Here is a 131,707-nt window from a genome sequence, read left to right as displayed (position 1 = left end):
TGTACTTAAGTATGCTTTAAAAGAAGTAAAGTAGTTTGTTACATTTCTACACCCAACCATTACTGAGTAAACTATTATTTTTTGTTTAAAAGTGATCAACGGACATGCGTCACATCATAGCTGACCAATCAGATGAAACGTAAACCTTTAAGGGAACACACTGCTCATGTAGAACTCTGGGTTTAATACCAACATGATGTGTAATGGTGGCTTCCCATTCCCAACATACCTGCCAGCTTTGTTTCTGATGAATGATGATGTCACCTCCTGTGGGATCATATCAAACAGTAAACACGCAAAAAAAACAAGAAAAACATCTGCACTACATCTGAAATCATCATCTCTACTATGTTTAAATGATTTATTTTTATTTTTGAACAGCAGCAGAATAAACACGCTGGACTTCATTGTTGGATCCCTTTGATGGTCAAAGCCTCCATCATTTCCATAGTGGACACACACACACATCCTACACGTAGCTTTTGTTCCTGTGGTCGCAACTTGTGTTTGTGAAGGTGAAGGTGAAGGTCAAAGATCAGTCAGTACAGGATTCACAAGTGTAATTATTCCTATCTGCTTTCACAAGTGTGTTTGTTTCACCTTCTGAGCAGATAGAGAGAGAAAAGGTTACTGACCCGCCGCACAGCGGAACAAGAAGTACTAAAAGGTCAAAGGGTAAAGGATGGATACGGACCGCTGCTACTGTATGAGAAGGGTTCTACGCTAACGCCACCAAAAGCTCGCTCACCGTAGAATTACAAAACAAGCCTCTTCTTTTCTCTCTGTATCAACTGTTGTCATGTGTTCTTTTCTTTTAACTCTTTATTGGTCTAATGTCTTATCTTAAAATACATTATAGTACGTATAAGTTACAAAACTTAAGGTTAAGCTTGCTTTTTATACAAATAGTGTCGACACAACTAATATGGAATAAGTTGTTTTAAGTATTTGTCTAACAAAATTTACGTATTATGACTGTGTTGGAAATATACACTTCAAACTCAATCAGTATATACTGTCTACTAAATACTATATAAGTATGATTAGGAGGATGAGCGTTCCCACTGAAGTATTGAAGTATACTTCCAAGTTTCCCAAGATGCATTTGGAACCTACAACGACAAAAACCTTGTTCAGACTGAGGCTAAATATCTCTGTTGATTCTCCATCTATGAAAGTGACCAAGTAGAATATCAACATGTGCTCATTTGATCCATAAAACTCACGAAAAACACATTTCATTCTGACATTTCTGAGATTCCATACTGTCCGCCATTTACTACAGTGTTAGAAAGTGTTTTAAAAAAACAACTAATGGAAGGCAAGAAGAGTTTCTTTTATTTTGAAAAGGGGATGTTTGACTTTTAGCTTGAAGCCGGTCCCAGGACAATTTCACATTCCCTGAATGTCCACTTCCAATGCATCGTAGGACGGTTGAGTATCACTAGTGTGTCCACCATGTATACTAAAAAAATGTCCCCATATAGTTTAAATGCTACCTAATGCAGTGGTTCCCAATATTTTTTGTCCCGTGTAACCCCTTTGCATTTTGGTCTTATCATGTGTACTCCTCTCCATATCATAAGAAACATCAGCTTTTTAATTTGTGGAACAGCAGCTTCTCCTAAACCCCTAACTGTGTCTCCAACATTGGTTCCCTAAGGCTTAATCTACAACTTCAAAACAATTAGTGGATTTCAAAATGGAATTTATTTTTTTCTTAAAAATACCATGCACTTTTATGTGATTACTTCAATAGTAAGTAAATACGGTCTCCTTTACAATGTAAAATGTAGTTAATAATCGTCTCCTATTGTCACAGCGATGGTAACTGGATTGGTCTCTTTCTTCTTGTGTCTGCCTCGGTCAACTAAACTGCTTTCTGCCTCTGAACATTAACGTTCAAACTAGTTTTAAGGCTGTCAGAGACAATGTATTTTTTTAAATCAGAGAAAGATGTAATGTAGGCCTCATAAGATCAATAATTCAAAGATCATGTGCTCGGAAAAAAATATGTAGAAGGTTGAAATTTGCTGCTTGAAAGTTTGTTTTGATCTCTCTCTTATTGACAATGTTGGTTAAGTTTCTTGCATTGCATTGTGGGATGTGGAGTCCCGTAGATGGATAAATAAAAATGTTTTTACTTCATGTGTACTGTTATTTTTTGTGTTTGCCTTCAAGTGACTTCTCAACACATTTTAAATATATGTTAAGGTTTCGTTAATTCAGGTTTTTCAGGAAATTTTATCTCATCACATTATTCGACTGTCAACTGCCAGTCCTCCTCAGAGGGGATTGCTTTGATGTATCCCTACGGGTCTCATAAGGAAAGCATCAAAGCATTTTCTGAAGGCTTTCTTGTGTCCCTATGAGATCTTTCTGGGCGTGGCCAACCTGAGAGTTCTCCCAGGCTGGCCACGCCCCCTGTCGCGATCAGGATCAGGAAGCGGAGCTTTAGTATCAACAGGGATGAGGGAACATTCTTACTCTCCCACACCTGGGACTCTCTCTTCTCCAGAGACCATGGGGCGACAGGGGGCTAAAAAGGGGGATAGAATTTCCTGAAAAACTTTGTTTGAATAAACGATGAATAAAAGCTAGACGTTTATTTTCGGGCTATCATGGAATAATCTGAATCCAGTCAAAGTTGAAGGTCTCGTGTAGTGAGATTATATCACGCTGAATACCAGGAACAAACTAGAACAAAAATGGAGCTGGTGAATTACTGTCCTTGTCTGGCGAAGAAACCTAAGTTGTCTCCAGCAGCTTTAAACTATCATTCATTACTGCTGCTCAGGCCTTCAATAAAAACATCATTAACTATTTGAGAAGTGACTGTGTTGCAATAGAGTGCTGCCTCTCATCACTTACCATACATCATAGTGAATGTACCACGAGGCCCAGTTGGTGGCAATGGGAGGGTTCAAAGGTCAAACCTAAAGGCCATTAGTGATTAGTTCTCCTGGGAAGGCCACAATGCACGCCTGGCCTTCAGCTACCCTCTCTCTAGCAAAGACTGTGGAGTGACCTTGAGGATGTCGACTGAATACCTGGCATTGTTTTGTTTTTCTTTCAGCCTTCCTCAAACTCTCTAAACGATCACTGCTATAGGAAGCAGAGGAATAAAAGAATCTCAGTATGTGCTAAGCAAACAGACCCGGTGCTTCAGGGTGGATATAAGAGTGAGCTCACAAATGTGGGTGGACGATGGCAAACCTTGGGTCAGGGCCCTTTCTTCTTTTCTTGATGCATTAGGTAGCTAGCAGAAATATCTTTAGTGTGCACATCAGGGAAACCCTGGCCTTGTTCGACCAGGATACGAAAAGTCAAACCCAGCAAAGGTCAGAAAAAACAGGGTTTGAGGATGTTTATTAAATACCTTTAAAAAGCATAATGCATATTAAAAGTAAAGGTTCGAAATCATACACTATAAACTACTTTGTATTTCATGCATGAAAGCTCACTTTTATTCTACTCGTTGCCCAAATGTTGGACTCGCGCTGAAAGACGACTTCAAGTCCTCAAAAGTCTACAGAATGATCTAATTGTACGTTATACGACATGTGTCAAACTCAAGGCCCGGGGGGCAAATCTGGCCCTTTAGAGCAAAAAATTCATAAGTTTGTCAATAAAATGGTACGTGTGCTCTATGACTTGTTTTTAAAGTTTAAATGCCTGTTTAAAGGGGACATATTCAAAGAAACTCCTTTTGTGGTAAATGTCATAAAAGTTATATATAATTATTTGTTTTGTATTTATTTATTTATATTATTATTTTTATTTATTCTCATTTTTTTCTAATTTTCACTTTTTTATTTTCTTTAATAACAATACAATCATAATATATTAGTATTGATAATACAAAGTTTACTATAATATTATTTCTTATATTTATCATTTTTATTGTCTTGAAGGCAAAATAATTTTGTGTTTAATTTGAGTTAAATAACAAGATAAAGCCTGAATATTAATTGTTCAATTTAAGAAGATGAAATAAAATGACTTGCGTTGAATATTCAGTTGTGTTATGTTCCACTTTTGGAGAAGGATGAAGATGTATGAGTGAGGGGCACTCATGGTTTGACAAAAGGCTCAAGGGGTACACAAGACAAGAAAGGTGGGGAACCACTTAAAGCATCAAATTCGGCCCCCTCGAGAAAGTAAAAATGATAGAAAAACATGAAACATTTTGTAAATGACCAACTAATCCAGTTGTAGATATCTAAGCCCCTCCAAATACAAAACTTCAATTAAAATCCACAATATATCACATGACTGCAGTCATTTTTCAACTTAAATTGTTGAAAGAACTCCAAAATCTGGTTATTTTTCCTCAATTTTTTCCTCAAATTTTTCAACAACATTTCCCCAAATTCCCAAAATCAAGGAAGTTTAAGTAAAGATCCTACACGGACTGATATACTCACATACTTGATCATTTATATATAATTTATATGCGGAAGTGCAAACCAGCGCATATTAATGTTAAATTTGCTCTTTTTTCTATTTAAAAATCTGTGGCCCACTTAAGGTCAACCTGGTCCATATTTGGCCCCTGAACTAAAACGTGTTTGACACCCCTGCATTATACACTTGTCATGGCTTGATTCTTTGTTGTTCTCTAGTGTATCAACATTTTTATAACACGTGTCGGTCAGTTTTGGCTTTTTTGTGGGGTTTGTTGTTCAAAACCAAAAGTTTAGTCATGGACTTTTTATACTTTTATGCTATTTTTAAAAGTACAGAAAGTGTCGGTTCCCTGTTTACACGGACCGGACCACCAATTTCTACTGGATGCCACCGGAGCTGATAGTTCCACACTTTAGTCTATGTGTTCATTTCCACCGTGTCCGGTGCGCTGCATATCTGATACACATGACTTCGAGTTCTGGCGGATGGCGGAGCATGACACAACAACTCAGCACAGAGCAATTACAGTGAAACAGGAAGTAAAGCACATACTAAACATTAAAACATCCGGTTACTTTTCAAAATAAAACACTTCAGATTACATTTCATCAGTAGCTAAAAAATGTGGCTAGGACAACAACAACAAAAGGTAAACTTTATATTTTAATACCTTGAAACATGTAACAAACAAAAAAGCTGTGAAACTAAATAATGTAATATATACATATTAGTATATGTCAGAAAAGTGATTAATGTGTTTCCCTGTCATCCCTTTATTGTTATTTATTTATCTTTATTCATTCATGTATCCTCTCCTTTCTCTCTCTTTTTATTTATACACTTCCTTTAACTACGTTCCCGCGCTATTATGTAAATATCACTGGACTCAAAACGCAACCGGTGGGGATTGCCAGGCGGCGGACAGCGGAGCGAAACCGGATCAGAGCCGTGGCGCAGCGGAAACCCTGTGTAACTCTGGATGTGGTTTTTTAAAGTTCAGTTTTGAAGCACCAAAACACCGATGCTGTGTAAACACACCGCCAAAACTTTTGCATTTACACTTGTAAACGGGGCCTAAATCTCTTCAGGTTGTGAACGCACCCTTACGTACTTACACAGCAGTCCTACGTGTCCACCTTTGGAGCCCCACCCATCACTGAGGACCTTTTTCATGCGAGACAGATGCATTATTACACAATAATGCTGGAATTTAAAAAAAAGATTAAGAACTAAACATCAAAGTAGAGGACACAGTGTCTTAAAATAATTGCTACATCTGTTTTTGTGGCCTTGTTGCACATTTTGGGGATTTTGTGTACTGGGTTGCTGTGATTTTCTTTTTATGGCAGACATTAGAGATCGTCGGCTCTCCTCTGACATGCTGTGAAAGTGATCTAAAGTGTAGGTCCGTAGCTCACAGCAAAGTCACATGTCGGGCCCACCTTTGGCACTGACTACAGGACGAGTTGTAGCCGTAGCTGTAGCTGTCAGCCAATGCCAGGCTGATCTGAGAACAGTCTGGAAGGCTGAGAGAGGAGCTCTGCCTGCAGCCCATAGGACTCATGTGAGTGGTGAGAAATTAATTAAGAGTGAAACAGCAGCAGGAGGGAAGACGGGAGGGGGAGAGGGAGGGCGGGGGGGGGCAGCAGTGAGACCAAAGCAGAGAAAGAGAGATGAAGCCTGTGGGATCAAGACTATTATTACTATTATCACTGACTAATTTACCTCCTTTGCCCCCATCATGTTCCATCTTATATCATCTGTTTCTTTCTCCCTCTGTGCTGAGGTTTAAAGCCTGATCAGTGTTACAAAAGTTACAATAATATATTCAAAAATCAGCAATATAATACTTTTACAATCTCAGTAACGCAAGTTACATGAACGCTTTAATGAATTCCACTGATATTCCGATGAAAAAATTCAAACTCCGTGGATGTAGCTTAATTAAAAAGTACTCAAAGTAAAAGTTACTTGTCACTTTCACCCCACACGTTTATTTTTGGTAATAAATCTTGCCACGGTTCCCTTACATACAGTAAACATGTATAAACTTAAAAAAGAAGAGACTAAATCTATCACAATTAGCATTTATCAACTTGATATGTGATGATAATAATACACACAGATTGATTTGATGTGATCAATACGAATGAGTTTTGATTGGATTTCGTCCCATGTCAAAAATTAGTTGACAAAAATAAAAACATATTTTGCAATTCATCAATCATGGTCTTGTTATTGTCACTTAAAAAAATGTGGTAGACAAAAATGATGACGAAAATGACTGATTTAGAAATGTACTCAAAAAAGTACCCATAACAGTTATATGAGTACTTGTAATCCTTTACTTTCACCTCTGCGTCTGTGTTACTCTGCTCTCTCCTTCACTGTCTTTTTCTTCTTCTGTTGTGGCCTTCGGAGTGTATGGCTTCTTCCTTCCAGCGGGGGCCGTAGAGGAGGGAGTGAAAGCTTGAGCCTAATGAGATGTCTATCGCCTCCGTCTAGACTGGACCGCTCTTCTTCTCAGCAGAGAATCACACTACACTGTACTACACACTGTATCCTGTCTGCCTCCTGCAGCCCGTGGTCCCACACAGGGAATTACAGAAAGCCTAGCACTGTGTGTGTGTATGTGTGTGTGTGTAGAGAGTGAGTGACTGACGCACAGACCTCAACATGTATTAGTGTTTATTGTGCACATTTCAGGGATACATTGGAGCAGCTGTGCACTTTCACCATAGATGGACGATGAGAGGAAAGCTGCCTTTAGGTGGACAATATCTTGATTAATGCCTTGGACACACACACACACACACACACACACACACACACACACACACACACACACACACGCACACACACACACACACACACACACAGCCTCCTTCACTGTGATTGCATGTTAGGGCACTCCTCCCTATGCCTGACACACACACACACACACACACACACACACACACACACACACACACACACACACACACACACACCCACACACACACACGCACACACACACACACACACACACACACACACACACACACACACACACACACACACACACACACACACACACACACACACACACACACCCGAGCAGAAAAGCTATCAGAATTCACACATCACACACCCAGTGCTTTGCCCAAGACTCTATTTATTTTCTGATTGGCAGGCCCCTGGCAGAGCTGCACCAGAGAGACCTCTGCTAACACCAGGCAACACACACAGTAGACCTCTCCACGAGCAAAGTCACCAAACTACTCAGTCACACACTCACTACTCAGCCTTTTCTTTTCCAATGCAACTTTTTATTCTAATTTAAAAGTGGAAAATATGGACAAAATCATAGGGTTTTTTTTAGAAAGTGTCTATTTGTACGGTTGCCGTACGGACAACCCCCGGTGCTATTGGTATGGTTACATAGCGTCTTAAAGTTAAATTTAGGGTATGGTTTAGTCTTAGTCACATGACCTAAACTGGCCAAATAGGGGCCATGCGTACGGATAGAATGTCAGTATATTAATACGGCAGCTACCACTGCCGTTTGTTTACACCTTTTAAAGACATCTCTAGATGTCAAACTCAAGGCCCGGCGGTCAAATCCAGCCCTTTAGAGCAGTGTTTCTCAAATGGGGGTACGTGTACCCTCGGGGTACATGTTGGCACTACAGGGGGTACTTGGGAGAGAGAGAGAAAGAGAGAGAGAGACAGTGAGAGAAAGAGAGAATCAGTGTTTTTCAACCTTGTGGTCGGGACCCAATGTGTGCATTAATTAATATTATTCTTTTTTTTTATTATTAAAACACACAAACAACTGTATTTCTATACTTTCACTTTGTGAAAAAAATAAAAATATATCTGAGCTCAAACATGATCAAAAGCTAATTCTAGATAAAAAAAAAAAAGTCTTTGTAGTCGCCAAAAATTCTTGATATTAAAATGGGATCATGATCCAAAAAAGGTTGTGAACCACTGCATTAAATACTGTTTCTGAGATAAAACAAGAATTACTGTGTGTAAATGACCAAATCATTCAGTTATAGATTCTCAGTCCCTGAAAATACACAAATTTAATGAAACTCAACAATAACATAACTCAACATAACTATTTTTTTCATTTTTTAATTGCACATTGTGGAAATAACTCATTTATTTGTTTTCATCCTGCAATTAATCAAAGAATCACACAAAATTTGCATTAAAAATTACCGCGATAAGAGGAAATCCAGCTCCATATTACAGGCCACTTAGTGTCTCGCTTTCTCCTTGAAATAAACTAGTTACAACCTGAAATGTGTGGATTTAATTTATGGACACTATAGATTATGATGAAAAAAAGTCCAAAACATGGTGGAAATATTTGTGAATGTCTCACAAAATCATCACGTGTGACGTCTAGTGACATATGTATGTTTTGGGTCAAAGTGAAGCTCTATGAAACAGTGGAGCTAAACTGGATTGACTGACTGTAGCATATTGTTAAATGACGTGATTTAGTGGAGTTGTTTCTGTCACAGCATGAAGCACAAGAGCCACGGCTGGAAACATAACTGCTGTGCTGTGCTGTATTTTTGTTGTTTTAAGTTTGTTGTTGTTATTTTTTTTGCTTCAGATAATGGATGTCTCATTGCAATGAAGCGTAATAATGATGAACTGCATCGAGATGTGAGATTCTTCTTTCCCTCCACCTACTGTATTGGCTATTTCTTTAGTTTTTTTACTAAACATCAAGTGGTATTTATTTGTATAGCAGCTTTTCACAGTTTTTAAAACAACAAACTGCTTTTACAATAAGTGCAAGCACAAATAGTAGTAGTAGAAGTTAAAAAACAACAACTTTACCACAAGGGTTGGGAACCTCTGGGTACCTCACGATACGATACGCGATACAAAGCTCACGATATGACGATACTGCGATTATTGATATATTGGTCAGAAATCAATCTATGATCATTTATGACATAACAAGAAAAAAAATACTTTTTATTTCATATCTCTGAAAGACAATAAATTGAAAAAGTGTCCTATTAACAGTGACACTATTTTAGTGCAACATTTCTGTAAATAAGTGTCAACATACCAATGTAAATGAATAACTATCTCCAATAGTGCTTTATGTAAACAAAAAATAGGGTCTTTCTTACCAGTGACACCATTATAGTGAAATATTTCAGTAAATAATATATTGGTTCCTTCAACAAACGTTGACAACATTTCTGTGAAGACGTACCTGCACATTTTAGTGAAAAAGCAGAAAAGGTTTTAAAAAATAAAAATAAATAAAAATAAAAAAAAATGAAAAATTGATACTTAGCGCGAGCATATCGATAATCGATCGCGCGGAAAAATATCGCAATACATCACTGTATCGAGATATTGTCACACTCCTATTTACCACCTAAAACTAGATAATATGTAAGAATCACAAACACCAAAAACATCCACAACTTAAAACACTTTAAAACTTTTACTGCGGGAAATGAAATACTCACGTAATGAGATGAAAAATGAAAAAAAAAAAAAAAACAATCCCGATGAAGAGTAAAAAATGTGTAACAAATCTTTGATGATGAAAAACAATTTGACTGCAAAAGTTGGAGACTGCGTGGAAGCGTTTTGCGTCACAAATAATGGCAACGTCAGCGTTTGTCAAACATGTCGATCTCCACAAGCGTGAGTTTAAAGTGCTTCTTATCACATCTACAGCTTCTAAATCACCACTCATAGCTGCTAATAAAGCTTCCACATTTTTTAGATGTACAGTATGTGTGTCTTTGACCATGAGGGGATTGATGTTTGAACGCTGCAGTAAATTAAATAAAAAAACATGCACATCTTTTTTCTCCAAATGATCGATTTCAATTTGGAGATAGTTTGAAGATCTCATTAGTTTGTCTTTTCTGTCCCATTCTTTGACTTTTTTACACAAGTTGTCCCAATGGTGAAGCATCTCTCATGCTAACTTGGACACTGAACCTACACACACACACACACACACACACACACACACACACACACACACTGTTCATTAAAGTGCCACTTTGGAAAGGACAAAGGAATGGAGCCGTAACGAGAGAGAGAGAGACAGAGCTTGTTAGCAGCACGCTGAAAGTCTGCTCCAGTTATTCAGGTGAGACGGAGACGCCACCTTTAAAAAAAAAAAAAGAAGCTCTTCTTCTTTTACTCTCTGTGTTTCATCCTCCTGCTCCTCCTCTCAGGGGCCGTTTGGTTCCAGGTGAGAGACGAAAGTGACGCTCAAGCAAGACTGCACACTGGCTGCTATAGTTACGTCATTCACATGGAAACGCACACATTTAGTTTCCCATCCTGTGCACACACACACACACAGAGAACATGCTCACTCACTGAGCTTTCGACTGCAGGCCTCATTAACTACACCACAGCTGCCCCTGTTTTAGAGACGCTGCGTAGCGCGCCGACCTTCTCTCACAGGCTTCCTGTCTCTTCATCTCCTGCAGCTGAGCATCCACACAACACACATTGTCCTTCAAGCTTTGTTTTCCCTCATGCATCTGTTCCCACCCAATGCTTGAAATGCAAAGTTCTCTGCATTTCAATCTATTTTACTGAGCCCGGTAGGGGACATGGATGAGATAAAAAAAAAAGGGGGTAATTATGTCGTGCCCTCGACTTACTAAGAGATATTAACTTGGGGCCTGAGTTAATAAGTCGGGGCTTGAGATAGTTAAGTTGGGGGGGGTTGGCACAAGATGGTAACTCACGCTGTTGAACAAGAATATGGTGGAGTTTGCTGAAAACAATCACATTTTCGATGAATTTTTGGTACAATACACCTGTTCAGTACAGTGGGTGTGATTTGACTGAACTAGATCTAGCCCCGACTTATTAACTCGGGCCCCAAGTTAATATCTCGTGACCCCGACTAAGTAACTCAGGATCCCGACATAATTACCCCCCCTTTTTTTTTATCTCATCCATGTCCCTTAAGGCTGGGATACACTGTGTGATTTTTTCAATCGTTGTACTCAGCTCCAGCTCAAACTGTGCGACTCAGACGCAGAGCCCGAATGCATTCTCACACTGTACGGTCCGACACTCTGACACGATCTGACTGCTCATACTGTACGTTCATACACGACACGTCGGGGTTTTGTTTCCAGAAATGCAACGTACAAATTAGAAGAAGAAGAAGAAGAAGAAGAAGAAGTGTCAGCATTTACGTTAAGCCGGTTCGTGGCACTACTTCAACACTGATACCCTCACGAGGAGCGACTGGATTTCAAACATGTTTGAAATCCTTAAGACCTACGATTGCTGATCGGGAGCTGGTCATGAGGTGTTAATCGCTTCTCGTGACCCCATGTATATGACACGATGCATTACACACAATCTAGCAGAGACTCGCACAATCCCACAAAATAGTCGCACGAGTCAAAAGTCGACTCAAAATGGGCCAAAAATCGCACAGTGTATGCCTGCCTTTCCCTGGGCTCCATACTATTTCCTCTCCTGTTAAAAAAATAAATAAAAAAGCCCACTCATGCTTTTGTACAAATCATAAAGGTTGATATGTTGCAAAATGGGAGAACTTGAAGAATGTGCATAAAAAACCCACAAATGATGGGAACAATTTGAACCTAAAATTTAAACCCAAAGGAAATATTCACACACGCGTGATCTGAATGTGAAGTCACAGAAAAAATATTCACAAATGTGTAGAGTGGTATTTACACAAATAAAATGACAGCTGCAAACTTGTAATCCAACATTTACTCTCATGTTTTTTTTTTTACAACTCGTGCCAATTATCGTTTACAACCACAACTTCTGAAATCTAACGCTACAGATGCACAAACTACTTTTCACGCTTTAATTTGTGCTGCTTGAGTTTTCCAACACATTTTTGTAAAACAGATTTGTACCTGTAGAAATGCCCTCCTACCTACGACTTGAAGTCGAAACATGTCAAGAAATCAAATTAAGATGCATTTGGAAACAACAAAAACCTAAATCACACTGAGGCTAAAAATCTCTGTTGATTCTCCACCTTTGAAAGTTCTGAAAACATTTTAAGTGAGAAAGTAAAAAAGTAGAATATCAACATATGGTTATTTGATCCATAAAACTCACGTAGACACATTTCATGAAACTGACAAAACTTCTGGTTAACGTCAAAACAAGAGTCATATTTACAATAGCAATAAAAAAAAAATGAATGAAAGACAAGAAGCTTTTGTTTTGAAAAGAGGATGTTTGACCTTTTTCAAAAAATTCAGACTTTTTTCTGAGGATTCTGACTTTAAACTTAGAATTCTGACTTTATTGTCAGTATTCTGACATAAAACTCACGTAGACACATTTCATGCTGACGTTTCTGTGATTTTCGTAGACCCTCCATTGTGAAACTGACAAAACTTCCGGTTTACTTCAAAACAAGAGCCCTAATTACAAAAGCGTTAAAAAAAACAAACTAATGAAAGACAAGAGGAGATGCTTTTAAATTGAAAAGGAGATGTTTGATTTTTAGCTTGAAGTCGGCCCCAGAATGATTTTACGTTCTGGTCGCAATGCATTATGGGACAGTTGAGTATGAGTAGCATACTTCAAAAACGTCCCCATATAGTATACATCCTAGTATTTGATGCATACTCAAACTTTTCATATATCTAATGTGAACACACTACATACTCGTTTTGACGTCAGACTTAGTAAAAGTAGTACGTTAGGATGACATTTCGACATGTATTGACTACATCTCACTATATCACGTGATTACACGTGAATTAGCGAGATCTTCTGAGATTGACGGACAGCGCATTAGGCAACGGAGACGTCTACTACGGAGTAGTTACGCATCCGGTGGAAATCTGGTGTCAGTCGTTTTGGACACTACACGGCGTTAACAGGTACAGCTCTAACCTCCAGAGATCCAATTGAACACTTCACACCACAGACTAAACCCTGGTAGCTGCTGCCATCAGCCATACACTCATTAATTACTCCTCAGTATCAAACTGTAATTAGAGACAACAATCAGGGCCCAGCTTCCCCCCACCCCCCACCCCCACCCCAGACACTAATAGCTCTCCACACCACACTGAGCTAAGCTAGCTGCCATGCAGTGCTCAGATCTGTTTGGGGAGGAAAGAAAATGCTGAGATTATGGAGTAGATACGGGATCAAATAAAATAGGGGGGAGCTATAATTTCTTATTAATTGTTTCATTGCTACATCGCCTCAACCCCCCTTCCCATGTTTTCGCTGCACACCTCTCTTCCTCTCCCTCGCCCTGAGTGGATCATGGCTGAGGGGAAGAGAAAACATCTGATTAGATCTGTCTGGTCTGTCTGCAGTGGAAGAGGGTGAAACAGGGACAAGGAGGAAGAGTTGGGAGGACGGGGGCTCAGAGTCATTAAGGATAGTGATCGGTTTAATAACGTGCAGAGGAAAGTGACAGGAGGATTTCCTGCTACATTATTTTCTTTTCATCAGGAAAATCTTGATAGCTGCAGACACCCAATGGTTGGCTGATGTGTTATTTGTTCTACTTATGAAGAGCAGCTAATTTATCTTTTTTTTTCCAGGAAATAACAAACAGCTTTACTGATCCCTGATCAGTTCTTCCATCATCGACAACATTTAGGGTAAACTTTAATACAGCCACCGTTGGACGGGCAGAACTACTGCAACACATTTAAAATGTCAACATGTCTGAGTGAAAGTGGAACATTTTATTAGAATATCTCCCAAAAACTTTAACCTTTTTCACAGCAATTAATTCAGCATGTCAGGACGTGAAATTTCTGCTGTGCCAAATATAACTATTCCACTCTCAGGGTCCTGTTGGTAGACTTATGTTTATTTGAATGACTGGAGAAAATCCATCATTAATTTCAACTGTGCTTTTCCTTAACATTGGGCTCAATAGTTTTGATTTTATTACGGCTTAAAAACAGACTAACCAGACTGGCAATAGCCGGAATGAGCGTCTACTTCAACCAGTTAGGGGTTTGGGGGCAGAAAGAAGAGAATCGCAAACCACAGATCAGGAAATATCAGCTCCAAAGCGAGGACATCTCGAAGAAAAAGAGTAACAGTAAAGCGCATCAATGGCTATGTTTACATGAGACCTTTAATTCTAAATAAAAGTTCAATCATCTTTAAAAATATCCTTGTAAACACCTCATTCCAAATAAAAATGGTAATTCTGAGTTAAAGTTTAATCCGAAATAAGTGGCTGATTTATTCCAATTTTAATTCCAAATCTTGTAAACAAGTGGTCTCCAACCTTTTCAACCCGAAGATCCCTGACCTCCACCTTGGTGACGGCAAGATCTACCAAATGAAGTAAAAAAACAAAACAAACAAAAAAAGATTTTGCTTCCACTTTCACGCTTTTTATTCAGGCTAACTTCATTTGAATTACATGAAATGCTATCTGTAACTAAATAAACTTACCGTGTCATTTAATCCTATTGGTAAATTTTTTGTGATTATTTCATTTGTGTTCCGGTGGTTTTGTTCAGGCATCTAAACAGGCAGCTATTGGTTTTTACACCGTTGTGTTCGGCCGCGAAGGGGTCCTGACAGCGAAATTTACGGGCGATAATATTCACTGTCACCCTGGATTTCCACTGGATGCGTAACTGCACCGTAACTGCTGCGAAACAGCAACGCAGCTGATTCATTAAAAGTGCAGTCTGCAACCCTCAGATCCCTCTCTCCCCCTCCCTCCCTGCTGCTCTCTTGCCCTGCCAGAGTCCCTCCCTCAGAGGAGCTAACAAGCTAACGTTAGTCCGACAGCAACATCACAGTAATATAACATGCTCTGTTAAAAGCATATTACTGCAGCGCTTCTCTCTCTCTATATGCACACACCTCAGCAACAGCAGCAGCAGCAGCAACAACACAGTGTCACTTACAGCAGCCCACATGGAGGCTGCTGCGTGCACATGAACAACACATGCATCACAGAGTTCTAGTGTAACAATTACAAATCAAACATAATGTAAATCAAGCAGCAGTAATTACCTTTCAAGCAGAAAAGTCGCTCATTCCATGTTCTACTGCGCTATAGCCCCGGAAAAGGGGCGGGGCCTGTGAGCAATGGCTGTTAACAGCTCATCAAACACAATCCTGGCTCTGATTGGTTCTATTTGCTCGGTTGCGGTGCATTCTGACAATCTGCAGCAAATACGCAGCACTTCTATTTTGCTGGACACTGGAGCTGTGCTGCAGCAAGTTAACAAAAAATAAGCCTGTGCGGCACAGGAAATAGTTGTAACACAGAATAAAATATCAGGATTATTTTCAAAATAAAATACTACATGTTCAAGCTGGGGGAAAAAAACCCGACTTTCCAGGACCTCCAACCGGCCCATTTCGGACTCTATCCAAAAACCAAACACATATTCGGACTCAGGGGAATAAAACCTGTCCGCTGATACCACATTTTTGGCAATAAAATTGGGCATTTTGGCTCAATTCGCAATTCGGACTCTACCCGAAAACCAAGCACATGTTCATGAGGTGTCCCAGCAATCACACACTTTCATACACTAAAGAAGCGATCTACAGGCAATATTTCAAAGATCTACCAGTTGATCACAATCAACAGGTTGACGACCACCGCTTTGAATTAATTCCAGTCATTTTGCACATGCCCGTCCTGTTGTGTTGACTGTTGATGAAAAAATCCAAGATGGCCACCTAAAAGCAAGCATACGGACTCAAGCTGAGACTATTTATTTCATGAGTCTTAGAAGACATGGATATAATGAAAAGAGTGGATGGACGGAAGCATAACCAGGAGGACATTCACGGACATGTTACACACAGACGGACATCGGCAAACAAACGTGTTTATTTCCGGTAAACGTGAAAATGTCAAGTCCGATCAGAACCCTTCCCAACCCCAGATCTAAAGTGGAATTGAATAAAGGCGAATAAATGCGTTTCCGTGTAAACCTCAATTTGGAATCACTATTTCCATGTAAACATGAAGCACATTACTTTAAATCCGAATAATTTCATTCCGAATAATTAATTCTGTATTATTTAATTCCAAATTAAAAAAAACATCATGTAACCGTTGCCACTGTGAAGATAGAGAACAGCTTGTTGCACACAGAAAAAAGTTCCTCAGCAGCCTAAACCTATAGCAGCATAAGTTGGAAAATGCTCAGGATTCCCTGAACTCGCCCTAATTTTCTCACATAGCTACTGTACGTCTAAAATCTAAAAGCATAGAGAGTGTTTTCCATAATCAAACTGGGAGCTGATAGCTGAACGCTCATGTTCGACACTCTAGGAATATCCAGTAAACCAGCAGTACGGGAGCCAAGTCATTTGCTGGGAAAATAGGGCACTAACAGGTCTTTGAGATAATTATTAAATAAGCAAATCAGTTTCTCTACAACCAAGATGAAGTCAGGATAGATTTTTTATTGGTTTTATTTTATTTAAAAATAAATAAAGAAATACCAACATAAACAAGTGATCAATAGTTTTCATTAGAGTTTTCCCAAATTCATTTGAAAAAATACAATTCTCATTACATATCTATATTTAATTGTATTTTTTCTTTTGCTCCCCCCGCGGCAAGAATGTCAATCTCTAACTATCTCTGTCTCTAACTTTTACTTGTACTCTACTCAAGTAGAGTAGGACATATCAGTATTCTTACGACAATTGACACAGGTTTTTTTTGGTGTTGATCAATTAATTAATAAGTATTTTCTGGGGAAATACATCATTATCTTCATTATATTGTCAGATAATAATTCACAATTCACTTATTTAAGAATGGGGCTGATTTCTAACTTTGCTGCACAGTAAAAACCCTGATGTGCTCCATCCTGTGCTACTCAAGGACATGTGGACCCTGGAGCTTTGCCTGGGTGGGTCTGTCTGTTAGCGGTTAGCATGTGTCCCCAGCCACCCTTTAGCTCCAAGGGCGGTCTCTACAACAATATCACCACCATGCCAAGTGAGGAAGGCCCTGCTCCCAGATGCCTGAGTGGATGAATAATGCCACTGTAACACACGTTTTCTCTCTCTCTCTCTGATAATGAGGAACAGAGAAGCAGAACCAGCCCGAGGCACGGCACCTGGACCGGACTGCTTTCCTGTCAGCCTCCACCGCTCTCTCCATCTCTCTCTCTGGAGATCAGCAGACTACAGCGAGATTGGCCTCATGCCAGTTTTTGCCTCTCACTTACACTCATTCACACTCAGTTTGGTCTAATTGTGAAATCGCCAAGTGTCTTTTTAAAGTTACTGAACCATTATTTATGCACATCACACCCCTGACCCCCTTTACTAAACTGTTATATAATTATGTGAATTATCTGAGTGTTGCATTGGGGTTTTAGTTTTTTTGGCATTAACTGTATCGCTATAAAATCGAGCAGCTCAGTTTTCCATTTCTTAATTTAAGTAGCGTATAAACAGCAACTTTCCGCACCGTTTAGCAACAAACCACGTTTAAAAAGCGCATATGAATTTACAGCAATATTTGTGAAACTGTTTTCTAAAAAAATGTTGAATCTAAATGTTAAATCTAAATCTGAATGTTAAATGTTAAATGTTAAATGTAAATCTAAATGTTAAATCTAAATATTACATTAAATATAAATGTTACATTTAAATCTAAATGTTAAATTTAAATGTTAAATTTAAATGTTAAATCTAAATCAAAATCTAAATGTTAAATCTAAATCAAAATCTTAAATGTTAAATCTAAATATTACATAAAATTTTCAACATTTTCAATTTAAATATAAATGTCAAATTTATATATACATGTTAAATCTAAATGCTAAGTGTTAAATATAAATGTTAAATATAAATCAAAATCTAAATGGCAAATCTAAATGTTAAAAGTAAATCTAAATGCTAAGTGTTAAATATTGAATCTAAATCTAAATATTACATTTAAATCTAAAAATCTAAATGTTACATTTAAAAATGAATGTTAAATTAAAATGCTAAATGTTAGATCTAAATGCTAAATGTTAAATCTAACCGTTAAATGTAAGATCTAAATGCTAAATGTTAAATCTAACCGTTAAATGTAAGATCTAAATGCTAAATGTTAAATCTAACCGTTAAATGTAAATCTTAAATGATAAAGTTAAATCTAAATGTTAAAACTAAATGTCACGGATGAAACAAAATATTTAGCTAATATGCAAATTCACCAGAAGTACCAAAATAAAAGCTCATTTAGAATGGCTTTAAATTTCATGTTTAAGAATTTTTTTAGGAAAAAAAAATCTAATACGTTTTTTGAACGTGGTTTGTTGCTAAATGTTGCGAAAAGTTTCTGTTTATTGCATGTCCAACTATACAATTGGCGCCCCATACTTAATACTTAACAGGTCAACACCAACCCCCCATCCGCACCCACACCCCAGCACCAAATCCCTCAAGGGGAGGGCCCAGAAAGCCCCCCCGCCCCAGACCCTAGCGAGAAGCAAAGCCGCACGCCCTGTAGATGGCCAGAGGCAGCAGAGACCGGAACCCAGGCCAGAAGGAACCGGAACAGAAGCAGCACCGGCAGCAGCCCGCCCAGGGACAACGACCAAATTCTCAGCTGCCGGGAGAACCAAAAGGAAGCTGCAAGTCACCTCACCGGCCCCCAGGTGCACCGGCTGAGCCTCCCAGAGCGCCACAGATCCCCCTTCAACGATGCCGCCAGCGCGATGAGCCTTAGTTGTTGTCAGAGTAAGGACCCCACCCCAAGGGCCCCAGCCAGACCATCATACCGGTATGCGGAGCGCACAGCCCCGAGGCGGCAGAGCCGCAGACCCCAGCCCCGCAAGGCACCGCTCAGAGGGCACCACCCAAGCAGGGGCCACACCGCGCCGCCCCCGCAGGTATGCAAGGGCGTGGCCCGCGCCGCCCACCTCGGAAGACCCCCGCCAAGACCGGCCCAGTAAGCAGGCTAAGCCCGCTGGACCCCAAGGGCATCCCCCCGGGATTGGGAACACCCAAGGGCGAGCGTCCTTCAGTTTTTCACTTCTCACTTTTTCTTATGAAGTGACTTTGCCAAATGGAGTCAATTAAAACTGTACATTTAAGTGAGACACGGCGGTTGCATAACGCCACTGTGTACTTCTTTGTGTGTAAATGTGTGAATTTGTGATATTTTTGAACATGTGTTAGTGTAGTTACGGTCGTTTTTTGCTGTTGATGTTGAGTCTCCCGGGGGTGTGGGGGTGTGTGTGTGTGTGGGGGGGGGGGGGGGGGGGGGGGGGGGAGGGGGGGGGTGCTGGCAGGATGGAGAATGCCTCCAAAGGGACCGAGACAGCTGAGGCCAACCTACAGTATACAGCTTATCACACACACACACACACACACACACACACGCACACACACACACACACACACACACACACACACACACACACACACGCACACACACTCTGGATTTCTAGGGGTATGTATTAGGTTTTTACTCATTATTCAAAATAATTTCACACAATGATGTGGCAGGAGTTAAAATGCAACAAGGTCCAGGTGATCAAACTGCATTGTCATTTAAACAAGTACATTTATTTTGTTTAACACTTCTACTTTCCTCAAATATTACTCACACAAGCAAATATCTCTGGGGTCAATCTGATATTTGCTTGTTTGTCGTTGACCAAATTTTTGTCAGGCACTTTATTTATTGAATACATAAATAACCCCTTGCGTAATTTTATGCTGAATCACATGTACCCATTAAACTGTCAAAAAGTCATAAAATGTAGAGCAAAAAACAAAAAAACTCATTGAATGGGGTCAAATTGAACCCAAGTATAATTATTTTGACCTTTTGTGTATTTTTCCTTTAAAATGTATTATTTTTTTTTATCATATTGTATATTTGTGCTGTCATTTGGCCTTTTTTGTGTATTTCTGTTTGTTTGTAGTACTGTGGATTTGCTGAGTCATTTTTTTGGTGTTTTTCTTGTCATTTTCTGTAATTTTGTATGTTTTTTGAGTAATTTTTGTTGTCGTTTTGTGTCATTTGGATTATTTCGTGTATTTCTGTTGTCATTTTGTTAATTTTTGTAGTAGTTTTGTGTGTTCCTGGAGTATTTGATGTGTTTTTCTTGTCTTTTACTGTATTTTTTGTAATCTCATTTTTCAGTATTTTCTGTCTCTCTTGTCTTGACCTTATCGGATGTTCTTCTTGTTTTCCCTACTATTCACCTCTTGGACACTCATGTTATTCCATTTCATGTTTTTTGATTTTACTGCATAGAAAACGCAAAAACCTCTTCTTTTTTTTCTTTCAATTTCATTTATTTAACAGTCACCAGATGATAAGATACATTCTCTTAAAAAAGAAATAGACAGCAAAACTGATATTCTGTTCAGATTTCAAAAAGTATTTTACAATATTTTTTTTAATATATAGATTTTATACAAAATAAAAGGGATACGGGCTGGGGCGACATCTTAAAATAACAAGAGAGAAAGAGAGAAAAGAAGAAGAAAAAAGAAAGGGACAGAAGTTGACTTAAACAGATACCACATTTATGAGTGACAAAGACCAGTCTCTTTCATAAATAAATATAGGAAGAAAAAAAATAGACATCATATAGCTCTCTTTCCAATAGCAGGGCCTTGCTGAGCATTTTGTAGCATAGGGTAAAACATAACTGTCTCACGAGGTCCAGCCGTTGATGAAATATCCATGCGTACTGTATATCACCAAGGGATTAACTGGAACCAGCGCAGCTAAATACCCTGAAATAAAGGTATTTCACCTCAACAATGGCTCTGATCATCTGTGCCGTGCTTGACCTTTGGCTGTAAGAATAAACCCCGCCCCCTCACTCCACTCCACGCCTTTCTTTTGTTTCTTGAGTCAGAAAGTCTCCTTGAGGGAACTGGAAAAGAGCGGCGTCCCTTTTTTTTCTCTTGTTCTCAAGACCAGACTCACACATACAGAAGCCACTGAGCAGAACATGCGTGGAAAAGGGGGCGACGTCGGGTCACACTGCACCACCATTGTCCTTTCACTTGTTTTTTTTTACACCGTAGATCTTTCAACACAGTCCTCGTCAGTTATTTCAGAAACCTAACATTACAACAACACTAACAAGACAACAGAAAAAAAACACACACACCTGAAAAGAAAGGAATGGCTTTGTGAGGTGAGATCTCGCTCTTTCACACACTTTGCCAATTACACTGGTTTGATTGTTTACTCGTGACTTTTCTTCTGCTGCACTAGAATCTCAGGGAATTGTGGGAACACATGAGAACAAAAATGCTGATGGTTTTACAATGTGTGAACACACAAACTAAGGTTACGTTCACATTGCAGCCAAATACGACCCAAATCTGACCTTTTTGCCCACATGTGACCTGTATCTGATCTGTTAAAGACAGTCTGAACGGCACAATTCTGATTATTTCCAATCCGACCCAGGCCAATGTCATATGTGTTCCTCAATCCGATGCATATCCGATTTTTTGCAATGTGACTGCAGTCTGGACGGCCGAAGCTCTTTCTATGCGACTCTTACGTCATCACCATCCAAAGATGTAGCAGCATCACAGCTAACGGCTACAGCGATAAACACGGTTCTCTTCTGTTTCACTCTCCTTATAGTTATGAAGTGCCGACTTCTGTTGAAAAGAAACTTTTTCAGTGCGACACACAGTTCTACACTGGACGCCAGGGTTAGGGTCAATCATAATTGTAATTGCGTAATTGATAATTAATTGCAATTGTGCCGTATTTATAAGTGTGAATGTCATTTATAAAATCTGTTGCTGTCGTAATCGTAATTAAATTGTAATTTAGTTCAGATAATTGACTTTGTAATTGTAATTACAATAAAAACTCTATAAAAATTGTCAATTATAATTCAATGCAAAACTGAGTAACCATGTTACAGCTCTATATGTACAGTTCTACACATATGTAGTTAACAATTATTAAAATATGTTTCATATTAAGCTTTCACACATTTAATCATTAAAATAACATTTAATCTAGGGCTATACTGACACACAAAAGGCTCAGACACCCACACCAAATATATTAAAATCTATATTTTCATTCATAAGGTAAAAAAAAACAAGGTAATCAAGAGATCGGAAATAAATTAGATGATAGCTTTTTGTTTTTAGTGTATTTTACAGCTGATTTAGGACCCGTTAGCATAAAAGATGCTAACAGAAAGCTAACACAAAGGAAAGTTTTATTAGATTATTTTTTTCAGGCTCAGTAATTGATATACATTTTAATTGAACTTTAGTAATTGAGACTGAAAAATGTGTTTGACCCCAACCCTGCTGGAAGCCTCCATATTTACTAACGTAAACACCGTACGTGCCTGTGGGTTCATGGGTCACCTTAGGACCTCTTCTGAGCAAGCACGTCACTTCAGGGTCGTCTTCTGTTCATACTCCAAACTGATTGAAGATGCATTTAATATGTAATATGAATGACAACAAAAAAAAATCTGATTCTTAAAGGAATCCTAATTGTGCACTAAGACCTGCAGTGTGAACGTAGCCTAAGTCTGATGAAACAACAGGTATTTGATCTTTATTTGTACCTCCACCATCATCACCTTTTTTTTACCTATCGGCCCGTCTCAGAGCAGGACAAGCAGGAAGAGGAACTTAGCGTTAATCACCGTTTTCGTCTCACTTTCTCGGTGCATTAGGGCTGAAGCAGCAGCCGGTGGAGGTGGGGGTGGGGGTGGGGTTTGGGGGGGGGGGTGAGAGATGGCAGGACAACACGTTTGACTCTCAATAATGGCACATCGCCGCTGCATCACTTTGGAGATTAAAAGCAAGATGCTGAATTTCAATCAAGCTACGCTAATGGCTGGCTGAGAGGAATGGCCACTTTGTCAAACACTGAGAAGGAGAGACTTGAGGAACGCAGGCAGGCAAGGCCGGACAACCTGATGGGTGAGGCTGCGCGGTGACAAGGTGATATCAAGTTTGAATTGGAAAAAATTGCAAGCAAGTTATGGTAAAAAAAAATGTTTGAATGTCCTACAAACAATTTAACCCAATTAATAAAAATGGTCAAATTTAGAAAAAGTCTACTTTAAAAAGTGTCTTGGGTTGTTACTTCATGTACTGAATTGGCTGTATTGTATTAATTATTGTTTTTCATTTTAATGAGATATGCAGGGCTGGGATCAATTACATTGTTCAGTTACTCTTATGTTTTCAATTACTCATGTTCAATTACAATTCAATTACGTTTACAGTCACCAGCATTTTTCCCAATAATAATTAATTTCAATTACTTTTTTATCCCCAAAAAGTCAATCACAATTACGTTCCTAATTGTTAAAGTTAAATTACAATTAATCACAATTACCGAGACTGAAATAAATAACCTGATAAAAGTTAACCATACTCTTGTGTTAGCTTTCTGTTAGCATCTCTAATGGTAACGGGTCCTAAATCATTTGTAAAATACACTAAAAACAAATACCTATCATCTAATTTATTTCCTATCTATTGATTACCTTGTTAGGCTTCCTAATCAATGAATATATATGTTTTGATATTTTTGTTGTGGGCGTCTGAGCCTTTTGTTGTGTCAGTATAGCCCAAGATTACAATGTTTTTAAAATGGTCAAATGTGGTAAAGCTTGATATGAAACATATTTTATTAACTGTTCACTATATATGTGTAGAACTGTACATAGTACATTATATTTGACAATTTCACTCATTTTTCATGGCAATTACAATTACAAAGTTAGTTATCTGAACTCAATAACAATTTAATTCCGCCATTTTTTTTTTAATTACAGTTTTAATTGTGCCATAACTGTGACTAATTATCAATTATGTGATCGCAATTATAATTGACCCTAGCCCTGCCTATAACCAATTTAATCAAATTATCAAAATTGTGAAATTTAGAAAAAGTCAAATTAAGAAAGTGTCTTGGGTTGTTATTTCGTGTACTGAATTGGCTGTGTTGTATTATTTAGTATTTTCAATTTAATGAGATATGTGCAGAGAAAACACCAATGCTCATTGAGAAAAAAAAAATATGGATTCAATCACAAACAAGTGAAAAAATTAATACATTCCCTTCTGCTTGCAATATTAGCATATAAGAAAAATAGTCCAATTTTGAATCATTGTCAGGATGTGACACTTCATCAGCAGAACTTCTGATTTCCTCATTTGTTCCTGTCAAACGACGCACCACCTTACAAAACATGCCAAGCCCTGTCAGTGCTGCTCTGTGAAGGCATCGCACCGCAAAGATGTGACCCACTTGCAATAAAGTGCATTCAGAGTTCAGTTCTCATGGTAGATGAGAAGCGATGTTGAGCAAGCACAGCTGAGAGATTGTCATCACAGTATAGCTAATATGAGGAAAAACCTAATGTGACATGAACTAGATCTTTCGCTGGAGAGAAAAAGGGGGGGAGCATAAAAGGAGGGGTGACAGTAGAACTGCCAAGACAACAAAGGGGGGTGTTTGTGGGTCCTATAGTCTTTGTGTCAAGTTAGGAATGTCACATTTGACCACAGTGCTTCATGGGTAGAGTAGTTCTTGTCGGGACACATTGTCGTGACCTTACACCTCAGCCAGGCACCCAATTCTGATTGCTGTGGGATTGCTGCGAACCAGCAAATCCACTCATTCCCATGGTCACACCCATGCCCATCCCCATGCCAATGCCAACCCCTTGAGCTAAGGAGCAATCAAAGTTAAAGTCCATCTCTTCCCCAGAGTCCATAATGTCGTGGAGGAGAATGGACTCCACGTCACAGTCTAAGCTGCCGTGGAACATGTCAATGTCCAGGTCAGCTGGTAGTCTCTCATGGGGGAGTGGTTGGTGATATCCGTAGTAGTTGCTATTGATGCCACTGCTGCCCATACCTTGGCCATGGTGGTACAGTCCATTGGTCAGGCCTTGGTGTTGTGGGTCAGTGTAGTGGTGGTAACGAGGGTGTGGGGCGGTGGCAACGTGACACGAGTCTTGGGGCATGCCGAGCATTCCTGCTGGGTTTGGGGGTAAGGTTGTAGACGCAGGAAGGTGGGCGTGTGATGGCGGGCTGTAGAGATACGGGGCTTTGTTATTATATACCTGTAAATGATTGTTGTTTGCCCTTGGGGTGAGGGCCACGGCCCGGGGAGGAGTGTGGGTATGGCGCTGGCTGAGGTTGTGACTGTTGTGAGTGAGGTTGGATGCATTGTTGTGGTTGTGATTTGAACTGTGAGTCCTGTTGTGGCCATGACTATGAGTTCCATTGTGATGAACGGGATGGTTGGATGCTGCTCCGTTACTAGTTGGCGCCATCATTGGATGTCTGTCTCGTTCCTGGCCCAACATGTCCTTAGAACAGTACTGCTGTCCGGTTGAACCTCCTGTGAGTAGACTCTGGAGGGCATTGGTGCCGGAATATGCTCGCATTGTTCCAGAGAAATTGGATGGTTTGTTCTCCTGAATGGTCTGCATGGGCGAGTGGTGACGAAGCATCCCCAAGCCCGTTGACCCATACATGCCCGTACCGTAGGCGCTCTGCCCCTTCACTCCAGAGTTATAGTGATATACAGAAATGTGATGTTTGTGTCTTCCAACTGCTGAAGGCTGCTGGTGTTGCTGAGGACGATGGTGACGATAGCCGTCCTCCATGATCTGCTCATCCAAACTGATGGCACTTGTCAGGTTTGCCAACTGTGGGAGCTGCTCGTGTTGTGGACAGTGATTTCCTGCCCCTACAGAAGGAGAGCGGGCACTTGTTGGTGACGGGTAGAGGTGAGGGGAGGTAGAACAGGACATGCCATCTTCCTCTGGCTCCTCCGGTTCTCCCTCAGCAAGAATGGGTGACAGACGCCCACTCAGGGTGGAGGCTGAGGAACTTGCCCGGGAATGAAGATCTGTCCAAGTGTCAAACTCGCCCTCGGGCACTGATGCAACTCCGGCCCCAGGAAGGCTTTTCCGTGATGGGCTTCCATGGTCCGGGGAGCTCTGAAGCCCAACAGCAACTGACCCAGCACCAATCCCAGGACGGCCAACTCTCTTGCCCCGAATGCGACCTTTGCTTTTGATGTATTTTGTGCTGTTGTCCATTGAAACGGCCCTCCGCCGCGGGGATTTGCCCATCTTTCCACCGTCTGGGTTCAGCATCCACCAGGAGCTCTTCCCAGTTCCTTCATTTTGCACCCGGATGAAGCGCGTGTGGAGGGATAGATTGTGCCGGATGGAATTCTGCAAAACAAAAGAGGGTAAATTTACTATAAATCTCTACAACAAGTGACACAAATTACCAAAAAAGCAAAAAATATGAATAAAATCTGGACTTTATCTTTCTTCTTCTTTGGACCAGCATATCCTGATTTGAATAGAAGGTAATGAACAAGATAATAGGCAATGTTACGGTAAATAATGGTTCAACTCTATTTGTTGCTGTAAAGAACCAAAACTTTTAAGCTGTCACAACAAGGGCTCTGGATTTTGATTATACATATCTAATTAACAGATTAATTCACCTAATAAAAGCTAACATAACTTTTTTTTAAGAATTTGTAATATTATTAAGGACATCACAGGAACCCAATTAAAAATGCACAATAGACACTACAAATATCTATTTAACATTCTGATATCAGCAGGTAAAAAGACCATAACCAGACACCTACCCCCCCACAATTAAAGAATGGGAGAACATAGTTAATGACATTTGTATCATGGAAAAAAATTCTCCCTCCGATTACAAACAGAAAGATTTACCCAGTTGTGGGCAAATTGAACATAAGATATTTTGGATATAAATTGAAAAAGGATTTGTTGCTGAATTGTCTCTACTGTATCTATTTGTACTGTATTATAGTACACACTCCTCGGTTATGGTTGTCAATAGTTATTAAAGTAAAAAACAAAAAAAACAAAAAAAAAAAACAAAAAGAACAAGGGAAAGGGGTATACTGAGAGAAAAGTGTTTTAAGAAAGTCATGTCAGAAGCTGGGTTTCCATTACAAATTTTCGCAAAATAAAAGCGATATTTCTAAATGTCGACAAAGTATAATTGCACTTTGAACGTGTTTCCATTGAAGGTTTTTTTGGAGCCTCGTAACTCCCGTGAAATCTCATCACGTGAGACTTCGCCGCAGGAAGACGGACGCTCCAAACACTCCTTATAACACTCCGTATTCCTGTGTTATGGCACTAATCATTTTTAAGCATAATGCTAAGAAATGTCCTCTTCTGTCCACACGTACCACGTCATGTTTTCTCTGAGAGAAGTGGTCATGTGACCAGGTAAATCTTGTTCTATGATGTGTATTTGCAGAAAAGGTGTTTTCATAACGCTTTTGCGACACATTTCAATATCAAAACGTCTGAAATACCTCCTCATGAAAGTATAACAACTTTTTTAGCAATATTTGAGTGCTGTTTTCCAAATTCAGGTGTTTCCATTACCAGTTTTTATTGCACTGTTTATAATGGAAATGCAGCTTATTTTACTGTGTGTAAACATGACTGTTAATGCGTCAAATGCCCTTGAACCTTTCATAAATAAAGAATTAAAAAAACTAAATTTACAATAGTATAAGTTGGTTATATTAATGCATATTTGGGCAAAATTATCAAGTCATAATGAGAACTCTTTTTAGATTCACAGATGATGCAGAAGTAGACGTTCATTCCTCCAAGCAATGAATTTCAAACTGTCAGGAAATAGAGAACCCACTCAAAAAGCTCCGACATGTTTAAAGAGTTGCTACAGCTGACCTCGTCAATCTCATCCAAACTGAAACAACCTTAAACTTAGTACTGAGATGATCTTCTGTACCTTTATCCTCCCACTTTCACTTCTATCAATCAATCTGTCCTCCTCTTATTCTCCTTTTCAGACTGGCCAATGTAAGTTGGTAGGGTTGGTGGTAGCTACTGTATGTTTGAAGTGGGTGCCAGTCTGGCTCGGTGCCGCCCCCTCGTCTCTTTCTTTCGCTCTCAAAGCATGAATTGGTAATGTATTGCGAGACAGAGCCAGGGGCCAGGAAGGCTAATGGATGTCTCCCTCCTCTGACATGTACCTTCAGAGTATATCTTCCTTTATTTGCTCTGTATCCTATTATGATTCCGATTTCATGTTGTGCCACACAAGTGCAACACACTTCAATTAACACTGATCCATGCCTCGATCCCTATGCCTTCAATTACACTGTATGTCGCCAATTACTTTCCCATTATGGTGTATTTCAACCCCGTGCATTGACTGGCACCATATTTTGTGATACGTAGATTATTTTTCAACATTTACATCTGGCAGATTGCTGAATGTTGAGGGAGCAACGTGCAAGAGTCTGTTGTTGCAATTTTTGCTTTTTTTTGTTGTATGCATGAGGCATTTTGATGCTCAAGCAGGAAAATATCAAATCAAAAGCACCTCCTGTGGTTTGAAAATACACTGGTACAACAGATTGTTTCAGATTGAGGGGTACTCATGCTTCCACCGTCCCCATTATGTTGTGGATTATTTGTATTCACACAGAATTGTACTGCAGGGGGGAAACAAATAAATCAAATTGCAACGGGGGAGGAAAACATAAATGGGAGGCAAACTGGATTCAGGTGATCTGCGAAATGCCTCCTTGGGTTATCTGGCTGTGACACCTCCGGCATTGGGTAACCATGGCAACCGGGTAAACGTGCAACAGCAGAACTCTATCAGAGTCAAGAGAGTCAGAGAGAGAAAGGAGAGAGAGATGGAGGGGAGAGCAGCGAGATGGGGGAGGGGATGCGAGAGGCGGTGGCTGTTTGATGCTGCTGCTCCAACACTAAACAGCCTTTCATCTTGTCAGTGCAGGTCCGCGGGGGATGCCCCGCTCTCGGCTTCTGACGGCTCATCTACGTGCCGCGCCAGCTCCCCGTCTCACCCCGGCTGGATCATCCGCCTATTATACCACTCCAAAAATCATCCCTCATTGCACCCCCGCCACACATGCATGCCTGAATTAAAACATATGTAATCTCTCTTTGCCCATTCCACCACTGAACTGGGGCCACCTTTCTGACAGATGAATGAACCACTTCTGTGTGTGACCTGTCTGATTCAAATCTAGATTTATCCTCCTTGTATGAGGGACGAGCAGCTCCCGTGGAACTTGGTGGGATTTGTCATCATCCCAAACCCTCTTTATCTGATGAATCCACCTGCTAGAGAGATTTGAGAGATTTCAGATAGTGGCCAGCAAACGGCATCACTCTGAACAACATCATCATCATCATCGTCAGCGGCTGCTCGCCTTCTGATACGGAGCTTTCCACTACACGATTGTCCCCGTCATCCTGTATGCGTGTGTGTCTGTGGCATGGGTGTGGTTCCATCCACCTCTCGCTCTATGAGTCAGGGGCAATTTGGCCAGCCTATGGCCCTCACGCCCCTGAAACAGGCAGTCACTGCTAATCCCTCTCCATCCCAGAGTAATCCCAGACAATCCTGGGCTAATCCCAAGTTGATTCGGGGGCACTCCCAGCTGGGTGTCTCACAGAGAGCCATACCAGGTCACTACCAATGCAAACGGTCTCCTGGATTACCAATTCATCACCATCATCAATACAATGTACAATTATAAGATAGAAATCTGATAAAGAATATAACTTTAGCTATGCATGTTTTATTGCAGTGGTTCTCAAAGTTTTTTGGCGTAGTACCCCCTTTCTCTTATTTCTAAATCCAAGTCCCCCCTTTTGTTCGACTACAATCAATCAATCTTTATTTGTATAGCGCCAAATCATAACCAATGGTATCTCAAGGCACTTTACAGCATTTTGCTTAGAAGAATTTCTTTTTGTAAATGAGTGGAAAGAAACAGTATTTAATGCAGTGGTTCACAGCTATTTTTGGATCGTGACCCCATTTTGATATTTAAAGAATTTCTGGTGACCCCAAAGACTTTTTTTTTCTTCTAGAATTAGTTTTTGATTATGTTTGAGCTCAGATTATTATTTTTTCTTACTGAACTAGATATATGTTTCACAAAATGCAGTTGTTTAGGATTGTTTGTTTAGCTATTCTCCCTGAGGGTCTACATCACAAACTATACATACATGACAGCTGTACAATAAAATGTACAAATAATATTCACACTGAAAATATAACCAAAATAAAACACCATAGCCATAATAATTGGAAAATAAGAATACTGTAATAATCAAAAAAATTCAAAAATCCATTGTAATTTTTCAGAAATTTCAGGCGACCCCAATTTAAACTCTAGGCTACCTCACATGGGGCCCCGACCTTAAGGTTGAAAAACACTGATTTACCAGCTCCTGAATAGATTTATTTCTATAGTTTCTATTATTTCTAGTAATCTCACGCCTGGGGTGGGACCAAGACTGACACTTTATTTGCTCATTTTCCTCTCTCTCTCTCGCTCAATACCCCTTGTAGTGCCATCGTGTACCCCTAGGGGTACAGGTACCCCCATTTGAGAAACACTGTTTTATTGGATGACTTTCATGGTAATATGTATGTTTTTCATGCTGCCATCTAATCAAACACTTTTACTCCTTACTTTGTCCTTGAGGGCTGACTTTGCCATGTCTTCAACCCCCACAGGTTGAATTGAATAAAATTGAAAACTTTATTATATATTAAATATTCATAAAATGGAAATTCTCTTTCAGCCCACTGGCTTGCGAGGGAAGACAAATGAAGCACAATCTAAGCACACAATGGCAGGAGAACACACACACACAGATTACACATCTGTATCCAGCACCTTACCATTCAAATCATCTCTCTTTAATACCATTGGCCCTGGTATAAAGGGCTCTAAATAATGAATGAAACTGTGACTGGGCAGTCAGATCCACATTGTCCCAGAATGCACCACAGAACAGATGGACGAGCGCATGGCTTTGCTTTGTGATCAGGCACATCCAATTTCTTCAATCAGCAAAGACAACTAAATCAGGCAGAAAAGGGTTAACTCAGCCATGGAGTAAAAGAGGTTAAGTGCAAGAGTTGATGGATCAATCAGAGCCAATTACGGTGAACAAAAGCGTTCTTTAGTGTAAAGGAAAATAGCTTGGGATCAACTCTCATTAGAGTCTAAAGTCCTGATAGCTGATCTGGCTAATAGATACTCAGACTCCATGTCTTAAGATTAAACTTTTAAACGCTTTACACGACATAATGACATTTTTACAAAGTTAACAACAAGAGCAAAACTCCACCAAGCTCCAAATCTGCTTTTCTTCAGATTTAGGCAGTTATCTAGATCAGTGGTTCTAAAACTTTTTTGACTCAAGTACCCCCTTTCTCTTACTTCTGATTGCAAAGTCCGACCACTACATTTTGCTCAGTAAAAATAAACATTATAAAACCCCATATTTCATGCTTTCAATTGTTAAGTACCCCCAGTAGTGCCGTACCCCATTTGACAAACACTGATCTAGATCAATGAACCTGATAATGGAAACATGATCATTCACACTTTAAAGGCTTGGAAGAAATTTCTATGGCCAAAAAAAATTACACAATAAATCCAAATGTATAAAATGCGCATTCTGGATCCGATCTGGATGAAATTCAGTAAAGTCATTGATGAACCAACCCGGCATAACTGAGTAAAATTTCATGAAGATCTATCAGTTATGAACTGAGATTTTAATTTTTGAAATTTTACTAATTTTTCAACTAAAAACTAAATTTAAATACCTAAAAATGTGAAGAGTCGGACTAGGATCAATAAACTACACGACTTTATACCTAATCAAATATTTATTCAGCAGAAAAAATGGGTTCTAGGGTGGACTCTTATAAGATCCCTTTCTCATCATTTCACCAATGATGAAAAAGGGATTTTTTATTTTTTAAATACTCATATAGAATCAGTATATTGATCCAGATCCCCACCAAAATGTAATGGAATCTTCCAGAAATAAATAAAAAATATATTATTATTATTATTATTATTATTATTATTATTATGTTTTGATTTATTTTGTTGCACTTGTACAGTATGTTACAAATTGCAAATAAAAACAAAGTTTAAAAAACTGTTTATATTGCACTACTTTTAAACAAACATAATGTGTACAGTTAACAGTGCAAAATTAAGCTTAAGAATGATAATAAAAAATACATTTAAAAAAAGATTGCACCAAAGGCTAACTGAATGACACTATTACAGAGTGCAGAGCCCATAGTATGAATCTAAATATTGCCGACAAGGTTAGGTTTATTTAATCAGGGCAACCAAAATCGTGATCACGATTAAAATGTGATTAATTGTGCAGCCCTAACGTGAGTGCAGCCTGTTAGTCCTCAGAATTAATAATGAAAGCTGCGTATATGAAATAAGGTTGTTTCATATGGGTGCACTCATTGCAATACACCCCCCACTGTTCATACAACAATGTCCGACTGTTGCAGACTCTTGAATTAAGTGACCGTGCCCACTTATCAAATCTGGCTTGAAGCCAATCGTACCCCTCGGATGCCATCGGCAAAATGTCAGCCAGGCATAAAAATCTGGAGTGGATGGGGGAGGGGCATCTAGTGATTCATCTGGAATAACTTGATTGAGTCGTGTGGGTTCAGCTGTGCAAGGGGGCACCACAGGAGGGGGGAAGGTTCTGTATAAAAAATGGGTGGGAAATATAGTGGTACAATCCAGGGGCCTCTAAGTGAAACACAAAAGGGGGTGCCCTCAAAATCTTTATCCCCCGCCTGATTACCCTCCATTAGGCCCCCATCAGAATTCACCGAGGGGCTTTCTCGTTCACTCACAGACGGGCACAGAAACAGGTCAGATGTTTTTTTAGGACCCATCTTGTGGTAAATGTGCACCCATTCAAACGGGACGGAGTGAGAAACCAAGCGCTGTGAATGAAGTCTGGGAAACGGGCAAAAAAAAAAAAGAAAAGCACTCACCCGATTCAAACAACCTCAAGGGTGAAGCGGTGTAGAGCACTCGCCCGGCTAAGAACACAGCAGCTGTTCATGTAGTAGCACCGGGTAAAGACTGGTATCACCCACCCAGACATTTCATACAGAATGGAGCCGTTATGTATCGTCAAAGCGTATTCTTCCATTGTGAACATTCATTTGGTAAAAGTGAAATCAAGGGGGTGAAACAGAAGCGTTAACCGTGTTTAATTGTCAGTGTCTGGATGTTTTTTGGCTAGTAATCGGGGGAGGGGGATGTTTCAACAGAAGCAGTTTTGTTCAGTGCAGAAATGAGTTTTGTCAGCTAAGCCTGTCTCCAGGCTATTGGTGGAAATTAGCACCAGCTAAGTTTTCCTGATTATTTTTGTGATTGATGCAATGGGCTTGCATTCTCCCTTTAAAGGGAAATAAATCATTCCGGCCCATCTAGATTAATAGGGACATGATTGGGGGAGTTTGATGAAGATACACAAATCCAATTTTTCTTTCTACAGAAACGAGCACTGAGAGTTATTAGTGGAAGTGGATACAGGGAGCGGTACAAACCCAATATTTATACTGCAAAAAATATTAAAATTTCATTATTTGGTAGAATACAACGTTTTAAAAACACTGTACAAAGCTCATTGAAAAATCTTACCCACAAATCTGCAAAAAATAGAATAAATCATTAAGAGAGAAAATAATTATAACTTGTGAGGAAAACCCAAATTGAGAAAAGTGCATTTCTGTTCAGTGGGGTCAGACTATGGAACAATCTAAATGACAGTATAAAATTATCAAGATCACCTAATATGTTAAAAAAAAAAAAAAGAATGTGAAATGTGAAATGTATTATGTTGAAGAAATATGAGACAGAAGTGTAACTGTGTTGTGGTTTCAAATGCGTTGCAGTTTGCCTTTATTTAATGTAATTCATTTTTTATGGAGGGTTTTACTTCTTTCTGTACCTTTTCATTCATTTTTTCTTCTTTTTTCAATGTGGAGGAGAAAGAAATGTGTTTTAATGTCTTAAAGACCCACTAAAAGGAATAATGGCTGCACGGGTATGTCACATTGGTCATGTTCACATGGGAGCTTTAATTCTTCTTTAATTCAGAATAAAAGTTAAATCCTCTTTAAACTGACCTTGTAAACACGTAATTCCAAATGAAAATATAATTCCAACTTAAACGATTCCTCGATCTTGAAAACGCTTAATTCTGCCCTAAGTTAATTACGGTCGTTCTGGGCATGCGCGACTTGCCACGATGACGCGCTGGTGACGGCATAATCCAAGATGGCCGCCCGGACTACAGCCGAGACTATTTATTTAATAGAAGCCTTAGAAGACATGGATATAATGTAAATAGTGGATGGTCATTCATGCGAACACATGGATTTATTATACACACGGACGTCGGCAAACGGAGCAGGATTCACTGTCCCCGTACTGCATCCACAGGCTGTAATATCACCAAGTTTATCATTGGACCAGTTCTTAGAGCTACTATATTTACCAGAAATAAATATTTAATCATGGTTATTGTTTTCTGGCATCTTAGTGGGCTTCATTTACCTGTGAATAGTTCCTATCTCCTTCTCCTGCTCAGTGGACGAAAGTGAAACCATATGTTATCGTCAAGCAGCTGTTTTAAAACTACAATCAAAATAAAAGTGAAAACAGTTCTCATTATGTGGTCTTCTATGTTGTAGCTAAGAATAAAAGGTTTGTTGTGTGTTCTTTTTCCGGTATAGACGTGATAAATCACGTTCAGAAACCTTCCCAACCCCCAGACCTAAAGAGGAATTGAATAAAGTGGTTTATCATGTAAACCTCAATTCAGAATCACTATTTCCATGTGAACACGAAGCAGAACACTTTCATTATGAAAAAAAAACATCATGTAACCGTAGCCAATGTTGTATGACGATGCGATCTTTCAGATTAAGGGAAAAGGCATGTGAGCCAAGGACAGTGACTACAAGAAAGAAAAGTAGGGAACGTTGATGGATGTATGTGTGTGTGTGAGAAAGAGAGAAAAAGCTAGATGTAGCTATTTGGCAGAGAAGCCCAGAATCAGATGATGATTAAAATCCCTTAAGGAGGCTTCTTTAAGAGAGACAGATGGGCAGACAGGCCTGTTTTGGAATGCAATCAAATTGAAAAGATTAAAAAGGAGTGTCTTTTATTAGGAGGTGAGAAACAGTTACTTCTCTGCCACATGCGATCATCGCCTCCACAGACGTGGTCACGATTGCATTGGCATGCGAGGCACATTCTGGTCCTCGTCGAGAAGAGAAATAAACCTGGGATTAAGAATTGAATCTCTCATCGTATCACTGTAGGGTCTCTGTGGACCGGCACCAAACTGTGGTGTCTTTCTGAATGAACTAGAACATGTTCCCCCATTGTAATTCAACATTATCAAACTATCTCCAGAGTAGAAAGTAACGTATTACAAATACTCACATTACTGTAATTAAGTAGCTTTTTAGGGGGACTTGTCATTTTTTTAAGTATATTCCTAAATCAGTAATTTTACTTGTACTTAAGTACGTTTTAAAAGACGTAAAGCAATTTGTTACATTTCTACACCCAACCGTTACTGAAATTTTTTTTTTTTTTTTGTTTTAAAATGATCAACGGACATTGTGAAACTACAAAAAAATTAAATGACCAGACAACAATCAAATGCATCACATCATAGCCAACCAATCAGATTAAACGTAATGCAGTTCATAAACGTAGCTATACTTAGAGCCTGAGATTTTTAATTTTTTTTTGTCTGAGTGTCATTTTATTTTTAAAAGAATTGTAGAGTTTGACAAATATTTTATTTTATACAGATGCTTTTGTGGAAAATTAATAAGGTTCAAATTGTGCAAGATTTGGTCTCTTCCTTTTTACGTTTATACATGAGATGTTTACTGTATGTAAGGGAACCGTGGCAAGATGTATTACCAAAAATAAACATTGGGCGTGAAAGTAACTAGTAACTTTTTATTTTGAGTACTATTTAAATCAAAATCAAATTGAGCTTTATTTGTCATTTTGCCAACCATACATAGTAGGGCAGACAAGATGAGAGAACGTTCCTCCAAGATCCAGTTAAAAACGTACATATCTCTCATACTACACATACACGCATACTTGTACTTGAGTATTTCATGTGTGATTTACTTGTACTTGTACTTTTACTTGAGTCGGATACATCAGTGCTCCTTACACCTCTGGCCAGCTCTTACTTTTCCTCCGAGAACGAATGGAAATCACTAACAGTGCTTTAGACTTTTAGATATTTGCAAAAAGACGAACAAATGTAGCCCCTTGACTGCCATCACACAACAATAGGCTGAGTTTGCACAGTGAAGGATTCAGGCACTGAAAAAGGCTCCTCTATTATTCCAAAGCAATGCAGGTGAGCGTTCTATCAAAAAGGGTTAAAATAGAAAGCGAGTGTCTGCTAGCTCCGGATCAGGAAGTAGCTTGCGGTGAGGGGTGTAATGCAGTTAGTAGGGGATTCCTGTCGAACTGTTCTCTGATTGCAGCCAATGGCATCACCATTGTGCTGCCCACCCCCAATGCCAAAGGACCGTTTGGCATCAGGGTGGCAGGGTGTGGGTTAGAGAAGTGCTGTCACAGCTTTAGTGGATAAAAATAGATACTGACAGATTAGAAGAGCATCTGAGACCCAGATAGGGAATCGGAAAATCCACTCTGCCGATGCCAGGGGCAGCTGAGTGTTTCCGGTGGGCACACAAAGAAGACACGTTGGGCATCACTATTGACTCCCACGCAGAGAACGTGGGAGCCTAAGAGCGACTTTGCGCCAATAAACAAGCATGGGTGTGGTTTTTTTTCCCACCGAGACCTGTGAGGTAGGCCGAGCTCACACCATCCCACAGAGGATTCACACAACAGGTGTTTGGGCCGGGCCACCTGTGAGGCCTGGGCCACCCGTGGGGCCTGGGCCACCTGTGGGGCCGGCCGCCTGCTCGCGCTTCACACCTCGTCTAGAGAGCAAGCTAACATTTTCCACTGGGCTTGCCATGCTTTTGTTAAAGACCAACACGTTTCAGGAGAGGCATTTACAGCTCTCTCTCTTACAAGAATCGGCACAATATCACTGCTTGCAAGTGCGTGCCAGTCAATCTGCTTTTTTTTCATGCGAGTGCCTGCGTGTCTATATTTGTGTATCAGTCCATTTAATAGCCAAAAGGCACAGTGTGGATTTGATTATATTGACACCTCCCCCTGATATATACAAAGAAACTGTCAGCCAACAATGGAATCAATGCAGACCAAAGGCTTTTTTTCACACTCAGCCTCCACATAATCTCATTCATAACAATGAGAATCTCATTTCCAACATTGTAAAGGTCAGTGCACACCTCTGATCACACTTTAATAAAAATCATTTTCAGCATTTAATTTAATTTCAGCCGAGCAGGAGACTTGCAGTCAGCCATGCACGTGGCATGCAAAATTCATCAGATTGTCCCGTTTAATTGCTTCAATTTCACAGTGTGGAGAATAAATGACCACAATCATTGAGAAACGCACAAACTTCAACCTGCAAGGCACCAGGGTTGTGGTCAATTACAATTGTAATCGCGTAATTTACAATTAATTACACTTGTAATTGTGTTAAGATAATTTTCTTTACAATTGTAATTAACGAGACATTTCTATAAAAACTGTGGAACCATGTGACAGTTCTACACATATGTAGTTAACAGTTATTAAAATGTGTTTTTTTTTTAATCAAGCTTTCTAATATTTTAGCATAAAAAAAAAGTGAAATCTAGGGCTATACTGACAGAAAAAGCTCAGATGTCCACATCAAAACCTATATTTTCATTGATTAGGAAGCTTAACAAGGAAACAATAGATAGGAAATAAATCATTTGTTTTTAGTGTATTTTAAAACGGATTTAGGACCGTTATCCTAAGAGATGCTAACAGAAAGCTAACAAGAGGAAGGTTAACTTTTATTAGGTTATTTATTTCAGGCTCAATCATTTTGCTTGATTGTACTTGAAATTTTGTAATTGAGAATGCCATTGTAATTGACTTCCTGGTGATAAAAAAAAAAGAAAAAACTGTAATTGAATTGTAATTGAACATGGGTAATTAAGAACTTAATTGTAATTGACTTCCTGAGGATAAAAATAATTGTAATTTCATTTTAATTGGAAAAAATGCTGGTCACTGTAATTGTAATTGAATTGTAATTTAACATGGTTAATTAAGAACTTAATTGTAATTGACATCCTGAGGATAAAAAATAATTATGTTAATAATGTAATTGTAATTGGAAAAAATGCTAGTCATTGTAATTGTAATTGAATTGTAATTGAAAGATCCTGCAAGGCACACATGAGCAGAAAGTACAAAACGGAGGATCTCGTCATATCAAGTACTTGGTTTTGCTGCTGTTCTAAATTATGCCACAATGGTGTCGTCATGGAAAAAATGTTGTTTCAAAAGTGGCAAAATCTACCCGACATCCACTCTTTCACTCACCTGTACACACACACACACACACACACACACACACACACACACACACTCTCACACACACACACACACACATATGCCAACATGACACAAACCCTGGCACACCGGGCACGCTCATTACTGCAATGCCAAGCTACCAGTTGCTAAGGAGACCTGTGGGAAAGGGAGGATTCCTTGTTGTTGCCATAGCAGCCAGTTAGCTCCCTGCCAACTCTCTCCCTCAGGGAGAGACAAGGCAAGAGGGTGGGGGGGGGGGGGTGAAGTAGGTAGAGGTAGGGGGCAGCGGTTTAATAGGGCTACGAGGGCAGAAGAACTTCATTAGCCGCCGTCTGTGTGTGTGTGTGTGTGTGTGTGTGTGTGTGTGTGTGTGTGTGTGTGTGTGTGTGTGTGTGTGTGTGTGTGTGTGTGTGTGTGTGTGTGTGTGTGTGTGTGTGTGACGCACCAATCTCCAACAGACTCCCACTTACCCATGCACAGCCCATAGAACTCCACTTATTCATGCACCTATCAGGAGGGGAAAAGATGAAGAGTGGCATGTTCAGAATGAAAAGTGGAGTTTATCGGTATGGGGGGTGGAGGCAGGGCAAAGGTGGGGGAAGCATAAAAGAGTGTCTTCAATGAAGGGAACACTTGAGATCTAAATAACTGAAGCTTTGTGTGCAGACTAAAGACTGCAGATGGAAAAATCTACCCATAACCGTGTCCCCTACATGGCAACCATGACCTTCAATGACAGCCCTTATCAGTCCCATTTAAAGCAAACAATAAGTAAAACACAGGTGATTGTGATGTCATTAACTATCACAATAAATGCATGAGAAACGGCGTCTGGCACCGTTGGACGAGCAGCACATCCTGTACATCGCAAGTTGGGGTGTTCATGGAGTGGATGTTTGATTAGATCTGAAAAAAATATATGGAATTTGGAATAAATATAGTCAATATTTCCAGTTCTCATCCATACATTAAGATATATTTCATATTTATGTTATTATGTCACAATGGTCAAAATAATCTGATTTCAGGCCGTTGGAACCAACATTTTTAAAAAGTCATTCTTTTATTCTTTTTTTTCTATCGTGCATCGATTGCCCAAGAAGGAGAAATATTGAAAAGGTTTAATCATTAGAATGTTGGTATTGGTTGGAAACAATGATCAAAGTAATGCAACTCCATTCATAGAGTAACAAACTAAACCACATTTAGGTCATGCAGAAAACAAATGTATTTGGTATGAAGTAGTGATTGATTCGTGTCCATCTCTTGACATTTTCATCAAAATATTTCTATTTGGCGTATTTTGTTGTTAAAATGTACCCGTAGTACAAGTCTATAAAAAATAGAATAGAACCTGTGGACTCTGCAATTGGTGGCAAGTAGGTTGGATTGAGAGAACTGTGAATAGAGAAGTATAGTGAGTATCAAGTAGCTAGTTAGCATAGCATAAGTGCTTGAGAAGCCCATAATCAAGGCTTTTTTGAAATTCCAGCCTCGACCTAGGGTTTAGTTACTCTTTAAGCAAATATTATCTGCATGATCAGTGTAATTCAACCCTATTCAAAGAGTAACTAAACCCCCAAAACACTTTTCCTCTGCAGAAAACTAATGTATTTGGTATGAAGTAGTGATCGATTTGCGTCCAAAAGTGTTTGAATTTGGCGTATTTTGTTGTAAAAATGTACAGTAAGTGACTTGAAATCTGACTATTACAATCAAGAATTGTGTTTTTTCACATTTTGGTGGCTTCTTACGTCATGAACCACAACTGTTGGCTCCGCCCCTTCTATAAAAACTAGGTGGACTCTGCAATCGGTGGCAAGTAGATTGGATTGAGGGAATTGTGAATAGAGAAGTATAGTGAGTATTGAGTAGCTGGTTAGCATAGGATAACTGATCCAGAAACCCCACCCATAATCAAGACATTTATTGAAATTCCAGCCTAGACCGAGGATTTATTTTAGTTACTCTTTAAGGAAATAATTGAGTTATTTTTGTAAGTAATCTGAATTTTGTTTGTTTGTTCATTGTTTATTAAACCAGAACTAAGTAACTTTTTCCCCTTAATAAATCCTTCTCATAGTCCCTGTGAGGATAATACAAGTGTTTATGGGGTGATGGGGGGTCTTTAATCCCTCCCCTATTGTCTCTGGCCAGAAAACAGCACTTGCAACTTTCCCTGCCTCCGACCCTGTGGCAAGACGTACAGCTTTACGGCAGCCCAATACAAACTAATGCTAGATTATGACCAGCCCTGTGGCTGCACACGGTTGTCTACAAATTCACTTTTCTCAAACTTATATCATGGCAGAGCCAGTAAAAAAAAGGCAGCGAAGACCTTTGTTTGAGGAACGGAGCAACTCCATGCAGTGACAGCTCAGCAGCAACACACAGCAAACACACACACTGTGCTGTCATAGTGTATGTGATTGCGCAACAGGCACGCACACACACTCGCAACCCAGCACTCCATCAGGCAGCGCACACACAAATATCCATCCATCCATTTTCAGAGCCGCTTTGTCAGAACACAAACAAACACATCACGCACACTTCCACACTCCCTTCCGTATTACTCCCACATCATTCATTTATTTTACTTGTCTCTCTTCCTCATACTGTTCACATGGTCACATGGGACTATATGTGTGAAAGCACCCTTAGTGTCACTGTTGTATTAGGATTTTTCAGTGATCGGTTGCTACTGTCTTGGGAGGGCAAAGGTGCACATGGACAGTAGCTGTGGGGTGGGGGCAGTGTGGAATGTTTACGACAGTGACAAAACCAAAAGGGACCTTTAGGGGGAGCCCTAAGCACAAGGTACTTAGTTCTGCTTTAATTATCTAAGTCAAGTCTTTTGTGTGTTACGCAGCTGAGGTATTGGCATTCATTGAGTTTGTTTCTTTAGAAATGGCATTTATTCTGTGCTGTACACAGTATATGAGGCAATGACAATTTCTGCAAATCATGTTGGTATTTAAGAGATGGAGTGTTATAGGCATAAGAGGCATAGGCGTCTTCCAATGGGTGAAATGCTTCTGCATTTTCAGCTAAAGTAATTTTTTGCACAGGTGGATCACCCAGCGTTTGCCTCAGCTCCTCATGGGCATTAATTAGCTTCTGTAGGACCCTTTATGATAGGTACTGAACACAGCTGATGGGCTGTTTCACAAATTCACATCTTGTAATTCATGATTGTGATATATCTCTTTGATGTCATTTTTCTAATACATTTTTAAACCTCGAAGTAAATCACAAAAAGATGGAAGTCTTTTACCCAGTGTGAGCCTGCTGTTCCTCTCTCTCGCTCAAAATCTGTAATTCACGTGATTCTTCGTGTTTAGCACAGCAATAAAACGTGTTTCTAATCATGAACGATGGCTATAAATGTTGCCTACTATTTTATAGGACATGCACGAGCCACTTAATCTAACAACCGCCAGGTGTTTTTGGTTTTAAGAGCTGGAGCGAAGCACAGATTACAACCAGGATTCCCGGCAAAAGCCTTGTTTCACACCTACATCAGTGACACAACAAAACAAGGCTTTGTTTTTTTTTTTTTGGATTAAATTTCTGTTTATCACAAAGATCACCTGCAGAGAGTAAGCGGAGGGAAAAAAGAGATGACAAAGAAAACAAATCCATGCTCGTGGTCTTCTGAAGTCAGAAAAAGACAGCACTCAAATGTCTGTATTCTAGTGTTGACGGTCAAGGCGCTCCAAACCATGCATATTTAAGTTATCACATTTTAAATGCTTGTGTACAGTAGGAATGAAGGATATTTATTATTATATTATGAATAATACAAAAAAAATACTGGTAATCAACCCATTTTCGTCATAGATTTCGTGACAATAACTAGACTAAGACTAAATAAAATGAAAAATACATGTAAACGAAAACTAGATCTAGATAAATTGATAATTTCTTTAACTAATAAAGATTAAACTATAATTTCGTCACACGAGATGAAATCCAATGGGAACTCATGTGATCATGTGGATCCTCCACTGTTTTTACAAATGTGGTTTTTAGGTAATTTACCAGCTTTTTAGATCATTTAGTAACTTTTTCGGTCAAAATGCTAATTTGTGCTGCTTTTGTTTGCTCTAAACAATCAGGAAAAAATAAAGATGTCGATGTAAACCTCTTTTGTTTACCGAAAGAGAATAAAAACAGTTGTGACCCGAAAAAAATCTGACTGCAGAGGGCGACATGAGTTCCAACTCTGCGGTTTCGTAGTAGACAATGAAGCAGAGATTAAAAGCTCTCCTAAGGGGCTTTAACTCCCCCTTAAACAAAGTGTGGCTGATGCTCTAGTGGCTAAAGTTAGCATGTTAATCCCGGACTGTTGGAGACACACAAACTCTGAGTCCTTCAACAGTCAATGATTTACTCTCTAACTTCAGCCGCGCTTTAAGCATTCATCACATCAAATCTGTCTGTGTGTATCTACAAACATTAATACTACCCCATATCAGGTTGATAAATGGTAATTGAATCCTGATGAAAAATGCACACATTATTATCTTAGTCGACTAAATTCTTAATGTCAATAAGGTGACTAAAACCAGAGGTGAAAGTAACGGATTACAAATACTCACGTTACTGTAATTTCGTTGCTTTTATGGGTAAAGTTGTATATTTCTAATTCAATAATTTTACTTGTACTTAAGTATGTTTTAAAAGAAGTAAAGTGATCCATCACGTTTGACATTGTGAAACTACAAAAAATGAAATGACCAGACAGTGCCAAGCATTTAATGCTGACTATTTTCTCACTTTTAGAGTTCATCAATGTATCTATACTTAGAGCCTGAAAATTGAATTAATTGTTGTTATTTTATTTAAAAAATAATTGTACATTTTGACAAACCTTTTATCTTATACAGGTGCCTTTGTAGAAGTTCCAAATGTTTAAGATTTGGTCTCTTCCTTTTTAAGTTTACTGTATGCAACGGAACCGTGGCAAGATTTATTACCAAAAATAAACATGGGGGGGGAAAGTGACGAGTAACTTTTACTTTGAATACTATTTGATTGAGCTACTTTTTACTTGTACTTGGGTACAATTTCAATCAACTAACAGTACTTCTACTTGAGTAGGATATATCAGTACTCTTTACACCTCTCATTAAAACTATAACTGAAATAGACAAGTTTGAGTATTATGAAATTTTGACTAAAATTAAGTCAACAGACTCAGAAAAACTAAATGTAAATTTTACGTTAAAATGAACACTGCCATTAACCCCCTTTTCTCATCTTCTCTAACCTTCAAGTCCGGCTTTATCCAGTTTAGGCCAAACTCACATTAAAGGAAAGTCTTAAGACAGAATTTACCCCTTCTTTTCCCATTCTCTCCTTCTTCGTTTCTTCTCTGTTGCCAGAAACAAAAGAGCCCAATTTAGTCAGTTTGAGAGCCAGGCCGTCTTTGTGCGTGAGAGAATGATTGGGGTAGTGTGTGTGGGATAAAGATGTGTTTTCATCTCATGAATGCTTATAACAGGAAACGGGGATTAGTGAAAAGTGTAGTAGCATCATGGGATGACAAGGAGGAGAATCAGGAAGGTTAAGTTTGGGGTGCACTCTCTCTCTCCTTCTATCTGTGTCTCCTTTCTCTCTCTCTCTTTCTCGTTGTAGCGTTAAAGGTCCAAACTCGCTCTCAGCTCCTCGACGGGAGATGCTAAAATATTAATCGCCACGCTCCAGCCGCAGACTAGTGAACACAATCGCTTCAAACTCCCACCCTAATGAGTGCGTTCATGAATGGCTAATGTGCACAGATGGGGGGGCTGATGACTAGATGGATCGCGTTGGGGAGGCAGATGAGAAAGAAAAAAAGTGGGTGAGATTTCGGCGGGGTGTGGTGGTAATGGTGATGGTTGGCGGTGAAGGAGTGCAGAAGCATGCCGTGACCTTTTAAGAGCCTCCTGAAAACTTAATTAAGACTAGACCCTTGGTAGCGACGCTCTCTCCCACTCCCGTACATACTCGCATGCCTGCACACAGGCGCGTCTCACCCGTGGGGAACGCAACACCCGCACTTTCATAAAAACTAAAATTCATCCCCTTCACTTTTTACAGAGTAAGTCGTTGAAAACGTATTGGTCCAGTTAGAGTTAACAGCGATGAGTAATGAGTAAAAAAATGAGTAACACGTGGCAAAAAAATGGTGTAAAGGTGGCAAAAATGTTGCAAGAAAAGAATGAAAAGTGACTAAAATGGGACAATAAAATTACAAAAAAGAGGAAACAGGTGGCATGGTAAAGGTTAGCTTAACTGAGCAAAATGTGGCAAACCATAGTGAAAAAGTGCAAAAAAATGGAATAAAAATAGGCAATATGTAGGAAAAGAAGGAAACAAGTTATTTATTGGGCCAAAGGTAGCTTATTTGGATGAAAAGTGGCAAATTATGGATAAAGAAAGGACAAATATTGGATAAAAGTGTCAAAAGGATTTTACAAAAATGAACAAAAAAATAGGAAAAAGGGATATTTATTGGCAAAAAGAAGCTAAAATCTGAAAAAACAGAAACATCTCAAATTTATTGGGAAAAGGGTCAAAAATGGGACAAAGAAAGTTGAAAATTGTAAAAAGGGGTTTTATAGGGGAATAATAATTAAAATTAAGACATTAAGAGCCACATGTAATTATAACTGTCTTAATAACAGCTTTATCATGGTTTTAGTAAATTAATTCAATAAACTAAATTGGGAGTTGGCAGTTTCAGCTCCACCCCTGCCTGTACACACACACACACACACACACACACGCACACACACACAGATGCACACCATACACAAAACGTTCTGTAATCCTGTATCTCTTTTCCTGCTCGCCTTCAGCACATGCACCCCACAGAGAGGGTGTAAAGCAAATTTCCAGGGGATCAAACTCCAAACATGTTTAACAAACTTCTTCTTAGTCATAGTAATGCACAAATGCAACAAAAGCATCAACTAGCATTTAAATGAAAAAGAAGGAAATGTTTTTCTCCACCCCCTGCATGGATACACGGGAAAAGGAGGACTGAACAAATCCATGGGGTGGTGAGAAGCAAAGAGAGTGGCTCTTTCACCTTAAATACCGCATACAGCCACTGGGAAGTGGTGTCGCATCTCGACGATGAACTGAATCGTAATGGAAGATTGCCACGAGATGCACGCAGGCATCCAGCTTGTTTCATTTACCGTTATGCAACTTTTATGGGTACATTTGACCTGCTCTTTCAAAACAAGGAGATGCCACTTATTTAATATCTGTCCCTCTCACGGTGCCAGACTTGTGTTAAAGCTGCAGTATGTAGAATCGTGAGACTTGTATGGAATCAAAAATGTGGCAAGAAAAAAGCGAAAAGTGACTAAAATGGGCCAAAAGCAGTCAAGAGTTGGAAACGAAAAACAAAAAGAGGAAAAAGGTGGTATGAAATGGCAAAGGGGAGCTTAAATGAGCAAAATGTGGTCAATAATAGTGAAAAAGTGTCATTTATTGGGCCAAAAGGAGCTTATTAGGATGAAAAGTGGCAAAATATGGTTAAAAAAAGGACAAAGATTGGATAAAAGTGTGAAAAAGAACATAAAATAGGATAAATGAATATTTATTGGCAAAAAATATTTTTTGGGAAAGGGGCAAAAATGGGACAAAGGCATTTGCAAAATGGCCAAAGAAAATAGTAAATAGGGGTTTTCTGATGTTTTAGAGCATGTGTCAAACAAGGCCAGGGGACCAAATTCGGCCCTTTGGAGCATCCAATTCGGCTCGCAGGAGAAAGTAAATACGACAGAGAAAGCATGAATGATTGCATAAATGAAACTCAGTTTTCTCCGGTGCTTATATCTTATGATTGTAGTTATTTTCATAGTTACACAGTCAGGAAAAACTCAAAATTCTTACAAAATCCTTCAATCATCCTCAAATTATGACAATATTTCCTTGATTCCTGAATTAAATAGAAATTGGTCACAAAATGTTGGAAATTTCGAGGAAAGACCTTATTGGGATTGATATCTATTATCGATCACTTATTGTTTGAATTATATGATTTTTTTTTTTTGCAATATTTTGTATTTTATGTATATGTAGAAGTGCAAACTAGGTCACAATAATGTTGAAATCACTCGTTTTCTCGTATAAAGTCAATGGCTCACTTGAGATGAAACTGCTCCATATTTGGCCCCTGAACTAAAATGAGTTTGACGCCCCTGTTTTAAGCACTGGCAATAGTGACGCCCCAAAACAGCTCATGGAGCACTCTGTAAAAAGATCTCTGATTGGCTGAAAAGTTGCGTCATGCTCCTGGATTTCTAAATCTCTAATACAGCGCCAAGAGAAGGAGCAGAGGTCCAGCGTCCTCTTGGAACATTTTGAATTACAATATGTTTAACGGTTAGTATGGATTTATGACCAAATGACACACAAAAAAAAAACAAAATCACGTGCAGATTAAGAGCACCCAGCGTTAGGACGCACAGGCAGACACATATTCAAGCATCTGCATGCATTAGGTAATGATGTGACCTAATTCCTAACCTCTGATTCCAGCCTCTGTGTATAACGGCAGTGGTCATTAAAGGGGTCTCTTATGGGTAAATGTAGAATCAAAGGGAAGAGAAACCAGGACTGTAAGGAAACTGTAAAGCACTCTGAGAGCGCAAACCTCCACCAATCTCCTAATCTCCTCTTTGTCAGATATTGGCAGTTATCTGGATCAATGATCCTGATCAAGGTGCCATCATTCACATTTTAAAGGCTTGGAAATCTCGATTAGTAACTATACAGTAGGTCCAAATGTATGTTTAAAAAAGTTGTGATAAATTGCGCAGCATGGATCCGGATGAAACTTGGTGAAGTAATTAAAGAACCAACCTGTCATAACTGTGTCATATTTCTTAAAGATCAGTCATTTACAAACCCAGATGTGAATTTTTTTTTTTTTTTAATTTCATCAATGACGACTGTCAGGAAAATCACCTGGTGACATAAAAAATGAGACAACAACATAATGAGCACAAAACTGATGGTAGAATACAGCTTGATAGGTTTAATCTTTTGCAAAAGATGGAGACATTATGATACAACCTGTTCGTAAGCGTTGAAGAAATCGCCTGAACGGACAACAATAAGCAAAACAGCCCCCGCTCCCAGGAAAGTCTTCAATAACAGTTTCAACGTTATGATCCCTGCGTATATTTTCTAACAATGGCAGAAAGGGATTTTTTTGTTTTTGGTAATAAAGGTGTCTCTGTGGCATTTTGCATCAGCAAATTTAACCCAGAATTGTTTTTCTGGTCAGACTTTATTTGAATTAAAAATATCAAGATTCATATTGTATATCGAGATATGAGTTTTGGCTTATATCGCCGAGCCCTAAAGGTCTGTCTTTGGTTAAAAACTCATCAAAATCTATTAAGAGCTTTTGATATCATCCTACTAACAGACAAACAAATAAATAAACAGATTTAAAAATATGACCTCCTTGGCAGAGTTAATTTTTTTAACTTAACATGCAGGCAATTTTAGCTAGAAACAACATCAACGCGTATAGACAATAGACTCCGTAATCACATAGTCATGAAATAGACTTGAGTAATGATGCATTTACATCATATCTGCTTTAGTCGTCGGCCAAACGAGAGGCTGGGAGCATCATTACCCGGTTAGCTGTACTCAGTCATTACATCGATAGCTCATGTCTTTCCATCATGAACATCTCTGTATGTTTGACTGTTAGCTGTGAAGTGGGGGGGGGGTATTCAGTTGGCGTGCAGAGATATGGATGGTCGTCGTATGCTCCCTGCACAAATACACATCACTCAGCAACCCCACGTGAGTTCATAGGTACCTCTATATGTTTAATGGGTGTGTGTGTGTGTCACAGCTCTCCTTGAGGAGGGGGTGGGGGGGGTGCAGCGTTTCCGCCTGAGCGCGACTGTCAGTGGGCATCACTCAGCCCTGCAGTGTGGCAGGACGCGAGGATCATTAGTGGGAAACGGAGGGAGAGTAAGGGATGAAAAGGGGAGAGCGGGGCAGTGAGTGTGTGTGAGTCGGCCTGCGCGTCTCAATATCCATCTTGAGAGCATTACACACACGGCAGTGCACTTTTCTCTCAGTCACGCAATAGCCCCACTGCAAAGACCCACCCCCCAACCCACCTCCACTGTCATTTTCTCCCCTCTGTCACTCTCCTTTTCCCTCCATCCATCCATCCCAACATCTTTCAACCCACATATCTGATTGACCCTCTCCGTCCTTCCACATAACTCTCATGTCATGCTCTTCCTTAAGCACGATGCATCGCTGCTTCATACGTCCTCTGCTCCTCGCACATCTTTTCCCATTTTTACCCCACTCTGCATGACAGATTCTCAGCGCCGAGCATCATCACTACTTGACCTCATCGTTACTGTAGCAAGGTGAAAGAACCGCCTTAATAGTGCAGCAGCATAGACGGATATTTCAGATCAATGGTTCAAATTTGCCTAAAAGCACCAAAATTAGTACAACTGTAAAATAGTGTATTCTGAACCATTTTGGATAGGAAATCCTTCGCGATTTTGGCTGCGTCCGAATAGTCCCTCCTATCTCATATCCACTGTTCCTAAACCTCCTGAAGTGTTTAAGTGGTGGCCATGATAAAGAGTGTCCAAGTTATCCTTAAGCTAAGGAAAAGATGCTCAATGCTTCCTTTTTTACCTCCTTCAGCCTAGGAAACACTAATGCATCATTTACTTTCAAACCTTGTGATTTTCAGGAGAAAAAAACCTCGGCAAGATGGCACCAGTGTGCATGGCCAGCCGTTTATGCTGTCTCTACTGGTGTATCATCGCCAAACACTGTTGGATCATTGACCTTCTGCTGAAGATCTAGTAAAATTTGATCATGGTGGACGTGGTGGAACCCTGACCCAGTTCCTAGTGAAAGTCCCGGCTTACCCTTGCTGCGCACCCCTATTCCTCCTCTGCGACAATAGCGCACCCATCGCCGGGGAAAATGCAGTGGTTGGCAGGTGAATCTGAAGGCCCGCTTAGCGTGCTTTCCTACGCCTTCTTGGACTAAATTCAGAGCGGTGCTTTTCTCTATTTCCTGGTACGCACCGGACCCTGTCAACACCTGGCTGATACCTGTTGTTGGTCCAGAAGATGTCTTTCTGCCCTGGGGCTCCTGTTCTCACCGTCCCCGCTGGCGCGGGGTGGATAACCTCAACTTGCGTCCTCTGTGTCGGGCTAAACGACAGCTGACGTATCGGCCCTGCCAGTTCCTGCCAGGATTGGCCTGGTGAATGCTAACTCACTAGTGAACAAGACTATTATCTTAAAGAATTTCTTCATATCCCAAGGATTGGATTTTCTCTGTGTGACTGAGACATGGCTGAGTGTGGGTGAGTCCAGCTCGTTCACTGAACTTGTAACCGATGATTGCTGCTATTTCTACTCCCCGTGGACGATGGGCCATAGAGGAGGATTAGCGACTGTTTATAAGAGCGATTATTAATGTAAGCAGATATTGCTGTCATCCTCTTTTTCCAGCTTTGAACTAAGTTCCCAAGTACAATAAGGACATTTTAAATGACTTTCTGACTTCTTGGCTGAAATTATGCCTAAATATGTTGGGGACTTTAATGTGCATGTGTGCTGTCCTGATAAGCCACCTCATTGATTCTTTTAATATTGTGCAGTCTGTGTCTGGTCCCACACAAGAACACACACTTGACCTTGTCTTATCTTATGGTTTGCCTGTTTTTATCCTTGAGATTTGTGATGCAGTGTTTTCTGATCATATGTATACAGTTAAAACTCCCGCTGCACCATGGCGCTGTCGAATCATTAACCCTTCCACTGCTGTTCAGTTTTCTGCCGCTTTTAATCTGAACTGTGTCATGCCTGAATCTGTGTGTAATACGGAGGAGTTTAGCTCATGGTTTCACTCCACCTGCCAAACTGTTTTAGAATCTGTGGCCCCATTAAAAACCAGACAGCCCCAAATTAAATCTGAGCCCTGGCTAAATGACACGACTCATGCTGTCAGACGCGAGTGCCATAGAGCTGAGGGCAAGTGAAAAAAGGACAAAACTGCAGGTGTCATTTCACATGTTAGGAGACTGTTTGTGTCATTATCAGACAACTGTGAAAGATGCTAAAAGAAAAAAAAATCATGTGATATTATTCTGTCAAACTGTCACAAGCCTCGTGTTTTGATTAACGCTATTGACATGGTTCTTAAAGCCCCGCAGACTGTCTGCATGGAGGTTTCTCCTGTTGTTTCTGAAAACTTTCTTCACTCTTTTATTGATAAGGTCACTTGTACTGGGGCTCTAATCTCACTTCCTGCTTATGACCCCTCAATCTCTGTCCCCTGCTCTGCTGTCGTTGACCAGTTTGAGCTTGTGACTGTCTTCTCTAAATGACATTGTTGGTCAGTTGAAACCCTCAGGTTCTCCAAATGATGATCTCCCTCCTTGACTATTTAAAGAGGTTTCCCCCACTGTAGGACCATCTTATTGCAATCATTAATAGCAGTCTATCCTCAGATGTTGTCCCTGAACTATTTAAGATTAAGATTAAATCGGGGCTTTCGCCTTTAATTGGCCATGTAATGTTAGTACATTAATGGAATTCGTCCTCTGCATTTAACCCATCCCTGAGGAGCAGTAGTGCAAACTCTGATTAAAAAACCTGGTCTAAATTATACAGTTCTTGCTAATTTAGCACTGGATTGGTTCAGGTCATACTTGCCTGATTGAATTTTTTGTCAGCCTTGGTGACTTTTTATCATCCTCTGCTCCTCTCCCGTGTGGAGTCCCACAGGGCTCAGTTCGAGGCCCTCTACTCTTTTCTCTTTATTTGCTACCGCTCGGTTCAGGAAACATGGCATTTCTTCCTATTGTTATGCGGACGACAGTCAGATTTATCTCCCTCTTAAAAAGAACAGTGTACACTCTGCTCGAGTGTTATTCAAGTGTCTTGAGGACATAAAAGCCTGGATGGCTCTTCATTTTTTTCAATTTTAATGGTAAAAAGACGGAAGTGTTGGTCTTTGGTGGTACCACTGGGACCCCTCCAATAGATCTAGGTTTTTTGGTCCAGTATACCAAGCAGTCCATCACAAACTTATTGTTAAAATGGATCTGACCTTAAACTCGACAGTCAGATTAAGGTTGTTGTAAAATCGAGCTTTTTTCATTTGAGGCAGCTGGCCAAAATAAAGCCAATTCTTTTGAGGCAGCACTTTGAAACAGTAATCCATGTAATAGTTCCAGCAAGATTCATTTTGTCTTCTTTTTGAACAGTATGTTCAGTTGAGGTTTTGTTTATTCAGACAAGGTTTTTCAGGAAATTTTAATCTCCCGGCATGTTCAAACAGAGGACAAAATGAATCTCGCTGGAACTATTACATGGAAGTCAAGTGAAACTTCAAAGGAACCATCAAAGGCAATCAACAGAAATCCTCTGATGAAGACTGGCAGTTGACAGTCGAAACATGTCAGGAGATAAAGATTTCCTGAAAAACCTTGTCTGAATAAACAAAACCTCAACTTAACATACTGTTAAAAAAGAAGACAAAATGAATCCATGAAATTGTGAAGTAGATACTATCAATTTAGCAGTATCTTACACGTGTTTCGGCCATAAAAGTCTCATCAGAGATTCTGAACACAGGAATTTAAAGTGGAGAGAGAAGAAATATAATATATAATAATATAATAGAAGAAACATCCAACAAGTGCAAACCCAAAATCAGAAATGATGGGGTGTTCCAATGCACAACCCAACATGGATGTGCTGGGTCCCAAGCTGGCAGGTGTCAAATGCCAGGGAAAGGAACTATTAGTACTACTAATACTACTACTACTACTACTACTACACCAATATTACCAAATTACAACACCACTTCCACTACAACAACATACTTCTGAACCTGTCACTGATGAGTGCGAAAATAGATTTTCCCATGAAAATATTAATTTTTCGCCAATACAATGATAGAAAAATGGCTGCCAAAGGTGACCAAAATAAAATCTTGAGGAAGTTCCTATCAGAATTGTTCAGAATACATTAGTCAACATGTATACCAATTTTAATGCTTTAATGAAAAGTTGAACAATTGGTTTGCTATGCTGTAGTACTATACTCCTTTCTCTTAATCTTTATTTTCGTCCCTTGGCGTGTCACCTCCCACAGTTGCTCCAGCCAAGTCCTTCAACTGCCAACGCCATTCCTTGAACATTCATCCATCAATCCTGGTGTTTGGGCCTCACACGTGGTGTCATTCCTGTCCCAGTGCCCTCCTCCCCTCTCTTTGGTCAGAGTGATCCCTCTGATCTCCTTCTATCCCTTCACGTCTGTGAACTGCTGCGCTGGATACCAAAGTCAACATGCCTGACATTTAAACAAACAGACAAGAATCTGAACAGCTAGTCGTGTTAGCACAAGTGCTTAATCTCTTTTTAGTTTGCCTACTCAGTAGGTTTCCCAGTTCAGATACTGGTGTGTTTATTTAAGTGTTGTAGAAGCAGTTATCACACACACAGATCAGGTCTATGCTGTAATAGCTACATTAGTCCCAGTGAGACATTAGTAACCTGAGAGTTGGCAGTGGCTGTGAGAGCAGTTTAGCATTGCAGCCTTGTTAAGGACAACAGTAGCATAAGGTTAGGCAAAGCAGTCTGGCCCCGTGCCAGCTCAGCTGTTAGACTTAAGGGTTTTAGGCAGCGTTGAGTCAGATACGAAACAGATACTGTATGGGAGCTTTTACTGGAAGAACGTTCTCCTGATCAGGTTCAGGGAAGACACTGAGAAAAACCAGAGGGCAAACAAGGTCATTTAAGAGTAACTAAGCCCCAAGGTCTTGGCTGACGTACGTCTAAGCTGGCATTTAAAAAAAAAAATGGGCGGGGCTGCAAGAACAGTTAAAACACAGCAATGCTATGCTAACTAGCTACTCATTACTCACTAAGGGTGCATTCACATCAACAGACCTGAGGCTATTTAAAACACTCTAGGATCCGTTTGCTTGGATAGTCCGCTTCGTTTGGTCGGTGTGAACATGCAACCAAAGTCTAGAGTGGATCAAACATGGACATTCTAGAGCGACTGTTTCCGTCGGTTTTGGAGCGTTTCGGAATTAAGAGCAGCGTGAACACAACCGCTCCCGCAGCAGATCGAACACAGGAAGTATCAGCGATGACGTAGAGTGCACGGCATTGTGGGTAATCAGTAGAGCGCGCGATGGTGCAAAACAGGGAACTTGTTGCTGTTCCACTGTTGAATGTTGGTAAAAAACAAACGGAGAAGGAAGAAGTATCTGAGCACTCTTAAAGCTGATATCCAAATCTATTAAATTGGGCTTTTTGCCTTTATTGGTCATATATATGTTGTTACACATTTTAACCCATCCCTGGGGAGCAGTCGGCAGCCATTTTGTGGCGCCTGGGGAGCAGTTCGGGGTTCAGGGACTTGCTCAACATCCCACAGTGATGGCTCAGGTGAGGTTTGAACCAACAACCCTCTAATTAGAAGCCCAGCGTCTTTAATAAACTAGTCCTATGGGTCCTGCAGGACTTTCTCCATAGGACAAGCTCTACAGTTTAGGGAAATTAGTGTGTGACAGGAATGTCTGACCGTCGGGAGAGTCGGGTGAACTTAGATCTAAAGCCCAGATAAAGAAGAAATCAATGAAGCTGAATAAAGACTAAATGGTTACGCCTTTAATAGTTTTACAGCCCATTCACTGAGCTTTCTTCTTTGTGTTTATTTACAAAGAAACGACCTTTCACCAATAGAAAATGATTATAAATTAGGCACTGGTTTCAATCACCTGAATGTTGTAACTCGCGTATGACCTCAATTTAAGATTAATGCTAAAACTAAAGGGTTTAATAAATAAGAGAATACATTAAAGGTGTGTGATTATTGAAAACTTGAACTACATTAGCTTTGGGATGAGGAAAAACTGATAATTATAACATAGTATACAATATACCAGACATAGGCATGTAATTCATGAAGTTGGAAGTTATACGTACATAATACACAAAACTCCAGAAAGATGCACAACATGTCAAGAAAAGTACAAAAAAACAAAAAAAGATTAAAAAAACACATAAAACACAAAATTACAACATACACACTAAACAAACACTTTAACACACAAAACGACTACAAAACAACAACATATACAAAAGGGCTTCAATGTCACGAAATTACAAAAAATAACAACAAGAACAGAAAAAAATGACAAAAACACACATAATGAGAAAATCTACAAAATAAATTTAAAAACACACGAAATGTGTGTTTTCAAGCTTATATAAATGCTCAGATTGGTCATTATTCTAAATGCTGACATGAATGTTGATGATAATGTGCCCCTCGGATCAGACAATCACATTTTTGTGGCTCCCGCTGTGATAGAAGTTGCGATGTACCGTATACATTTCTCACAAACTTCTTTTCCTTTGCAAATGATCCCATTTATCCCACATTCAGAAAAACCCTGGGCTCTGCTCTCTTTCAAACATACACATAATCTAGCTCTATGATTTATGAACTCATTCAGACATTAACACATATAACCTTTAACGGCCTCTCCCGCACCTTTTTGTCACTCTTCCAGATCCCAGCGAGTGTTTTTTTTTTTTTTTTTTGGGGGGGGGGGGGGGCAAGGATCACCCTCAAGGATTTTGCTAAGCTGATTGCCAAAGGGAAGGGAGCAAATTACCGTTGCACAACTGCATTAAAACCGTCTTCTTGGGTCATGATTTGTCTTATGTAATAGATTGGTGTGTGTGTGTGTGTGTGTGTGTGTGTGTTCCTGCACTATACTAACTCCTCTTCTTGCTCTGTCCCGCGCCACTTACCCATTTTGCGCTAATTGAAGGGATCTTTTTTCGGAAGCCGTTATTGCTCACATTTTAATTATTTATTTTGATGGGAAGCTATCTGCAGTCTAGTGAAGAGACCGTGAATGTGTGTGTTTGTCTTTATGTGTGTGTGTGTGTGTGTGTGTGTGTGGTATACAAACTCTACTGCATGTTTGCAAGGTTTTTTTTTAACATATGACCAGCCTATAAGGCTTTTATTTGAGGTGTACGCTGTGCACATGTGTGTTGCGTCTCAGAGTGCATGCTTCTCTGAGTGCAATGGGACTGCACTAATGGACGTGCACTTGAGCTGAAGTGTGCAGAGTGTAGCTGAAGTGCAGCCAAGTCTAGCTTCCAGACCTGCTTGGAAGCCTCTATAATCTACTCTCCACTATTCCAGCTCTATCCCCCCCCCCTCCCCCCTCTATCTTTCAGTCTCTCTCTCTTTTCCTCAATCACTTTAATATTCATCCATTTCTTCATTTAGTGAGATCTGTGTGCTTACTATAAAAAGAATGGAGTAGATGGGGATCGGCCTTTAGACAATCCTGACCTTTATCAGCCTCTCGCTGCATAAGCTGAAAGAATGGGACGTTAAGGAAATGACAATATCATCAACGTCTCCTTACATTTGGCTGCACGTTCTGGGCTGTGTTCGAAATCACATACTAACGTACTACTCATGCTAAAGTTTGACGTCAAAATTAGTATGTAGTTGTACTGAATAATATAGTCTATATGGCACGTGTCAAACTAAAGGAACGGGGGCCAAATCCGGCCCTTTAGAGCAGACATAGGCAACTGGCGGCCCAAGGGCCAAATGTGGCCGTCGGTCTAATTTCATGCAGTCCCCAAAATAAATGTGACAGAAAAACACACCAAACAAAAGCAAGGATACATTGAAAGTACAAAGAATTACAACAATGCAGGTAAATACAGTAAAAGACAAGAGAAAAACACAGAAAATATTCCAAAAACATACAAAACTACAACAAAAATGAACAAACATCCCTTTTTCAAAACAAAAGCATATTTTCTAGTCTTCCATTAGTTTTTTTTAACCCTTTTGTAAACATGGCTCTTATTTTGAAGCTAACCAGAAGTTTTGTCAGTAGCACAATGACGGGTATCAAAAATATTGCTAAAATGTCGAAAATGTGTTTCCGCGAGTTTTATGGATGACATGAGCACATGTTGATATTCTACTTCAGACAGTCAACTGGTGGCCCTCAATCTAATTGTATGTGGCCCCCAAAGTAAACGCACAAAATGATATTAAAATACAAAAAACAACAAAAATACAACAAAAACACAAAACTCAAAAATATACAAAAATACAGAAAAAAGTAAACAAAAAGACAATGAAAAATTCAAAAAAACACACAATACTACTAACAAATAAAACAACAACAGATATACACAATATGACTCCAAAAGAGATACATTTTACAGGAAAAAATACACCAAAGGACAACAAAAATGCACATAATAAACAAACGTACAGAGAATGACTCAAAAACACACAAAATGACTCTAGAAACGTGTTCTTTTCTGTGTTAATGCTCAGATTTATCCTGAATGCTGACATGAATGTACATAATGTGGCCCTTCGATCAAACAAAAACATTTTTATGGCCCCCTCTCTGATAAAAGTTGTTCTACTTGGTCACTTTCTCACTTCAAATGTTTCCAGAACTTTCAATGGTGGAGATATTTAGTCTCAGTGTGAACAAGGTTTTTGTCCTTGGAAGTATAAGTCAATGGGAACGCCCAACATGTGATGTCGGGTTGAATTCCGATGATCAGCTTATCAATCAAGCTGTGAACACAATGTGATTGTGTGACATCACACTTTTGGAGAAAACGTATAGAATGGTGAGATCAGCATGGCTTGCCACCTTAGATTGTTTAACTGTGATGAATCCCAGCTCTTCAATGAATGCCAAGTCTCATTGAGAACTGATGTTTCATTCTGAAAAACAACTGCACATGTTCTTCAAATGATGCATCGGCCTGGAAACGAGAGCTAGAACCCGTCAGGGCCAGATGTTAGACCCGACGGTTGCATTCTCGAGACCATCCCTCTCTGTCTCACACACACAAAGTATGCACGACGTGCACGTGCGGCCATCCTTCTATTCCAGTCAATCAATGAGCAGAGACAATTCCCCAAGTGACATTTACGGAGAAGAAGGGGAGCCATTTATCACTTTAGTTTTGGGATAATAGAAGAATGACTGAATGAGGCAGTGTGTGTGTGCGCATGTGTGTGTGTGTGTTTGAGAGAGAGAGAGAGAGAAAAAGAGATGAAAAGGGAATTTCAAAAGCACATGAAAGGAGTGAGAGAAATGAGCAGGGAAGAGGGAAATGAGTGATAAAAAGGCTACTTTGTGGGGAGGACTGTGAGTGTGAAATAGAACAAGGGAGGAGAGAAGAGAGGGCCGTGAGTGACTGACAGCAAAAAAGAGGTGGGGGGTGGGGGGAGCTCAGAGTATGGGGGAGAAAAAAAATCTGAGAGACGGAGGAGAGGATGGAGAAAAGGCTCCAGGCACAAAAAAGCAAAAAGCGTTGAAAAAAAAGGGGGAAAAGAGACTGAAGCATGAAAAAAAATGTCCGAGAGGAAAGAACGACGGAGGAGGGAGAGGAGGGAGAGACAGTCTGGAGACGGAGAGAGGCAGACGTGCCGGGTTCATCCAGGGCTACACGAGCAGACTGAGTTCAGACCTCACACGGTCAGCATACTAAACACCGGACCCAGAATACTGACCCAGATTCAAGCCACGGACAGAGAAATCCAAACGTGGAAAGAGGAATTTTGACTACACAGCTCCCCCCCGTATCTCACCTCAAACACACACACACACACACACACACACACACGCCTCAATCCCAGCTGGTCTCACAATTACCTCAAAACCTCAAGAGCCTCACCCCAATCCTGTAACCTCCGAACACATGTGCAGCTCCCACACAGATTAGTCCAACGGTTATATTTGGTCACTTCTGTGGAAGTATGGACTATTCTCCAGTGACTTTGTATAAATAATAAAAAAAAAACATGACAGTTCACAGCGAGTTTTGGGCTGTGTTTGAACTGGAACTGTACTGTAAACTACAAACTCAATGAGTATATACTGTCTACTATCTACTGTGAGTATGATTAGGATGATGAGCGTTCCCACTAAAGTATACTTCCAAGTTTCCCAAGATGCATTTGGAAGCTACAAGGACAACAACCTGAAGCACACTGAGGCTAAATATCTCATTTTGACAATGTTTTAACCTAAGATAGACCTGATGTCATGAAGATTCCATTCAATTTTGTGCATGCTTCAACAGTTTCAAAACAATATATAGAAAAAATATAATTGATGATTAGGGGGCCAAGCCTGCTGGGCCTGGGGACCGTGTATGTAAGACAAATTTGCCTATAAGGGGGCGCTATAAACAGAGAAACATCAAGTAACGTGAAAGTTGATCAGATTTGCACGAAAATTGGCACATTTTGGCCTGTAACGTTCACATTTTAAATCACATCTTCACAAACTTTATATCCACATGTTCCCTAAATACAGACGCATGTTCTGACATAGGCCACGGCCACTCCTGAAAAGCACTGCATCACCTGGGCCATGCCCATTACTATCACAAAACTTCAAATGGCACTTTGGCATGTGTCCATGGGATCCGCAAAACCTGGGGGTCGAGTCGCACGGGAAAGCTTGGCCCCCTTTCATAACTGCTTGCAGTTCTATTTATTATTATCATCGGTTCGTAATTGACTGATCTTGATGAAATTTGACTTCGTTATGTTAGGTTGGTTTCTTAATCACCCCAACACGTTTCATCCGGATCTGATCCAGATTGTGCATTTCGTCCCAATTTTTTTTTAAATGGCAGTGCCCATATATTTGGACTTAGGCTGCGTCGTAAATGGCACATGAGTATATACTGTCTACTATATACTATAAGTACCAGGAGGATGATGAGCGTTCCCACAAAAGTATTCTTCCCAGTTTCCCAAGATGCATTTGGAACCTACAACTGAGGCTAAATATCTCTGTTGATTCTCCTTTTTTGAAAGTTTTGAAAACATTTTAAGTGAGAAAGTGATCAAGCAGAATATCAACATGTGCTCATTTGATCCATAAAACTTGCGGAAACACATTTAATTCTGACATTTAGGAGATTTTCGGAGACCCACCATTGTGCTACCGACAAAACTTCCGGGTAACTTCAAAACAAGAGCCCGAGACAAGAAGAGATGCTTTTGTTTTGAAAAGAGGATGTTTGATTTTTAGCTTGAAGCCAGTGTCATGTACTGAGTGCGCATTGTACTGAGATTGTATATGCACATATATGCGCATGCGCGTACATGCACACCACTGGAAAATTATTTTTTGCTAAAAAAAAACCAATTGATTTTTGTTTAATTTTGTTTTCAAAGTGAATGAACACAAGTACGGAGATAAACCCAGTACATGAGACCGGTCTCAGGATGATTTTACATTCCCCTCGCAATGCATCATGGGACGGTTGAGTATGACGAGTGTGCCCACAGTGCATACTTAAAGAATGTCCCCACATAGTCTACATCTGGATATTTCTCACATACTCAATCTTTTCATATTATCTAATGTGAGAGCACTACATACTCATGTTAACATCAGACTTAGTATGAGGACTACGTCAGGATGACATTTACAACATAGCCTTGGTTATCACTGCGCAGGTTTCATCACCTTTTAATAAAATATCTCTGAAAATAAAGATCCCAAAGCCATTGGCAACACAATTGTTCTTTTTTTGTATTTGTGTCGTTTTAAACCACCTTTAGGAGCACTAATGCAAACCCACCACCTCCTTAAGTTGCCGTGAGCTTTTAAGCCGAGGCAGGACAAGGCAGCTCAGCGGGGTCGGTGACTGGCCGCTACCCGAGGTGACCCTCCGCGGCCCCATCCATCAGCAGTTCAGCCGCAGCATATCCACCATCCATTAGCATAACAAGCATCCTTCCTGAACATAAGTCATGCTACTCACCCACCCCCCTCCCCCTCCCTGTCCACCTGCTCCAATCAGTCAGTGTTAACTACATTTCCCTTTGAGAGGCGGTTCCCTCCATCACTGGCTGGAGGCCGTGGAGCTTTACGTAAACTGATGGACAGCAGTTGCACGCTCCACTTTCTCCTCCTTCAATCCTTTGGTTTGATGGACAGGAGTAGGGGAAGGGTAGCGAGAGACCCCCGCACACGGCTGCCAGGAAGGGGCTTCGCAGATGAAGAAGTGTTGTGAAATACATCATTTACCTACGCGTACATCATCTCCTTCCCAGGGACAGACTGCGCGCGTTCACATAAACACACATTTACACGAGTACGCACACGCACACGCCACTATCAATCCCCTTGTATACAGGATGAGATATCAGACGGAGAAGAGAAAAAAAATTGAATTAGGAAATATGGGCATTGTGATTTGTGGGAAGCCAGTTTTGAGGCTGCGAGTGAAATACGGCTCCGAGCGCACTTCATCATATAGTGAGAGGAGAAGAGGAAAGGAGGAGGAGAAGAAGAAGAAGAAGAAGAAGAAGCATCTGCGTTGTTTATCTAAAGCCCCCATCGAGTCACAATGGCTTGATTTGAAATATTCATATACATGTATGACAAGATCAGGCCCATTATGTGGCTCTCTCTGCGGGGCTTCAATGAATGGGCTGAATGGAAAGCCATCAGTCAGTGTAAATTATGAAAACAAGATACATTACATAAGCCTATAGATGGGCATGATGGGGGAGTGTTAGCGTAGCATGATATCCATCATGGCAACGCATGCTCTACAGTGTCATCAGTATGGTAATATGGTATATAGGCTATTTCAAGGATAAACTCACCATTATAATATTTCAGTAGGCCTACAGCGAAAGAAAAACATATTAGGCTTTGTACAGTGTGCATCATGAGGCATTATAGCGTGCATATTTAAGATGGATCTGGAAGTCTACACACATTGTGTCATAGCGGACAATAAATCATGTGACCTACAAGGGCCGCGGCTAATGATTATCCTGCTTATCGGCTGAGAGAATTGTTGAGATAAATCAATTAAAGAATCCAGTTTAGTAGATGTAGGATATGTAATGATATCAGAAGGAGATTATGTATAAAACAGCCAATAAAATGATGCAAAGCAGTGTCTCCCATGCAGTTTATTTAATTGTTTTTACAGGATCAATATACTGATTCTTGAACAGTTTCCAAATCCAAAACATACAAAGATGTATGTTTTTTTTTTTCATTTTGTGTTTTTTTGTTTGTGTTTCGTTGTCTGTAGTACTGTGGGTTTGTGGAGTCATTTTTATGGTGTTTTTCTTGTCTTTTTGTGCACTTTTTTTTTTTTTTTTGCCATTTTCTGAAATGTATGTTTTTTGAGTAATTTTGTGTATTTAGTTGTCATTTGGAGTGTTTGTATAATTCTGTTAATTTGCTTTGCTAATTTTTTAAGTACTTTTGTGTGTTTCTGGGTATTTTTCTGTGTTTTTGTTGTCTTTTACTGTATTTTGTAGTGTTGTAATTGTTCTAGTATATTTTAGTGGATTTCTGTTGTTGTTTTGTTGTCTCTAGTATTGTGGGTTTGCGGAGCTATATTTTTTTGGTGTTTTTCTTGTCTTTTTGTGTGCTTTTGTTGCCATTTTCTGTCATTTTGTATGTTTTTGGAGTCATTTTGTGTAATTCTGTTGTCATTTTGTAAATCTTTGTAGTAGTTTTTTGTTGTAGTATTTTCTGAGTTTTTCTTGTTTTTTTTACTGTATTTTTTGTAGTGTCTTAATCTTTTAGTATATTCTAGTGTATTCTTGCTGTTGTTTTGTGTTTTTAATACATGTTTGCGTTTTTTCGGAGTGTATTTTGTGTATACCTGTTGTCATTGCTTTTTTGTAGTACTGTAAGAGTCATTTTTGTTGTGTTTTTTTTTTAATCATTTTGTGTATTTTTGTTGTCATTTTGTTAATCTTTGTAGTAGTTTTGTGTGGTTCTGGAATATTTTCTGTCTTGTATTTTCCTGTATTTTTTCTGGTGTATTTTTTAAGTAGCTTGTATTTTAGTGGATTCTCACTGTTGTTTTTTGTATTCTAATATAATTTTTGCAGTAGGTTTGTTTGTTTGTAGTACTGTGGGTTTGCGGAATCATATTTATGGTGTTTTTCTTGTCTTTTTGTGTAATTTTGTTGCCATTTTCTGTAATTTTGTAATTTTTTTTTAGTCATTGTGTATTTTTGTTGCCATTTTGCATTATTTAGAGTTTTTTGTGTCATTATGTTGTCGTTTTGTTAATTTTTGTAGCAGTTTTTTGTGTTTTAAGAACGTTTTGTGCGTACTTCTGGTGTAGAGTCTGCATCTAATCACAAAACATGAGGCGCCTCTTAATAAAGAACCAATAAAAGTAAAAAAGCATGTTCATAGTGAGGTATCCCACACTATGAAGCAGGCTATAGCTCAGGGCCCTGTTGCTGCAATGTGCCGTAGAGATGGAGCAGAACGGAGCAGTGGCGTATCCAGGGCCGTGCAGTGAGAGAAAAAGACAGAGAGTCAGCCCAGCGTGACTAGCGACTGCCTGAGTGGAGCAGCCTGCCTGCAATTAAGGTGGAATCAGGGAGAAATCTGCGCTGCCTTGATAATGAGCCTCGTCTGAATTATTAACGAGAGCTGTTCCCCCAGGACCTGGGCTCCCACTGAGCCCATCAACCCCCCCAACACACCCACACACACAAACATTCCCTGTACGGGGGAAAAAAGACTGATTCACACACACACACACACACACATCATGCTCAGAAAACCTCTCAAAAACCATGCACACACACACACACACACACACACACACTTAAAGGCAGAATCACACCTCATGCAGATTGACACAGATGAGCGACAAACGTTTCACTCCAAACAGAGCGAATTTCTGCCACCACACTTCATTTACGTGCTGCATAGTAACCAAAACCATTTGTACTTGTAATGCAAACGTTTCAATGGTACAGCTTCACTGTAAACCCCCGCCCCCCCACCACCACCACCACCCCCCCCAGCCATCAAAATAAGACGTGGTAGACTTCTTCTCTGAGCTGCATCAGCCTCATGTCTCACATGCAACTAACACCCAACCCAATTAACCAACGGAATCACATGCATGCACATGCACATGGATCTTTTTAACACTAACGCTACAAATCAGACTAGATACATACTGTAAATACATATTAGAAATTAATTACAACAGAGGTGTGAAGAGTACTGATACTCAAGTAGCGATGGAAAATGTACACAGGTACAAGTAAGTCATACATAAAATAAAAACACAAGTAAAAAGTAGCTCAATTAAATTATAAAATGTTAAAAAAAATTACTAATTACTTTCACACACCACGTTTATTTTTGGTAATACATTTTTGGCATTGTAAATACTTGATTGTTGTATATATCTGTATTAAATTTGTATATTTGTGCTATTATTATTATTATTTATCTTGTTTTATTTTTTACTACTGTAATGTGTGCACTTGTATTATTTAATCTTTATTTAATTAACAGTCTTTTACTTAATTATGTATGTTTTTCTTTCCTTCGTTGTTTAGTGTTTATTCTTTTTATTTGTAATATTTCTTGAGCGTCTGTAACACAAGTAATTTCCCCCTGAGATAAATAAAGTACTTTTGATTCTGATTTTGATCAGTTTTGATACGGTTCCCTTGCATACAGTAAACATCTCATGTAGAAACTTAAAAAGACAATCTAACACAATTGGAACTTAATTTATTTTTCCACAAAGGCATCTGTATAAAATAAAATATTGTGTTTTTTGTTGCCGAAAATGTCTTGAAAGTGGAAAAAAAGACACTTTCAAGTCGAGTAAGGATTTTGCATTATTTGAAATTTTTAGTCTAATTTTGTTGTTTTGGTAATTCTTGTAGTAGTTTTGTGCATTTCTAGCGTATTTTCTTGTTTTTTATTATATTTTATGGTAGTGTTGTAAACTTTTATTACATTTTAGTGTATTTTTGTTGTTGTTCTGTGTAGTTTAATATAATTTTGCATTTTTTGGAGTCTTTTTTGTGTATTTCTGTTGTTGTTTTGTTTGTTTGTAGTACAGTGAATTTGCAGGGGTTTTTTTTGGTGTTTTTTTCCTTTTTTTGTGTATTTTTGTTGTCATTTTCTGTGATTTTGTACCATTTTGTAGTATATTTGTGTGTTTCTGGAGTATTTTCTCTGTTTTTGTTGTATTTTACTGCATTTTTTGTAGTATTGTAATTTTTTGTACATTTTAGTGTATTCCTGCTGTTGGTTTGTGTATTTCAATATCATTTTGTGTTTTTTGGAGTCGTTTTTGTGTATTTCTGTTGCTGCTTTGTTTGTTTGTAGTACAGTGTGTTTGCAGAGTCATTTTTTTGTGTTTTTTCTTGTCTTTGGTGTACTTTTGTGTGCATTTTCTGTAATTTTGTATGTTTTTTTAGTCTTTTTGCTTTATTTGGAGTATTTGGTGTAATTCTGTTGTCCTTCTGTTAATTTTTTTTTTAGTAGTTTTGTGTGTTACTGGAGTATTTTCTGTGTTTTTTGTTGTCTTTTACCGTATTCTTTTGTCATGTTGTAATTTTTTTATTTGTGCTGTCATTTTGTTTAATTTAACATAATTTTGTGCATTTACGTCAGCGTTTAGAGTCTGCATCTAATCAGAAAACACCAGGTGCCTCTTAAAGAACCAATAAAAGAAAAAGCATGTTGGTAGTATGTTGTGCTGTTGAAGCAGGCTATAGCTAAGGGCCAGAGATATCAGATATCAGACTTTAAGGGACTCGGTTTTGTCTTTCGAGTCGAGTAAGGATAATTTTTACCAGAAAAAAAAAATCTACTAGTAACTAACCACGCAGACGAGAGCCATGCCTCTCCCAGGAGCCAATCACGGAGAGTCAGACAGGTTACAAAACAAATCAGACTGCAAAACAGCGCAGCTGAGAGTCACTTTCACTCTGTGTCTGCCCCCTCCTCCCCCCAAAAAGGCTCACCCCACCCTAGAACAGAGTGTTCCTCTACGGGTGGTTCGTTGAAGCCCGGATGTGTCTGAGCCAGAGGGAATAGTTGAAATCGTCACCTTTAAAAAACAAAAATTGAAATTTATTATGTTGACATGCATTATTAAACAATAATGGCTAACGAATGTGCTACAAATGCTCAAGTTTAAATCAGAGATGGGCAACTTTTATCACAGTGATCTTCTGATTCAAGGGGCCACATTATCAACATTCATGTCAGCATTTAGAATAATGACCAATCTGAGCATGAATACAGGGAAGAACAATACATTTGTGTTGTCATTTCCTGTGTTTTTGGTGTAATATCTTGTTTTGTTTTGTCTAATTTTTTTCTAATTTTCTGTTTTTGTCTTGAGTTTTAACTGTCGCTTAATCTGTTTTTGAAGTAATTCTGTATGTAATTTTGTGTATTTTCCTCTTATTTCTTTTGTTTTTTGAATATCTTTGTTGACATTTTGGAGACACTTTTTATGTTTTGGTTTTTTGTTGTCGTTTTGTAATTTGAGATAAAAAATAAATACATTTCGGCTCAGTGGGCGTTGTTTTTTGTTGTTGTTGCTGTTACTGCTAGGAGTTTTTGGAGTCATTTTGTGTATTTATGTTGTCTAGCGTATATATCTGTGAAAAAAAAAGTGGTGAGAAGCTGAAAAGTGTTTATAAATGCCAAAAATGTCTTGAAAGTGGAAAAAAATGTGAAGAAAAGGCACTGAAATTTGATGGAAAAGTGGCAGAAATGGGAGTAATGTAGCAAAAAGGCATTAAAAGGTGATGAAAAGTGATACAAATACAAATACAAATGTATATACAAAAAATTTATTTGGCACCTGGCAAGCTCCTCCCAGTGTCTTGCGACCCCAAATGGAGTCCTGAACCCCTGGTTTAAGGTACCAATTTTTGAAATAATTTACTCAGTTACTGTTTTGTGTATTTATGCTGCTGAGCGTATATATGTGTAATTTTTTAGGGGTTTTTAACTCATTTTGTGCAATTAATTCAGGGGCTACTCAAAATTAGAGCGAGGGCCCCCGGGTCGCCAGTTGCCCATGTCTGGCTTAAATGATGGGAATGCTCAAATGAGTTCATTTCTTCCAATTTCGGAAACGTCACAGTCACATTTACTTGTGGAGTGGAGTAAAAGCCTGCATTGCTATCCTATTATCTCTGAGATTATGTGAGATATGAGATTTCTCTTGGAAAAGTGGAGGCACGCTGCTCGAGGCAGAGGAGATCACTGGCATGAGACTGTGCTAAAGCCTGAAATCCTGACACCACAGCTCCACTGGGACACATACTTCACCTCAGTTGGCCTTTGCATGTAAAACCACTGAGACAAAAAGAAGGTACTGAACGTCTGATAGATGAAAACGAAACGCTAAAGAAGCTAGGAGATAACGTTTCAGTTTGATAAAATGATAAGGCAAAAGCAGAGTAATATCAAAAGGATTTCTTTCTTCATATATTACACTCTGCTGATTGCCGTCTCCCATATTTGAATGCGTGCCCATGCGTTGGTAATTTGCATGTATATTAATCATTTTTACAGAGAAATGAACTGCCACAGCAGCCTGAAGCCTGCGGGGCTAATGGCAGTGGGAATGGGCTTTGTGTCATCACACCTTCTTAGAGCTGAATAAATGCCTTGGCCTTGACCTGCGTATGGGTGAAGGAACTAAGGGAAGGCATAAGGTGTTCAGAACTCTGGCCTGAATGCATCATATGCTCTCGCTCTCCGATTGCTCTGCTCCCCTGAGCTCAGACGGAGGATAAATAATGAATCAGCTCAAGTCTACGATCCTAGTTCTCCCAGACTACCCAGCCATCCTCCAAACTGTGGTCATAATATCATACGCAAATAGGGACGCCAATTTTCCGTGATCGTGGAAAACAGACAATGAAAATGGAATTCACAGTCTGACATGGAAAAAGCACGACAACTTGTTGAATGTTGGTAAAGAACAAACTGATAAGGAAGAAGTTCCTGAGCACTTTTTGGGTGCATTCACATCGACGGATCCTAGAGAGGTTAAAAAGCTCTAGAATTCATTTGGTTGGTTGGTCTGCCTCGTTTGGGCGGTGTGAACACGCAAACGAAGTCTAGAGCAGATCAAACAGACAGATTCAAGAGCGATTGTTCTCCCGTTCTCGGATCATTTCCAACCTAAGTCTAAAGAGATTAGGTACGCCGTGAACGCAACCGCTCACAGAGTGGATCAAACACAGGAAATATCAGTGATGACGTAGAGTGTGCAGGATTGTGGGTGATCAGTCGAGCCGGCGAGGGTGCAAAACAGGGCTTTAAAACCACCAAAAGCAACTTTTTGCTGATCCATTGTTGAATGTTGTGAAAGAACAGGTTTCTGTCTTTCTGCCTAGAGAAGACTCTACTCCAGTACTAGACCCCGTAAGTGGTTATCTCATGGAACTGCACCAGAGGCTGTTTGGAGCAGATAAGAAGTAGCGATCTGAACGCAAACAGAACCAAACCAAGGCGCCCATTCAAACAGAGTCTGAGACTAAACCGATGTGAAAGTACCCTTAATGTCCAGAAAGTGTTGAGTTTACCTGGTGACACGTCACGGTAGATCTTCCAATCACGAGGCTGCACGGGATTTCGTGCAAAAGTGGGGGTGATTCGCCAGTTAGCAGAAATGAAAAGTATCATAAATGAAGTTTTGGGACCATATCATGCAAATCCATGGTATTCCGAGACTGACTGTCTAGAACCGTGGCTAACGTTGTTATAGCAACGTTATCTCTTGTGATTTCTTGTAAATTCTTCAAAACAGTAGATGACTATTCAGCATGAAATATAGCACTTAAAACAGTGGTTCCCAAACTTTTTTGGATGGTGACCTTATTTTGATATCAAGAATTTCTGGTGACATTTGACAATTTTTTTTATTATTTGAATATATATTTTTTTTAGTATTAGAATTTTAGAAATACTTTGTTATGGAAAGTGAAAGTACAGAATACAATTGTTTAAGATTGAGTGTTGTTTCAATTTGAAATATAATATTAATTAAAACATTTCAAAAACATATTTTTTATCTAAAATGTATTTATCAACTACTGCAGTAAACATCTAAACAGGGAAAGATGAAGAAAAGTCAATGGAACAGAAAAGTGTAACAATACGCAGACGTGATGCGGAAATGGGTAAAAACTGAAAGAGAATTTGGGAATTTTTGAAACGTAACATCGGTGGCGCTACACAAACACACATTTATGCACAACAAACTGAATCTGGCAACTCTTCACACACTCAGTGTTTCTGTGTCATGCTAAGCTTCTGTCAAACATGTCTCTGCTGTATTTTCAACATTTATATCTCCTGTATTTGCTGAGTGTCTCTGTGGCAGCTGCAGGAAGGAGTCCAATACATGGCAACAGAAGTGTGTCTGTTTCCTTACCTATAAATCAATTAGATAAAGTGATATGATCCAGATACCCCTGCTGTGCTGACAGAGGTTCCGTGCCTTCCTTTATATACACAAACATTATTTCTAGAATTAGTATTTTCCTAAAGACATTTGACCTTCTTTACGGCTACATTAAAGACGTGTCAGTGTTTTATTATCTGGTGATGTGAATGGCAGCGAAGAAAACCCTGTGATTGTTTGCCTTAATGTCCCCGCACTGACCTAAACCTTAAGACACTATATAAATAACAGTCTACTCGCTTTGGATTAAAGTGTCTGAGTGACTGCCTGGCACTCTAAGTGACCCGCTGCACATCCTTTGGCATCTATTGACACCGAGTGCTGAAAAAAGCCGATGGCATTGGAAATAAATCAAGAGACGGTTCGTGGTGCTTAATCCAACGAACCAAAAATAGCCGACGTAGACGCTCATTCACTCACTCAATCATTCATTTATTCATCCATCTTCTTTACACCAATTCCAAAATTGAAAACACACACAGCCCACCATAAAACCATTAAACCCGCCCACCTACTCCGCCCCTAACGAGCTGACTAAAGTTCAGATAATGAGAGAAAAGGAATTTAATTGCAGTTTTATGAAGTTTTTTTTAATACTTTTAGTTGTAAATCTTTTTCTATATATGTTTCAAATTGATTTCTAAAATTAAATGCATTTGCCTACCTTTTGCAAATGATTTGTCACGGCCCAACTGGTGTTGGAATATTTGCACACTGGACATTTGTTCAACTAAAAAAGTCAAATGAGGAAATTTGCCCACAACTTATATATCATACAAAGTAAAAGCTGGTAAATTACCAGCTGTACTGGTTTAGCTTCACCAGTTTGAAATAAAAGTTTTACTTGACCTTAACCCTACCAGGTTAGGGTTAGTAAATATTTTAGGATGCATTCACACCAATGGATCCTAGAGCGGTTAAAACGCTCTAAGATCCATTTGCTCTGATAGTCCTCCTCGTTTGGTTGGTGTGAACACCGAAACGAAGCCGAGAGCGGATCAAACAGGTGAATTCTAGAGCAATTGTTTCTGTCTGTCTCTGAGCTTTTCCACTGGCAGTCTAGAGCGATTTGGAGCGCCATGAACACAATCGCTCTCGGATCATGTAGAGCACACGGCATTGTGGGTGGTCAGTCGAACCGGCGATGCCACAAAATAATGGCTTTATAACCACCATAAGCAGGACAACTTGTTGCTGCTGCATTGTTGAATGTTGTGAAAGAACAAACGGAGAAGGAAGACGTTTCTGAGCACTCTAAAACGCTCGCTTTGACCAATAGATGAGAGATTGTACTTCAGGGTTCTGGAGAAGTCTCTACTCCAGTAACGGTGCCCTCAAGCTGTTAGCTCATGGAACTGCACCGGAGGCTGTTTGGGGTGGATCAGAAGCTGTTCTCTGAACGCAAATTGAGCCAAACCAAGATGATAAAATATTCACCTGCTCTCCATCCATTCAGACCGAGTCCAAGACTAAACCAGTGTGAATGCACCGCTAGTATATTTTAGCTGTGGGCAGTTGTCCCCTTTTCAGTTTTAGGATTGTTGATTATTTAATCTCAATGAAACCTCCTGAAACAGTTCTGGACCGTTCAGTTTGGTGTGGGGAGTCAAAGGCAAGGTACGGGGGCATGTTACTCGGGTTTCTCTGTACCATACACTGTTCACCTACAGATTGTGAAGGTGTTTCAGTGTAATTGGAGTGTCTGCGATGTGTCCAGGGACCAGAAGGGTTAGGGTTTGGGGTTGGAAAATGTCCATTTGGCACTTGTCCTACAATCAGCCCACCTATCATACATGCACCCCTCATATTAGGAATCCCTGCTGTACAGAATTGCAGAAATCCTTGTTAGTTATTCAATCTGGACTAGATGCTGGACAGGAGGCTACAGTAGCTAATGATGTTACTCTATTTTACTACAATTTTCCTATGAAGGCACCAACACATCCCTTCAACCTTGTACAGGATAAAGCATCAGGGACAGAGGATGAATAGACGTATACAACCTTGTGTGTTTAGACTCAATAGCAAAGCGTTGAATGCAACAATGGCATCATCCAACCTCCCCCCAACCGTTAATGAACTTCCCAGCAATCCCTTCACCAAGTGTTACCCCACCATTATGAAGTCAAGAGCTAGACTTGCATACCATTCACTGCAGTGACGTGCTGTCAGACCAATCAGTGAGCCCTAGCACACACGCCTATAGAAGTAGACAGCCCCTCCCCCTTCACTAGTCTTCACAAAGACGCACACACAACACAACACAACACCGTCAATCCTGATGCTTTGTTGTAATTGATGTGTGCTGCTCCCACGAGCCAATCCTGAATGCATCCATATATACACTAATCTGAAGGATGCTCGCACGTACAAATAATCAGCCTTGGAAATACAAACCCAGTCATTCACATGAAGAAATGGGAAGGAAACTTTGTTATAGGAAACAGAAACAACAGACAGTGAAGGTTAAATGAATATATGTCCTACATATTAGGAGAAAGTGTAAGATCACACAAGTTTTTGTATTGTACGTTTCTGTTGTTGTTTTGTGTCTTATGAGTCTTTGTGTGGTTTTGGAGTGATTTTGTGTATTTTCTTTTTTTCATTTGGGCATGTTTTTGTTATTTTGTGTGTTTTTTGTCCTTTTCGTCATCATTTTGTGTATTGTTGTTGTCCTTTGGTGTATTTTTGGATTTGTATTGTATACAGTATTTTTGTTTTGGGTGTATTCCTTGTTGTTGTGAGTCTTTGTGTATATTTGTTGCCATTTTGTGTTATTCTTGTGTGGTTTTGGAGTGATTCTGTGTATGTTTTGTTAACATCTTCTGTATTTTTGTTGTTCTTTTGTGTGTTTTTGGAATCGTACATTTAATTTTAATTTTTGGATGTTTTTATTATTTTGTGTGTTTTTGGAGTCGTTTTCGTTGTCATTTTGTGTTGTTGTTTTGTTCTTTGGTGTATTTTTATATTTGTATTGTATGCAGTATTTTTGTTTTGGGTGTTTTTGTTGCCGTTTTGTCCATATTTGTTGCCATTTTGTGTTTTTTGAGTTATTTTGGAGTGATTTTGTGTATTGTTGAAGGTAAAATGAATCTATGTCCCTCATATCAGGAGAAACTGTAAGATCACACAAGCCTTTGTATCCGTCCTCCAGTAAGAAGCTGATTATGAGAGTGACCTCAGAATACCCCGGCCTTCCTAGAAGTCAGAAGTCATTACGTATTTATAGGAGCTTAATGGTACCGTCTAGGTGTACTGGCCGTCTAGAGGTGATCATCAAGAAAACCATTGTGTGTTTTCCAATACAATTCAGGACAGCGTGTCTTGCTTTTCAAGATTGCATAAAACCACAAGGATGGTCCAAGGTCAATAAAGGATCTCTGGAGGTTTCTGAGCTTTTAGCTGCATCGTCATAGCCAAAAGTTCAATTCCAAACCTTCCTCTTCAAAACTAAAGGCTACATACAGATACATATATATATATATATATATATATATATATATATATATATATATATATAATCTTTTTATATCAGCATTTGGCCCAAAATGTCATTTTGTCTTTTTCTCTGTGGTTAAAAAAAAAAAGGTTGGAAATGACCATGTACCTTTATGGGTCACCAGCTGACTTCAAGAAACTAAAAATATATTTTTTTTAACAATTTGAGCCCATTTTTGCTTATTTTTACCCTTTTTCTACACCAAACTTGCAATATTTTACCCTATTTCTGTCATTTTCTTGCCATATTTTTTCTGGTTTTAATGCATTTTTCTATATTACTCCCATTTCTGCCACTTCTCCATCAAATTTCAATTCCTTTTCTGCACATTTTTTCCCACTTTCAAGACATTTCCAGCACTTATAAACCTTTTTCACCACTTTTCCTACCTAATGTCTCATATGTTGACCCATTATTGTCAAATTTAACCTCTTTTTACCATCTTTCATGCTTATTTTTATTTAACCAGATTCATGATTTGTCATGTCCATTATTTGCCAGTTTAAACTAATTGATCCTACGCTTTAAATTACATTACCCCAATCCCCCATCCTCAATTATTACCACTTTTAAGCCAATATTGACATGTTGAACCCTTTTTCTGTCTGCTTTTAGCCACTCTAATTTGCAACTTTGAACCACCAACTTTTTGACCATTTTGGTCACTTTTAACCCATTTTATTTGTGATTAAAACAAGGATTTACATCTTTAAGATAACAATATACTATGGAGTAAATAGTTCTCCCCTTTATTCCCCCTTATAGATGGCCCTGTCTACACATGAATGTTCTTCACTGTTAATGTCTGTGTTAAACCACCTTCAGGTACTGTGGGGTTCCCCCGTCTCTGGAACCTTTATTTTGGGGGTCGCGGGTTGAAAAGTTTGAGAACCACTGATTTAAAGGACTAGAGCAAGAAGTTAGTAGGACTTTGGAAATGGGCTCATGGGTTATTCTGAATATATGTATAGAATCAGTTTTCCAAATATAATTAAAGCATTAAGTGTGGAAATAAACTCTTCCAGCATGTATTGGATTATGACATTTTCACGATGGACATTTTAGAAACCGGATTAGTAAATGATTAGATGAATATATGCCTGGGTGAAAAAAATGTTGCGTAGGTTCCACTGTGCACTGCTTGTTTTGTTCCTGTGAGCACATGTGATCCTTAAGTGTGTGTTTAATGTTTACGTGACCATTCTTGTCAAAAACCAGGTCAGACCTGTTACTAACATTCAGGCTGGCTACTTTAAACAGCAACACCTAATCCCCCGTCATTACCTGGAATGGGCCTCACGTCTGGTCCGTGGCCTGAAATAGCTTCAGGACTTCAGACTGCCACCGTCAACCCCACCAACTCGCCCCCACCGACTAATTTGCAGTTTCACAAATTCACAAATAGCAGACTGGGGACTTTGGCACAGCAGATAAAGAGGCCCTTTGGAGGCTTGTGGTGCATATTCAGAGCTAATGAAACAAAGTCTACCAATAGGGACACCTTAGCAGTCAGCGCAGTTTAGTAAGATGGGGTTTAAAGTGTCAGTCGGTGCTATGTGATTAGGACTGGGGCCAGGAGAGGAGACTCCAGTCTGGCTGGTGACAGTGGTTATGTTATGCAACTGTAACTCAACAAGTTGTGACAAAAACGAAAATTCCTTCATTAAATGAGAGGAAATGAATGCTGAATGTTTTTACCTTTACTGAGCGTTATCTGAGTGATCTCTGCTAAACACAAATAATCATCTGTTGTTGCTTTAAATTATGCTCTTATATTGTAACTCATACCATTAGAACATAGTTATTACAAGGTGTTTTTTATCAACTTTATCTTAGATGGATTTATTGAATCCAAAATAGTGTTGTAGACTAAAGACCAAGACCTGTAGTTGAAATGGCACAATCTGTACTATACACTACAAACTAAACGAGTATATACTGTCTATAATATAAGTATGAATAGGATGATGAGCGTTCCCACTGAAGTATACTTCCAAGTTTCCCAAGATGCATTTGGAACCTACAACGACAAAAACCTTGTTCACACTGAGGCTAAATATCTCTGTTGATTCTCCACCTTTGAAAGTTCTGAAAACATTTGAAGCAAGAAAGTGACCAAGTAGAATATCAACATGTGCTCATTTGACCCATAAAACATTTCATTCCGACATTTTGGATATTTCCGGAGACCCTCCATTGTGCTACTGGAGAAACTTCTGGTTAACTTCAAAACAAGAGCTCTATTTACAAAGGTGTTAAAAAAAACTGGTACCGGTTCCAACGTAAACGGTAGTAACCAGAACAGACCCCCCCGGTTGTTAAAAGTGACGTCAGTGCCGCTACTCATCAGATTCAGCACACCCGTTGCTCATAACAGATAGCAAGAGAATAAAAGGCACACATGGAGTTTACTGAAAAGCCTAACAATGCAACATGTTTGCTAACCTACATAACCCGAAGCCAGAGTCGGCCTCCTCGGACAAAATAAAGTGAGTCTCGCTCACCGCTCTCAGTGTGGTTGACATCATCACAGATGATGACAGCAGCCTTTCCTCGTCAGGTAAGTTTAATGCCAACCGCAAATGTTGCATATCAAGTAGGCAAGCTAGCAAACACAATTACCATTCTGCCATCCAACGTGTGACAACAACACATGAGCTATGTCTATACTTCAACTCAGTGTTCGCTGACTTTCTGTTTAATGTAAAGCTCATAACAAGTCGTGTTTTGTAGACAAAATGTTGAAGCTAAGCTTTAACACCAGATTTAGAAGGCACAGTTTTGCATTTACACAGGAACGTGACAGATAGGCTAGCTCAGGAGTTTACTGCAAATCATTTAAATGTTTTGTTTATTATTTCCATGTTACTTGTATAAATATTATTTAAGTTAATATTGTGTTCAATTTGGCCCTGAAAATAAAAGGGTATTGTATTTTGACAAAGTCATTTTTTAAAAAGTACTGGTTTAAGCCGAATAGGCACCGGTATTGGATAAAACCCAACTGATACCCAACCCTTAGTATGACTCGTGTTCCCACCGTGCATACTTAAAAAATGTCCCCATATAGTATACATCAGGATATTTCTCACATACTCAATCTTTTCATACTGTCTAATGTGAACGCACTACGTACTCATTTTGACGTGAAACAGTATGAGTTTTACGTTAGTATGTGATTTCCAACACGGACCTTGTCTCTTGAGAGCATTTTTACTCGGACTTGTCTCAGTCTAGGACTGGCCCGGAATCGAGAATTTCCATCAAGACGAGTCTAGACCAGCACTGATCTGCTATTATTCAACTTTATTAATGCAATAACAAGGATAAGCACTTTGTGCTGTTCCCGATTAACTAATGTTGTAATTTAACTGCCAAAATTTAGCGTTTGCTCACTGATTTTTTTACCTTGATGAAAATCTTTCGAAGTGTCTAATGTGTTGGAAACCTGCAAAGACTGGGACATCAGTCCATCTTATTTCTTAGTCACAACTACCTCTGAGCTCTTACTTTAGGCCTTATTCACCTGAATAATAAACACCTGACTTTCAGACATTTACAATAACTCTGGACTTATCAGTGGATTTTAAACACATACAACGATTAATTCTTCGTAACAATGTAGTTGATCAAATTTGTAGAGATTTTTTAAAAATTTGCATGACACGTAGTTTTTGCCTGTCAAATGAATTTAAAAGAAAACTAAATGGAGAATACTCTACTTAACTGTTCAACCTTGTCATGGTTTTTTTAAATACACTTTTATGGTCTTAGTTTTGTCTTGGTCTCAATACATTCTGGTCTCAGGCGAGTCTTGGTTTTGGATAGTGTGGTCTTGAGTACAACAGTACTCCAAAAAAACCCTAGAATACATATATATTTTGTGTATTTTTGGAGTCATTTTGTGAATTTATTTTGGTGGGGGTGCACAAATATAGACCAAGGGCCACATGTGGACCCCAGGCCGCCAGTTGCCAATAAAGGATATATGGTTTAGAAATGTGGTTCTGTCTTTAAGTCCGTCTCGCTTTAAATCCAACTGACTCAATCTATCAAATGAGTCAACAGCAAAACACTTGTTCCCATCTAAACATGTTAGAGTTACACCCTCATGGTTAGCGATGCTTCTCATGCTGATGCTGATGCTATGTCTGTCCTCAGATGCTGTAATGAATAGAAACAGAACGATGGTGGGAGCAGAGGCCAATAACATGGGCACATGTCCAGGAGGTTACTCCAGGCTCTGAGCCAGACAAGCAGAGGTGCTGAACTGTGGTCAGCAGTAAAAAACCCCTGTGAATATTGGCACGTTACAGACAGCTGATCAGTGACGACCTACAAGTGGTTCTCTGAGTTTACTATACCATAACCTGACTATTCTGAGGGGAGAAAAAAAGTGGATATCTGTCAAAAATGATTAGACATGATCTGATATTATCTGAATCAAGAGTCTTTATCCTTGTAAATGACTCATGAGATGCAAAGAAGCAATACTTAAAGCCTTCTTATGAAACTATGAAGCAGTTGAATATTCACTAAAGTAAATTGTGATCAAGGCAGAATGAGCTTTTTTTTTTTTTTTTTTTTTACCAGCAATATCATTAATACGCATTTTAACTTTCCTGAACACATGTAATTCTGCTTTAAATCTTGAATAAATTGTCATATTCATTCTTCAAATGAACTTGATTTCATCCTGAAGGTTTACTTACTTCTTTATGAGTTTTATACTTTTATAAAGAGCAAGGAATTTTTTTTTAATTAATAATCCTTAAGAATGAAAGACTTTTGCTATTTTCAGTTAAATAAAGTCATCCCAAGAATGAAAACATGTTTTTATTTGGATTATGTGACGGTGATCATGCAGATTTTGGCAGATAGTCATACATGGTCCTTCCTTTTGCTATGGCAGCAGCAGCTTGGAGATGTGACCATGCGTGGTCATGCTGAATAAGAGGTCTGACACATGCAGAAGTGAAAGTAATGGAATACAAGTACTCACGTTGCTGTAACTGAGTTGCTTTTATGGGTACTTGTACTTTGTCCAGCACATTTCTAAATCTGTAATTTTACTTGCACTTAAGTACATTTTAAAAGAAGTAAAGGGGTTCGTTACATTTCTACACCCAATCGTTACTGAGTAAATTATTGTTTTATTTCCATTTCATGGTCATTGATCATAATACATATGTTCTTAGTCCTTCCATTTCTGATTAATGTCCAACCACTTTCTTGGGTTCAGATTGTTGTTTTCACCTCTATTATGTTGTTAATCACATGGCACATTTGGCATGGCACTGTTTTAGAGTTCATAAATGTAGTTATACTTGGAGTCTGAGAATTTAAAAAAAAAAAGTTGAATTTATTGGTAATGTAATTTTTTTTAATTTTTTTTTTATCATTGTAAATTTTGACATAGCTTTTATTTTCTACAGATGTCTTTGTGGAAAATAAATCAAGTTCCAATTGTGCAAGATTTGGTCTCTTCCTCATTTCAGATGTTTACTGTATGAAAGGGAACCGTGTCAACATTTATTACCAAAGATAAACGCGGGGGGGTTAAAAGTAACTAGTTACTTTTACTTTGAGTACTATTTAATTGAGCTACTTTTTACTTGTACTTGAGTATTTTATGTATGACAGTATTTCTACTTGAGTAGAATATATCAGTACTCTTTACACCTCTGCTGACTGACAGCAGTAATGAACTAAGACAAGATAACGCATGGCATCATTGGTGCGTAACCAACGCGGTGACATGTGTAAAAGGCACGAGGGGTTGAACGACTTAGAAGACAAATACTACTAATAATCATAATAATAATAAAGGGTGTGTTATTTATTATTATTATTATTGTGTGTGTGTGTGTGTGTGTGTGTGTGTGTGTGTGTGTGTGTGTGTGTGTGTGTGTGTGTGTGTGTGTGTGTGTGTGTGCGTGTGTGTGTGTGTGTGTGTGTGTGTGTGTGTGTTCTTACCTTCCATCCAGCTGAGCTGTTACTGTCTCCTTTATCCTTGAAGTAGGGCACGTAGCGGACCATCCAGTCGTAGATCTGGGACAGGGTGAGCCTCTTCTCGGGGGTGCTCTCGATGGCGCGGGTGATCAGATCCGCGTACGACTGGTTCCCCCACGCGTTCCGCCTGGAGGACTTGGCTTTGCGCAAAGGTCCGGGCACGTCTAGCGTGGATCCGGCCAGGCACGGGTGCGTGGGGCCGGTGCACGGTGGTGCCGGGGCGCCGGCTGGATGCTTCAGCTCTACCGGCGTTCCGCCCTGCGCCACCAGTCCGGCTCTGCACGCCGGGACGTCCTCCGGTTCCACCTTGATGTTGGCCAGAGGGAGACCCTCATGTGCGGGGAAATCCTCCGCGCACGGTAGTGCCAGCGGCGGCGGCCAGGTGCACGACCGAGGCCGGCTTTGCGGCTCGAAATCCGAGTCAACCTGATGCGCGTCCAGTTCGTCCTCCATCATCAACATTTATCCTTCAGTTGGAATAAAAACCAGGGGATGAAGCAGAGCAGAGGGAGGGAAATACCTCCACGATATCCCACTGTCCTCCTCAGCACCAATAAAACTCTCTCTCTCTCTTTTTAGAATATATTATAATAAAAAACCAGTCAGTGAAAGAAACAAAATAGAAGAACCATGATGGACACGAGCCAAATAAATCACTGCCGCGCGTGTAGAGATAAAAGAAGTAGTAAAAGTAAGAGTAATTTTTGGTCCATTTTTTTGTTATCAGGAGTGAATTAACACATGATCATTGATGTCAATCCACAGTCAGAGTCACTTAAAGGTCCCCGCACCCCCAACCACCACCACCACCACCACCACTATACCTCCACCACTATACCTCCAACAGCAACAGATGATCTGTCAGATAAAGCAGCAGCAGCCTGAGACAGACAGAATAAATCCTCCTGAACAATCACAGGAAAAACATCATGATAGAGTCTCCACTAATGCGCGATCATCACCGTGAATTATTCAATCTTCCAGGTCCATTCAGCCTCATGAACAGAAACCCAACAACTGTCCGCAATTAGAATGAAGAGGCGTGCACGCGCATGTGACGAATTCATCAATTTTCACCCCCCTCCCACCCCCCAGTCTGGGAAAATAAAAGCAACACGCGCGCACAGGTTTCAGGTTTGGTTGGTATCCACTTGTCCGGATGAAGAAGAAGAAGAAGAAGAGGAAAAAATGGCTTTTTTATCATCACACCTCCTCTCTCTCTCTCTCTCTCTCTCTATCTGATCTCACACATGTTCTCATTTGCTTACAACTCGCTCAGCCGATGTGAAGTGAGGATGACGCGCCGGTTCTTTTTCTATAGTAGCGAAGCTGCCAATTGGAGAGAGAGCGCGCGCTCACCAAATCAATGCTCTGTGAACGTGATTACAGCCAAATCCCAAACTCTCTCTCTCTCCCTCTCTCTCCCTCTCTCTCTCTACCACAGACACATTCCTAATCAAATCTGTGTCTAATCATCTTTCTGGCGGTTCCATCCTCTTCGTCCAGACGCGATAAGTCAAAACAATGTGATGTGATGCTCTCAAAAAAAATATATAAAAATTAAAAAAAAATAAATAAATAAATCACGACACGAGTGGCTTTAGTGCTTTAAAAAATAGGATAGCAGCTATATTATAATCTGTGTGCGTGTATGCATGTGCACCCACCCGGGAGAATTTACCTGTGCAGACAGACTACAGACAGTTTCACCCCCTGCTGTTTATATCCCAGCAATAGCTCGCTCAGTGTAATTTCCTATGCTGATTACACAGATTTAGATCAGATTAAATGAGATTAGGTAACCCTAGATTGATAATCTGGGTGAAATAAGAGTTTTTAAACTTCAAAACAAGAGCCCTATTTACAAAAGCGTTTAAAAAAAAAAACTAATGGAAGACAAGAATAGATGCAGTGGAAGGGAAGACTGAGTTTACCTTCGTACTGAGATTATAACCCTAACCCATCCCTAACATAACATAATCCAATAAACAATTTTTCGGTAGTGCACATGTAAGCGCATGCGCATATATATATATATATATATATATATATATATATATATATATATATATATATATTATTAGCACGATGTGAACTACAGACATGACACCAGTCCCAGGACGGTTTTACGTTCCGCTCGCAATGCATCATGGGGCGGTCCCAATATAGTATACATCCGGGTATTTCTTGCATATACTCAATCTTTAGGTTAGTGAGATTAAGTAACCCTAGATTGATAATCTCTTACTTCAAAGCAAGAGCATTACTTACAAAAGCGTTAAACTAATGGAAGACAAGAAGAGATGCTTTTATTTTGAAAAGGGGATGTTTGACTCGTTTGAGTATGACTAGTGTGCCAACCGTGCATACTTAGAAAATGTACATCCGGGTATTTCTTGCGTATTCAATCTTAGTACATATATGACATTTCCAACACAGTTTTGGAGTTTTAACAATTTTCAAAGTTTAGATCAGATTAAGTGAGATTAGGGAACCCTAGAATTTTAGAAATTTGTCATGTTTTAATCTTACAGCATATGTACATATTTTCATTACATATATATCCTAAACAATACAAATCCAGTTAAGTATAATTTAGATCAGATTAAGTGAGATGAGGTAACCCTAATAATCGGGGTGAAAGAAGTGTTTTGTATATCTTAGAAATTGTGGTGGAGCAGTCAACCTTCTGTTCTGTTGTCATATTATCTCGGTCTGGGTTGTGGGGCAAAATCCTCAGCAGAGAAGCCCATAGGTGGTTCTTTTCTCAGCCACTTCTACCAGATCCCAAAGAGTTCGCAGGTCCAGCCGAGAGACTTATGGTCCCTACAGCATGTCCTATAGGGCGTCCTCAGGGTCTCTCCTCATAGCTTGGACATGGAAAGCAAACCCTCCCTGTGGAGACGTCCAGGAGGACATTAGTGTGTTGTATTGTCTCTGGTTAGCCATGCAATGGACAAGATCAAGCATAGCATGACATGAAGGGGATGATGGGGGTTAGATGATGAATGGAGGTTACATGTGCTCCAAATCCCTTCTGAATAGCAGATTTATTTTAATGACAGACGACAAACCATTAATTTTCAGTTCATCACTGTATGTTCATCCTTGTTCTTTTGACAAGTAACGTAATGTAATTTGAAAGGTGGGAACAATTAGTTTAAACTGGCAAATAATAGGCATGACAAATCGCGAATGTGATTAAATAGGCAAAAATAAGCATGAAATATGGTGAAAAAAAGTTAAAAGTGACAATATCGGGTCAACATATGCAACATTAGTGGTTTAAAAGTACCAAAAATGTCTTGAAAATGAAAAAAAATTGCAGAAAATGCATTGAAATTTGATAGAGAAGTTGCAGAAATGGGAGTAATATAGCAAAAATGCATTAAAAGTGATGAAAATGGGTTAAAAAAAATATGGCAAGTTTGGTATAGTTGCAGATAAATGGTAAAAATGAGCAAAAAATGGGCTCAAATTGTTCCGAAAATATTCTTAATTTCTTGAAGGCATCTGGCGACCCCTCCCAAAGTCTTGCGACCCCAAATGGGGCCGTGATTCCATGATTGAGAACCTTGAATTTGAGCCATAAAATGGACCAAACCAAAAAGACACACTGTTGAAAATTGTAGGAGAAAGAAGAAAGGTGTTTGTGTGCTTTTGTTGTCATTTTGTGTGTTTCTGGAGTCATTTACATTAAATAAGACTGAGGGCCTCATGTGGTCCCCGGGCCACCAGTTGCCCACGTCTGGTCTAAAGTTACTTGATTTACTTGCACAATGTTAAAGAAACATTACTCAATCATGGGCACTAGACACAAATATCCAAGTATGAAGACATATTTGCTCAGTAAAAAGCCAGACTGTAATCTACTACATATGTAACATCATTACATCACAAAGGTTTACATAACTTGCAACTTTGCTTTACATTGGAAACATACTGTAGCTCCCTTTGCCTTCATTACTGTGTAATTCAGTCATTAAATTAATTGTCTGTCTACTCCACATCCACTTCCTCAAATCCTAATCATGGCGGGCATGAGGTCACAGGTGTCTGAATCCAATTGACATCTCTATAACATTAAAGTCTTAGGAAATTAAAGGACCGATGGTTTGAAGATTCAATCCCTCCATCAACGTTTCACCGAACCGTTAACAAACTGAAGATTCTTTCTCACATGTACACCTCTGTGGTACACAGCACGAGGGCCACAAAAATGTGTTTGTTTGATGGAAGGGCCAAATTACTGTATGTACATTCATGTCAGCATTTGAAATAATGACCAATCTGAGCAATAAAACAGCAAAAAACAAAGGGTTTTTCTAGTAATTTTGTGTGTTTTTCATTCATTCTGTGTATGTTTGTTTATTATTTGCATTTCTGTTGTCTTTTTGTGTATTTTTCCTGTAAAATGTATCTCTTTTGGAGTTTTTTTTTGTGTATTTCTGTTGTCCTTTTGTTTGTTTGTTGTACTGTGGGTTTGCAGAGTCATTTTTTTGACATTTTTCTTGTCTTTTTTTGTACTCTTGATGTCATTTTACATGTTTTTTGAGTCATTTGTGTATTTTTGTTGTAATTTTAAGTTATTTGCGTAATTCTGTTGTCATTTTCTTTTGTAGTACCGTAGTTTTGTGTTTCTGGAGTATTTTGTGTGTTTTACTGTATTTTTTAGCATATTTTACTGCATTCTTGCTGTTGTTTTGTGTATTTTAATATAAGTTTGTGCGTTTACTTTGGGGGGTGCATATAATTAGACCAAGGGCCGCACATGGCCCCCGGGCCACCAGTTGACTAAGTCTGTTTTAGTCGATTGCATTGTAATAAAACTTTTTATCTTCAAATAATAACTGTTCCTCATTATTACCACAGTCGGACAAAGACATTTAGAAATTTTAGTGCCAACAGTTTCATAAAACCAGAAAATAACATTTTGAATTGATTTCGTATTTTCCCCGTGTTCTTTCAGTGCCTGCACACACATGCACGCACACACACACACACACACACACACACACACTGAGCGAGAGGATGACCATGTGCACGGATTCACGTGTGGGGCAGAGGCTGCAACAACATTGCGCACTCAGTCATGAGTGATGTTGTGAAATTTGTGTCCAAAATAGTTTGAACGCGGGTGGATGTGTCATACAGTGTGTCATACAGTGTGTCATGTGGTGACCTAATGTTGAACACCAGAGGGATCACATGGTTAAAATGCCAGGTTACTAAATGTTTATTTTGCAAACTCATTGCACATTAACGTCTAAAACAGTGGGTGGTGGCTTTTTTTGTTGTTGTTTTTTTTTAATTTGTTTGTAGTGACGTTTCTGAAAACTACAAAAAGCTTCTCAGAGGGCTTTGGTTGTATTGGAAATCTCACTGTATATACTAGAACTCAACAAGTTGCGACAAAAACAGAAAATTCCTTCATTAAATGAGAGGAAATGAATGTTGTACGTTTTTACCTTCACTGAGTGGTATGTGATCTCTGCTAAACGCTGATAATCATCTGTTGTTGCTTTAAATTATGCTCTTATATTGTAACTCATACCATTAGAATATAATTATTACAAGGTGATTTTTATCCACTTTAACTTACATGGATTTATTGAATCCAAAATAGGGGATGTTTGATTTTTAGCTTGAAAAAAATCAAACATCCCAGGACGATTTTGCGTTGCGCTCGCAATGCATCATGGGATGGTTGAGTATGACTAGTGTGTCCACCGTGCATACTTACATACAAAATATCCCCACATAGTACACATCCAGGTATTTCTTGCATACTCAAACTTTTCATACTATCTAATGTGAACGCACTACATACTCATTTTGACATCTGACTTAAGCTGCGTTCACTCCAAACGTGTTTCAGGTGTCAAAATCGTGCCTCACGCCCCTAGTTGGATGCTTGTGCTCATTGAATCAGACGCTTGTCACCAGCGTCGACGATGCCCTGGACGCGTGATAATGGGAGGGGCTTCTCTGTTGCTGTTGGTGTTCATACAATGGATGATATTGTGGCGATCAGTTATGTTCATAATTCACCCAGTGACTGTCAAGTGGTGGGAACATTATTGTGTTGAGAAGGCGATGTTTCCAGTCAGATGTATTTTAGTGTGACTCAGTGTTACGACTGTTGTCGTATGTCAGTTTTGTTTGTGTGCTACTTGTGTTTCTGTGTTGTGCGCTGGGGGGGGGTGTGTCTCTCTATCAACAGCCCAACCTACGTGGTCTGTGAATAACGGGTCCACTTCGGATTGGCTGAGCTTCGGTGGAGGGCGGCTACAAAAAGACCCAGATGACGTATGGTGTGCCAGAGGTGGTTCAGAGGGCGGGTCATCCTATACCCACGCTCCAACCAGCACGCAGCACGTCCTTCTGCCCTTTGACAGCTTCACAGCGAGACCGAAGCGGTGATACGTTTTCTTCAGTTTGGCCCAGTTGGCTAGGAAACTTATGTTCTTTTATTTGTGGGTTCTGCGTAACCCAGTATGGTACCTATTATTTTTCTTTTGTGGCTCAAATAAATAGCCCAGTTTGGAAAAGATGTGATGGCGTGCTGCTTGAGGCTGGTAAAGGATGACGTGTTCATGTGCCGTTCAGTGGCTCCTAGGCTGAGCGTAACACTCAGTGTGTGCACTGTGATGTCAGAGGGCTATAGAGAAGTGTGGAGAATGGGGAATAAAGTTTGGAGTTCCTTGCTGAACACGCCCCCTCTGACTCCCGTTCATCAGCTCTACATTATCCAGAGAGTGACTTGGCTTTATTTGCGCCTCGGCGCAGTTTCTGGATTCACCAGAGCTGCGCTCGGACGGGAGTCGCTTTAAGCGCTACTTCCGTCTCTCCCGTGCCCAGTTTGACGACCTGCTGACCCTCATCAGCTCTCGCATCTTCTACCAGGAAGCCAACTACAGGCGCTCTATACGAGCAGAAGAGCGCGCCTAATCTGTTTCCAGTTAGTGTTTTTTTTCTTCTCATTATTCTAATTTTGTCTCGGTTGGGGAACACTCCTGATTGGTCGACGCGCAGCAATATGCCCCAAAAGTTCAACAATCCCAACTGTAGCACTGGCGCACGTCAAAAGCTTGAAATCTCAATACGTGCAGCGTCCCCTGCGCGAAAAGCTTAAAAACGCCCCACACAGGAGGCGCGAGACCTCCGACATTCCTAGAAGCGCGTCCACCATATACTGTGAATGTACATCTGACGTTTTTTGACGCGTTTGGTGTGAACGCGCCATTACAGTAGTATGAGTAGTACGTTAGTATGACATATACAACACAGACTCAGTGTGCTTCAGGTTTTAGTCCTTGTCCTTGGTTCCAGATGCATCTTGGGAAACTTGGAAGAATACTTCAGTGGGAACGCTCATCGGTAAACAATGGAGGGGTAAAAGGTTTTAGGCCACATTTGTAAAAACAGATGAGGATCCCTTTAATAATTTTCAAAGTTTAGGTTTTCCATAGGTTATTTCTTATGAAGTGGCTGCTATTGATTTAGTGACACTTCAGGTCCTGCACCTAAAATGAGACAAAAGTGAATAAAAAAAAAAAAACAGATTCAGGGATTGGCTGCAGAAGTGCATCTGCAAGAAGACAAAGCTCAGAGGAAAAGAGGGACTTGAGCAAGAGGCTGAGGCAGCACAACTATAAAGTATGTTTAGTTCATTCCAGGCTGACTGCTCCCTGTCCCCATACCACACATACCAGAGGCAGCGTGGCGTGCTCACAGTGCTCACAGTGCAGTGGTCGACCCTGGAACAGCATGTTCTGATGTTCTGCTAGTGCTGCACAACACCCAATGTCCTCAGCCAACCACGAGCAAGGCACAGATCAGCCCACGAACAACAAGTCTAGAGTTGAAATCACAGCTGGAAGTCCATTCAACATGTACATGTTGACCCACCCTTTTTTGTGTCCCTTTAGTCTTTAACCCTACTCCAATTTCTGCCACTTCTCCATCAAATTTCAATAAATGCAATTTTTTTCTGCCCATTATTTGCCATTTCAAACTAATTGTTCCCACTTTAGAACTATAGGTTACATAAAGAACACATTTTGCTTATTTGTACCCTTTTTCTGCAACTACACCCAAGTTGCCATATTTTAACCTGTCATCACTTTTTCTTGCCATAGTTTTGCTCCTTTTAATGTATTTTTGCTAAATTACTCCCATTTCTGCCACTTCATAAAATTTCAATGTCTTTTTTCCACTTTCCAAAAATATTCAGCACTTATAAACCCTTTCTACCCCTTTTTCCACCTAATGTTGCACATACAGTATGTTGACCCATTATTGTCACTTTTAGCATCTTTGCACCATATTTCATGCTTATTTTTGCCAATTAAACCACATTCATGTTTTGTCATGCCCATTATTTGCCAGTGTAAATGAATTGTTCCCACTTTTTAAGTTACATTACCCAAACCCCCCTCCCCAATTTCTGCTACTTTTTCGCTAATATTGACCTTTTGAACCCTTTTACCACTTTTTCTGTCTGTTTTTTGCCACTAATTTATTTTGTGAACAATTTGAGCCCATTTTTACCATTTTTCTGCAACTACACCAAGTGTAAAGTCACTTTTTCCTGCCTTATTTTTGCTCCTTTTCATGTATTTTTGTTAAATTACTCCCATTTCTGCCACTTCATCAAATTGCAATGTCTTTTTTCAGATTTTTTTTTTTTTACTTTCAAAACATTTTCAGCACTTATAAACCCTTTCCACCACTTTCCCCCACCTAATGTCATATATGTTGACCCATTATTGTCACTTTTAACATCTTTGCACCATATTTCATGCTTATTTTTTGCCAATTTAACCAAATTCATTATTTGTCATGCCCATTATTTGCCAGTTGAAACTAATTGTTCTAATTGACTACTTTTTCTGTCTGTTTTTGGTCACTCTATTTTGCAACCTTATTAAGCAATTTCTGTGGTTTTTAAAATCCCATTTCACCACCTTTTTCCGCCATTTTTGATCAGCCCACGAACAACAAGTCGAGAGGTTCACAGCTGTCCGCTCACACCTGGACGCTCATTCAGCTGAGGACGGCGACCCACCCTGTTTTGTGTCCCTTTTAAGTCTTTAACCCTAACCTCATGATGTTGTGTAACTGTAATGTGTCATCACACCCCATTCTGCCCTGTAGGGATTCAAAGGAATTTGAAGGAAGCCACAAAAACACCCTTGGGAGATGGATGCCTGCTTGGGAAAATGCCTCTCCTTGTTCTCCACCCCTCTGTGTGTGAGCAACCCACACTCTCTCTAACAAGCATATGGGCTCCCAATGACACAAGCAACCGGAGAGGGCTGCAATCCAACTATTGGAAACATTTCTGTGTAGGCGAACTTGGATTTCAACCCTCAATGGTGGCTACGGCCCAAAGTAGGCCGACTTAAAGACTTCCTGTCCCGTGTGCGAGAGCCAGCTTTCTGTGGCATTGTGGCATCTGCACTGCCAACTATGAGCAACATTATGTTCAGAAAATACAATCGGTGCCAATAGTTTTAATTAAGACTGTGTTTGGGAATGGAAAGAACACAAACGTGTGTAAGGTAATGGCTTTCATTTGAGGTTGAAATAAATACAAAAAAACTGATTAACTGGCACTATCAGCCTAAGCCAATTAATTATATTTAACTGTTCAAAAAATACATCAGCCAAATGGCCTACAGAGCAAGCCTGTGTTGGTCCCACTGCACAAACTGCAGGCTTGTTTTGTTTTTGATTAATGAGGAGTTTAAAACCATGTGTTTCTTCATTTTAAAGCTGCTGGAGACAATATTTTTTATCAGATAAAGACAGTGTAGGCTTCAGAGTTCAATAAATAGATCTAATTGACATTTTTGGAAAAGTGTTGCGCATTGCATTGTTGGATGTGGAGTCCCATAGACCAGGGGTTCTCAACCTTGGGGTCCAGATGCCATTTGAGAAGGCCAGACACTGGGAGGGGGTCGCCAGATGCCTTCAAGAAACTCTGAATATTTTCTGAACAATTTAAGCCCATTTTTGCTTATTTTTACCCTTTTTCTGCAACTACACCAAACTTGCCATATTTTAACCTGTTTTCATCACTTTTTCTTGTCATGTTTTTTCATCTTTGCTACATTACTCACATTTCTTGCACTTCAACGCCTTTTCTGCAAATTTTTTTTTCTACTATCAAGACATATTTGGCACTTACAAACCCTTTTCACCAATTATCCCACCTAATGTTGCATAATGTACATTGACCCATTTTTGCCAGTTTTAACCTCTTACACCATATTTCATGCTTATTTTTGGCCAATTTAACAACATTCACGATTTGTAATGCCCATTATTTTCTAGTTTAAACTCATTGTTCTAACTAACTGTTCCAATATTGAATCTTTAAACCCTTTTTACCACTTTTTCTGTCTGATTTTGGTAACTCTAATTTAAAACTTTTAACCAATTTGCATGTTTTTTTTTCACCACCATTTTTGGTCACTTTTAACTCCCTTTGTTTCTGATTAAAACAAGTATTTACATCTTCAAGATAACTATATACTATGGCACAAATAATAAACTTCCTGGATAACAGTGGATATTATTCAAATGAATAAATAAATGTCATAGAACAATGGACCATCATGTTGCTGACTTTATGGATGGACCCCAAAAATCTCTCCCCTTTATTCCCCCTTATAGATGGTCCTGTCTCCACATGACTGTTCTTCAATGTTCATGTCTGTGTTCAACCACCTACAGCTACAGTGGGGGTCCCCGGTCTCTGGAACCACCATTTTGGAGGTCGCGGGCTGAAAAGGTTGCAGAGAACCACTGCAATTGAAAAATGTAATTGACTCCAACCCTGCCTCAGACCTCAGGATAATGTAATATGGTTATCTTATTAAACCTAAGATAATCGGGCGAAGGAGGAGGATAATCAGGACAAAAAAAGCCTGATTATCATTACGTGCATACGCCACAACCCAGTGTCTACGTACACGTACTAGTTGGTGAAACCGATGTATGGATAGAGGTTGTTTTATGCTCCAGGAACCAAAGGCAGGCGACCAACCCTCAGGACTGAAGCTTGATGTTTCAGCTCAGAGTGAATTATGTATTAAAGAGGCAGATGCCTTCTTGCCCAAGGCTTTCTATGTCCAGCATGAATACAACCACCATCCACTGGCTTTCTTCCATCTAAACCTTGTGTTTAGCGCTTCGCGCTTTGCCGATGAGCTGGACTCCCTCTCCACCTCCACTCCATACATCGCCTGGAGAACAGAGGCAACGCAGGCTAATCAGTGTGTTGGCATCAGGCCTACTTGGCTACCGTGGATGTAGCCAAACGCTGACTTGCAGAAGTGAGGGATTTAAGTCATTGCTGGAGGCAATATGTGAGAATTCATGTTATTTTGAAGTGAACATGAAACATCAAATACAATCCACAGAAAAGTCACTTGTGCCAAATGATTGGCTTTAATATTAGTAATTTGAAAAACTCATCATTTGTAAATGTGTTGGTCATTCAGACTTGTGTTACAACATAAAAGACGATAGAATGATTAGCTTACTTTAGATCACTGACATTAAACAAGCTGGTATTTTTCTTTTTTTGGGACTCTTATTGTTCATAAATGTTACAAAACGGTACCTTTGCTGTTGTGTTGGTTTAGTTCCATCTTTAAAACGTGCTTAACCGTGCATACCTAAAAAATGTTCCCATATAGTATTCAATTCACTTCAATTCAACATTGTTTACTGTATATAGTGCAAAATACAACAATAGTCATCTCGAAACACTATCAATACATCCGGTCATTTCTCACATGCTCAATACTATCTAACGTGAACGCACTATATAATCATTTTGACATCAGACTTACTGTGAGTAGCAGGGGTGAGTATTGGCAAGTATGTTGCAATTCAAAAATATATTTCCACGATATCATGATATATTGCGATATTCTACCCAGTTAATATCAAAATTAAACGCAGAGATGCGGCTGTTTCTCTGCTAACACCACGGCATGATGTCTTGCTAGGTGAGCTCGTAAGTTAGTCGTGTGAGGCAAATCTTGCAGATGACGTTGTCCTTATCAAGCTCATTTTTACTTCCTTTAAGTTGGAAGCCAAAGTACTTCCAAACATCAGCTTTGTACTGTGGAGGAGTTATTTTGTTAGTGTTTGGGATTTGAGTCAGGCCGTTCTGCCATTTCTGTAGTAGAGGCAGTCACTGCCTCTACTACAGAAATGGCGCTGTGCCGCACGGCAAAGTGGCTCTACGGGGCCATATACTGGAGTGGAGGTTCGGAAGTGGCACAATTTTCAAGGTTTTCATGTAGGAACAGGAGCTCCTACAACATGCCCAGTAGTTAGGCTGCTCCGCTGAGAAGAGACAATGTCGCCAGCAGTAGAAAACACGTCCACAAAAATGTGAAAAATACAAGAGAAAAAATGTTGATTAAACTTCAGAATTTTTTTTTTTTAAATCGATTTAAAATCGGCACCCAAAAAATTGCGATATATCGCAAAATCTATTTATTTTTTTTCTCACACCCCTAGTGAGTAGTATGTTAGTATGACAATTCCAACAGAGCCTCAGTGGCCACATTTACATGAGAGCTTTAATTCCTCTTTAATTAAAAATAAAACTTAAATCTTTTTTTAAACAGACCTTGTAAACACTTAATTCATAATGTAAATTGAATTCCTAATTAAAAGAAAATCCAAATTAAGTGAGTGGTTTATTCTGATTTTAATTCCGAATGAAATAATTTCTTGATCTTGTAAACGTTTAATTCCGCTGTCATTCTGTGCATGATCGTCCTGTCGAAGACACACTGGTGAAGACCTAATCCAAAATGGCTACCAGAACTAGAGCCGAGACTATTTAATAGGAGCCTTAGAAGACATGGATATAATTAAAAGAGTGAATGTGCGGAAGTATAACAATGCGGACATTAACACGGACTTATTACACACACGGACATCGGCAAACGGAACAGGCTAAAACCTGGAGACGGAGTATATGCGTCCTCGTACTCCATGTACTCCATGCACAGGCTGTAATATCACCAAGTTTATCATTGTACCTGTTATTAAAGCTACTATCTTAACCAGGGAGCAACTATTTATTCCTGGTGATAGTTTTATGGTGCTTTACTGGGATTTATTTACCGGTCATTCATTCTTATCTCCTGCTCAGCAGAGCAAAGTGAAACACTGTGTCATTGTCAAGCTGCTGTATTGAAAACTACAATCAAAATAAAAGTGAAAACACTTCTTATTATGTGGTCTTCTGTGTTGTAGCCTAAAATAAAAGGTTTGTTGTGTGTTTTTCCCGATAGATGTGATACGTCACGTTCAATCAGAGCCCTTCCCAAACCACCAGACCTAGAGCAGAACTGAATAAAGCCTGTTCTATGTAAACCTCAATTCAGAATTACTATTTCTATGTAAACACGTAGCAGAACACTTTAATTCCGAAAGATTTAAAACGGAATAACTAATGGGAAACTTGGAAGTATACTTAAGTGGGAACACTTATCATCCTAATCCTACTTATAGTATGTATTAGATAGTATATACTCATTGAGTTTGTTGTGTATAGTACAACGTGTGCCATTTCCAACATCTTGTTATTGTGAAGATTTTTAATGGCGGTTCTCAAGGTCAGTGGATGCATGTAGAACCAAAGTCGCCTCACCTTTCCACCTCAGCGGACTCGTCCTCATCAGGCGTTTGAGATGCAGGTAGGTCAACACACAGAGACAGCCATGTGCCCCCGAGCTCTCCCGTCACACGCGTACATCGTCACTTTACATCTCAGCCCCCCCCAGCCCCCCTCTCTTTGCAAATGCACCGTCTTCCTGCAGAGGTATTATTAGAAGCACTCATGTCTTATTGCAAACATTACGAGCCTAACTGACAGGATGTGCATTAGTTACTGCTGTCTGTGCTGTAGATTGGTCGTAATGTTGACACACTCACACACACCATCAGAAGCTCTTTCTGGGTTTCAGCGAGAAGAACCCGTGGCAGGTGTAGTATGGGGGGCTTTTTGTCTGTTAATAGTTCCAGCTCAAGTTCCCATGAAAGAGGCACTAATGGGTTAACAGTAGAAAGGAGAGTGGAGTGGAAGGAAGAGAGGCCAAAATCAATGCTTTTGTTGAGAGGAAGAAAGAAAGGCTTTCACAGGTCTATGTATCATTAAGCAATTTGGAAAGCTAATTAGAGTGTGTGCATGCTTGGTGTGTGTTAAGGGGGGTGAAGTGGGGGGGGGGGGGGGGGGGGGGTGTCAGATCTCACGGCTAATTATTTCTATGGCAACCACAGCCACAGTTGATGTCTGAGGTAGGAATGGAGTCCACTTTGATCAAAGGAGAAACAAGAAGAGAAAGATAGACCTCTAGTGGATAAAAACTGCAAACATTTCATATCAGACATTTAAAAAATAATAATACAAGTTATCAATGTCATATAACTTTTAATGAACTGGCAATTTGTAACAACAGACTGCATTGATTCAAGAGTATTTACATCACCATTTAAAATAATGACCAATCTAAACAATATTACAGTAAAGAACATAAAGTTTAGTCTGATTTTCTTGTCATTTTGTATAGTTTTGTTGCTTGTGTTTTTTTTTTTTGTCAATTTGAGTATTTTTACTGTCATATTGTTTCTGTTTCTTTTTGTGTGTTTGTGTGAGTAATTTTGTATCTATTTTTATATCTATGACTACTTTTGTTGTTTGTATATTTATATTTGTAAATTAGGATATTTTTGGGGTACTTTATGTATTTTTGTTTTCTTTTTGCAGTCATCTTATATGTTTTGTTGTCTTTTTGTATAATTCTGAGTCATTATAACTATTGTTTTGTATAATTACCTATTATTTTTTAGTACATGTGTTGTAAATGTGTATATTTTACTTGAATACAGAATAGATCTACTGCTGTAAATATTAGAAAGTAACTCTAAATTAGTCCATTATCTAAAACATTCATGTTTATATTAAGAATTAAGCCCACATCACTGCATTACACTAATACACTTGGTAGAAAAGATGTACTAAGTGATCTATTTTGGGATTTTATGAATCTACATCTGGTCATTTAAAGGAACATTGACATTTTTTTTCAACCCAGCCCTACTACTTTATGGACATTAGTGTGTTGATGACACATGATTTGTCTCTTGCTTTGTCTTGTGAACAAAACTTGACAATAGGGGTGTGCATTCTCATGATACAGTTCACCATTTACGTGTCACGATACGATATGCTCCGATACTAAACAATACGATATTCATAGTTACAAATTTCACCTTCACAAGTACAAAATGGTATAAAATACAATTTATTTTTTTAATTAGTGGGAACAAGTAAATGGTAACTAACTGTAATTCAAGTACAAATATCAAAAACAAGGAGAATGTTTATCAAACTGTCAAATTACATTTTTCAAACAAGTTTAACTTTTGCTTCTACAACCGATTGTGATTCTGTTAAGTTCTTAAATTCTTACGTGCTCTGCACATGTTAGCGCAAACAAATAATCTTTTTCTTTAAAAAAACAGGATTAAAAAAAAAAATCAATTTGGACATTTTTTGGATCGATGCGGTAATCGCCCAGTGAAATATTGCGATATATATAGCCAAAAAACTAAATTCTTACACCCTTACTTGACGTTAAGGATGCACAATTTTAGCTAAAAATCAAATCTTGATTTTTTTTTTTTTTTTTTTACTTTGAAAACTCAATTTTTTCCCTTTTTTTAAAAAATAAATAAATAATAATAATTATTGCAAGATTTCTCTTTTAATTGAAAAAGTGAAAACAAATGTCCATATTGGGAATAAAGTGCAAGCTTTAGCAAAGAATGTTAAATCTCCTGTGGGTTTCATAAAACAACAACCTGCCCAACCAAAAATTATTCCGTCAGCATTTTTAAAAAAGAACCTTGCATTAAAAAAAATAATAATAAATAAACTCACAAAAGAGACTCGTGCCTGAATTAGACAAGATTAAATTGGAAAATTGATTTTCTGATTTCCCTCAATAAATAACATTTTGATATATCAATTAATTGTGAAGCCTTACTTGACATGTGATCAAAATGAAAAATCACTGGCAAAAAGTGTATCAGTCAAATCAAAGCTTTACTTCATTTCAATGACAGAAAAAATAGTGTAAAAAAACAGTGTAAAAATCAACATAAACATGGTTATTTTTGTCATAATTAATGTCTTTGTTTACTGGGGTCTATTTTCTCCAGGTGAACCAGTGGTTTGAGTTGCTCAGCGAAGCTGCGCATGTCCTCAGAGACGGTGTCCTGACCAGCAGGCGCCAACACGCTCAGCTCCACCAGGTACGACAGCGACAGACGCTCCGTGTTCTCCGTGTTCCCAGGAACCAGGACCCGGGACAGCTTGCTCACCACAATTTTCATCCCTCCCTTTCGAAATATGTGTCCGTTGGTCACAAACTCGTGGTCCATGCGAAAGCCCATCTCGTTGAGGAACTCAGGGAGGCTGTGGGACGCGGCTACGTCCACGCAGTTGCGCACCAGCGCGTGGCGGCTCTTGTCCCCCACCTCGGGCTGGCCCAGGTAGCGCAGGTGCCAGGGGGCGTTGGGGTGGGAGAGGGAGCGGCGGGCGCGCAGGATGAACGGGTTTCCCTGCTGGCCCTTTAGCAGGTACACCAGCTCGTGATCAGTGAACGTTTCAGGCTCCATGTTGTCACACAGGCCTCGCAGACGATGCAGGAGACTCTCCAGGGCCTGGTCTAACACACTGCCTGGAATAATCACCACAACACACACAGAAACTACTACTTTATTTAATTAAGTAGACAGATTTTTTACCCCTGTGGGTATATCAGCACATGACAATACCCAACAGCTTCTTGATTCTTGTATATACCTGTATTATATTTGTACATTAGTATTATTATTATTTATTTTTTAATGCGTGCACTTGTATTTAATCCTTATTTAATTAACAGTCTTTTAGTTAATTATGTATGTTGGCTTTTTTCTTTTATTTTCTTTGTTTAGTGCAGACATCGTGAACTGGTGACCCAGGGGCACATAATTATATTAAAATACACAAAGCAACAGCAAGAATAGCCAAAAAATATACAAGAAAAATGCATTACAGAAAAGAAAAAAAAAAAACAGAAAATACGCCAGAAACACACAAAACATCAACAAGAAAAATACAGTTTATTTTTAATATATTCAAATAATTTGTCCCAAACTGCGAGTAAGGCAGTGTTTAAGCCTCCTGATTGTCGCATAACTCAGTAAAAGTTGATACGCAAAAGTAAACATATGAAAACATTGGTCACGCAAAGTATCCACATGTATAGTAATTAAAAGAATAAATAAATGTTAAATAGTTTCATTTATCTACAGATGTGTGTGTGACTTACCCTGCAACAGATACTCCATCATATTGATCGTTCCACCAGTGACGGGCATCACGGTGACGGGAGGAGCCTCCATTCTTACTCTACCTTTAAAAAAAGAAAATTAAATACATAATACGTTAATAGAACAAAAGATAAACAAATGTTGAGTTTTTTTTTTTTTTTTTTAAATGTCTTTCTATGGTTAGAATATCCTTTCATTAATTATACAAATGTTTCATGAAAACAAAATATAACAATAAACAGAATAGACATCTTCTTGTATAGATTGAAAAAAGCTCAAGGCATTGCCAATGCTAATACAAAAAATATAAACATAATAATATGGCTTATGTTATGGAACATAAAAATCTATAATTATTTATGAATTTTTTATTTTATTTTTTTTTTTACAATGTAATACTTAAAACATTTATCGTGCATTTATTTGTATTCATTTTAAGGGACTTGTATGAAATAAACTAGTTTAACAATTTTTAAAAAGTAAATATTTGGCCAAAACTAGATAATCATGTGCACATCAATGTACGTTGAGATTTGTGAGCATTTTAGATGAATAAAGACGATAAAAAATAGCAAATAAATGCAATTTATCCAGTGATGTTTCTGTATGTTAACGACCACTGTTAATTATAACAGTATTTGTTACAGCTGTGCATCTGCATCATTAGCGTCCCAAAGAAGCTAACTTTACTTACCACAGTGAGTAAACTAATTCCAGTACTTTTAACTCATTTAAAGTATCCATCTCGGATGAATATTTACCTGTAGAGTCTACTCCAGATAAAGTCCAAATATGAAGTTAAAACGCTGCCGTTGTTGTCTTGTTTAGTTCAGGTCAAGTCAGTCTCGATGCTATGCTAATGCTATGCTAATGCTACAAACAAGCCTGTTAGCATCGAGTGCTATGCTGTCTTATGGCACCATGCTTAGCCTGCAGGGAGCTTTTAACCCTTTTGCAACTTAATATGAGCAGGAAAATGTTTGTCTCTACATAAAGAAGTTAATGCAGTAACTGCAATTGTTAGCCGCCACTGCTAAACATTAAACAAAGACTAACTTCCTCTGTTCGTTAGATGGTGTTTTATATCCAGCTCTAAGGTTCACCACTGCCACCTAGTGGACGAGTTTATTACTCACACTTCAGAAACATCCACGTTTATTCCATAAGTATGTCAACCCAGATTAAAACATAGAATGATTCATTTAATTTTAGATTGCCATAACCACAAATAATGAACCAATGATAACAAGTATGTGTGTATGTTTTAATTATATTGTCAATTTATTAATCATGCAGCTCTTGGTCTAATTGTACGTGGCCAAAAAGTAAACGCACAAAATGATATTAAAAAACACGACAACAAAAAAGCCCAGCAAGAATACAGTGAAATATACTTATAAAAAAAGAAAAGAAAAAAAAAAAACATTATAAAAAGACAGTAAAAGACAAGGAAAACACACAAAACTAGAACTGCTGATCTGAATTTTTATGCTGACATTTTGTAAAGATGTTGTTAGGGTAGAAATGGGGGTCTAATTGGATGCAGCCCCCAAAGTAAATGCACAAAATGATATTAAAATACAAAAAAACAGCAAAAACAGCTTTAAAAAAAAAAAAAAAACAGTACAACACAAAACTGCTACAAAAATGAACAAAACAACAACAAAAATACACAAGGTAACTAAAAAAACATACAAAAATGACAACAAAAGTGCACAAAAAGACAAGAAAAACACAAAACATGACTCTATATACATGTAAAATTATTAATATATGTAAATAAAATTATGTTATATACGTATACATAAATATATGGGTTTTGTTTTTTTTTTGTTTTTTTAAAGGCAGAACTTTTTTTACATTTTGGGCTCAGCATCTTACATTACCAGTGGGTAACATTTTGGGTTTAATTATCGTTGTTTATTTTTAATTACATTTATGGTTATTACATTTCGTATTTTATTGCATTTTTTAAAAAAAAATATGTATAACGGGTAGTTGTTACATATCGGGTCTTTGTTACATAATCGGATCGTGCTCGTTTGGCTGTCCGTCGCTAGGTTACGTCCAGTCCCAGTTTATTTGTTGCTCCGCCCACCTCCACCTCTCGGTCAGCCTGAGTTTCTCTTAAATTCTGTCACTGTCACTTATTCACACAAACTAAACGCTGTAGTTTTGTGCAGAAAGCTTCGTTGTTGCTTCGTCATGGCGCTGGAGTCTCTTCAGTCGGACTGTGTGTCAGTGTTTGTGCTCCTGTTCTCTGCTCTCAGCCTCGTCCTCGTCCTTTATAAACTCACTATTCTGATTGTGAGCAGGAAAGATGTGCTGCGATACACCAAGGCCTTCCCTGGACCGCCACCCAACTTTCTCTTTGGAAACATGCTCGAGGTAAATCAGTCAATACATTAAACATGTTATGGTGACGTCATTCTTTGTGCATCTCTTTATTTTTCAATGAAAATCTCGAAAAATGTGCATCATAATCTAGAATATGTGTAGGATAAAAACAGTAACTAAATATTGTTAAGAATAAATCAGGATACACAGATATGAAAATAAAATAGTCATAACAACACAGTTGTTCGTTAGTAGATGGATGGATGCATATTTTTTTGTGTGTGTGTTTCGAGGCATTTTGTATATTTTTGATGTCAGTTTTTGCATTTTTGGACTAATTTTGTTCATTTTTCTTGTCATATTGCACATTTGTTTTTTGTTTTTTCATTTTGTATGTTTTTAGAGTTGTTTTTGTGTATTTTGTTATTTCTTTTTGTTTTTGGAGTAGATTAGTTATGTTGATATTTTGTATCTATTCGTGTGTACATGTGTTGAACATTTGTATATCTTTGGAGTAGTTTGCATATTTTTGTTGTCCTTTTGTGTATTTTTGTTAATATTGTAATTTTTAAAGTAATTTTGTGTTTTCAGAGTTCATTTGTAGTCTTTTTGCATTTTTGGAGTAATTTTGTGTATTTTTGTTGTCATATTGTGTGTTTTTGAAGTCGTATTGTTTATTTCTCTTTCTTTTCGTGTGTTTATGAGAGTAATTTTCCGCATTTTGTTGTCTTTTTTGAGTAATTTTGTACATATTTTGGAGTCATTATGACTAGTTTTGCATAAAATTTTTGGACATAATTTGAAATGTGTATATTTTTGGAGTAGTTTGTGTGTATTTGTTGCCCTTTTGTGTATTTTTTGTTCCATTGTATTTTGTGTTTTTTCCCCATTATTTCATGTGTTCTTGGAGTCATTCTGTGTGGTTAATTTGGGGGCCTCATGTGGCCCCCGGGCCACCAGATGCCTGTCTGTTACAATTATTTCACCTTCATCAACTTTTCATCAATCATTTTTAAAGTTAAGATTTGAGTTGGTGATTTTTTTAAAACTTTTTTTTAATGTTGAAACTTGCTTTTAATGAATGATTTCAGTTAAAGTTAAAAAATAAAGTACCAGTTCCATAACTTCATTCAGTAAAGTAAAACATTGTTAGTTAACAAATGTAAAACTTTAGACACAGAATAAAAGAAAACAGAAGATGTGCAAACATTTGAAAATATTGATGATTACAGTTTGAGTATTTTGGATAATGAGAAAACAACCAAAACACAATTTTGTATCAATTGTTTCAAAACGTCATTCCAAACAAATATCTTATATTGGTTTATCAAAGCACAGCAATATACAATCACTACAGATAAAGAAGAACTTGTTGTTTTTTTCACAATAAAAGCCCTGACATGAGAATTATTGGTGAAATTGGCTGAAGGCATAATAAACACAGACAAGGGACAACATTTAGTCATTTTTAGTCCTTTTTTAAAAAAAAAAGATTTTGATCGTTATTTTCTTTTAATGTCAATTGAGGTCGAAATAAATTTTCCGTGTGTAGCACACAGGGGGGCAGACGTCACCTCCTGATCCTCTTCCACAGAGCATTTAAAGGAGCTTCTTTACTTCCAGTTTTCACATGTTCAAAAAGCACATATTAGTTTTCCTCAGCTCAGATGAGAGGATGCCAATTTTCATCAAGGAAAAGTTTCTTTTCTTGTTTGACCTCAGTGGGCGGGGCCTCATAAACAGGAGGGCGTAACAGGTTAATGACGATCAGATTCAGCTGCCGTAGTTATCAACACCCGATTGACGCTGAGATTGGTCAAATACGAATGTTTCATAAATCACACGTTGGTCATGTCGTACGACCAAACATGAACTCAAATTTAAACCCGTTTTCACACAAGGTTGATGAATGAGGGACTATGTCTTTATCTGATTAAAAAAGAAGAAATTTCATCTCCAGCAACTGTAAGTGATATCAGCTTTTCATTTGTTGTCATTTTTCCTTTAGTTCAAACAAGATGGGACTGATTTAGACAAGATCGTTGATTGGGGGAAACAGTATCCCTATGCGTACCCTTTATGGTTTGGTCCTTCAATCTGTTTCATCAATGCACACCATCCAGATTATGTAAAAAGCATTCTAACATCAACAGGTGTGTGAGCTCTATGGGGTTTGTTTTTTTTTTTTTTTCCGCTAAGCTAACACGCTAGACTGTGAAAATAATCTCCTTTGCTTTTTTTCCCCCTCAGAGCCTAAGGATGAGTTTGGATATGGTTTTTTGGAGTCTTGGATTGGTGAGACGTGTTGCCTTTGCCCAGCTGCGTTTTCCTTGGAAAATCCATTTTTTAAAAAATTTTGCTTAATTCTTCCCAATCCGTGTACCCTTCATTCTCCGGTTATTCCATTTAAAAAAAAAAAAAAGAAACAAAATAACAAATAAACAGTGTGTTTATTGTGTTTTAATGACTTAAGACCAAAACAGAAATACAGAAAAATAAAAAACCAGACAAGCAGCGTTTTTCTGTTTTAGAATTCTGTTTGTGTGATATTTGGATTTTTACAGGGAAACTAGGACGAAAGCTTCATGTTTTAAGCTCACTACACAGAGTGAACCCACAGATGGGGGTGGACTTTTACTCTGCTGCGTTTGATAAAATGATCTTGTAGCATGTTGTCCACCTCACACCGATGGCAAAGAGGTGTAATTTGTGTGTCGATGATGTTTCGTTAATGAGTTAAAGTCTGAATCTGTGAATATCTACCAACTTTACCGGACAGTGTTACGGTCCAAATAGTATCCAGATAAACTGGTGACTGTGAGGAACAGTAGATGTTAGAAAGAACTTCTACCATTTGTCACTTTTGCAAAAAATTACTGCTTTTTTGAGGGCAATAAAAATATATATTTTACCACTAGCCACTAACAGCAGCTGTCAACACACACGGAAGTTGATCACAAGAAACGAGGAGCATCAGTACATTCATTACACCACTACTGGTTCCTTTAATCACATATCATGTGCATGTTTTACATAACGCCAATGTTTTTGTTTTGATTTATGTATTAATAACTTTTCAATTCATCAGTTCATCAGTAACTAGTGCAATGCCTGTAAGAAGTATGTATTGCTATAGGAAAGTGGGAGGTTAAGTAGCATTTTCATGAATGGCCAAATGAGGTTGTGTTTGAAGGTGGGACGTCAGGGACATTTAGGTTTGTTGTGCATTGTGTAGAGAGATAACCATTGTGTTTTCATATATTTAAATTGGGAAAAAGCAATGTACCAGCATGAAGTTATGCCTGGAGAAACACTTTGAGACACTCACTTTTACATGGGAGCTTTAACTCCTCTTTAATTCAGAATAAAAGTTGAATCCTCTTTAAACTGACCTTGTAAACACTTGATTCCTAATGCCAATTTAATTATGAATTACACACACACACACACAGTTCACCCAAAGCGAGCAAAAAGTGAAGCCACAGCGGACGCCTTGGGGCAGCCGTGAAACACCGTTCCTCGACCCACCCCCCCGTCTGAGCTCTGCTACCCTGACACAGAGCCTCTGCCCAGCCCCCTGCACACGCACTCGCTCTCGCTAGACACATACACACAGCGGATTGCTGCTCAAAACCAGGAGGTGGGGGTGGGCTCTCCAGTGATTGGCTCTGCCGCGCACGTGGCTACGGCGTGCAGCGATTGGCTTTGTTACGCACGTGACTCTAGTGGCTCCGCTCCGGTGGCAGTGGACAATTTTATGAAATAATTCATTAACGGTATTATTGCAGTCCAAACAAATTCGACGTTGGACACCTTTGAACCAAGCAGCAGCCATGTTGAAAGTCTCAGGTCAGTCTGAGCCTGTTTCGCAGAGATATTTGAGGAACACAGACAGACAGACAGAGATTTATAGCTTTATAGGTAGATGTCACTTATGCGTTTCTCCTTTTTTTGTCTGTGTGGTGAGATTAAAACATGAAGCTATCATCCTAGTTTCCCCTTAAATATCCAAATTCTACACAAACAGAACAAGATTGAATTTTAAAAACAGAAAAACGCTGCTTGTCTGGTCTTTGATTTTTATGTAGTAAAACAAAAAAAGGACACTGTTTATTTCTTATTTTGATTTGGTTTTAAAACTGAATAACCAAAGAACAAAGAGTACATGGATTGTTCCCTCACACACTGACTGATTTTTTACATTGTCACCAGGCGGAGGTTTGTTGCTGTCAAAAGGTCAGAAGTGGTTTCGTCATCGAAGACTCCTGACTCCTGGTTTTCACTATGATGTGTTGAAACCATACGTAAAACTGATGTCAGAGTCTGCTCAAATCATGTTGGTATGTACGTCACTGTTTAACTGTCACGTTCAAATCTCACAGTGTAAAGCAGGGGTTCTCAACCTTGGGGTTAGGACCCCAATTTGGGGTCGCGAGACACTAGGAGGGGGTCACCAGAGGCCTTCAAGAAACTAAGAATGTTTTGTGAACAATTTGAGCCCATTTTTGCTTAATTTTTAACCTTCTTCTGCAACTGCACTAAACTTACCATATTTTAACCTATTTAAATCACGTTTTCTTGCCGTATTTATGCTCCTTTTAATGCAATTTAACTACATCACTTCCATTTCTAATGTCACATATGTTGACCCACTATTAACCTCTTTTCAACATATTTCATGCTTATTTTTGCCAATTTAACCACATTCACGATATGTCATGCCCATTATTTGCCAGTTTAAACTAAATGTTCCAATATCGGCCACTCTAAATTGCAACTTTTGGTTTTTAAAATCCCATTTCACCACATTTTCCACCATTTTTTTTGTCATTTTTAACTCATTTTCTTTCTGCTTAAAACAAGGTTTTACATCTGTAAGATGATGACTATATACTATGGCCCAAATAGTACTAAACTTCCTTGATAAAAGTTGATATTAGTCAGATAAATAAATAAATAAATGGACACAATAATGGACCATCATTTTGCTGACTTTATGGATGGTCCCCTTTATTCCACCTTATAGATGGCACTGTCTCCACATGACTCCCCGCTCTCTGGAACCTTTATTTTGGGGGTTGCGGGATGAAAAGTTTGAGAACCACTGGCATAAAGAACTGATCTTTGATATTCTGACCAAAGCATGATGTTACATCAGGCTTAGGATAACAAAGGAGGTTGTTTTTAGTTTATTGTTTTTTTGGTCCATATCCTGCTGACATGTACCATCTGTTCTCTTGTTTCTCTCCAGGACAAATGGGAAAAATTTGCAAACACCAACGAGGTTTTTGAATTATTTGAAAACGTTAGCCTTATGACATTGGACACTATTCTAAAGTGTGCTTTCAGCTGCAACAGCAACTGTCAAACTGAAAGGTGAGGCTGCAAAAGTACTTGTCGTCACATTATTATTAGGTTATTGAACAAATGTCACCCAAGAACCAATGCATATATGTGACTAATCATTAGTGATGTGAACAGTCATGTACATAGTTTCAGGGCCGGCCTGCCCGACAGGCAACACAGGCGGCTGTCTAGGGCGCCATTTGCTGGAGGGTTTCCATCTGCTTTTGGATTTTACAACGTTTTTGTTATTGTTCCCTTGAGACATTTTCACTATACTTGTAGGTGTTATATTGTATTATAGTGCATTATTAAAAATTTTAAAATAGGTTGTATTTTTTTTTCAGTGGTTTGTTGTGTCACAGAATAGCGTTTTTTTTTTTTTTTGTCTTCATATTTAAAATAAATAATTATGTGTACACACTGTATAGACTTGGATACAAAAATATCTATTTTATGCAGTCATGGGGGGCAGAGGGGGGTGGGTCAAACTCCACTCTTGCCTAGGGCACCAAATGACCTAAAGCCGGCCCCGCATAGCTCTAAGCTGATCAAATTACAGGGAGCTGTGGCATATGCTAAGTTGTTTACTGAAGACCCAAACATGTTCCAGACCCAAACCCTGATGAACTTTTTCCAATTTTAAGGGGCTGACATGTCCACCAGATAGGATGTATAGCAGATATTTTTATATATTCTGAGAGAGTGGGTGGAGCTGTATTATTATACCATATTTCAGTTTCCTATGTGGTGTTGTTCGTGAGATATTGGATGCTGAAAATGGAAGAAAACCGACACATTCACTAAATTGTCCATATCTCAAAAAGTTTACATCCGATCAAACAAAACACTTAAAGTGTGCCTAGTTAATGTTAATGGAACAATTGGTGAAAATTGAGACCAAAATGTGTGAGATATCATGAAAATGTGTTGAAATGACATGGAATGACCATATTTCTATTCTCTTTATTTACTTCTTTACTGCTTATTATTCTAACAACTCATTCTTGGGTACTTTGTCATTTCAGTGGGACGAATGCATACATCAAGGCAGTGTTTGAACTGAGTAGTCTAATCAACTTGCGGCTCAGGATGTTTCCTTATCACAGTGACCTCATTTTCCACCTGAGCCCACATGGTTTCAGATACAGAAAAGCGTGCAAAGTGGCTCACAGCCACACAGGTAAGCAAGTATTTAATTTACACATCTCTAAAACTATAACAAAACAGTTCATTGCTACGGTGCAGTGTTGCTCTTATATCCTATTTTTATATCATTATTATGTGTTGTTTTGTTTCTCAAAGAGGAAGTTATACAAAAGAGAAAAGCAGCGCTTAAGGAAGATTCTGAGTTGAACCGCATACAGGCCAAGAGATACTTGGATTTTCTGGACATCCTTCTCTCTGCAAGAGTACGTTATATTATATCAAGCAATTACAATTGTGATCGCATAATTGACAATTAATTACAATTATGACATAATTATGATTTTGATTGAATTGAGTTCAGATAATTGACTTTTTAATTGCAATGATTTCATGGATAAAGAAGCATAACAAGGTAAACAAGAGATGAAAAACAAACTGGATGATAGATAATGTTTTTTTGTGTATTTTACAGCTGATTTAAAACATGGGTCAAAACTGACCTGTTAGCATAAGAGAGGCTAACAGAAAGCTAACACAGGTTCAATTTTAAGTTATTTGATAAAGGCTCAGTAATTGTGATTAATCAAATATGAACTTGAGTAATTGAGAACGTAAATAGTATTTGACTTTCAGGGGAAAAATAATAGTTGGAATTGGAAAAAATGGCAATCACCTTAATTGTAATTGAATATGGATAATTTTAAATGTAACTGAAATTGAAACATGAAATTAACCCCAACCCTGACGTCAATTTTGATCTGTCATATGAAAAAAGAATACATTCTACTTCGTCAAATTTTACAACCTCTTCGGATACAAAACCATGACCTAAATAGATATAATTCTTTATATATTTTTTTAATTTGTTATCAAATTTATTTATTTTTATAAAAACTCAACAAGATTCATTTGAATCAATTTCAATTAGCTGCTTTTTATTTAAAAACTATATTTAAAAAATTGCCTCTAAGGAACACAAAGCAGGCAATGGTTTTTGTAAACAACCAAACACATTTTAATGGAAAATGAATAGATGAATAAACAAAACATGTTCAAAAATAAAACTTCTTTAAAAAATAATAATAATGTTGTTGGTAAGAACTGAAGAAAAAAGATACTAATTCATGACCACGTTTTGTTAAAGGTGTAAAATAGACTTAGATTATTTAAAAATGTATAATTGAAAGAATCTAAATTCAAACTCTATTTGTCTGGCTTGCATTTATCTCTTTTGAAAATATGAATGCATAGATCTATATTCTTGCTGTGATATGATATAACAACCCCTTTTTATATTAATTAGTGAGTTAGTGCTGCAGGTTTTTCCATCTGAAGCATATTAGTGGCTTGATTTATTCATCAAAGTATCCGTGTGTACTGTTCGTCGTTCTCTTATAACTGCACGCTATTAAGAAATAACTTTAAATCATATCTTATTGATAAGTGTGTGCTTCTAATGCCTCTCACAACAAAGCCTGCACCCCTCCTCTCAGAAAATAGTTCTGTGACCCACTTTTGGAACCTAAACAGCAACTTTTTCTTTAAAAACAGATTTTAAAATAGGTTTTAAACTGTCAAAAATAGTTATAGGTTATAGGTTTTCTTCAAACATCTGCATAATATGACACAGCTAAAAAAAAAAAAGGAGTCATAGTCTGTAAAAATCAGTGAGAATAGGGGAATAAACCTGTTCAGCATATTATAGACCACTCATTAAAAAGCAGCAGTCAGACCTTCTTTCAGCTGAAGTGAAGATTATATAACAGCCTTTTTCATTCAGACTTAGTTTTATGTAGAGTCGTGGAATTCCTGTGGAAACTTCCATCCTATCCGTGCCCAGACAGACATGTCTGTGCATATCAGAGGGCTGTTATAATGTGCACTACTGTATAAACATATGCATTTATTCTGAAAATATAAAATTAAACTTATTAAAAGAGTACACATTTGACAATTTTAATTCTTTGTTTAAAAGTTGGGAAATAATTATATTTTTGTTTTAAAATTAATGAATTTAACATTTTTCTTTGGAGCATCTGAAGGGGGCTTGGACAGGAATGAAGTTTCCCAGAGGCGTTGCTAATGAACTTCATCTCACTGTACCTGAATTAAAAAAATTACTAGAATATTTGTTTATCCATAAATTTCCTGAAGAAAATGTAAATGAGGATGCAGGTGCTGGCCCGCGTCGTCGAACACTGCATTAGCATTAGTCAAGCATTAACTTATCATTACCATTAGCCTTACATTAACATTAGTCTAACATTAGCATTAGCTAGCATTAGCATTAACCTAACTCATTAACATTAACATTAGCTAGCATTAGCATTAACCTAACTCATTAACATTAACATTAGCTAGCATTAGCATTAGGCTAACATCAGCAGTAGCTAGCATTAGCCTAGCATTAACCTAGCAATAGCATTAACTAAGCGTTAGCCTAGCATTAGTTTCAAAATCTGTTTTATTTGCCAAGTACAGTTTAAAAACAATACAAGGAATTTAGTTTAGCCTAACATTAGCATCAACCAAGCACTGGATTAGCATTTGCATAGCATTAGCACAAGCCTAGTATTAGCCTAGCCTGTGAAATAATGCAGAAGATATGATGAAAATTGTTGAAATACGTTGAAGGATCTGGAACAATCTAAATAAAGTTTTTTTTTTTTTTTTTTAAAGTTGAAGGAAGTTGAAAAAGGTTGAACTGGGTTGAAGGTCTTAGCTGAAAGTGAACAGAGAGCTGAACATGTTAAAGGTGGAATGGTTGAAATAGGTTGGAGAATGGCTGGAGATGAAGGGGTTAAAAGTTGAAAAGGGAATGTGAACAAAAAAATATTAACAAAAGCAGTTTAAAAAGCATAAAAATAACCTCATTTTATTGACAGTATCAGCATTGCTTTTTTAGATGTCACAATGTGGCCAAAGTGTGATAAATTAGCATTGATTATTTGCTAATCTATTCATTCCTACTCATCTTGTTCTCCCTCAGGATGAGAAGCAGCAGAGCCTCTCTGTCCAGGATGTGCAGGCTGAGGTGGACACCTTCATGTTCGAGGGCCACGACACCACATCCAGCGGCTTATCTTTCCTCCTTTACTGCCTGGCCCGACACCCTGAACACCAGAGGATGTGCAGGGAGGAGGTCACCACAGTCCTCGAGGGCAAAGACACCATGGAGTGGTAGGTGTTATTATATTTTGATGAACTGGAGTTCATCGCTTTTGTCTGGTTTTATTTTTAGGGAGGATCTGAATAAGATTCCGTACACTACGATGTGCATCAAGGAGTCTCTTCGTCTGTATCCTCCAGTTCCAGGAATAGCCAGAAAACTCACCAAACCCATGACTTTTAGTGATGGGAGGACATTACCTGCAGGTAAGTGAGGATGAAACAGTTTTACAAAGCTAGTCAGTCACTTATAAACCTTTTAACCCATGGAACTGTTAAAGTGTAACTTCACCTCCAAGTCAAAGGGGCAATGATTGCAAAATTTAACAACCTAATATAAAGTGGACAGACTGGTGCAGAGGTCATATTAACCTCTGGAAATCACAAACTTGGCACTTGGGGCAATTTTTTTTATGAATACATGTTTTACATGTCTGGCCTCTCAGCAGGAACAGAATGCAATGATAACATGAAATTTAACTTTAGATTAAACAGAAATCTAATAGAAGAAGCACAACTAAACGTCTGTTCTTTAAAGCATTACAGAATATCAGGGTTCTCGCCAGCAGTGTTGAGCGTAGGGACTGCTAGCTATTATTTTGATCCCCTACGCCAGTGTTTCTCAAACCCATGCACAAAAGGGACGTGCATGGGTTGCACAGGTAAAAGTAATGGATTACAGTACTCATGTTACTGTAATTTAGTTGCTTTTATGGGTACTTGTACTTTTTTGAGTAAAATCAAGTATGATTCAAAAGAAGTAAAGTGATTAGTTACATTTGTACACCCAACTTTTACTGAGTTAATTATTATTTTTTGGTTTTAAAATGATCAACGGACATAGTGAAACTACAAAAGAGTGAAATGACCAGACAGCACAGGGATGTCCAGAAGCGTAGGCAGCGGGCGCCTACTACTCTCTTTCTGGCTGCCTTCTACTCTTAAACCTGTTCATAAATGATTTCTTACCCCTTCTATATCTGTAATATTATGTGAATATCTATAAAAGTCATGTTTTTTCTGCTAGCGCATAGCATCTCTTCTTCACTGCGCACAATAGTTGCATCCCAACCAAACACTGGGTTACCAGCGCCCTCTGCTGGTCCAAACAAATATCTGGTGGCTGCAACTGAAGGAAAAGAATCATTCTCTCTAAACATTTCCCCAATAATATAATAAATCTTAACATTCACAACATTACTGAATTCAACTAAATTAAATAAACATATACTTTAAGAAAGATTCAACTAAGAAAAGAGTCACTTGTAAGAATAATAATAATAATAATAATAATAATAATAATAATAATAATAATTCGTAGACCAAATTTTGAAAAAGTAGATTTTGAAGGGGTTTTTAATTCTTCTCTATGGAATTGAATTTTTTTTTTTTTTTTTTTTTTTTTTTTAAACATTCATAATCAATATCATCATGAATTGCTAAGAGACCGAGCACCCATACTACTGCTATAGTATAATATGTAATTATTATTATGTTTTTTTATCCTACTACTTTTTTTTTTGGACATCTCTGTATGCAACATCATAGCCGACCAATCAGATTAAACGCAATGCACGGCGCCAAAACATTGAATGCCGGTTATTTTCTCAGTTTTGGAGTTCATAAATGTAGCTATACTCAGAGCCTGATAATTATATTTATTTTGAATTTAATTCCTCGGTGTTATTTTATTTAAAGAATAATTTTACATTTTGACAAACCTTTTATTTTATACAGGTGCCTTTGTAGAAGTTCCAAATGTGCACGATTTGGTTTCTTTATTTTTAAGTTTATACATGAGATGTTTACTGTATGCAAGGGAACCGTGGCAATATTTATTACCAAAAACAATGGGGGTGGGGGGTGAAAGTAAGTAACTTTTAATTAGAGTACCATTTATTTGAGCTGCTTTTTACTTGTACTTGAGTTCAAATTCAATCAAGTAACAGTATTTCTAGTTGAGTAAGATATATCAGTACTCTTTACACATCTGATGGGTTGTTTAAACTCTTTTTAATCTGCATTTGCTGTCTGTTTGCTGCACTTGTACTGCATGCATTGCACACATTCTCCATTTATTACACTCTTTCTTTTTTGCAGGTGCACGTGTTGGAACAAGTGTGTATGCACTGCATAGAAATTCAACTGTGTGGGAAAACCCAGAAGTAAGTTATGCAAGTCCTGATTAATAACTAAATGTCTTCTATGACCTAATAATCTGAAACAATCAAAAATTATTTGAGAAAACACCCACACAGACCTACTGGTATTTATGCACTTTGTTAATTTACAGGTTAAACCTATGCTTGACTCTGGGTTTATTCTCTCGCTGTTCTATATTATTTCCAATGCACAGCATTTAAGACTAATCTTCTCCTCATGTTTTATTAGGTCTTTGATCCACTGCGATTCCTACCAGAGAACATTTCCAAGAGATCACCTCATGCATTCGTGCCATTCTCAGCCGGGCCAAGGTTTGTCCACAGCGTGTGAATGATTTTCTCAGTTTACAGCTTAGCAGAGTCTACTCATTAATCTGACCTCACTTTTATATTCTTGACCTCAGTGCCTCCCTTTGTGTTTATTCAAACAAGTGAAGAACAATCACTGAGAGCAGCAGTTTAATGGATCAAGGGTCAATGCTTTGTAATTAAACAAAAATGTGTTTATTGTATTACCAATAAACACAATATGTGCACCTTTTTAATGAAATAAACACATTAAAAGGACTTTTTTAGAATTATTTTATACTTTGGGGCAAAAACTATGGAGAGCCGCTATTTTGGACAGGATAGTACGCAAGTTCGTTGTTCGGCATGAACTGTTGCTTTAAAGAAATGGTGCATTGTGGAAGGTAACACGAAGCAGCCGTGTGTATCCATTCCTTCAGTGATAAAAGAGCAGCTTCCAGGTTGTATGTTAGAAGATCACCTTTCTCAGCAACGTCCTGCTTCTTGTTTGCGGTCCTGCGTTAACTAAGCATGCAGAATTAGTCTCACGGACAGAGCTGTTGTTACCATCAGAAACGAGCCATGGCTGAGTAGTTACTGTAGGTTTTGGAAGTGCAAAAATATGTCTAGCAACTGCAATAAAAGCTGCGTGAAAGCTTAACTGTTCATTGACAGGAGGATGCACCACTACTTTCGAGGATCGGCACCTGACGACGCCCTAACAAACTAGATTAGTAGACTGGACTACTATAACGCTGTCCTCACAGGTCTCCCTGAAAAATCATTAAAAAAAGCTACAGTTAATTCAGAACACTGCTGACGGGGTCTCCACAAATAATTACAATTCTCAAATCCTTACATTGGCTTCCAGTCAGTCAGATAATTTACTAAAAAATACTGTTATTGCTTATAAATGTACATGGTACAGGACCAAAATACATCTCAGACCTTCTACTCCAGTGGCGGCTGCTGGTCTTTCATGCAGGGGAAGCTCATTTTTCTGCCTACTTCAGAAAATGTATCTGTTTATTTAAATGTGAATTCTAGTACAATTCACATTTTGTTGTCAACAACTATTTGTAGAGTATCACACACACACGCGCGCACACGCACGCACGCGCGCAGCTGCTGTGCGCTGGAGTGTGAGTGTTTGGTCAAAAGTCTCACAACACAAGCAGTAACAGTCTCCACAAACACCAAAAACAGACACTAGGTTTGTCAGAAGTTGATGAAAACAAAGACAAATTCGCTATGAGAGGATCAGCACCATTGAGGTGCTGTGTGACTGTTTAGAAAAAGTAAACTGCTGGATGAGTGAAAACTTCCTTCAACTAAACCATGACAAGACGGAGGTGATTGTCTTTGGTAACAAGGAAAAGAGGACTGCTGTCAGCAATTATCTTGAGTCTCGATCTTTAAAAGCTAAAGACCAAGTCAAAAACCTTGGTGTTCTGATTGACTCAGATCTTACATTCAGCAGTCAGATCAAATCTATCACAAAAACAGCCTTCTACCACCTAAAGAACATCTCCAGAGTGAAAGGTTTAATGGCTCAGAAAGATCAGGAGAAACTGGTCCATGCTTTTATCTCCAGCAGACTGGACTATTGTAATGGTCTTCTGACAGGAATCCCCCAAAAGAGCATCAAACAGCTACAGCTGGTTCAGAACGCTGCAGCTCGGGTCTTAACCAGAACAAAGAGGTCAGAGCACATTACTCCAGTTTTAAAGTCTTTACACTGGCTCCCAGTCAGCCTCAGAATAGACTTTAAAGTTCTGCTGCTGGTGTATAAATCTGTGAATGGGTTTGGTCCAGAATACATCAGTGACATGTTAGTCAGGTATGAACCCAGCAGGTCTCTCAGATCTATGGACACAGATCAGATAGTGGAGCCCAGAGTTCACAGTAAACATGGTGATGCTGCTTTTAGTTGTTATGCTGCAAAGAAGTGGAACAAACTGCCAGCAGAGCTGAAGTCAGCATCCAATGTGAACATTTTTAAATCAAAGTTAAAGGTACTTTTTTTCTCTACTGCATATGATTGAGAGAGAGATTTTTTGTCATGTTGTTGATGTAATGATGATTTTACTGATGATTTTAATTGATTTTACTGATGATTTTAATTGTTCTTATTGATTTAAATGTTCTTATTGATTTTAAACATTTGAATGTTTTATCATGTAAAGCACATTGAGTTGCCTTGAGTATGAAATGCGCTATATAAATAAATTTGCCTTGCCTTGCCTAGCAAAGTCTCCGTGTCAACACAGAGCAACGGACTGAAATATTTGAAAAACCCGCCTGTGTGCTTACAACGTCATACTCTCTGATTGGCTCATTTCGCTGTCAATCAAAATTGAATTAGCCTGAGACAGATCATCCAATCATCATCCATTGTTCCAGCGTCCGGAACAGACAGATCCAGCCCACTGCTCCATAGACCTCCTGTGAAGCCCGGCGTCCGATGGGCGGGACTAAGTGCGTCATAACCGAGCATTTATCTAATGAGCGTCTAGTTTGACTGCAGTGGATCAACCACTAAATCCTCTCCCATTGAAGTCAATTGAAGCTGAACTTCACCACTGTTTATTAACACTGTGACGCTGCGGTAATGAATGAAGAACGTCACGCTGTCACTGTCAGTTTCCTGTTATAAGAAGCTGATTCTGAACTAAACATACATGTGTTCTGTCATATATTTAGTCAATGAAATGTACACACAACACTACATATTTGACCACTGATTTTAGGGGAAGCTGAGGTTCCCTTGTAGTCTTAAAGCATCCGCCACTGTTCTACTCCTATATGAACCACCCAGAGGTCTCAGGTATGTTCCGAGAACAAAAACAAAACATAGAGAAGCAGTGATCAGCTTTAATGAAACATCTGTGACACAAACCCCCAGTAAACTGCAAGTCCACCCAAACTCTCAACTCTTTTAAATCAAGGTTAAATACGTTTTCATTCAACAGCTTTTAATTAAACAGTCACACTATTATATCTGATATATCTGATATTATACTGTTTTATTGGATTGATATTGTTTTAGATGTTTTCATTTTTCCTCATTTTTAAATGTATTTTTTTGGTGTGCTAGTGGAACTGTGATGTTTTTTTTTTTTGTTGTTGTTGTGTAAAGCACTTTAAATTGTCCTGTACAAGAAAAGTGCTCATCATTTAGCCACAAGGAAACAAGAGGGAACATTGTGGTGGGAATGTGGTTAGTAGTATCCATAGTATCAATAGAATCCGCTGTGAGCAGAAACTTTATTTTTTTAAAGGTGCACATATTTTGTTTATTGGCAATACATTAAACACCTATTTGTTTTATACATTTTCACTACAGGTCCCCTTTAAAGACTGTGTCATTTGAATTGCTCACTTTTCAGTTTGCTAACTTTATGCTAATGTTTGTGCTTCTTTTTTATTCGTAGCTCATTTGAATGTTTTTCTCCCTCCAGAAACTGCATTGGCCAGAACTTTGCTATGAATGAGATGAAAGTGGTGATTGCTCTGGCGCTGAAGCGCTACCAGCTGATAGAAGACCCAGCGTACAAACCGAACATCGTCGGTCGACTCATCCTTCGCTCTCTTAACGGTATTCACATCAGGATCAAACCTGTGGACCTGAACGGTTAAAGGCATCACAAACAAACTCCTAACACTAGTGGTGGGCGATCCCGCAACAGTTGGTATTGATTCGATGCCACGTAAATACATGGCCAAAAATCATCACTTAAAAGCAAATTCAAACAAAATCTCTTTTTGATTTATTTTTCACCCCTTCAGTGCACGTCTTTTCTGGAATTTTATTTAATTAAAAAAGTGTATAAAAACATCACACCTCATTTGGCCCTCGTTAGCTTCCATAGATTTGACTTCATTAGCAAAACTTCGACTTTTATCACGATATTGTGTTTTGAGTTCATTTTTCAAAATTTTGACTTTGATCTCATCTTTTCGACTTTGATCTCGAGATTATATTTCACACTTTATTCTCAAAATTTCTACTTTAATCTTGACATTTTGACTTTATTCTTGATATGCCCAAAATTATTTTCTCTATCAAAATTGGCCCTAATCTTTATCCATTTTGTGCAGGTAGAAATAAAATGCTGTCAAAAATCTATGATGTGTTGTGTTTATTATATAGTATATTATAACAGGAAGCAGGATGCAACAATCGCTTTCACAATTTGGCTGCTGAGAGGCACGGAGCACAAACAAAAGCACAAATAAGTTTTTTTAAAAAACCTCAGCGTTTCTGAGGGAGCAGAGATCCAGGAAAGCAAATAATGTTTTTATATATGTAGACTGGAGTAATGAATAGTTGAAGAAATATTGAATTTAATATTTGGTGCCCTGATGTACATGTGACCACAACGTTTCTGAGAGTGAAGAGGACAGTTCTTCCTCTTTATTTTCTTTTTTTTTAATTTATTTTTTTACTTTTGAACAGCGATAGACATAGACAAACAAAGACTTCTTCCTCCGGCACCTGCATGTGTGAAATAGTAGTTCTCTTGTCATTTGTATTTGGAGCTGTTCAATTAAAAGAACTGGGAAGGAGGAAGATAAAAAACCTCCCAAGACCAAACTTTAATACTCCCCCATTGTTTATAAAGCTAAATAATGAGCCACATGTTAGATGTTCTTGCCATGTTAGGAGATGTGTCCTCCACCTCCACATGCACGGCTGAATGGATGGGACAAGCCTCCCGGTGGAGTGAAGCTTTTATTTTTAGAGCTGTACCTGCTGACTGGCTGCAGTATAGGTCATAAACCCCGCCTCCTCAATGATAACAGATGGGATGTGGGTCAAACTGTAAAGTTAAAATACTCATACTCACATCATCTTTTTCCAAGCCAAAACTCTGCTGTGATCATTAGTTATTATCACCCTACATTGTGTTCAAGTTCTCATTTTTCTGTGAAGTTTGTTTTAAATAAATTATTTGAGGTTTTTTTTTTTTTTTTTTTTTTTTTTTAAATTAACCCTAACCCTAACCCGGATTCCATTACGTACTCGGCGTAATATCGGTCGATGAAGTCTTCGAGGTCCTCCACTCTGGCTGGTGAGAGGGCGCGTGGTCGGCTCTCATTTGTGGCGTGGATTTAACGGTAAGAAGTGTTAATATGTGCAAATAAACAAAGTTGGTATGCTAGTCAAGGCAGCGAGCCGCCATGTTGAATTTTCACAGACTGTCACGTGACTCTCAGAACATCTCGCGTGACTTACCGTGACTTACCTCACGGTAAGTCAAAAAAAAAAAAAAGGTTGAAAAAGGGGATTTAACGTCATATATAATGATGATTGACAGCCATGGGTCTTGCGTAGCTCTCTTTGTGCTCTATTCTCCCATGCACGTAAGTCCAAAAAGCCACACAGCGGCGCTGTTTTTGGCTGCGTACTTAAGTCAGTCGCTACCGCCTTCATCCCAGTTACACACTGTGGGTGGAGCAGCCCTGAAATGTGGGTGTTCCCTTTCAAATCTGGCTTTACGCGCATTCTCCGTTGTGCTTAAGTCCTTTTCCTCTTATGCACTTCTAACCCTGGAATAAGTGCAGCGCCCCAATAAGGTGAAATATTATATTGTACTAGAAATATGGACTGAGTTACATTTGAAGCCACACGGACTCATGCGTCGCTGCTGCTGCGCGATTAGTTAAAACTCTGACAGACGCAGACTTCTGTCCACGTTGGTCACAGTGATTCAACTATTTTCATACTATGTCCAACGTGAAGCCACAGTTTGATCCACTACAGAGTGAAACAAGCTGTCGTATGCAGATGAGGATGGACCACAAACTGTTCCCACACATATTTTAATGAGGCTCAGCTCAGGTCATTTTAAAGTATTTATATTTAAAACTGTGTATTATAGAAGCCAATAGTTCTGTTTCATTGCAAACATCCCTCTGTATTAAAGCAGGACGCTCTGCGGCCACGTTATTTCCTCATATCTACAGCATTTAACTTGGTCACGCTTTACAGCGATGATGATGATGATGATGATGATGATGATGATCAAGGAGAGAGATTTTAACTGTGACTCGGACAGAATGCGGCCGATCCTCAGTCACACTGCAATAATCTGATCAATGATCTGATCAAATCAACCTGTTACATTGTTTATCAATGAAGACGTTTCAAATTAAAAGTGAACTTTATCATTTTCACAGATTTCAATGACATTTACAAGCGTTGGGAAAACTCCATGTTCCGTGATTTCTAGACAGCCCAAAAAATGTAATCACTGCCTCCTTTCCTTCAACCCGCCTTCATTCACAGACTATGCGGTTTTGCTCTACTTTCATGTGGTGGGCGTGTCAGGAACCTGGACCGGAAAATACGCATAGGAGAGAAGCGCGTAACTGCACCCGTGCAAAAAAGCGCTTAAGTCCAGACGGGAGAATAGACCCTTTTGTGAATAGCCGTTACGTAGTGAAGGAAAGCTGAGACGCCATTTAACTAGATATTTCAGTTTAAATATATCATGGTTTTGTACTAACCTCTATGATCTGAACAAGACGTTGGTAGAATTTCTAGAGGGGAAAGATACTTATGTCCATGGCGTAGCTGGGCTGCGTAAGTCATGAGGGCAGTACGCTAAATGGGCGGGGCGTGTTACCAGGGCTCCTCCCGTCAGACCCTACTGTGCAGACTGGTTCCAAATGACATCAAATTTGCAAGATGGAAGCGCCCCTATGCGCCATATTTTGGCTTCAAGTATGTTGAGTGGGAACAGCTACAGTGCACGCCCACTGTTTCTTTCTATCAATGAAAACCTTTGAACAGTAACAACAGTAAACTTAAGTTTGGGCGTCCTATCAGCAGGCTTTGTGTGTCTCCAACACTCCTTGATTACTAACCATTCTCAGCCATGCATTGTTTAAAGACTAAACTTAATGCCCCACACATTTAGTCACAACTCCATCCATCTCAGTTAATTATTTAGAGAGAACCTTTGAGTCCCTCCGCCCACTGTCTGCGGGTATTTCTTGTGACGGTTCCTGCTGTAGGTCACAGACACTGTAATCATGGTGCTGTCTGAGGTACAGGTGGCACTGGCCTCTAACCTAGGCTGGTCAAAGCTGTTTGTTGCTACTCTAGGACTAGTCCTCGTTGTGTATAAACTAGCAGCTTTGGTGTTAAAGAGAAAGCATTTGATTCGACACACTAAAGCTTTCCCAGGACCACCGCCTCACTTTCTGTTTGGAAATGTGCATGAGGTAAGTCACTATCCATCTATCTATCTATCTATCTATCCATCTATCCATCTATCCATCTATCCATCCATCTATCTATCTATCTATCTATCTATCTATCCATCTATCCATCTATCCATCTATCTATCTATCCATCTATCCATCTATCTATCCATCTATCTATATATCTGGCTAATCTATCGTTCATATGTTCAGTTCAAAGGAGATGGAACAGAGATGGACAGGATGGTGGCTTGGGGGAAGCAGTATCCCTATGCTTACACCATGTGGCTTGGTCCTTCATTTTGCGCTCTTAACGTCCACCATCCTGACTTCATGAAGACCTTACTGTCCTCTTCAGGTAGATGAGAAATTTCAAATATAAAGTCACGGAGGCAGTGTTTGAAAATAATGCGCGTTTCATTTTTTCCAGAGCCCAAAGATGAAATGCGTTACGGGTTTTTGGAGTCATGGATTGGTAAGCCATGTTTAGCTGTACTTCTTAACAACATGCACGTAGGTAGTATTAATCTGTTAAAGTTTGACTCAAACGTGATGGATGTATGTCCAGATGCAGGAACAAAACAAGGCAGATGACTTGGTTCTGTTTGGCAGCGGGGGAGCTTTCTTTAAACATCTGAACATGCATGCACACATACAGCCAGTGCCAAACCATTCCTGCACGTACTGTACATGTAGTTCAGTGCCAAACCATTCCTGCACGTACTGTACATGTAGTTCAGTGCCAAACCATTCCTGCACGTACTGTACATGTAGTTTAGTGCCAAACCGTTCCTGTCCCATAGACTGAACGACTATTTTCTCCAACATGTGTGTGTGTTTTCAGGAAAGGGTTTGTTGCTTTCTGAAGGAAAACGGTGGTTTCGTCATCGACGACTTCTGACTCCAGGTTTTCATTATGACATTTTGAAGCCATACATAAAACTCACAGCAGAGTCTACGGAAGTCATGCTGGTATGTCATTTGTTTACATTGTTACAAGTGTATGACAATCAGGGTTGGGGTCAATTACATTTAAAAATTACAATTGCATCCATCTTCAATTACAACTCAATTATGATTACGATAAATAGTAAATTACAATTATGTTAAATTAATCACAATTACTGAGCCCTGAATAAAGAAGCCCATAAAACGCATCTTTCCTCTTGTGTTAGCTTCCTGTTAGCATCTCTTATGATAACGGGTCAGTTTTGACCCATGTCTTAAATAAAATACACAAAACAATATTATCTATCATGCAATTTGTTTTTCTCTTGGTTTCCTTGATAGGCTTGATAATCAGTGAAAATATTGGTATTCATATTTTTGGTGTGGGTGTGAGTCTTTTTTCTGTCATTGCACCCCTAGATTTTAAATTATTTTTAAAAATGAAAAAAATTGATATTTGCATTTAATTACATTGTAAATGACAGTTTTTATAGAATTAAAATTAAATTACGATTACAACAGCAACATGTTTTTTCCATTCCGATTACAATTATAATCACCTCATGATTGTAATTAACTACCCATTACGATTACAATTGACCCTAACCCTGATGACAATCCTATCAATGACATTGAGACCTGATGAGTTTTCTTGTATCTTGCAGGACAAATGGCAAAAATATGCACACACTGGCAAGTCCTTTGAGTTGTTTGAACATGTGAGTCTAATGACTCTGGACACTATTTTAAAATGTGCTTTCAACTGCCGCAGCAACTGTCAAACCGAGGGGTGAGCTTTGGTTTTTTACAACTTAAAGCTTTGGTTGTTTTTCCCTTTGTAAAATGAATTACTGGTTATTGGTTACCTCTTATTTCAGCAGCACTAATGCGTACATCAAGGCAGTGTATGAGCTCAGCTTTCTCTCCAGTAAGAGAAGCAGAACGTTTTTTTACCACAACGACCTGATCTTCAATCTCAGCCCACATGGTTTCAGGTATAGAAACGCATGCAAGGTGGCTCACAGTCACACAGGTAAGATCTCCAATAATAATAATAATAATAACAGTCACACAAAGACTTACTGTCCTGTTTGTATCTTTAGAGGAAGTTATAAGGAAAAGAAGAGAAGCACTTAAAGATGACACTAAGAAGCAAAGCACACAATCCAAGAGACACTTGGACTTCCTGGATATCCTTCTTTCTGCTAAAGTACGTACTGTAGCCTGATCGTAATTATTTAGTCATCTGGCTGCCATTTGTTTGATATATCAGATACTTCAAACTTATACACATCCGCTCCACTGACACGCACACGCACCCACTCCCTCACTCAAAATGAATACATTCAAGCTAGACACATCTCACTGCACTTTTCTTGCTTTATTTTTGTATTATTAATAATTATTTTATTTATACTCCCTCCCATTGCTACCACTGTGTCAGTCAAAGAACGGCTACGACTGATGTCCAGGAAAATTAATCGATCTTAAAGGATCAAGCCGAGGTCCAACCCACTAGCTTTGATTGACAGACCGAAGTCATTCTGCTGAAAAACGACATTATGAAATAAAACGGCCATTGTGGAAATAGATATTTAAGAATAATAAAACGTATTTAAGAATAATATTACCTTATTTAACATTTTAATGGTCATATTACTTATTTGTCTATCTATCAAAATGGTATTTATTTCAAAATGTTGTTTTTATTTATTTCATTATGACTCTTTTGGGCTTCCATACAAACTGAGCTTTATGTGTCACTGACCGTGATGCAGAGCCATTTGATTCACCTGCAGATCTTTGTGTGTGTGTTTGTATGTGCGTGAGAGACACGTATTTCAGTTTAATCAGGGTTTAAATGTGCTTTATAGATAAACTATGTTTTAATTTTTAAAAAATCTGATTCATCGCTTAAACGATTATGAAAATAATCGTTAGTTGCAGCTTTACTTTACACAACCATTGGGATGAGATTCTTTTTAATTATTACTAACCCTAACTAACCTCTACTTAGTTTATTACACCTAAAGTTGAAGTTTTTGTAAAGGATTATGATGATAATGAAACAACAGAAAAGGTTAAGCTTATGCACTGCTTTGCTTTGTAACTAAAGGAGAAATATACGACACTACTAAAATCAGAGATCTGATCATTGGTCACCAATCTGAATCTTTGCTCCCAATAAAACCCACAATGACGAATATTCATTGTGTCATGCGCCGGTACATGGGTCATCATCATGATCTGATGTGTGTACTAAAATAATAAAATAAACATCCTTTAAAGATAAAAGAAATATCTACTTTCAGAAAATCATTTTAGGATTTGATATAAATTTAATATAAAACTGTTAATATTCAGTCAGGGTAAGACAGGTTTGTCAGTAATGGTGGTTAAAGTAACCATCACTTTGATATTCAACATTGTCAACTGCAGTAAGATGATAGCTACTAACAAAACTAGGCAGGACATAGTGTGTGTAGCTGTGAAATGGGTTTTTAAAAACCATAGAAATGGGTTAAAAGTTGCAAATGACAGAAAAATATTGGCTTAAAACTAGGAACAATTAGTTTAAACTGGTAAATCATGGGCATAAAAAATCGTGTTTGTGGTGAAATTGGCAAAAATAAGCATCATATATGGTGAAAAGAGGTTAAAAATGACGGTAATTTGTCAATATTTGCGACATTAGGTAGAAAAGTGACGAAAATGTCTTTGAAAGTGGAAAAAATGTGCAGAAAAGGAATTGAAATGTGATGGAGAAGTGGCAGAAATGGGAGTAATGAAACAAAAATGCATTAAAAGGAGCAAAAATATGGCAAGAAAAAGTGATGAAAATAGGTTAAAATATGGAAAGTTTGGTGTAGTTGCAGTAAAAGGGCAAAAATGGGCTCAAATTGTAAAAAAAAAAGTTTCTTGAAGGCGTCTGGCGAGCCCAAGGTTGAGAACCCGTGCTTTAAACAATGATAACGTGTTTGATTGTTTTTCTTTTTTCTTTGAGGATGAGCATCAGCACAGTCTGTCCGATGCAGATATCCGAGCAGAAGTGGACACGTTTATGTTTGAAGGCCACGACACCACAGCCAGTGGCCTCTCCTTCATCCTCTACAGCCTGGCCTGCCACCCTGAACACCAGAACAAGTGCAGAGATGAGATCTTGACGGCCTTGGAGGGCAAGGACACCATGGAGTGGTAAGAAAGAAAAAAAGAAGAAAGAGCTTTCTGTGTTTTCAATGTGCTCAGGATCCATGGTTCTCAAACTTGTTTGGCTCTAGTCCCCCCTTTGTCTTATTCCCTACCCCCTTTGTCTGACTACGACTGCAATATTTTGCTCAAAATTCTGTGGAAAAACAACTATAGATCAAAATGATGGAATAAATCAGTGATAACACATTTTAAAGAATCTAACTTTGTAAATAAGTGGAAATGAAACAGTATTTAGTGATTCCTGAATAGATTTATTTCTATAGTTTTTATCATTTACAGTCATCTCATGCCTGGTGTGGAATCAAGACTGACCCTTGTATTTTTAGTTCATGTTCTAATCAACTCAACTCACGGCCCAGGGGCCAAATCCGGCCCTTTGGAGCATCCGATTTGTTCCGTGTAATTGTGTAAATGAAACTCAACAATATTTGCAGATGCTCACAGTTTTCCTGCAACTTATATCGCACGATTGCAGTCATTCTTAATGTTAAACTGTTGAAAAAACTCTTTCTTGCAAAATCCTTGAGTTTTCCTCAAATTGTTACATAATATTCCCCTTAATTAAATAAAAATTGGTCATAAAATCTAGGAAATTTAAAGTGAAGATCCTGTTGGGACTCCTATCTGTCACATAAGTAATTGCTTGGATATTGTCAGTTTCTTACATATTTTGGTATTTTATGTATATGTAGAAGTGCAAACTAGGGCAGAATAATGTTGAAATTACTAATTTTCCCGCTTAAAAACTGTGGCCCACTTGAGATCAAACTGCTCCATTTTTGGCCCCTGAAAACTAAAATGAGTTTGACACCCCTTATTTACATCATCATTATAACGATTATCATTTTTAACTGAAAATAAACATTATAAAACCCATTTTTTAGTTAATTTTCTTTTTTCTCTCTCTCTCTCTCGAGTCCCCCTGTAGTGCCATTGCTTACCTCTAAGGGTACATGTACCCCCATTTGAGAAACACTGCTGTAGTTCATCATGTTTCATGTGTTTTACTTTAGGGATGATCTCAGTAAGATTCCTTACACCACAATGTGCATCAAAGAGTCTCTTCGTCTGTACCCTCCTGTACCGGGGATTTCCAGAACTCTCACCAAACCCATGACCTTCGTCGATGGCCGCACTCTGCCAGCAGGTCTGTGATATTCATACGAGAATTATAAACAACACAACGTGGATTATTGACAGCCAATCAAATGGCTTCTTGCACTTTCGCCACACTTTTAAACCAATTGCAGAGCTACTGATATGTGTGCGCATGTGCAGTATTCAAACAAGAGTGTGGAGAGAATGTAAGAAGCAAAAAAGCAAACACACCTGATTGGCTGATGAATTTGTCAATCACTTTTATCAGCCAATGGTGACGTTCGTTGACCCACGACGTCAGGACAGTCTCAAACTTCACCGCACCCATTTCTCACAAACGCACAGATGTTTCACAGCACAGAAGCAGTTTGTAAATGCACATTCAGCAATTTGCATCATCTGTGGATTTATATTACAAGTGTGCCTCAAATATATATTTGCGAAACAGAATTCATCTGATCAAATTTAAAATGTACATTAAATAATCATGTAACAATTGGTAAAAAATTCCAGAATTTTTTTAGACCAAAGTGCGTGGGGCCGTTTGTAGAAATGACCTAGAATGACCCAAAGAACAGTTCCAGTGAGACGTTCCAAAGGTTCATGTTGATGTACGATTCTTAAGTGTTTGACTGTAAACTGCTTCCTCAGGTCAGTCTGGGGTCTAGTAATCATTTCTTATGTAATTTTTTTTTTTGTAAAATCTAATTAAATATTTACAAAAAGTGCTTGTGGAGAAGTGTGTCAGAGTTCAAGCTGACCTAGCTTTAGAGTGTGCAGGTAAACACATGATGTTCATGTTGATAGGAATTACATGATTTTTATTGATTTCTTGCAGGTTTCGTTGTTACTGCAGCGATATATTCAGTTCACAGGAATGAGACTGTGTGGGAAAACCCTAACGTAAGTACATTAGTGCTTTTCCTTCTACTTTATGCTATTTCTTCATATAAAGTAGGTAGGGCTGGGCGATTTTGCCTCAAAAAAGAAAAATTCAAGTTTCGATTTGATTTTCCACTTTTTTTTTTTTTTTAATGCACTTAAAAATGATTGCAAATGTCAAATCTATTGTCAAAAGTGCAATTTTATTGCTGTGATTGTCCTCAAGAGTTAAAAAGCATAGAATAACCCAATTGTCATTCAGCAATTTAAAACTTTAAGCCAGGTTTAAACAAAAGTGCAACAGCAACTTCACAGTAGCTTAAATTGTCTGATTAAGAAATCAGATAACTACATATTTTATAACATTTAACATTAGAATAAAATAATAATAAACTCTTGCTTTAGCATCTCAGTATAGTGTGAATAAAACATTAATCATGCCTGTGGCACACATATAGCCTACTTAAAGGGTAACACATGTAAACAAAGAGTGGGCTGGCTCACATCGCACTATGGTAACCCACAAGGAGGGAATGTGAAAAAGTCTGAAAAAACTGTGGTGGGGAAAAAAAAAAACAAAAAATTGGAAAAAAAAAAAATATATATATATATATATATATATTCTTTTTTTTTTTTTTTAAACTCAAATTTGCTAAATAAACATTGTTTTTATCTACAAATTTGATTAATCGATTTTTTACCCAGCTCTAAAATTAGGCCGGCATATAAATGATCAAATATCAAAATATATTGATATTTTCATCGACTAATAAAAAACATCTATATTTCCGTCACATGGGATGAAATACAATCAGAACTCATGTGATCATATGCATTGATTACACCCAATCTATCTGTGTGTATTTATAATTTATGAATAACATCCCATATCAGGTTGATCGATACTAATTGAATCTTTGAAAAATGCATAAACTATTATCCTGTATATTTTAGTCGACTATATCTGTAACAGATTTAGTCCAGACTAAAATTTAGTTTAGACGAAAACATTGAATGACTAAACCTAATTATAACTGAAATAATCCTGGTGACGTATTTTAGTCAAAAGACTATGACTAAATCTAAAGCAAAATTAATATTGCTCATAAGTGCATCAGTGTAAATTTGGATTTTTTTAACAGTTTGAAGAAAGCACTTTAACAACAATGGTTCCCAAACTTTTTTGGGACGTGACCCCATTTTAATATTACAAATTTCTAGTGACCCCAAATACATTTAGTTTTTCTAGAGTTAGTTTATTATGTTGTGTTACAAATACAGATTATCCAGAATTAATGACAACATTAATATCTTAGGTATTTAAAAACATCCTTTTTATTTGAACTAGATTTATAATTGATAAAGTAAAAGTATAGAGTACAGTTGTTTGTGATTGCGTTTTATTTTGAAAAATTAAAATAATGAAACAATTTTAAAAAACTTTCCAGGTGACCCCACATGGGGTCACGACCTCAAGGTTGAAAAACTGAAGCACTTCAACCATGTGCTCATGGTTTTTATTAACTTTTTTCTCTCTCAGGAATTCAATCCTCTGCGTTTTCTTCCGGAGAATGTTTCCAAAAGATCACCTCACGCCTTTGTGCCGTTTGCTGCTGGACCAAGGTTTGTGGTCACATGACACGACATCAGTCAATGATTGTTCAGCAATGACATACAGTATTTACATTAGTGCACTTTAAGATTTCACCAGTTGACACGTCTCTATTTGTTACAGAAAATGATGAGGGCCACTGGAATAAAATGAAAATAATAACACATAAATTATCTTTTTTCTGTCTTGATTTGTATTTTTTTTTATTTTTGTCACAATATTTTTCTTTTTCTAAAAAGAAAACAGATCCAATAGTGGCACAACACTTTTTTTTTAATTATATGGTTATCTTTTTGTGTTTTTTTAGCCTTGATCTATTTTCTTTTAGTCTTGATTTTCTTGTTTTTTGTTGTAATCTCTTAGTCATAATCTTTTTTTTGTCTGTTTTTTTTTTTTTTTTTTTCTTAAATTGTTATTTTATTTGATTTTATTTTTTTTTTTTATTTATTTTTGTCACAATCCATTTTTTTTTTTTCTAAATCTCTTAGTTTTAATTATTTTTTCTCGATTTTTTTCTTTTTAGTCTTAATATTTTTCTTTTGTCTTAATTTTTTTTTTAGACAATCTTTTTTTGGTCTTGGTTGTTGTTTTTTAACCTTAATTGTGTTTGTCTTGATTTTTAATTTTTTGGTGTTAACTTTTCTAAATAGCAACAAATGAAAAAGAAGAAAAAAAAAAAAAAAGACTAGAAAAAAAGTTAAGACCGAAAGAAAAATTCCAAAAAAAAAGAAATTTCCAGACCAATAAAAAATTTAAGACAAAAACAAAAACCATATGATTTACAAAATTAAAAAAAGTGTTCTACATCTGTGATTTAATTGTCTTCCACTACTGGACTGGTTTTGTTTCGAGTTTTTCAGGGATGGTTCTAGTGTTTTTAATCCTCTTGTGTAATTTGTTAACTCAGAAACTGCATTGGACAGAACTTTGCCATGAACGAGCTTAAAGTGGCCGTAGCTCTGACCCTGAAACGCTACCAGCTCATGGCGGACCCCACGTTCAAACCAAAGATCCTCCCCAGATTGGTTCTACGCTCACTCAATGGCATCCACATCAGGATCAAACCTGTGGATGGAAACCAGTAACCAACCAGTAAAGGCCTCTGGAACTGCTGAGTAACCTTACAAACGATTTAAAAAAAAAAAAAACAACAATAAATATCAGGCAATCACTTTTTATCTATTTTCATCAATTTTACAACACAAAGCAGTTTAGATTGTGTTTGTGGTAAATGGGAAAACATGAGCTGCTGAATTCACAAGACAGGAAATCAAATATTTTTATTGCTGTTAAATTGTGTTTAATTACTTAGAGTTTCTACATGTTTGTGCAAAAGACAGTGACTGTTTAGCTATTAATGTTGATTTGAATCTAATGTTTGTACGACTTCATCCGCCGGCCGGAGCGGTGTTCTTTTTTTTGACCATCTTCTTTGTACCTTTTCATTTAGTTTAGAATAAAATCATTTTTTTATTAATTCATCATCTCTTCAGTCTGGTCTTCATCATTTACCAACGCAGAGGGTGTCAAAGACGAGGTAACCGTAAATTTCACCGTAACAGTCTTAATTTGTATCATATCTGATACGTACGGTCTTAATGCTCAAATATTGTTTTTTACCAACAAAAACACAATAAATATCCAACGTCAACCAATTGGTAACACAGTACAATTCACATCATGCAAATATTTAATATTAGTCATACAGTCAAACATTGTCCTTTACAATTCATCCATATTTCTGAGATATATACTATAGCTTATTTTGTATTAAAAGTTGTTTTTAAATGCGTCCTAACTCAGGCCTTCATCTAAACAAGCCACACTACAGAACTCACTCACATGTGCTGTCCCTTAGAGGAGAAAAAGGACAAAAGTGGAACATATTGTGCAGCTGTTAGTTAATAAATGAGCCTGTGTGGCATTTTTCATCAGCAAATATCAGCTGATATTATGGGTTTTATGTTTTTAAAACTGCTTAGATTGTGCACAGCAAAATGTTTAGTTTGTTGTGGGATTCATGAAACTCTTGGAATCAGTCTTTATTTTTACTGAAAATGATCTTTTGTGTGGGTTCAGATTGAATTAGCTGTATAAGCTAATATTTTAGGTATTTTCATATTGCTATATTTATTTTGTAATATGATTACAGTTGGATTTGGTGATTTGACATAAAGCTTATGGTGATACATGTTTTCTTTGTGTTATGTGTGTTTTTTAAGTTATTTCCACAGATCAGATTGTAATTTTGTCTGTCATTTTGTGTGTTTCTGGAATGGTTTTTTTTTAGTTTTTGTTGTGTATGTTTTTGGAGGATTTTGTGCATTTTTGTTGTAATTCTGTGCACATTCGGTGCATTTTTCCATCATTTTGTGTGTTTTTGTTGTCATTTTGATCATTACTGTTGACATTCTGTGCATTTTTGTAGTCATTGAGTGTATTTCTCCATCATTTTGTGTATTTTAAGTATTAATGTTGTCAATTTGTGTATTGGTTACTTTAATTAATGAATAGTGACACATATATACCTTGTTTAAAGGTATGAGGAAAAACGAAACCTTGAATGGGGAGGGGGGATGCATTGAAATCGTGATAATCAATAATATCGTAATAATCGTTGAAGAATCGAATCATCGCACCCTGAACCGCAATCGAATCCTTAGATAGCACACCCCTACTATTGTATAAATCACCATTTCAATTAAAAAACAATAATAATAATAATAATTACAATTGAGAATGAGGAGTTGTCGTCACGGCCTAGAGCCCCTCCCCCCGATCCTCCCCGCCGCCATGTTGGCATAAGTCCCGCGGCAAAACAGATTGTTTACGTGTTTTTAACGTGGTAGTAGCGGAGGTACTTGCTATTCCGCACTGTTTGATACGGTGGCTGGGAAGTGTCAGGTGAATGCATTTACAGAAACGAACACAAATGCCAACAGGTCACAACATGAATGCAAACCGGCCACAACGGAAGTGTTTCCGACGGACCGGTATTACAGGCGGACACGTTTCTGGCAGATGTTTTTAACCCACCAGAACAGAGAAGAACAAGAAGAAGACATTGAGACGCTTATGAAAGTAAGTGAAAGTTGATTAGGATATTCTTATATTTTTCATATCAGGCTATCATATCATAATACCCGTCCGACTGTCCGACTGTAATACCGGTCCGTCGGAAAAACTTCCGTTGTGGCCGGTTTGCATTCATGTTGTGACCTGTTTGCATTTGTGTTCGTTTCTGTAAATGCATTCACCTGACACTTCCCAGCCACCGTAGGTTTGACCATGCCTGGAAGTCACTGCTGCGTTAACTGCTCCAATACCTCCCACGATAGCCATGGAAGACGGAGGAACAACGGGATACAGTTTTTATGTTACCGAAATGGACGCAGCATCTGGGAGAGCAAGTGTCTGACCTGACGAGGAGATGTCGGATTGTTTGGTTGGCTGCAATTAGAAGAAAGGACCTTCCTTTTGGTCGCACACCCCCGTGGATGAGAGTGTGTTCCCTGCATTTTCACTCTGGAGGGTTCTCTTAAAATGTCTTTATGTAGTTGTCTCTTAAAGCTAGGAAGTGTAGATTACCTTATGTGATTGTGGACGCTGTAGTGCCTTTGTCTCTGACACACTAAAACACATATGTGAAGAAACGTACTTTTGCTAGTACAACGCTGTTTTCACCAGTTGGAGGCTTGTAGATGACCAAGTCCTGGACCCAGCCGCAGCAGAAAGTCTCTTAACTTTCCAGAGACTTGTGGCTTTTGAACTCCTGCATTGTGTAGTAACTCACACCAAAAACTAGGTAATTTACGATGTCCATGTATGTGCACGGAGGTAAAAGGTCTGGGTCTCTGTGCCATTCCGCTGCACTTACGGGTCGATGTTGTGAATGTCCACTAGCTTCTCCAAATACCTCTTTTTTGTGCTTGGTATCAGTTTGTCCCTGTAAGGTCCCTTTTCTTTCGCCTTCTCTTTTTGCATTGCTTTTCTTCTTTTTCCTTGTCATATTCCTCTACGTAAATGCGCAAAAAGTAAAGCGCTGGCGAATGCGTGAAATTCTGGGGGCGTCTACCACCATCATGGCTGACGGGCTCAGACCCCCCCCAAAACAACCCAACTCACCACGTGACTCCTCACTCTCAATATGAGTTTAGGCCCATATGGCCCAGCCCTAATCTAATAACCCCCTTTGGGGCTCGTAGGAAGAAGCCGGAATACCCGGAAAAAACCCACACTGCTCTCTCTGCTTTTTTTTTGAAAGTTTAGAAGATACTAAGTCTATGGAAGCCTGTTTCCGCCACAAAAAAAAAAAATAAAAAATCACCAAGGAAAGTCATAATTATGGGAAACAGTCATAATTATGAGAAAGAAAGTCATAATTATGAGAAAGAAAGTCTGTCAACACCCCAAACAGCAAAACATTACCTTGGCCTCATTAAGGCCCTCTTAATTTATTTATTTATTCAGTTCATTTGCGACATGGTTGCAATCACAGAATTTTTTTTTAATTTTTTTCTGTCTTTTTGCATGCCGGAAAGGGAGACGGAAAAAGCATTTTGCTTATCTAAATCCATCCCCTGTTTTGAACACAGTAAATTTGACATCAAAGCATTTTTCTTTCCTGGTCGAACATTCTTATCTTCTTCATACCACAATTATGTTTTTGGTTTTTTTTTTTGTCCCTTTTTTGTGTTGGATGTGTTCTCATCTGCAGTCCTTGTTCCTGTTCCTGTTATGTGACCCAGTACAGAGAGGAGATCCAGCAACACAAGGGAGGTCATCATGGATTTCATTAGGTCCAGGAACACAGAAGGTGCTCTGCTCCACCTACAGTAGGAGTTGGCAGTGGTGGAGCAGGAGGACAACACTCAGTTCATGGGCTTATAAATCTGATCTGGTCCCTGAACGCATCCTCCCAGGTAAAGAAAGTCTAGCAGAGGCTTTTTTTTTTCCTGACTAAGATGGAAAGTGATGGACTTTCCTACAAACTACTCACACTTGAACAGCCTCAATAGAAAGCAGTAAAATGTTACCTATGTCTGCAGATACTTGAATGAAAAATGACTCCGGTAAATGAAAAACTCCCATACTTGAGTAAAAGTAAAAAAAATTAAAAAAAAGTACATGATGCAAACACTTGTTACTTTTGAACACCTGCAGAATTTAGCACTCATGATAAACTCAATATGTAAATAAAAATGTGTCAAGAAGAAAACCTCAAGCAGCTTTGAGTTTAACATTTTATTTTATTTTTAAAACTTTAAAATGTTAAACATCAAACAGAGGGACCTGCCTAACAGGAAGGAAAAAAACTACCAACATTTGGTGTCGTGGCGTCATCTTCAAAGCGAGATCATTTTCAAAATGCAAGGCGCAGAAAGTACAGATCTTTGTTTGAAAAAATAAGGAGCAAAAGTAAAAAGTCACAAAAATAAAATGAAAAAATACTGGAGTAAAGTACAAAAAAAGTACTTAAGCACAGTAACGAAGTATTTCTGCTTCGTTTCTTGTCACCTCTGCCATCCTGTTTGGTGATTGGTTATTCATATCTAAAGTTTATTTTCCCGTTCAGACACAAGAGAAAGAATAGCAGCCCAACACATCCGATCCCAAACGCAAAGGGAATAGGGATCGGAAATAGCGGCATGAACGAAACTACAAAGAAAAATACGGCACCTCCCGCGAATGCTGTAAAAAGTATTGAGCTAAGACATATTCTGATAATTTTGCGGACCTTTTTCCAGTTTATTTGCCGAAACCAGTTCCTGATGCGCTTAAGACGCGATCTAGGCCGAACTTCAGCAGCATCCTGGGGGTCTGATGGCAGGTCCGATGGTTCCCAGTCCAGGTCTTTATCACTGATCGCACTGGTAGTTTTTTTTTTTAGGATGTATTTTGGAACAGGATGGATCCGCATCTCACGTTGGATTGACGCTTGTCTCCACCTGATGATGCGGAGAAGCGCATCTGCCAAAAGGCGACAGACGAGCTGAAAGTCGAAAGCATCAGTGCCTACGTCATTATGCGTTGACGTCATCGTTTTCTGCTTCTTCTTTCGTTTTCTTTTTCTTCTTCTTTTTTGTGCATTTCCGCCACCTACTGGTAAGGAGTGTGGACCAGCATGCCAACACTATAACTTAGATATAACAATAAAATGAAATCCTCTCTATATATCCTC

At 38.5% G+C, this 131,707-nt stretch overlaps 4 protein-coding genes across 6 annotated transcripts; 2 read left to right on the top strand and 2 right to left on the bottom strand.

The window, feature by feature from the left end:
* Positions 1-24,069: 24,069 nt before the first annotated feature.
* Positions 24,070-79,710, bottom strand: LOC114478590 (forkhead box protein O6-like). The gene is made up of 2 exons (XM_028471758.1): positions 78,661-79,710; positions 24,070-26,606 (listed from the first exon to the last, which is right to left on the bottom strand). Exons 1-2 carry the CDS (start codon positions 79,156-79,158, stop codon positions 24,975-24,977), a joined length of 2,130 nt encoding a protein of 709 aa, XP_028327559.1. The 5' UTR covers positions 79,159-79,710; the 3' UTR covers positions 24,070-24,974.
* Positions 79,711-94,145: 14,435 nt separating this feature from the next.
* On the bottom strand, positions 94,146-97,209 carry med18 (mediator of RNA polymerase II transcription, subunit 18 homolog (yeast)). Its single transcript, XM_028471091.1, has 3 exons — positions 96,879-97,209; positions 96,117-96,200; positions 94,146-95,480 (listed from the first exon to the last, which is right to left on the bottom strand). Exons 2-3 carry the CDS (start codon positions 96,187-96,189, stop codon positions 94,924-94,926), a joined length of 630 nt encoding a protein of 209 aa, XP_028326892.1. The 5' UTR covers positions 96,190-96,200; positions 96,879-97,209; the 3' UTR covers positions 94,146-94,923.
* A 1,012-nt stretch (positions 97,210-98,221) lies between these two features.
* On the top strand, positions 98,222-115,493 carry LOC114477880 (cytochrome P450 4B1-like). 2 transcript variants are annotated; one of them, XM_028470547.1, is made up of 12 exons: positions 98,222-98,505; positions 100,463-100,607; positions 100,705-100,749; positions 102,667-102,794; positions 103,706-103,830; positions 104,826-104,980; positions 105,103-105,209; positions 107,936-108,126; positions 108,188-108,321; positions 110,215-110,279; positions 110,506-110,588; positions 114,026-115,491. In XM_028470547.1, the coding sequence occupies exons 1-12, from the start codon at positions 98,323-98,325 to the stop codon at positions 114,201-114,203; spliced, it is 1,539 nt and encodes a 512-aa protein (XP_028326348.1). In that variant the 5' UTR covers positions 98,222-98,322; the 3' UTR covers positions 114,204-115,491. The 2 variants fall into 2 exon arrangements, with proteins under 2 accessions (XP_028326348.1, XP_028326349.1); XM_028470548.1 differs by lacking the exons at positions 98,222-98,505; positions 100,463-100,607; positions 100,705-100,749 and adding an exon at positions 101,951-102,303 and having other exon boundaries at positions 114,026-115,493.
* Positions 115,494-117,568: 2,075 nt separating this feature from the next.
* LOC114478306 (cytochrome P450 4B1-like) lies at positions 117,569-127,007 on the top strand. 2 transcript variants are annotated; one of them, XM_028471295.1, is made up of 12 exons: positions 117,569-117,797; positions 117,990-118,134; positions 118,207-118,251; positions 118,621-118,748; positions 119,390-119,514; positions 119,606-119,757; positions 119,828-119,934; positions 121,729-121,919; positions 122,948-123,081; positions 123,871-123,935; positions 125,455-125,537; positions 126,434-127,007. In XM_028471295.1, exons 1-12 carry the CDS (start codon positions 117,606-117,608, stop codon positions 126,609-126,611), a joined length of 1,545 nt encoding a protein of 514 aa, XP_028327096.1. In that variant the 5' UTR covers positions 117,569-117,605; the 3' UTR covers positions 126,612-127,007. The 2 variants fall into 2 exon arrangements, with proteins under 2 accessions (XP_028327096.1, XP_028327095.1); XM_028471294.1 differs by having other exon boundaries at positions 117,576-117,797; positions 119,603-119,757.
* Positions 127,008-131,707: the final 4,700 nt, after the last annotated feature.

The sequence above is a fragment of the Gouania willdenowi genome, chromosome 16 (assembly GCF_900634775.1).
Source record: "Gouania willdenowi chromosome 16, fGouWil2.1, whole genome shotgun sequence".
In the NCBI taxonomy this organism is placed as follows: Eukaryota; Metazoa; Chordata; class Actinopteri; order Blenniiformes; family Gobiesocidae; genus Gouania; species Gouania willdenowi.
Note: the sequence above shows the minus strand (reverse complement) of the source record. Positions and strands in the feature narration are given on the sequence as shown.

Coding starts and splice junctions, on each gene's coding strand:
- LOC114478590 (XM_028471758.1), bottom strand. CDS start 79,158: ATGTTGATGATGGAGGACGAACTGGACGCGCATCAGGTTGACTCGGAT. Junction 26,607..78,660: donor ACAGCTCAGCTGGATGGAAG/GTAAGAACACAC, acceptor TTTGTTTTGCAG/AATTCCATCCGGCACAATCT.
- med18 (XM_028471091.1), bottom strand. CDS start 96,189: ATGGAGGCTCCTCCCGTCACCGTGATGCCCGTCACTGGTGGAACGATC. Junction 95,481..96,116: donor GATGGAGTATCTGTTGCAGG/GTAAGTCACACA, acceptor TGATTATTCCAG/GCAGTGTGTTAGACCAGGCC.
- LOC114477880 (XM_028470547.1), top strand. CDS start 98,323: ATGGCGCTGGAGTCTCTTCAGTCGGACTGTGTGTCAGTGTTTGTGCTC. Junction 100,608..100,704: donor AAGCATTCTAACATCAACAG/GTGTGTGAGCTC, acceptor TTTCCCCCTCAG/AGCCTAAGGATGAGTTTGGA. Junction 110,589..114,025: donor CCATTCTCAGCCGGGCCAAG/GTTTGTCCACAG, acceptor TTCTCCCTCCAG/AAACTGCATTGGCCAGAACT.
- LOC114478306 (XM_028471294.1), top strand. CDS start 117,606: ATGGTGCTGTCTGAGGTACAGGTGGCACTGGCCTCTAACCTAGGCTGG. Junction 118,749..119,389: donor AGTCTACGGAAGTCATGCTG/GTATGTCATTTG, acceptor TGTATCTTGCAG/GACAAATGGCAAAAATATGC. Junction 119,758..119,827: donor GGTGGCTCACAGTCACACAG/GTAAGATCTCCA, acceptor TTGTATCTTTAG/AGGAAGTTATAAGGAAAAGA.